Here is a 144,179-nt window from a genome sequence, read left to right as displayed (position 1 = left end):
TTTCCACCAGAAAGTGGCATGTGGATGTCTGCCTTTCCACTAGACCGTGAGCTCTGCCAGCCTGGGACTGTGTCTTCTTCGAGGATGCACGTATTCTTGGCATCTGGGTTCTCAGTAGGTGCTCAATCAATGTTTAGGAGTGTGTGACAGACAGACTGACTGAATGAATGAATGAATGCATGTGCTGTGTTTCCTGTCACCTGGCAGGGGGCTCTCGAGGCTTGGTCAAAGCAGTGTGTTTCTGCACTGTGTACTGTATTGTCTACCATGTTCTGCATTGTCAACTGCCACAAATGACAGTGTAGAGACCGAGACCTGGAAGGAGGGAGTGGGAAGGTGGATGGGTGTGTGCTTGTGTGAGAGTGTGTGAGCCTGAGGGTGTGGCTGTGTGAAGGGACATGGATGTGTATGTGTGTAAGTGCAGACATGTATGTGAGTGAGAGTTTGCATGAGCCTGTGTGAGCGTGTGTGTGTGTGCGGCAGCTCCAGGGTGGGTGACAGGACATATGTGTATGAGCGTGTGAGTGTGTGTGTACGTGAGGGCATCTGTGTGTGAGTGTGAGAAGGTCTGAGCATGGCTCTGGGAGGGCTGGTGCTGGCCATGAGTGGTGTGAGAGTGTCTGGGTGTGAGTGCGGGAAAGGAGAGAGGGAGGGAGGGAGGCGCCGGAGGTACGGAGCCCCCAGCCCCCAGCAGAGCGCCCCAGTCCCAGCAGGCCTGTGGGCTTTGGGCCCCGGGGTCTCGTGCCCCCTGGCCCCGGGCCCAGCAGTGCTGAGCAGGTCAGCACCAGAGCTGCCACCTCACCTTGGATTCCCGTAGCACCTGCCCTGGGCCTGTCACCAGGGGCAGCGGCGGAACCGTGGCTGGAATTGAAGGGATGTTAATTACCACCGGCTTCGGGGCAGGCGCCTTGAGCCAGTCTGGCTGCCTGCCCGGCCCTTCCCTGCTCCTCTCTCCAGGCCTGCGATCGCCCTGAGCTCCACGCCTGCCCATCAATGAATCGACCTCCCCAAGTCGCTAAGTGGGATATGACATGGCTTTGGAAGTCAGCAACAAATAATCACTGACTGCTGACAGTCTATAATGCACACGCTTGTGAGAAGCTGGACGCATCCAACACGGCCTAAGGCGGCCTGTGAGCTCTGTGGAGGTGGGTCCCTCGCTGCTGGCTGGGGGGGGGTGGCACCTGCTTGTGGCAGCAGGTGCCTGGTGCTCCTGGCAAGGACGGGGAGAAGCTCTGCGCACGCAGCAGCGGGAGAACCGGGCCCTGGGGGCCTCGCTCTCCACTCTGGCTCCAGCCCCTGCCGTCATGATCCCCTGGGAACGTGACCCCTTAGAGAGCTTTGGACCTTCCCAGGAGGATGGAGGCAGCAGAGGAGTTAGAGGTGGGCCGGTGGCTTTACACAGGACAAGGAGTGGATGAGAAGAGAAGTCTCGGTGTCACTTCCTGCTCAACAAAGGGACGGGAGATAGACGGAAAGCGAAGGCGCTGAAACTGAGACTGGATTTACACGTGACTCTTCAAGAACATCTGAGTCCTCAGAGCCTCCTGCACATCGTGGTCACCTGCACGGAGGAGAGGGCGCTCAAAGACTGCAGAATCCATGGGGTTGAATGGGGCCCATATGGATGATCTCCCGGGGGGAGGGGGGATTGGAATGTCCACTGGAGTGAAAGGACAAGGGCCACTCTAGACACCCAGGGTGGCTGAGACAGCCTCCTCTCTCGGGGATGGTGGGTCCGGGCTCCAAACGGGGATCTGGCTCAGCCTGGGCGAGTTGCTGTTCAGGGCGTGTCACACTCTCTCCTGTCCCCCTTCCTTCCCTCCCCGGGCTCTTCTTTGTCTGCCCCATGCTCCCACTGCCCCAAAGTGCAGGCCTTGACCTTGGGCCTCACACTATCTGGCCCTCAAAGAGTTCACCCCTTCCCATGGCCCTGATGAGCTGTCCCCGGTAGAGTGCCTCTTCTGCGCTCTGTATCCTCAACTGCCTGGTGCAGGGGCTTCACTTTGAAGTCCTGCTGTCGTCTCCAAATGAAAAGAGGCCTTCCTTTTCCCTCCCTCTGCCCTTCCCCTCCCCACAGCGCCCCCTCTCAGTCCCAGCCTCTGACTGAGGCCTCACCGTTCAGGTTGGCCTCTAAGTGCCACAGAAAGGAAAGGGTTTCCCTGAACTTGGCCATTCCTCTTGTTTGTTCCTCTTCTGCCATGGCCACTACCTTAGTTTCTACTTCCATTCCCTCTCCCTGGCCTCTTGCAGCAAACTTCTAACTGGTTTCTCTGCCTTCTGTCTTATCCCTCTCTCCCATCCACTTGCCCCTTCCCCTCACGCTTTCCCAGGACTGCCAGAGCCTCCAAAGACAATACACATTTGATCTCCTCCCTCCAGCTCACACTTTTCCTTACTCCTCCGGAGCTGTCCAGCCCTCCCTCGCAGTCAGCAGCCGCCCTGGGGACTCTGTGAAGCCCAGTCTGAGAAGCGCTAACTCACATCTCTCATGCCCCAGCCTTTCCCTAAGCTCTAGCCCCACACATTGTTTGGAAGAGGCACAGATTTCTACCTGCCACGCCTGTTGCCTGGGTGAGATGAAGGGAGCGAAGAGAGGGGGCCAAAGTTCCACAGCACATTGGGGTCCGGTCCAGTGGCGTTGGGCAGGGCCAGGGCAGGGCCAGGGCAGGTCCAGCTGGCAGGCCCAGTGGACCACAGCTGAGACGGCCTTTGTGACCAGGAGATTAGTGTCATATGGGGGAACTGAGTGAACAAGTTAATGTGTTGAGAATAATAAGGTCCAGGTTTTTCATTATTGGAAAAGGGAAATGCAAATATGGAAAAGTGGAGGGCAAGAATAAACCCTGGGTTGTTGGATTCGAAAGCTGGAATTGGTGTGTATTCCCAGTTTGAGATACAGAGATATGGGTGTAGATGTGTGTGTGTGCATGCACGTGTGCGATTATAGACACATATATTTCCTTGCTCTGTCCGTTGAGAGGGCCTAGACACCATGACATCCCAGTAACAACGAGCACACCTAGGCCCTAGATCTTGGCTTCTAAATAATCTTAAATGAACCAGAGTTAGAGAAATTGTTGACTCCCTGGTGGCAGGAAAGTTGCCAGATGAGCCTAGAACATCTTGTATTGCCAAGAGTGTAAGGATGGACTCAAAGAATGATGGGGACAGGTTAAAAGGATGCAGAAGCCAGTTTGAAGGGGCTCCCATGGACCAAGTGTGGGACAATATGAGTGTCAAAATGACAGTAATGAATGATATTTTATCTGTTGAATAAAATAGGATTTCCCGAGCCCATACTGATATAAAGAAACAAGCAAACAAGTGGGAGAGGAGGGAAAGCCTTTTCTATAGTAGAATGCCAATTAATAAATGTAGAAAGAATGATGGAACTGGGAAAACCTCACTTGACAACCATGATAATAATAATTGATTCTTCAGGCAAGAATTATGAATGGAGGTTAAAACCAGTGGGTGAAAGTTTAATGAGGAACAGATATCTAATAATCTCAAAGTATTTCCCCCAATACTTATTAATTACTTATAAATTAATAAATATAAAATCCTTGCTAATTCAGCTTACGGTGGAAAAACCTGGCAAACAACACGTTAATCAAGTGATCAAAGTTAATTTTTTCAGTAATGGGACAAACCAAGCTCCTATACCTCCTGATATGATGTCCTGAGGACGCATCACTCCTCAGATGTTCCTGAGGAGACATCAACCAAACCCAAACGGAGAGACAATCTACAAAATAACTGGCCTGTGCTCTCCAAAAGTGGTCAAGGTCATAAAAAACAAGGAAAGACTGAGAAAGTCTTCCAGATTGAAGGAGACTAAAGAGAATGTCAACTAAATACAGCATACGGTTGAGGACTGGATCTTAGACCAGAAAGGAAAGGGGAAAGGAAAGGGTTTTTTGTCGGGGGTTGTTATTGTTGGTGGCCAAGGTGGGTTATTTTTGTTGTTGTTGGAGACCCATTTAATGTGGACACTCAAGGCCTGGGCAGCGTGGGGAGTGTCCAGGAGTTGGGCGGGCAGGCAAGGTGGGTGGGTCGCTGGCCTACACCTGGTCCCAGGAGAGGATGCCCGGAGGAGGGGTGGGCCCAGGCATGCCAAGGGAAGTAGCAGAAGGGTGGCCTAGGCAGCAGAACCCCCCCCTCAGGAGATCTGTAGGCCAGCCCCTGAGAAGGTATCTAAGCCAGGTGGTGAGCACTCAGGCCAGAGCCTGGCCCAGTGAGGCAGGGTTGGGGCCTGGCTGGGGGCTCCCAGAGCCAAGGGGCTTGCATCGCGGGGGGCCTCCCCAAGCTCTTGCTGGAACTCAAGGTGCGTCTGCCGGTTGGATTCAAGCAGCTCCTGGAGGCGGGCGTGGAGGTGCTCGTCCTTCTCCTCTAGGTCATCCAGACAAGAGTTGACCTGGTCCAACATGGAGTTGATGGCAGTGTCGTCCTCGCCTTCTGTGCCCGCCTCGCCTCCACCGGCATGCCCAGGTCCCCGGTGGGGCCCGTACCGTCTCGGGCACCGCCGCAAGGGCCGTGCGACGATGGAAGGTGGCGACAGTCATGCTGACAACTGGCGCGGGGCAGAAGGTGGAGGCGGTGGATGGAACTCGGGGCTGGAAGGGCGGACCGCCGTGGCGGAACGCTCCCGGGAGGCCGGGACCCAAGTAGGTTTTTATTTGTTCGTTTGTTCTTTTGCTACAAAAAACATTGAGGACTGGACAATCAGAGAAATTTCAGTGGGGTCTATGGATCAGGTAGTAGTGTTAAATGTTAATTACCACTTCGGATGTGTATACTGTGATTATATAGGAGAGTGCCCTGGGTTTTAGAAAATACACATTGAAGTGTTTAGGGGTAATGGAGCATCACATCAGCGACTTAATTTCCAATGGTTTGGGAAAAAATGACAACGAGCGTGTGTGTGTGTGTGTGTGTGTGTGTGTGTGTGTGTGTGTGAACATGTGCTGTACGGCTGGGTCTCCCTGTCTGGAGTGTTCTCACCTGGGCTACTTGGGTGGCACCCAAAGGGGCTGCTCAATTGAAGCCTTGTTGGGTGGACAGAATAATGACTCTCAGAGATGTCTACACACTAATTCTGGGAACGCTTGGATATCATACCTTACCTGGCAAAAGAAACTTAGCAGAGGTGGTAAGGATCTTGCGATAGGGCAGCTCTCCTGAATTATTTGCGTGAGAGCCCAATGTCCTTATAAGAGGGAGGGTCAGAGTCAGAGAAGGAGACGTGACGACAGAAGCGGAGGCCGAGCAATGCGGTCCCAAGACAAAAAATGGGGGCAGCCTCTAGAAGCCAGGAAAGGCAAGGAATTTGACTCTCCCCTAGAGAGAAGGACTCTCTCTTCTGGAGAGAAGGAGCATAGCCCTGCCAACACCTTGCCTTTACTCCGGGGAGACCCATTTCGGATTCCTGCCCTCCAGAACTGTAAGGTTGTAAATATGTGTTTTCTTAAGCCACTAAATTGTGACAGTTGGTTACAGCAGCAATAGGAAACTTACATACCCCGCTTCTTTTGCTGTGCAGAACGTGGGGCTCTCCAAGGCCTGAAATGTCTTGCTCTAGTCCACATCCCTTGCGGGACCTCCCCACCTGAGCCCTGGCCCTTAGCAGACGTTCAGGAAACATTTATTTGAATTCACTCAGCCAGGGGAGGCAGTGAGGGCCACAGGGGCAGGGCAAATGTGTGAGGCCGCCCAGGGGCCCCTCTGAAGGAATCAGGGCTCCTAAAGATGCTTACATTCTGCTCTGCTTGCCCAAGATGGGCCACGCCTCCAGCTGCAGGGACGGTAAGTGTGCCTGCGGTTGGGGGGGATCATTTTACTGCCTGGGGAAGGAGTCCCACACCCAAGCACTGTGCCCAGGAAGCCTCTGGAGCCTTCCATGCCCCCGCTCTGACCTGTGCAGGTGCCAGCTAGGCCCAGGTGATAGGCTCTAGACCTGCGGCTCCCTCACGCCAGGGCAGAGAGCCTCACATGGTGCCGAGGAACGGCCACGCCCCCTCCCCAGTGCCATCTTCGCCACTTTCCAGGAGGGAAAACTGGCCGGAGAGGGGAACGGCTTCTCCATGGTCACACAACCACTCAGTAGCAGAGCTGTGGGGAGGACCCGGGGGGCTGGCCCCCAGGTCACTGAGCATTCACTTCCAAAAGCTGAGAAGGGGAAGAAAGGGGACATTTTGCACCTCTGGGTTTATCAGGATACGGGGGCAACGTGGACTTTAAAAGACATATTCAGTGATGGAAATGTTCTAAAAAGTGACATTATAACACCTTTTTGGAAAACTCATAAAGAAACCTATTATTTTCCCAGCACAGATGACTGGAAGTAAAGGCTTGCATTAGTACTTTTGTCTAGTGTGGGGTGGGCTTAAAAAAATGGGGCCCCTCGGCAGCCCTCCAGGAACTCTCTGGGGCAGACACAAGCGATCACCTGTCTGCAGCTGCCCCTCTCCGCCCTCCAGGAGCTCATGGTGGGCATAAGGTGCAAATAGCAGCATCGGGAATGCCAGGGAGAGCCGAGGCGACAGGGATCAGTGTGGCCTGGGGGAAGGGACCGGGTGCCAGGGCCTGCAGAGTGGGCGTGCGGGGAGCCAGAGGTCCAGGACTTAGGCCCCAGTCCCCAGTCCCCAGTCTAGCACGGAGCGTGCCAGTCACCATATCAGCGCCCCACTCCCCAGCCCCCAGCTAGCTGCCCTGGGGGCCGTGTGGCCGGGCCTCCCGCGATGCCTTCCCGCTAGCCCTCCTTCAACTCAATCCATTACCTTCTGTTTATAGCCTCTTCAGACAGTTTTTCTTGGCCCGATGCCAAGCCAATTTGAATTCATTTTCCAAGCATGACCCTGTGAGTAACTGTATTAAATGCCTTCCAGAGAGTTCTCACCGCTGCCTGCACGCAGTGCGCTTGGCCAGCCATCTGCAATCAGAGTGCAGCCCCCGGCCCCGTGGTGCAGCCCCTAGCGCCAGCGATAACAGGCCAGAGAATGACACCCATGCAGGCCAGGCACAGACAGACAGACCCACGGCATGCATTCCTCTGACAGTTCTTGGAAATTTCAAGAGAGGTAAGTCAGCTAACAAAGGACTGCCTTTAAAAAAGGCTTTCTTTTAAAAAAAAAACCCGGCTTTACTGACATATGCCACATACCATACAATTCACCCGTTCGAGGTGGACAGTTCAATGATTTTTAGTAAATTCCTCTCACCCCCTAAAGACACCTCATACTCTCTGCATCCTGCCAGCACCCCCAGCCACTCATCTACTCTCTGTCTCTATAGACTCCCCTAGTCTGGACTTTCATATGACTCTAATATGTGAACTTTATTTTTTTAAATATCTTTATTGGAGTAAAACTGCTTTACAGTGGTGTGTTAGTTGCTCCTGTATCACAAAGTGAATCAGCTATACGTATACATATACCCCTGTATCCCCTCCCTCTTGCGTCTCCCTCTCACCCTCCCTATCCCACCCCTCTAGGTGGTCACAAAGCACCGAGCTGATCTCCCTGTGCTATGCGGCTGCTTCCCACTAGCTATCTATGTTATGTTTGGTAGTGTATATATGTCCATGCCACTCTCTCACTTTGTCCCAGCTTACCCTTCCCCCTCCCCGTGTCCTCAAGTCTGTTCTGTACGTCTGCGTCTTTATTCCTGTCTTGCCCCTGTCTTGCCCCTAGGTTCATCAGGACCATTTTATTTCCTTTTAGATTCCATATATGTGTGTTAGCATACGGTATTTGTTTTTCTCTTTCTGACTTACTTCACTCTGTATGACAGACTCTAGGCCCATCCACATCTCTACAAATGACCCAATTTCGTTCCTTTTTATGGCTGAGTAATATTCCATTGTACATATGTGCCACATCTTCTTTATCCATTTGTCTGTCGTTGGACACTTAGGTTGCTTCCATGTCCTGGCTGTTGTAAAGAGAGCTGCAATGAACATTGTGGTACATGACTCTTTTTGAATTATGGTTTTCTCAGGGTATATGCTCAGTCGTGGGACTGCTGGGTCATATGGTAGTTCTATTCCTTAGTTTTGTAAGGAACCTCCATACTGTTCTCCATAGTGGCTGTATCAATTTACATTCCCACCAGCAGTGCAAGAGGGTTCCCTTTTCTCCACACCTTCTCCAGCATTTATTGTTTCTAGATTTTTTGATGATGGCCATTCTGACCACGTGAGCTGATACCTCATTGTAGGTTTGTTTTTTTTTTTTTGCGGTACGCGGGTCTCTCACTGTTGTGGCCTCTCCCGTTGCAGAGCGCACAGGCTCCGGACGCGCAGGCCCAGCAGCCATGGCTCACGGGCCCAGCCGCTCCGCGGCATGTGGGACCTTCCTGGACCGGGGCTCAAACCTGTGTCCCCTGCATCGGCAGGCGGACTCTCAGCCACTGCGCCATCGGGGAAGCCCTCACTGTAGTTTTGATTTGCATTTCTCTAATGATTAGTGATGTTGAGCATCCTTTCATGTGTTTGTTGGCAATCTGTATATCTTCTTTGGAGAAATGTCTATTTACGTCTTCTGCCCATTATTGGATTGGGTCATTGTTTTTGTTTTTCTGCATCTTGGTGGTCACATTTATTGAAAGGGTTGGAGAAAAATTGTTTTTTTGATATTGAGCTGCATTAGCTGCTTGTATAGGCAGAACACTCTATGACACAAATCACAGCAACATCTTTTTTGACCCACCTCCTAGAGTAATGGAAATAAAATAAAAAATAAACAAACGGGACCTAATGAAACTTCAAAGCTTTTGCACAGCAAAAGAAACCATAAACAAGACAAGAAGACAACCCTCAGAATGGGAGAAAATATTTGTTAATGAAGCAACTAATGTGTGAACTTTACTAGTCAACTTTTCAAAAGGAAAATTGCCCAAGGATTGAGGTGCAGGATTTGGGGAATGGGGCTGGGTTCCTTGGTACTGGCGTGGACCAGCCCCACTCCGCCCCAGCCTCTCCCCCGGGGAAGGGGCCTGTCCCCGCAGAGACCTACCATTCCCTGCGTCTTCACCCGGCACCACCAGACTGGCCTTCCCTGGAGCTGTGTCCCAAGAGTAGAGGAGAAGGAGGGCTACCTGTTTAATTCTCAGGAGGAGGCTGGAGCAAGCAGGGTTTTCTTTGTACCCCAGGAGGAGGGCCACACACGCACATGCATGCAGGTAGCCACCTCCTTACAGAGTCTGTTTCCTGATCGGGGTCTGTCACCGCGTTATTTACTGTCGTTCTCCTCCAGTTCACTAGAGAGCGCCGTCCCCTGACTCACTGTGGAATCCCTAACATTGAGCTGCCCAAGGTTGTCTGGCTCAGACCCGCCCAGGACCCGTCCAGGCTCTGCTTGCACACCTCCAGCGACCCGCTCCTCACTACCTCTCAAGGCAGCCCATTGCCTCCTGGGTAAAGCCCTGTAGAGAATTCTCCCCAACATCTTTCAATGAATAGTTCCTCGTTTTACTGGTCAGGTCTCAGGGAGCAGAGACTGAAAGCAGACCTTTCAGCAAGCAGCTCAAGGGCACTGGCTAGGAAGGGAGGGAGTTGAGATTTGAATCCGTGTCCCTCCGACTCTGAAGCCCATGCTCTTGACCCACGTATCCACCACACGCCCTCAGTGCGGCCCGTGTAGCTTACTTTTATTGAGCTAGAATTCACATACCATGACATTCACCCTTTTAAAGTGGTTTTTAGTGGATTTACAGGGTTGCACAACCTTTACTGCTGTGTAATTCCAGAACATTTTCATCACCCCCAAATGAGCCCTCATACCCGTTAAGCGGTCACTCCCCATTCTTCCCTCCCCCAGGTGCTGGCAACCACTAATCTATTGCTGTCTCATGGATTTGCCTAGTTTGGACATTGTGTATGCGTGGAATCATACAACCTGTGGCCTTTTGGGTCTGGCTTCTTTCACTTAGCTTGATGTTCTCAAGGTTCATTCATGGTGTAGCATGTATTATACTTCATTCCTTTTCATGGCCAAATAATATTCCACTGAATGGATATACCACAATTTGTTCATCCATTCATCTATAGGTGGATACTTATGTTGTTTCCACCTTTTGACTCTTGTGAATAGTGCTGTAATGAACATTTGTTTACAAAGTACTTGTCTGAGCACAGGTTTGCAACTCTCTTAGATATATACTTAGAAGTAGAATCGCTGGGTCATACGTTCTTTTTTTTTTGAGGAACTGCCAACCTGTTTTCCACCATGGCTGCACCATTTTACAGTTCCACCAGCAATAGAGGAGGGTTCCAATCTTTCAGTTTCTAGATAGTGTCCTTTGAAGCACAAAAGTTTTAAATTTTGATGAAGTCCAATTTAACTACTTTTTCTCTGGTCACTTGTGCTTTGGGTGTCATATCTAAGGAACCACTGCCCGCCTAATCCAAGGTCATACAGATTGGGACCTATGTTTTCTTCTAAGAGTTTTATTGTTTTAGCTCTTATATTTGGGTCTTTGATCCCTTTTGAGTTAATTTTCGTATATGGTGACAAGTAGGCGATCCAAATTCACTCTTTTGCATGTGAATATCCAGTTTTCCCTGCACCATTTGTTGAAAAGACTATTCCTTCCCCCCATTGAATTGTTGTGGCACAACTGTAGAAAATCAACTGGCCATAAATGTGAGAGTTTATTTTTGGACCCTCAATTCTATTCCATTGATCTCTATGTCCATTCTTATGCCAGTATCATACCTATGCAATTTTAAATTCAGGGCTATCGAAACAATATAATGGCAAAGAAGTACCCTCGCCAGGATATATCGTTGCCAGGATGTATCCTTGAAACAGAAAAGATTTTAATTTTCAAGAAGTCCAATCTATCTATTTTTTTTTTTTTTTTGGTAGCTTGTGCTTTTGGTGTTGTATCTAGGAAACCATTGCCAAGGTCGTGATGATTTGCCTCTGTGTTTTCTTTTAAGAATTTTATACTTTTATAGCTGTAGCTCTCATATTTAAGCCTCAATCCATTTTGAGTTGATGGCAAGGATGGCTGGCTTCATTTACATTCCGTCTGGCTCAAAGTTTTACTCGCTAAGGCTGTTGTTTCATTTTGAGTTTCTAAAGGTGATGTTCAACCAGTGCTAAGTTCTGCTAGAAGTTGATCAGGAGGCTTGGGGAACAAAGCAAGACTCGTCAGCAGGGCCGGAGGAGCCTCTCACCCCTTTGGAGGGAGGGGCTGAGCCCTACAATTTTCATCCACCTCCAACTCCCAGCCCCAGCCCCCTTTCAGATGAAGAGATAAAGGCTCTGGAGGAGAGGTGGCTGGCTGAAGGTCACAGCCAACACGTTCACAGCTGAACTCCAATTCACGTTTTCTGACTCCAAATCCCACTTCTGTTCTGCTGTGATGCCTGCCTTCAGTGAAACAAATAGGAACCAGCAGGGGACAGAAACCCAGTAAGGAAGAGATGGAAGGAAGGGGAGTTCACAGCAGACCACGCAGTGGGTATCTGTTAGCAGTGAGAGATTGGACATAGGAGAACTTCTGGGTCTTTTAGGAAAACTGGAGTAAAGTTTTTTGCAGTGTGAGTAATTCCTAAGAAAGAAGGTCCTGCACAGAAAGCAGAAAGGAGCTGAAATGATTTCACCTGCTCAAATGGCCTAAGTAAATTAGTGGTGCTTTGCCAGTCTGTGCATGCTCTGTTCGGAAGCGATCGTACACTTGCCCTAAGAACTACACAAGAGCAAAGTAAACCGGCTTCCATCGTGGTAGGAGAGATTTAAAATAGCTCCAGCGAAGAGCTTCCATGAGGGGAGTTGTTAGCTGAGAAGATTCCTTAGTGATGACCTTGAAACAGCCCATCAACCGAGACCCAGTCAGCCTTGAGCCAGTGGTTACCAAGCACCTAGTGTGTGCAAAGCGGTGTGGCCAGGACTGAAGGCAGCAATCCTTCAGTTGGTGGCGAGCCTGCACACAGGAAAGTAGATTTAGCTCATGGCATTTCCAAATGGGAGAGGCATCTACAGAAGACGCAGAAGGACTTCACTGTGGTCAGCTGAATAGTGGCCTCACAAGATGCCCGTTCCTAAGCCCCAGAATCTGTGACTATCTTATTATATGGCAAAAGGGACTTTGCAGACGTGATTAAGTCATGGATCTTGGGATGTGGAGATTGTTTTCAATTATTCAGATGGGCCCAATGTAATCACAAGAGTTCTTGTAAAAAGGAGGCAGGAGGGTCAGAGTTAGAGAGAGAGAGAGACAGATTGGAAGATGCTATGTTTCTAGCTTTGAAGGTAGAGGAAGGGGCCACGAGCTAAGGAATGCAGGTGGCCTCTAAATGCTGGAAAAGGCCAGGGAACGGATTCTCCCCGAGAGCTTTCAGAAGGAATGCAGCCTCGTTGGCACCTTGATTTTAAGACTTCTGATATCCGGAACTCCAAGATAATAAATTTGTGTCCTTTGAAGTCACTATGTTTGTGGGAATTTGCTACAGCAGCAATAAGAAACTAAACAGAACATAGGGCAGGTAAATACCAATTATCTTAAAGAACTAAGTGTAGGTGATTTAGTAAAATTAGATTTCTTTGTTGCGTGTCGACTGAATCCAAGTGATTGTTTTAAAATAAACCCAAATTAATTAAAGAAAACAACCATGTAATGACAAGAAAGTTGAGTCTGAGACCTTCATGTAAGCATAACTGAATGGGAACAATGTGATATATATATAGTACATACTCTGTACAGATAGCAAGACTTTGTAATGTATGTTTTTAAGCAGCTTTATTGAGATATAATTCACATATCATACAGTCCACCTACTTAAAGTGTTCAATTCAATGGTTTTTAGTATACTCACAGAGTTATGCAACAAACACCACAGTCGATTTTCGAGCTTTTTCTTTTTCTTTTTCTTTTTTTTGGCCACGCCCAGTGGCTTGCGGGATCTTAGCTCCCTGACCAGGGATTGAACCCGGGACCTCGGCAGTAAAAGTGCCCGAGTCCTAACGACTGGACAGCCAAGGAATTCCTTGATTTAACAGCATTTTCATCACCTTAAAAAAGAAACCCTGTACCCTTCAGCTATCACTGTCTTTTACCTCCAGCCCATCCCCCCACCCAACCCTAAGCACCTACTACTCTACTTTCTGTCCCTATAGATTTCCAGTTCTGGACTTTCCTATGAATGGAATCATACAATATGTATGTGGTCTTCTGTGTCTGGCTTCTTTCCCTTAGCATGAAATTTTCAACGTTCATTCATGTTGTAGCACGTATTAGTACTTCATTCCTTTTGATGGCTGAATAACATTCCATTGTATGGAGAGACCATAGTTTCTTTATCCAGTCATCTGTTCATGGGTATTTGGGTTGTTTCTACCCTTCGGCTATTATGAATTGTGCTGCTGTGAATATCAGTATACAGGTTTCACTTGATCTATATTTGGGGCAGGGGAATACGCACCATTGCTGACAGCCCCTCCTAGCTAGGCCTGCTTGATTGAAGCCGGCCAGGAGATTGATTATTCCATGGTGTCTGGAGCTGTACACATTTCTTCATGTGTTGTCAGTCAGTCTTGAAGGTCCATTGAGCCCACTGGCCAGTCTTGAATATCTAGGCCCTAGAGAGGGCTGCTTCCTATGCCAGTATTGTAGCTAGCAGGAAGAAGAGAAACACAGCAGATACTGAATGGGAGAAACAGTCAGCTCTGCCTCAAAGCAGCAAGACATTGCCAAGACTGTTTAGAAGGTATCGTGGGTTGAATCATATCCCCCCAAAAGATAGGTTGGTGTCCTAATCCCTGGTGCCTGTCAGTGTGACCTTATTTGGAAATAGGATCTTTGCAGAGGTAATCAAATTAAGATGAGTTCATACTGGATTAGGGTGGGCCCTAAAGCCAGTGACTTGTGTCCTTGTAAGAAGGGCATACGAAGGGACTTCCTTGATGGTCCAGTGGTTAAGACTCAGTCCTTCCAAGGCAGGGGGCCTGGGTTCGATCCCCGGTTGGGGAACTAAGATTGCACGTGTGGCGTAGTGTGGCATGGCCAAAAATTAAAAAATAAAGAAGGCCATATGAAGACAGAAACAGAGATTGGAGTGACGCAACTGTAAGCCAAGGAACACCGAGGATTGATGGCGGGCACCAGAACCTAAGAGAGAGGCCTGCAACAGACCCTTACCTAGAGCCTTTAGAGGGAGCGTGGCCCTTGGTGAGTGAATAAACGAAGTTCAGACTGTAACCCAAGCATAGCTGAGGGCACAGAGTAGAAACTCATAAAAGCCAGATGGCTCCTAGACAAGCCAAGAGATACTTAGGAAAAAGCCACTGGATCAGGAGTTCATTTCTCTACCCTGCAGAGTAGATTGTTAAGACAATGAAAGGATAATACTCTTTTTGACCATATTCTGCCCTGACAGGCAGGGCAGATGGCAGAGCTGGGCGGGACGGGCTCTACCCACAACCCCAGGCTAAGGGAGCGGGATTCTGGACACTAGGAAGCTGGTCTGCTAGGACTGAAGAGTATGGTCCTTTACTATGCCTCCCATTACTCCATGGAATATTCCAGCAAGTTCCAGAGCAGCCAGGCCATTGTACATAAAGGAACACAGGTAGGCCAGTGTAGGCTGTCTTTGGCAAGGGGCAAATGGACACTGAATGCCCTACTCTTGAGCCCAAATTTCTGTGACCACAGCACCTTCTGGAAGCACATCACATCACGGGAGTTGTATTCATTTCCTTCAGCTGCTGTAACAAATTACCACCACCTCAGTGGCTTCAGACAACATACGTTTATCCGCGTACATTTCCATAAGTCAGAAGTCCAGAATCAGTTTCACTGGGCCAAAACCAATGTGTCGGCTGGGCCACCCTCCCTCAGGAGGTTTTCGGGGAGAATCTGTTTGCTTGCCCCTCCCGGCATCTAGAGCTTGTGATTATGTTTAGAGCCCAGCTGGATAATCCAGGATAATCTCCCCATCCCAGGGCCCTTAGTTAAATCACAGTCTGCAAAGTTTCTTTTGCCATATAAGGTAATGTTCACAGGTTCTCAGAATTAGGATTCAGATATTTTTGTGGGCCATTATTCAGCCTCCCACAGAAATGGAGGTGAAAACGTCTGCCTGTGGGTTTAGAATCTACACTGACCAGCCCAAACCTTCTCCCCTAAGTAGCAACGATAGAGACTCCAGGATCCCTCAGAAGGCTCCCGTTCTGCTGGTCTGAGTTACAGTGACACGAGTTGTAACTCCCGTGTGGAGAGGGGGCAGCCACCTGGTGGGCCTCGAGTTGACTGTAGTTCTGTTCCACTCCCGGGGCCAACAGTGACCACCAGTCCCAGGCCCTGTGGGTCCCCGAACAGTGAGTCAGCCCCACCTCCCCTGATTATTGTTTGTAAGCTGGTGCTTTTCGTCAGAAGGCCACCTGCTTTTCTTGTCGATGTGTCATTGCGCTTTCCAGCCTTCATATATGTAACTGAGCCGTTACAGACACAGCAGAGCTGGACACATCTATTCCCCCGAGGAAAGTCCTACTCTCAACACCTAAACTTCTTGCAAGGGCATAATGGCATGCCAGCCTGCCAACCGGTCTCTCTGCTGAACATCCTGTCCCCTCACCGCCCCAGCGTGAACTTCCTCATGCCCATGTCTCCCCACATCACGCCTGATAAGTCCTTCAGCAGCTCCCTGAAGGTGAGACCAAAATCGACGTCCCCACTTGGCTTCAAGGCATTCCATGATCAAGCCCTGAAAATGGGCCAGTCCCGTGTCTACTAACACCTCCCTTTACTACCTGCAGCCTTTACACCTGCCTCCCTGGACTACTTTTGTCTCTCATCAGGACTGAATGTTTTTTTACTGAGATAAAACTCACATAAGATAAAATTTACCAGTTTAGAACTTTTGACACACGCTACAACATGGATGTACTCATCCACGACATAGATGAACCTTGAAAACATTATGCTCAGTGAAAGAAGCCAGACACAAAAGGAAGGATACCCTGTGATTTCATTTCTATGAGAGACCTAAAAGAGTGAAACCCATAGAGACAGAAAGTAGAATGGAGATGACCAAGGGCTGGAGGGAGGAGCTCATAGGGAGTTATTATTTGATGGGTATGGAGTTTCAATTTGGGATGACAAAGAAGTTCTGGAGGTGACTAGGGGTGAAGGTTGAATACCAGTGTAAATGTAATTAACACCATTGAATAGTACACTTAAAATGGCTACATTTTATGTTATGTGTATTTTGCCACAATAAAACAAAAGTTTAAAGACAAAATTACCACTTTAGCCATTTTAGAGTGTACTATATCATTGGTTTTCAGTACATTTGCAGAGTTGTGAAATCACCATCATAATCAATTTTAGAACATTTTCATCACTCCAAAAAGAAATCCCACCCTTATTATGCAGTCCTTGTTCATCCCTCCCCTTCCCTCTACTTTTTGTCTCTATGGGTTTGCCCATTTTGGACACTTCATAGAAACAGTTTCACGCAATATGTGACCCTCCGTGATTGGCTTATATCTCTTGGCATAATGTTTTCAAGGTTCATCCATGTTGCAGCGTGTATCAGTACTTCATTCTTTTTTATGGCTGAATAATATTCCATTCTCTGGAGAGACCACATTTTGTTTATCTATTCATCAATTGATAGACATCTGATTTGTTTCCACTTTGGCTATTATGAATAATGCTGCTGTGAACACCCGTGTACAAGTCTTTGTACGGACAGATGTTTTCATTCCTCTTGCGTAGATACCTAGGAATGGAATTTCTGGGTCAGACGGTAACTCTAGGTTTATCAGGATGCACCTTGCAGTAGAATCCAGTGCCTCAACTCTGGATCTCTAGGGTGATGGAGGATACAGACAGCCTAGAAAACAGAAAACAGAAAACAAAGGTAATTGCAAGGATTTCTTTTTTTAGCTCCTACTTCCTTTTCTCTCCCCTTGGCCACCGGCTACTGGGGCTGTTATTGTGTTACAAAATTGACTAGTTTGCATTTTAGCTCCCCTCCTGAGCCATGAAATGACCCCCAAATCAGATTTCAGGTGTGGGGGAGGACAGGGGAGGGGCATCAACTGGTAAATCTGGAGTTGACTTTGGCTATTATCTTTTTAAATCATTGCTTTAGGCTAGAAAACCTTTACCTGCAGACCTCCTAGACCATCATCTAAGATCAACCTGTGACAGGGCTGCCCCACAGACTCCCTATGTGGTAAGAATGTGTCCACATTGAATGCAGGAATAACTCTTTTGTTATTGACTGTTCCTCAACCTGAATCCATTCAAGTGAATCTCCTTGACAATTTCTTCGTGTTTACAAAATTTACCCTTTGAAACAGGCCTTGAGCTCGTGCCTTGAAAGCGGGGAGTAGGGTTTAACGATTGGCTAGCAAGCTATATGGCTTGGCTTGGTTCATTCTGTTCAGTGCCCATGGATAGCACTGGATTCATGGAGCGCAAGTAGAGCGCTGCACATGGGCTCATCGTGGGGCGTAGCAGAATTAGACTCCGCATACCCTCCACACTTCTCTCTCTCTCTCTGAGCAGATGGGCAAGCCAAACCCCAAATAGGCACAAATCCTCTGATAAAGGGTAGTATCGTTTGCACTTCCAGAGAGTCGAGTTGTTCCTCTGTCGGGTCAGTAGCTGGTCTCTTCTGTGGTTTATTTACAAGTGAAAACCCTGCTGCTGGTTAGAAACGATTCCGCTTGAGCTAAACTTGGCAGAAGAAGCTGGTACAAACGAAAGGCCTTAGAGCCGGGAGATCGGGGAGGCAGGTGTGGCCCCCAGGGAGCTGCTGAGCTGCCACAAGCCACAGCGCAGGAAGCCATGCCACCCACGACTCCACGTGAAGGCAGGAGGCCTGGTTTACATCGCCGATGCCTCACCGTGTGACCGCGGACAAGTCGCTTCCCCTCTCTAGGCCTCTGTCTCTTCATCTGTAAATGAGGAGCTGCTGAACTAGATGACACTGAAGGAAGTCACTTTCTGCACCATTGGGCTGCGTTTGGAAAGCATCGCATGTACCTTTCAACACCAATCTGAACGAAGAACTTTGTAAAAGACATGGATCACATTTAAACGCCAGGATTTCATTTTCAAGAGATGAAGGGGCACATTGAGAAATGCACTTTATAGAGTGGAGCTCTCTGGAAAGGATGAACTGGGCCAGCGGCTAGACACCGGCCTTGATCTAGATAGGATCCCAGGAATTATTTCCGTACATATGCTCTCCCCTTCACCCACTCATCCTGTATCTAAAGACGAGATGACAAGTAAAAGCTCCTGGCAGAAGCTCCCTCCCAGCCTCGCTCCCTCAGCTTGGGCTCACAGGGCAAGAGCAGAAAGGCGGCGGGGGGATGGGGGGACAGGAAAAGCAGCGTATGTCCAGCTTGGCCACAGGCGGCACGTGGCGGAGTCTCAAAGGTGTGTCTCAAATTCGGGCTTAGACTAAACAAAGGACCTAGCGGAAACCACCCCTTCACTTTTGTCCTGGCCCAGACCTGGTGGGGGAGGGGAGTGATTCACAGAGTCTCCAGGTTAGAAGAGGCGTCCAAGGGGGACCAGAGAGCCAGACCTAAGCATCCCCAAGAGGCCAGCCGGCTCTTCCATCTTGAGGTTGTTCTGCCTCTTAGAAGGTTCCAGAATCCATCGTCCCATAGCTTGTCCCCTTTATCCTTGTTTCCAAAAGTAGAGGCCACACAGAACAGATCAAAGCCCTCGTGACTACCCCCAGGATTCTCCCTCATCGCTCTTCTCCCTTTCATCCCTTAAAGTCATCTTTTTCTCTTGCTTAAACACCCCCCAAGATGATTCCTTGGAGGAGCACCCTGAGTTCCCTTTGACATCCTGATCACTGGTTCCTGAGGTAAATCCAGCTTGTTAACATCTCGCGGCGAGGTTACTGGGAGCCAGAGCAGGGCAGGCGGCCGGGCACTGTGAACTGACCCAGGAGACCATCAGACTGTCACCTGCCTCCCTCTAGACTAGGATGAGGCCCGTCAAGAGGATATATGGAAAAAAAGACATCAAACTATTTCTGTTGTGATTCAGGAAGCATCTATAACCCAGATGTTTCTCTTACTGTGTCTCCTTCCCTTCCCGTCTGATCAGCCAAAATAATAATAGTTAAAACAAGACGAAACAAAAAGCTGCTACTGTTGGGAGCACACGATGTACCAGGCACCGTTCTGTGCACTTTCCACGCGTGTGAACGTGTTTCCTCTCTATTTCATACATCCTGACACTGAGGTCTAAAAAGGCAAGGCGACTTGCCCCCAGGTCACACAGTAAGTGCCAGTAAGTGGCGGAACCACAGCTGGAAGCCAGAGTTGGCTGGCTGCAGAGTCCACGCTTTCTACCTTTACCTCTCCGGCTGAATGCCATCCTCTATACACTGAGTGACCCCGTGCTTTCATCTCCCACTAGGAACAATCTGTGCCGGGCCCCAGTATCGCCTTCAGGACTCCCTTTCCTTATGTCTCTGGTCCGTGATGCAAGGTCCAGCACATACAGAGGCCGAGGCCCAGCCCTTGACATCAGGAAAGCCGAAGGCCAGTGATGATCCCCCTGGCTCTCTCCTGGCCCTCCAGAACGTGTCCCCTGGGATGACAAGCACCCCTGCTGGCTTGGCTTGGTCTACTGGCTCAAATTTCAAGGCTGAGGATGGATGGACGGCAGCAGAAGCATATCTCCTTGTAAACAGGATCTGGGGGCTTATTCTGCCAGAACCCCCTGGGACAAGCAACTTTTAAGGGTTGGGAACCCCTTGAATCCCTCTTCTGGAGTGCAAAGGAGGAACCAATTCTTCCTTTTCTGACCATGAACCTCTGTAGCACGTATTTGTCTACCTGAGAGGCAGTCAAGTGCAGGAGTCTGAAAGCCAGGCTGCCTGGGTTCACATCCTGCTGCTGCCCCTCATGGGCTGAGTGACACTGGGCAAGCTACTTGAGCTGCTATAACAAAATACCATAGACTTTGTGGCTTAAACAACACATATTTACTTCTCACAGTTCTGGAGGCAGGAAAGTCCAAGATCAAGTTTCTGGCAATGTTCACTTTCTGGTGAGAGCTCTCTTCCTGGTTTGCAGATGGCTGGCTTATTGCTGTGCCCTCACATGGAAGAGAGAGGGCGAGCTGTGCTCGGCCCCGGGCGTCCCCGGGAGTCCCGACCAGCAGGACAAATCCTTGTGAGTCCGAGGAGGAACCTGTAGGGGTTGAAAAGAGAAGAAGGGGCAGGAGACGCGAAAGAATGGAGGCAAGACAAAATCCTGATCAAGCCTCAAACTTTTATTGCTGCAGTAGCTGTATTTATACAGTACAGAGAAAGGGGGGCGGGATCCAGAATAAGGGAAGTATTTGGCAAATTATCATTGGTGCTGCGTGCGCGGGCTTTCGTTTTAGGCGCGGGCTTTTGTTTTTAGGCGCGGGCTTTTATCTCATTAAGCAGGAAGAGAAGCAGGATGTCGGCCATCTTCTAATGGCGAAAACTTCTTGGCTCCCAACAGCGAGCTGCAGTGTCTCTTCTCCAAAGGGAACTAATCGCATCATGGGGCCCCATCCTCATACCTCCTTTAAATCTAATTACCCCAAAAAGGTCCCAAGTTCTAATACCATGACATTGGGGATTAGGGCTTCAACATATGAAGTTAGCAGTGATTCATTCACTCTATAACACTATCTCATAGGATTTTCTGTTTTTAAAGAATTTATTTATTTATTTATTTATTGGCTGCCTGGGGTCTTCATTGCGGTGCGCAGGCCTCTTATTGTGGTGGCTTCTCTTGTTGCAGAGCACGGGCTCTAGGCGTGTGGGCTTCAGTAGTTGTGGCACGCGGGCCTTAGAGCACAGGCTCAGTAGTTGTGGCGCACGGGCTTAGTTGCTCCGTGGCACGTGGGATCTTCCCGGACCGGGGCTCAAATCCCTGTCCCCTGCATTGGGAGGCGGATTCTTAACCACCGCACCACCAGCGAAGCCACTATCTCATAGGATTTTGATGATAATTAGGGACTTAATGCCTGGAAAATACTTGCTCAGTGTTGGGCATGGAGTAACTGTTCAATATACACTCGTCAAGTGGTTTCTTTATTTTTTTAACAGCTTTATTGAGATATAATGCACACACTGCATAATTCCCTCCTTTAAAGTGTACAACTCAGTGGTTTTTAGTATATGCACAAAGCTGTGCCACCGTCAGCACTATCTAATTCCACGACATTTTCATCACACCCGAAGGAAACCCTGCCCCTCGGTGCCGTCACCTCCCACCTCCGCCCCACCCCCAGCCTCTGACAACCGCTCACCTTTTTATCTCTATCGATTTGCCTATTCTGGATAGTTCATGTATATGGAATCATATAATATGTGGTCTTTTTGTCTGGCTTTTTTCACTTAGCCTAATACTTTGAAGGCTTAACGGTATTCTATTGTATGACTACACTACATTTTGTTTGTTTATTCATCAACTGATGGACATTTGAGCTGCTTCCACTATTTGGGAGATCCCCATCAACTTAAACGTAGACTTACTATATGACCCAGCAATTCTACTCCTAGGTATATACCAAATAGCTATCCATAGCGTCAGCAACATTTTACATATGTTGTAGACTGAATGTGTGCCCCACCAAATTCACATGTTGAAATCCTAACCCTCAATGGGACCGTATTTGGAGGTGGGGCCTTTAGAGGTGATTAAGTCATGAGGCCGGAACCCTCATGAATGGAATTAGGGTCCTTATAAAAGAGACCCCAGAGAGATCCCTTGTCCCTTCTGCCACGTGAAGGCACAGTGAGACGACAGGCCTTTACAAAACAGGCTCTCACCAGATATCAAATCTGCTGGTCCCTTGATCTTGGGCTTCCCAGCCTTCAGAACTGTGAGAAGTAAATGTCTGTTGTTATAAGCCACCCAGTCTATGACATTCTGTTATAGCAGCCTGAACTAAGACATGTTCCCGGCTGCAACGTAGGACGTTTCCAATTTCTTCATACCCTCAACGACACTTGTCACTGTCTGCCTTTTCATTATAGTCTCCCTAGTGGGTATGAAGTGGGATCTCATTGTGGCCTAATTGCTTTCTTCAGAGACTATCTATTGGCTTCGTACTGTAGCAAAGCCCCAAGGTGGGAGGAGAGCTGAGGAAATAGAGCTTAGAGAGGAGGTGAACCTTTCAGAGTTTGTCTCAGATGGTCAGACAGTCGAGGAGGGGAGACTGGAGGGGAGACTTGCCTGGACTGAGCACCAGAGGCGTTGATATGTCCATTTCATTTCAGAAATAAACAAATTGTGACATAAGTGAAGTATCAGAATCATAGGACTTATGACAGGGGCTGCATCTTGGGGGTCAGATGGTCAGAGTGCCTGGAACCCCAGTCTCAGGATCTTGGTTTTTTCTCGGAGACGAATTGCCATTTGTCAGCTGGGGAGTAAAAGGAAGAGATCTGTTTTAGGACAGCCGCCCTGACTGCCGTGTGCAGCATCGGTTCATGGGGGCCGCACTGGAGTCAGAGGGACCAGCGTGCAGCTGGTGCAACAATTCTGATGCAAGATGGTGACAGCTGGAACCATCGCAGAGACAGCAGTGGCAGTGAGGAGGAAGCAGTCCCAGAAAACACAGTAAGGCGTCTGAGTGGGGTACTTTCACTCAGTCCTTTCACTGTTTTTTGCCACAGAAAGATAGTCTTGGAAAAATTCAAAGGTCAGAATTTCTAAAGGAAAATTCCCACCGATGACAGAGGGAGGACTACTGACCTCCCTATGTTCAGAGCCCAGGTCCCAACCCCCTGCTGGAGTCTGATGGCAAGTGTGAAGCTGGCACAGGAAGGAGGGACCGAAGTGCCAGGAGCACCAAATATTTAGAGGTACCCTCCTCTTCACCAAGCCTGCATGGAAACAATGTTCATGTCAATGAAATGAAGGGCTCCCAGAGAGAAACACGAAATAAGATGTGTCCTTGGGGGCTTGCCTGGTGGCGCAGTGGTTGAGAGTCCACCTGCCGATGCAGGGGACACGGGTTTGTGCCCCGGTCCGGGAAGATCCCACATGCCGCGTAGCGGCTGGGCCCGTGATCCATGGCCGCTGAGCCTGCGCGTCCGGAACCTGTGCTCCGCGACGGGAGAGGCCACAACAGTGAGAGGCCCACGTACTGCAAAAAAAAAAAAAAAAAAAAAAAAAAAAAAAAAAATGTGTCCTTGGCTTCCATAAGCTTTCTCGATAGATAAAATCAACATCAGGGTATATTTGAAAATAACAAAAGATGGAAATGCCCACCCAAGGCAGTAACAAATGATTCCTTGTTAAATAGATAATATTTGACCTTCCAAGCCTTCGAGAAAGAGGTTTATGTTGACCTTGGGCTTAGGGGACATTAGCGTTTGGATATCAAGATAGAGGGGCTAAGGGAAGGCATGATGGGCAACAGAAACCTCATAAGAAAAGGCAGGGAGGCAGGGAGGCTTGAAGCCTGTTCAGGAGACGGTGAGGTCACCTGTTGAGCCAGATGCACTAAGGCGGGGCATTGAATGCCAGGTCAAGGCATGCAGCCTGATCACATAAGCAACGGGGAAGCAGGGGAACGTTACATCCCAAGGAGGGGATGACTGGGGTGGTGGACGCTCTCAAAGACAAGCCACCACTCACCAGCAGCCAGAGCGCGTGGAGCAGCAAGACAAACGTCACTCTCAGAGCTCTGTCAGACCTGGGCAGGGGCCAAGGAGAAGTGACAGGAAGTGGGGATCTGTGATCACAGGTGGGCGGGATGTAGAGGACGATAAAGAGTGATGAGAATAAAAGAAGGAGATACAGGTACACGAAAACCTCTTTCTCCTGGGACTCTGCCTAAACAGAAAAAAAAAGGGTGAAACCCCAGGGAAAGAACCAGCTTCGGGGAACATTCACGGGAGGCAAGGCGAGGCGGCAGGAACTGTGCCCAGCTGGCTGTCATGCATTCGGGGAGCCTTGTGTTTTCTCATCCAAAATGCTTTCCTTGAAGCTCATACGGTTTGTTTTCTTTTTAAACAGTCTTTTTTTGAAAAAAAAATTGTGGTAAAATATAGTACATAATATTTATCATTTTAACCATCTGTAAATGCACAATTCAATGACATTAATTACATTCACAATGTTGTGTAACCATCACCGCTATTTATACCCAAAACTTTTCATCATCTCCAACATAAACTCTACCCATTAAATAATAACTTCCCTTTCCCCCAACCCCCAACTCATGGTAACCTCTGTTCTATGTTCTGTCTCTATAAATTAGTCTATTCCAGCTAGATACTTCCCGTAAGTGGAACCATACAATATTTGTCCTTCCGTATCTGGTTTATTTCACTAAGCATAACTCTCCAAGGTCCATCCATGTTGTAGCATCTATCAACATTTTGTTCCTTTTTATTTTTATCGAAGTGTAATTGATTTACAATGTTGTGTTAGTTTCAGGTGTAGGAACTTTGTTGCTTTTTTGGCTGAATAGTATTCCATTGTGAGTATAGATCACATTTTGCTTATCCATTCATCAGTCAATGGACACTTGGGTTTTCTTCCACCTCTTGGCTATTGTGAATAATGCTGCTATAATCATGGGTACACAAGTAACTGAGTCTTTGCTTTCAATTCTTCAGGATATATCTATATCTATATCTATCTATCTATATCTATCTATATATGTATCTGTATGGAATTGCTGGATCATATGGTAATTCTATGTTTGATTTTTTGGAGGAGCTGCCAGACCGTTTTCCATAATGGCTACACCATTTTGCATTCCCACCAGCAATGTACTAGTGTTCCATACCTTTGTCTACATTTATTATTTTCAGTTTTTTAAAAAAATTATAGTCATCCTAGTAGGTGTTGAGCATCTTTTCATGTACTAATTGTCTTTGTATATCTTCTTTGGAGAACTGTCTTTTCAAGGCCTTTGCCCATTTTTTAATTGGGTTGCTTGTCTTTTTTGTTGTTGAGCTGCAGGAGTTCTTTATATTAATCATTTGTCAGATATACAATTTGTAAATATTTTCTCCATTCTGTAGGTCGTTGCCTTTTCACTCTGTTGATAGTGTCCTTCGATGCACAAAAGTTTTTAATTTTGATGAAGTCCAACTTATCTTTATTCTTTTGTTACCTGTGCTTTTGGTGTCAGAGTCATGAAGTCATTTCTAAATCCAACATCATGAAGAATTTGACCAATGTTTCCTTCTAAGAGTTTTATAGTTTTTAGTTCTCAAGTCTAGGTCTTTGACCTAATTTGAGGTATTATTTGTATACAATGTAAGGTAAAGGTGATTTGGGTTTTTTGTATATCTTTTTTTTTCTGTCTATGAGAACTGAGGCATTAAAATAAGACAGGACTGGGCATTGGTTCCTAAGTCACTAAGGAGCTAGCTAAGGGGGTATCTGCTCTCATGTCATGAGAGTGGGCTTCAACTTTCTCATCTGTAGACTGAGAATAATATTTCCCCCTGTAGTGAGTTGAATTGTGTCCCCCCAAATTCATATCCACCAGGAACCTCAGAATGCAATCTTTTTTTTTTTTTTGCGGTACGCGGGCCTCTCACTGTTGTGGCCTCTCCCGTTGCGGAGCGCAGGCTCCGGACGCGCAGGCTCAGCGGCCATGGCTCACGGGCCCAGCCGCTCCGCGGCACGTGGGATCTTCCCGGACCGGGGCACGAACCCGCGTCCCCTGCATCGGCAGGCGGACTCTCAACCGCTGTGCCACCAGGGAAGCCCAAGAATGCAATGTTATTTGGAAATATGGTCTTTGCAAATGTAATTTAGCTAAGGTTCTCCAGATGCACTCATACCGGATTTAGTGTGAGCCCTAAATGCAAGGACCGGTGTCTTTGTAAGAAGGCTGTGCAAAGACAGAGGCAGAGATTGGAGTGATGCACCTGCAAGCGAAGAAACAGCAAAGATTGCCTGACAGCACCCAGAAGCTGGAAGAGGCAAGGAAGGAGTCTTCCCCTTGACTTTGAACTTCTCACCACCAGGACTGGGAGAGAAGACATTTGTGTTGTTTTACCAAATTACCAGACTTTGTGGTAATTCATTACAGCAGCCACAGAAAAACTAATCCTCCCTCACAGAGTATTTAAATTAGTAAATACGATCTTAGTCAAGTACATATCACGGCGCGTTGGGCGCATTGCCCAAGGCATCTCAAGAATTTATTCTTCTCATCTTGGGTCCCACTCACAGCTGCCCACATCCACAACATAGAGCCGACCCAGCCACCACCTGCCAGTGTGCCCTCCCCAGAAACCCCAAGTTCTCTGAGATCTCATCAGCTTAAACAATAGGCACTTGGTACATCCATCCTGCTAGACAGGGTGAGGTGGGCTGGACTTGAGTTTGAAGGCCACAGACTTGCTGGGCAACCTGGCCAAAGTCACTTTTCCTTTCTGAAGATTTGTTGTGTCTTCTGTAAAATTGTGATAATGATAGAAATGGCGCCCTCCTCATTGGGTTGCTGGGAGAATTCGTGATGCAGGTGACGGTGCTTGGCACTATGACCACCAGAGAACTCAGAACTGCAAGGGACCTCAGAGACAGTCTTGTCCAACCCAGAAGGAGAGTGAGCTGCCCAAAGCCTCCGAGTGATCTCCTAACACCTTCCCCTCACACTCACACACACCCCCACCAGTGCCCATATGAGGGGTGGAAGTGGCCCAGCTCCCAAACAAACACTGGGCACCCGGATCCACCCCCATGGGGCTTCCCAAAGCTCCAGAGAGGCAGCTCCAGGAGAGAGCGGGTTTCTAGCTGTCAAGTGAAGAAAGTGTCTCAAGCAGTAGGGTGATCAACGGTGCCGACCGCTGCTGAAAGACCAAGCATGATAGGACTGTGAATGGATGAAACAAACTTTTTCTGTAAAAGACCAGATAGTAAATATTTTCAGCTTGGTGGGCCATATAGTCTCTGTCACAACTACTTAACTCTGCCCTTGTCTATAACAAAAGCAGTTATAGACAATAGGTAAATGAATGGGTGTGACTATGTGTGCCAATAAAACTTTACTTATAGACATGGAAAGTTGAATGTTGCATCATTGCACGTGTCACAAAATATTCTTCTTTTTTATTTTTCTCAAGTATTCTTAGCTGGCAGCCCATGTGAACACAGGCAGTAGGCAACCTTTGGCCCCGGGGCCCTAGTTTGGCCAGTCATGGTCTCAGTCAGTGATTCTCAGCCTTTGCTGTGTATTAGAATCACCAGGGGAGGTTTTAGAAAAACACTAGTGCCTTACCCCACCCTGGCCAAGCACATCAAAGTCTCAGAGTGGTGCCTGGCAGGGGATAATTTTAAAAGCTTCCCTGATACCTAGCAATTCAGTGGATTGGATAAGCAAAATATGGTACATCCCTTTTTCCGCCCTCTCCCCCCTCCCCCCGAGCACCGCTCCGGCTGCAGTGCGCTCGCTCTGAGCTCCGGGCTCCTACTAAGCTAGCACCGCCGTCGTCTCCATCTAGTCGCCGTTATGATCATCTACCGGGACCTCATCAGCCATGATGAGATGTTCTCCGACATCTACAAGATCCAGGAGGTCGAGGACGGCCTGTGTCTGGGGGTGGAGGGGAAGATGGTCCATAGGACAGAGGGTAACATTGATGACTCGCTCATTGGTGGAAACGCCTCCGCTGAAGGCCCCGAGGGAGAAGGTACCGAAAGCACAGTAATCACTGGTGTGGATATTGTCATGAACCATCACTTGCAGGAAACCAGCTTCACAAAAGAAGCCTACAAGAAGTACATCAAAGATTACATGAAGTCAATCAAAGGGAAGCTTGAAGAACAGAGACCAGAAAGAGGAAAACCTGTTATGACAGGGGCTGCAGAACAGATCAAGCACATCCTTGCTAATTTCAAAAACTATCAGTTCTTTATTGGTGAAAACAGGAATCTAGATGGCATGGCTGCTCTGCTGGACTGCAGTGAGGATGGTGTGACCCCACATATGATTTTCCTTAAGGACGGTTTAGAAATGGAAAAATGTTAACAAATTTGGCTGTTACTTTGGATCTATCACCTGCTCGTCATAACAGGCTGGCTGCTGCATTTCATCCACACAACACCAGGACTTAGACAAATGGGACTGATGTCATCTGGAGCTCTTCTTTTTTTTTTTTTTGCGGTACTTGGGCCTCCCACTGCCGTGGCCCCTCCCTCCGCGGAGCACAGGCTCCGGACGCGCAGGCCCAGCGGCCATGGCCCACGGGCCCAGCCGCTCCGCGGCATGCGGGATCCTCCCGGACCGGGCCACGAACCCGCGTCCCCTGCCTCGGCAGGCGGACTCCCAACCACTGCGCCACCAGGGAAGCCCTGGAGCTCTTCATTTTGATGTTGATTTGTTTGGAGCGGAGGCACTGTTTTTGAGAAAAAAAAAAAACATGTCATGTAGGTTGTCTAAAAATAAAATGCATTTAAACTCAAAAAAAATGTGGTGCATCCATACAATGGAATATTATTCATCCATAAAAAGGAACGAGATTCTAATACACGCTGCAGCATGGATAAGCCGAGAAAACACATTATGCTGAGTGAAGGGAGACAGACGCAAAATGTCGCATATTATGTGATTTATTTGTATGAATTGTCCAGAACAGGCAAATCCATAGAGACAGAAAGGAGATTCACAGTTGCCAGGGGCTGGGGGAGGGGAACAGGGAGTGAGTGCTAATGAGCTTGGGGTTTCCTTTGGGGATGATGGAAATATTCTGGAAGTATTGTAAATAGAGGTGATTGTCATGCAATACTGTGAATGTACTAAATGCCACTGAATTGTATACTCGAAAAGGGTGAAATTTACCTCAATTTAAAAATAAAGAAGGCTTCCCTGATGATCCTATCATGTCACTAGGGTTGAGAACCAGGGGACCAGTGGAAGGAGACAGCAAATTTCAAAGCAGTAAGCCGGAAGTGAGGTAGAGTCCAGCGCAGAGGCCTTGGGAGTAGAAAGAAAGGGCCCTTAACCCTTCCTGGGCTGCGAGCGGCACTACGTTCTACTAAGGCCTGAGGGGTAAAGTGGAGCCAGCCAGAACGGCAGGAAGGTCACTGCCGACAGTGGCAACAGGTAGGAAAATCTGGAGGCACGGAGCAGTACAGCAGGCTCAGGCCAGCTCATGTAGGGCTTTGTAGGCTCTGATTGAGATGGAGAGCCCTTAACATGAGACTGACGGATTTGAAGCAAAGGAAAAACATGATTAGATTTACCTTTTAAGAGGCTCCCTCTGGCTGCTGGGTGGAGAACGGGCTGCAGTTATTCCCGACAGATACGGGTGCGCACGTCCAAGGTTGGTTAGGGGACAGAGTTTGCAGGCCTTAGTCATGGAGTGGGTGAGACTAGGAGAGGGGTTGAAGCTGCTTCCTAGCTTTGGGGCCCCAGCAACTGGGAGATTGGTGGTGCCATTTCCTGAGATGGGGACCACTCGAGGGAGTGGCAGGATGATTTTGGGGACAAGGCTGAACAGGCCTGTTTTGGACATTGCAGTGCCCCCTGAAAAGCCATTAGACAGGAGGCGATGCCTATTGAAAACCGAAAAGAGGTATTTTTTAAATGTTTTTAACTTTTTATTTATTTACTTTAAAAATTCATTTTATTTATTTTTGGCTGTGTTGGGTCTTTGTTGCTGTGTGTGGGCTTTCTCTAATTGCAGCGAGCGGGGCCTACTCTTCGTTGTGGTGCGCGGGCTTCTCATTGCGGTGGCTTCTCTTGTTGCGGAGCACGGGCTCTAGGTGCGCGGGCTTCAGTAGTTGTGGCTCACGGGCTCAGTAGTTGTGGCGCACGGACCTAGTTGTTCTGCGGCATGTGGGATCTTCCCGGACCAGGGCTCGAACCCGTGTCCCCTGCATTGGCAGGCGGATTCTTAACCAATGTACCACCAGGGAAGTCTGACAAGAGGTATTTTTGAACACAATGTTATTACTATTAATTGGTTGCTGTTTCCACACTTGCATTCTGTAATTTTTTCCGGGAGGTTTCTTCAACTTCTTCGATGACATGCAAAGACATAAAGAGGCTAAACGCTGGTTTCTGTGGTTTGAGTCTCCCGAGCGTTTCAGGGAGACTTCACCGGATGCGTTAAATAAGGTCCATGTTTGGGAGGCAAACGTTAAGTCCTAGTCCTTCAGAGGTCAGGGTTCAGAGTGGGAAACGCTGTCTCACGAATATTACAGAGAGATAAGTTATTTTTTGCCAAATGCTTACGCAAATTCCATATTAACTCGACTGAGCACTAGAAAGAAATTTACAGAACAGTCTCTTGAATTAGGAAAATATGCAGGTATAAGGCTTTGCCCTGCTTGACTTGGCACGCAGGCTTCCAGAAGACGGGTTGGTGTTCTGCATTTAGATTTCCAGAGCAGAGGACTCCTTCTCATGGTAATGAGCCTTGAAACTAGGTGGTGACCCACTGGCATTTTGCACCTGTCTTCTTTTCCTCCTGGATTCTTGTCACCGTGACCACCATTGACAGGATCGTCACTGTAGTATGGTCCTTGATGTGTTAAGAAAACACTTCAAACACGCAATGGGAATTCTAACAGGGATCAAAAAGGATGAGATGATTTGTGTCTCCAGGGAAGTTGTTGTACTGGATTACAAAATGCTCCGGTCAAAGGGTCCCTTCCAGGGGTGAGCAACTGTCGCATGCGGTAGCCATAGGAATGAATGAGGGAGGGGGGTTCTGTGGAAACACGGGATGCAAATCTGCCCGCTGTCTGTGAAGCTGAAGCTCCTGACCGGCCACACTGTCTTGTCTCCAGGAGACAGAGCTGGAGAGCGGAATCCCAGCCTGCCCCGAGGCAGATGCTGGGCTCTGTACAGCAGAGTCCTGAGTCTCCTGAAAGAAGTGGAACCATGAAATACCAATCTGATCTCGTCACCCTGCAGCCTCACCCCAGCCCCACTTAAAACTCTTCGGGGTTCCCAGTTGCGTTTGCATACAGTCCAAACTTCAACTGCTCTAGGAACCCTGCATGACCTGGCTCCAGGCGGTTCAAATTCAAAGGCTCATTTCTCGGCTTTTGCTTCAGCGGTTCTCTTGGAACCCACACGCCCCGCCATCGGCACGGTGAACTACTCCTTTTCCTTTTAGTCAGCTCTTCGATGCTCCCACAGTGCCCTGTGCTCCCCTCTCTAACTGCCTCTATCACCTGACTGCTTGTTGTCTGTTTCCTCCCCACAGGGCACCCTGGACATCCTTTGTTCCCTGAGAACAGGGCCAGGTGGACACAGCCATCCTCTCCTTTCTATGGCCACTGTTGCCTCTGCCACATACATAGCCTGAATCCAGACACTTCTCTTCAGCCCCAGGCTCCCAGCTTCTCCGCCAAGACGATGCCAGTAACCACTCCTGTGGACCACTCTCCCTGCCCCTCACTTTCCCTGGCTTTCTGCTGCTTAATGCTTACAACCCTTCGGCGGCTTCGCTCTGTCCTCAGGATCAAAGCTCTGCTCATTAGCATGGCATTCAAGGCTCTGCCTGACCTTGCCTTACTAGAAGATCCAAGAGAGGAGAGAATAGGAACATTGTGGAGAGGAGGAGGCGACCGAGGGATAATTCGCTTACAACTCAAAAAATATGAGAGGGAACATTGTTTTCGAATCCATTTTCAGGGCTTCTGTTTACACATGGGGTGTGTTCCAAAAAATCCCCATGTATCAGGGCCCTGGATGGGCTAAATATTGCTGGCATAGCCAGGGCTTCGCAGACTTGTGAATATCACTGGTGAGTAGATTTCTTTATTTTAAATTTGGCGACGGGCAGGGTTGCCAACATTTTATTTTGCAAAGCAGGCACATTGAACAAAACACTGCCATCTTTTCGTGAAATAAAGGACTTCTGTGTACCCAGAAAAGTCCATGATTTCAGGATAAAGGTCAGCACTCTCGCTTTATGGGGGGGAATTACCGCAACAGTCTCACTTCCTTGTATCGCCCGAGACTGGTAAAGACTCGCCCCTGCTATCAGGCATTCGGGGAACTGTTGTAGCCCCTGGTGCACCGGCTCCCGCAGCTGGTTGTCTGCATTGCAGTGCTTCGCAGGGGGGCTATGTCTCTTTTTTTTTTTTTACAGCTTTATTGGAGTCTAATTGCTTTACAATGGTGTGTTAGTTTCTGCTTTATAACAAAGTGAATCAGTTATACATATACGTATGTTCCCATATCTCTTCCCTCTTGCATCTCCCTCCCTCCCACCCTCCCTATCCCACCCCTCTAGGTGGTCACAAAGCACCGAGCTGATCTCCCTGTGCTATGTGGCTGCTTCCCACTAGCTATGTACCTTACGTTTGGTAGTGTATATATGTCCATGCCAGTCTCTCACTTTGTCACAGCTCACCCTTCCCCCTCCCCATATCCTCAAGTCCATTCTCCAGTAGGTCTGTGTCTATTCATGCCTTACCCCTAGGTTCTTCATGACATTTTTTTTCCCTTAAATTCCATATATATGTGTTAGCGTACGGTATTTGCCTTTCTCTTTCTGACTTACTTCATTCTGTATGACAGAATCTAGGTCCATCCACCTCATTACACACAGCTCAAATTCGTTTCTTTTTATGGCTGAGTAATATTCCATTGTATATATGTGCCACATCTTCTTTGTCCATTCATCCGATGATGGACACTTAGGTTGTTTCCATCTCCGGGCTATTGTAAATAGAGCTGCAGTGAACATTTTGGTACATGACTCTTTTTGAATTATGGTTTTCTCAGGGTATTAGTGGGATTGCTGGGTCATATGGTAGTTCTATTTGTAGTTTTTAAAGGAACCTCCATACTGTTCTCCATAGTGGCTGTATCAATTTACATTCCCACCAACAGTGCAAGAGGGTCCCCTTTTCTCCACACCCTCTCCAGCATTCACTGTTTGTAGATTTTTTGATGATGGCCATTCTGACCGGTATGAGATGATATCTCACTGTAGTTTTGATTTGCATTTCTCTAATGATTCTGTCTCTTAATTGGCTCACATGGTGGGGGGCTGGGTGGGTGGGGGGAGTGCTGGTCCCTTTCCCACCTACTCTGGAGCCCATCCCGGCCCCTCAAACTACTTTGGTTAAAGGGATTAGGACCCAAGGCTGTGGGAGGAGAGGAAGCAGACAGAAGGACTGCTGAAGCCCTGAGCACAAGCTGAGCTGCCTTGGGTCCCGGGGCCAAAGGGTGACCCTGAGTCGGGGCAAGTCCTTTGTCCTCGCCCCTGCCCTCACGTGGACTCCGTCTCCACTCTGGTGCCCCAAGGATCAGGAATCGGCTGCTGACATGGACAGTGGTGCCCTCCAGATGGGCACCTTCAACAGTGATGGGGCTGATGGCAAGGCCATTCCAGAGGCCTGGTGGGCAGATGCTACCAGGTGGGTCTAATTTTGGCCACAGGAGAGGGTGGCCCCCTTGGGGGACTTTGCAAGGAGCGGTTTGTGGCACTTGGGAGCAATAACAGGAACTCTGTGCTAATAGTGAGAGAACAGCTGTTCTGTTCTGGAATTTAGAACACATCTTCCTAAGGACATGGCGGGGTGTGACGGAAGACCAGGCTTGCTCTCAGAAGCCTATGTAACTCAGATTAGTGTAAGCCCTCCCAGCTCCATCTGTGCCTCTCCTGAACTCCCAGACTAGCCTGGTGGCCATCTGTCCATGTCACACTTCTCTTCCTAGGTCAGTGCTGAGGAAAGGTGGGTGTTTTAGGAGAGGAGCTCGTCAGGCCAAATGGTTTTCCAAGTGGTGAACATCTGCAGGATATGAGAAGTTCAGGAAGGGGTGAGGAGTAGAAGGAGGGTGGCGTGGAGACAAGGCAGGCTTGGTGGGGGGGTCAGTCCCAGCGCCACATGCACTGGCAATGGGGAGTGTGTGTATTCAGGGGGCACAGAATCATGGCTTCTAAGTGTAGAATTTCCTGTATGCAAATCAGCTCCACGATCAATTGCAGTTCAGCAGGGTAGCAGCTACTTGAGAGGCTCACCAAGTTCCAGGGAGGTCCTTAGCCTGGTAGGCTCAGGGCCTGATGTCATCGGTTCCCTCAGACTCACACTAACCTAACTTATAAGAGACTGAGAGACAAACCAGGCCTCGGATGAATCATTTTACATAGGGAGAGTTATCTGGCAGGATAACTGACCTCGGACATTTGCAATATTTTGACTAAAGGCCTGTTTCTTTGTTCTTTGGGTTTTTTTGAGTGGGTGTCTTTTGGCCCATGATAAACACGATCCTTTTCTGTTGCTTCTTGTTCCCGTGCCAGCTCCTGTGCTCATCCCCTGTCCTACAGGAGCACGCTCTTTAGGCCCCGCACCATCGCCTGTTACTATTCATCCTTGCCATAGTTCAATTTGCTAGAATGGAGGCCAACACACTTTTCCTGTAAAGCGCTAGGTAGTAGCTATTTTAGGCTGTGTGGGCTCCATGGTCTCTGTTGCAACTATTCAGTTCTGCGGTGGTAGCAGAAAAACAGCCATAGACAATACAGAAACGAACGCGCGTGGCTGTGTTCCCGCCACTTCATGGATCCTGACACGTGAATTTCGTCTAAACGTCCCCTGTCACAAAATGACCTTCTTTTGATTTTTTCAACCGTTTAAAGGTACAAATACCATTCCTAGTTTGCAGGTCATACAAAAGGGCGGGTGGACTGTAGTTGACCTGCAGGCCAGTGTGCCAACGACGCCTGAGCTAGAAAAGTCTTCCTGCATGTTACACTGTGGCCAGTGTCTTGCTGCTGGCATTGAGGTATCTCTACTACACGTTGACCAGTTAGAGCCCCAGCTGCGAGTGACTGAGATGCCTCACTTAGAGGCTGCATTTTCCTCACTTCCTCAAGCCTCCTCAGTGTAGCTGAGTGTGTAGGTGCTGAGGTTCACCCATCAGAGCCTGAAGGGCTCTAAAAGAGCATGATGTCTAGTGCCCTCCTTACAGGTGGGACTCCTGAAGCCCGAAGGCAAGGGAATGGCACAGGGCACCCGGAGTTAGTGGGAAAACTGGGGGCATATTCGCATCCTGGAATACACAGCAACTGCCCAACCTCACAGTAGCCAGTATTTCTTTAGCCGTTACAAGAGTAACAAGTAATGCGTCTCCGCTCACTGTGTCCGAGGCCACTTGCTTTCCAGTATCTCATTTAATCCTTGGCACGACCTTATTGCGTCCAGCCAGGATCGCCACTCTGTCTGGCTCGGAAGCACATGTTCTTAGCCATTCACCTGCTGGGGTTCCTGGTGATCCCCCTGTCCCCCTTTGACAGTATGGGACTGGACCTGGTTAACTCCGCAATCTCAAGGAATCTCCATTTTGCTCCTTTTCCCTCATTAATTATTGAGGTGATACATGAAGTTGTTGTGGGAATAAAAAAGAAGAATAAAACGCCTGGAATATGCCATGTATATAATGTGTGTGTTCAGTAACCACTAGCTATTTCTGTTAATTCTCCTGCTAGTGTCATAGAATAAGCACTGCCCTGAAAATCAGAATATCCACTCACTCCTTGTATGTTTTGTTTTTGCAGCCCCAAGATTCAGAGCAATGGAAAGAAGTCACAGAGGGAAAGATTTTGGCTCCATCTCAGGGAGACCCCCGCCCCCTACTATGGCTCAGAAGGTGGGGGAAGCCTCTGGGGGAGTATGGAGGTGCGGCCCTGTGGGAGACACAGGAAGCCTTCCGAAGGGACACTGCGGGGAGATGGTAGGAGCCACCCTCAAGGAGGATGTGGCCCAGGGCAGCCTGTGTCGAATAATGGCAGGGACAGGCTCGACGACTCCGGGGAGCAGCGGCGCTTTCTCTTTGTCTTTGAAAGCCGGCTGCAGCCGGAGCCCTTCTTGAGAGCGTTCACGTCAAAGGCTGCAGCGGGCGTTTTGCTGTTACAGTCAGTGTTGGAATCTGATTTCACCCGGTCCTGAAGATGGACTCGGTTGGAGGGGTTCATGGGAAAGGGCTGCAGCGCGCGTGTCGATCACCGAGCACGTTTACAGATCGACTCTGCAGATGTGAACTCGCGCTTTCAGCGCATTCATCAAAGCCTCGGGGGAGCTGACCCTGTCCCTCCTCCTTCCTCCCCCGGGCCCGCGGCGCTCGGCTCCAGGTCAGCCCGCAACTTCCCTCTCGCCTGTCCCCCGCGCCCCCGGCCTCAGGCTCGTTTCCTCCAGACGTGCCGCTGTTTGCCAACCGCGGCCAGCCACGAAAATGGCCCTTTCCTTTCATCTCTGGGCAGGGCTCCGTCGCAGGATCAGCTAAGTGGGAGGGCAGACGGCGGTTCCGACAAACAAGTTCCGCCAAGGCGACGGGCGCCGGACCGCGGGTGCCGGGTCCTGGAGCCGCAGCTAGAGGGACCCCTTGGTGACCGGGGGGACACCAAGGCCAGAAGGGGAAGAGCCCTGTTCAAGGTCACCCGGCTGGCAGAACGCACCAGGCTTGTGCGCCGCCTCGGGTCCTGCGCCGGGCCCTAGAGGAGTCTGGCGCGCCGGGTGGAAATCACTGCATACCCTTGTTGCCAGCGCCTCCGTCTCCCCAGCCACTGTTGACTCACTGCTCCGGGCCCGCAGGGACCGCCTCTGAGGCTTCCCTTTCGAGGGAGTGGTGTGAAGGGGCCCGCGAGCCGCGGGCCAGCGCTGGCCGGGACCCAGACAGCCCAACCTGCTGGGTGCCCGCGGGCTCCGCCCCTCAAGCTCCAGCCCCGCCCGCAGGTTGCCGTCCCGCCCCTCGTGCATAGGCCCCGCCCCCGAGACTGCAGGCTCGCCCCGCCCCTCGCACCACAGTCGCAGTCCCACCCCACCTCACCTCGTCTGCGTCGGGCACGCCCCGACGCCGGAGCTCGCGCGCGCCCCTCCTCCTCCCTCCCGGGGCCGCGCCGCGCGCGCGCCGGTTCTGGGCGAGGCCCTGCAGTAGCGGCAGGGCTCCTCCCTCTTCTGCTCCTCCTCCTCCTTCCCGGCTCCTCCCCGATCACCCCCTCGGGCGCTCTCGCGCTAACTGTGCTCCTCTGGGCCCCGTCCGCCCGCTTCCAGCCATGGTGGCCTGGCACTCGGCGTTCCTCATCTGCCTCGCTTTCTCCTTGGCCACTCTGGTCCAGAGAGGTAAGGCGGGCGGGGGGGCACGCGGGGACCCCGCCCTCTGGGCCCGTGGGGCGGGGGCCCTGCGCCCCGCGGGCCCGGTGGTGCGCCTGAGCGGTTCGGCCCCCGCCCGAGGGCCTGCTGCGGAGGCTGCCGGCGGGCAGGCGGGGCAGTGCGGGAGGATGGGGCGGGGGGTGCTAGCCCCGAGCCCCGCGGGGGCTGACCCTGCCGCAGCCCATGTGGCCGGTGGGGAGGGACCTGGACCCCTCCTGGTGCTGGGCTAGAAACAGCGGGATACTCCCGCCTTAAAGTCCTGAACAAGGTGTCTCCGCCGGTGACAACACCTGTTCCCAGGAGATTGCCGTTGGAAAAACCTTGAAGAGAGCGCTCATTCCCTGAGCAGGGCTTCTCAAAATGTGTTTCTAGGCCACCTGCAGCAGAAGCACCTGGCGAGCTTCCTGTGCTCACTCCTGCTTTGTCAGGATCTCGGCGGGGATGGGGGGTGGACGGGGAACGGCGGTGTGTAAGTCTAACCAGTTCCCCAGGAGCTTCTGGTACCCGCCCCAGTTTTCGAGCCATTGGTGTTATTTTGCCAAGGAGGAGGAGAGAGAAATTCTACCAAATCAAGGACGCAAGTTTCTTAGACCCTCGCTACTCAAAGTGTGGTCCAAGGCCCGCAACGACATCTCTTGGGACTTGTTAGGAAAGCAGCATCTCAGGCCCCGCCCCTGACCTACTGAGTCAGATTCTGCATTAACTAGATCCCCCGGGTAATTCGCAGGCACATTTAAGTTTGAGAAGCATCTTCTTAGAATAAATGCAGTCTGTGGTTAAAAATAGGGTCGCCAAGGAGTCCCAGCAGAATCTTCTTACACTTAACTTACCTCATCGCCACATCAGAAAAAGAGGTTGAGGAAAACACTGCAGTTGAGCACAGAACTGTGCTCTGAGCTTCCTGACACAAAGGCAGATTCAGCTAGTTAAAAACATGAGCTCAGCAAAAACAAAACCGTGTCCTATAAGTGCGTTCTAGTGAGGGTTATGTTACTTATAAGGAACACTGGAAAACACTAGACAGTCCAAGGCAGTTTTGCAAAAGATGTAGAAATGTTTCTCATGCGGGCAGCCCTCCTGGAGTCTGTACAAGAAGAGCCATTCAGCATTCAACAAAGGTGCCAGGCTCTGTTGTAGACGCTGATGCTGCAGCCGTGAACAAAATTCAGGCTCTGTCCTCGTGGAGCTGACATCCTGATGTGGGAGGAAATAAGTGCAAACATCGCAATCTATATAAGTGCAGTGAAGAATAATAAAGCAAGTTACAGGGTTGTTGAATTTTGTTTCCTTTTTCCCTTTGGGGTTAAGATTTTTATTTTGTTTATGATGCATTTGTGGGGAAAAGTATGATCACTGGATTAACTTGCATCTAATGATATGGGACATTTGAAAGTGGAAGCGCAAAAAAAAGTTCGAAAAACGATGCTCCCTTCAAGGCTGTCTTCTGCAAGTCTTCAACATGGTAGGCACGTTGAGAAGGTGAGGAATTTAAATGATGAGGTGTCAGGTTTTCATCATCACGGGTTACACTAGGTGATTTACAAAGTGGTGGGGGAAACGGCAAATGGGTGCAGCCCTTTTACAGATGAGGAAACGGAGGCGCACAGAGGCGAAGTAACTTGCCTCAGGTGGCAAAGCTAAGATTTGATTCCAGGCTTGTCTGATTCCACTGTCCTTGCTTTTAAGTACTAGGCATAATGCCTTTACACCTGGAGGCTGCCCTCCTCCTACACCTTACTGGCCAAGTGGCCTTGGGAAAGTGCTCTGAACTTGGTTCGGTTTGCTCATCTGTATAAGGCCTAACAACTCATATAGGTATCTCGAGGGAACCAGGCGTGTGTCACCCTCAGATTTGCAGCCCTGCCACCAGCTACCGTCTCCTGAGTGCTTGCTGTGTACCACTTCACATATATATTTTTTAGTTGCCCCAGGAGTTTGGCTTGTTAGGTATAGTCCCCGCCTTCCAGATGAGGGGCCCCATGTCACATAACTCGGAAGGATAGAGCCAGGATCCCACCCATTTAAGATTGCTAGCCAGTGATCTTTTAAAGTTTTAATGAACGCTGAACCAGAAGAAGCTTTTGCTTCAAGGTAGGGCCCCAGTTTCCTGGATCTTTTGTGCAGAACAACCTGTCAAATACCGGTTTTGCATTGGTCCCCTCTGGGGATCCGGGCAGTTACAGTTTCAGAGCTACTGTGTGGAAACACAAAGCAGGTCTCAGTTAGGTACCCACTGGCTCTCTGGGAGCCCCCAGGTGGTGGATCAGGTGGGTCTGCCCAAGAGCCACTTTCTTCTTGGTCCTGGTCCTCGGTAATGAGGTGTGACCTAGAAAGCCTGGCAGGCCTCAGGAGACACTCAGAGCCTCGAAGCACGATTGTGAAATCCGCACAGACTCGGGCAAGCTGAGACAGATTTTAGGCTCCCAGGAGTTTAAAAGGTGGTTAACAAGTCATTCCTGTTCTAATTACAGATGGGCTTTTAGTTCACTGTGTATTTTACTAGTTCTGAAAAATCGTCTGAGGACAGGTATGTCACCTGTCTGCACCTACAGAAATGGGAAGCTGTGCTTTTGACTTCCGGGGAGAAGAATCTCAGTGGTACGGGTGGGTAACAGTCATACGAGGGCTCCACTTCCCCAGTGTCTTCCATGCGCCAGGCCCTCGGTGCCTCACACACGTTTACACCTCCTAACTACCCTGAAAGCTTGGCACTGTGACCCATCTTGTTTCCTGATGTTCATAATGGCTGTTTGCATACAGCCTTGAGAAGTAACTGAGTTGTAACCCATAACTCAGATGAAAAACGTGGTCCAGTGAGGTTTTGGCCTTGAACCCAGGTTTATCTGAGTAACCAAAGGAGGGGTCATAAATGCAGATATATCCAGGAATGGGGCAGGTGACAGAAACGTGAGCCGTGGCCAAGAATGTGTGATGAGCCTGTTGGCAGATCTCCAAGTGCCTGCTCCTTTAAAAGAGAGGTAGCCCGGCCAAGAGGGAGAGTGCCAGCTGCGGAGCAAGCCTGCCCAGCGCTACCACGGTGCAGGGCAAGTCACTAACTGCTTGGTGCCTCAGTTTCCTCATCTGGAAAATGGGGATGATACCACCATCCGCCACCTGGCTCCGAGGGAGCTCTGTGCTAGTGACTATTATTCCGAGCCACATTTAAAAAATACAGTGCAAACGTTGAAAGTATTATGCTAAGTGAAGGGAGCCAGACACAAAAGCCCACATATTGCATGATTCCGTTTATATGTAATGTCCAGAGTTGGCAAATCCATAGAGACAAAAAGTAGGTTAGTGGTTGCCAGGGTCTAAGGGGAATGAAGAGTGACTGCTTAATAGGTACCAGGTTTCCTTTTAGGGTGATGGAAATGTTCTGGAACTGGATAGAGGTGGCGATCGTACAACCTTGTGAATTGTACGCTTTGAAAGGGTGAGTTGTGTGGTATGTGGATTATATCTCCGTTTAAAATAAATTCACTGTGGGCTTCCCTGGTGGCGCAGTGGTTGAACGTCCGCCTGCCGATGCAGGGGACACGGGTTCGTGCCCCGGTCCAGGAAGACCCCTACATGCCGCGGAGCGGCTGGGCCCGTGAGCCATGGCCGCTGAGCCTGCGCGTCCGGAGCCTGTGCTCCGCACGGGAGAGGCCACAACAGTGAGAGGCCCGCGTAATGCAAAAAAATAAAAATAAAAAAATAAAATAAATTCACTGCAGTCCAAGCAGAACAAATGAGGGAGGTGGCAGCATGTGACCCCTGGGTTGGGGTTGGTCTTCAGGGCCCGAGTTTGGTCAGGCCAGGAAGAGCCAGAGCAGAGGGGGCCCCGAGTGCTGGTGGTGCTGGGATCCAGGCAGAAGCCCTGTGGGCTGACGTGTGCTATTGGGTTTGAGCCAGACAGACCCCTGGGGCACCTGCAGGATTGGCCCAGAGCTACTTAACCCTGCTTGCCTGAGTGCAGCAGTGGCCCCTGCAAAGGTGCATCCTGGGCAGGGGGGACCTTCCCTGTCCTGCATGGCTCAGGGTTGCCCCTATGCACCTGTCATTGCAGTGGACTGACAGGGTCTAGGGACTGTTTGCCTTTTAGTCTCACCTGTTTTGACTGGTTTGCAGCCCCTTCCTCACTGTCAAAGGTCACATCCCATCCCCTCCATCATTTTGGATACCAGGTAACAAAAATGTATGTGTTTTTTAAACACGTGCACACACACAGAAATCACCCAAGAGTCGGTGTCAGCAGGCACTGGGGAGGGACCTCCAGCAGAGGTGATGACGATGAGGGTGATGAGGCTGTTTGGCAGCTCGCAGGGGAGCAGCTGATTTTGGTTTGTGTGAGTTCAGGAAAGATCCTTTCCAGGCGCACTGACTTTCCCGTTCTGGGTTCTTCCCCCGCCTGGTGTTGGTGCTTTTCCTGCTGTGTGTCCACTCCTCCCCTTTGCACTCGCTATGTATTCCTCTGCTGCTCTTGGTGTGTGTGGGGGAGGCCCGGCTCTGGAGGTTCCTGTTCCCCGACCCAGGCTCGACCCTCCCTGAGGCTGGCTCACAGGTCCACTGACTGGCCAATCTTGGTTTGCATATAAAAGCCTAAAGTCATCCTAAACGCGTAATAGAAACAGGGGAGAAATCTTTCACGCCGGTCAGTGTTCCAAATGGCCCCCAAAGATGCCCATGCCCTAATCTCCGGAACCTGTGACTATGGGAGGTTACATAGTGATTTTGGCCGGCAAGAGGACCTCAGTCTTCGTCTTCTTTGAGGACAGAATTCAGCAAAGAGACTAAGACTGCAAAGCAGGTACAGACTTTATTAGAAGCACAGTACATGTGGGAGAGCACACAGGCAAACTCATGGAGTAGGGGTAGCAATGCCTTGCGCTCTGGGGTATCTTAGGTAGTTAATATGGGGTTAGTCTTCTGGGGTTTAGATGAGGGTGACCCTCCTTTTTTCTCCCCTATGATCATGTCATCTGCAGTTCCTTATTTAGGCTTCCACCAAGCACTATTTTTTTTCTTTAATCAATTTATGTATTTATTTTTTGCTGCGTTTGGGTCTTCGTTGCTGCGCACGGGCTTTCTCTAGTTGCGGCGAGCGGGGGCTACTCTTCATTGAGGTGTGAGGGCTTCTCATTACGGTGGCTTCTCTTGTTGCGGAGCACGGGCTCCAGGCATGTGGGCTTCAGTGGTTGTGTCACGTGGGCTCAGTAGTTGTGGCTCGTGGGCTCTAGAGCGCTGGGTCAGTAGCTGTGGCACACGGGCTTAGTTGCTCCGCAGCATGTGGGATCTTCCCGGACCAGGGCTCGAACCCGTGTCCCCTGCATTGGCAGGTGGATTCTCAACCACTGCACCACCAGGGAAGCCCCTCAAGCACTATTTTGAATCTTTCTCGTGAGCACCTAAGCAAAACCCAGGGGGAGAGGGCGAAGGGTCAAAACCGCAATGCTAATGATATTCCAGTGTGGCCAAGGTTACTAGAGGTTGACCTAGGACCCCTTCTGCACATGTGTCGGGCTGGGAAATCTTGACCACAAAAATGAGGAGGCTGTGGTGGGCTGCTTTGTCTTTCAGCCAGTCACCGTGCTTAATTCTTGTTGGTAGTTTATTTCAAAGGGTCAGCATGAAACCAGTTGAAACCAGTTGCAGTAGGTTAACCCAGGGCCTATCTGTCTCCTTCCTCAACAGTAGAGGGGAATTAAGGTAGCAGATGGAATTAGGTTGCCAATCAGCTGGCCTGAAAATGAGATTCTCCTGGATTAGGCCGGCTAATTAAAGGATGAGGTTCCTTTAAATATCGAAGAGGAAGGTAGGGGAGCGAGGATCAGAGTGATGCCACGGGAGAAAGGTTCCACTGCCTTTGCTGGCTCTCAACGTGGAAGGGGCCAGGAGCCAAGGAATACGCAGACTCTGCCCTAGAGCTTCCAGAAGTAACGCAGCCCTGGCGATACCTTGATTTCAGCCCAGTGAGACCGCGTTGGACTTCTGACCTCCCAAACTGTAAGGTTGAAGTGTGCGTTGTAGAGCAGTTCGTTGGCCATCATTTGTTACAGTAGCGAGAGGAAGCTAGGAGAAGCTAAGGGGTGGATATTAGCGTCCTCTTCATTCTTTGAAAAAACTAGCTTGTGGTGTTTCTTTACATTGTTTCAATTTTGCCATTTTAAATCAATCCCGAATCTGCTCTCAGTTCAGGATTTTAAAATAAATGTGCAGAAAATTGGATTATGGTGGTGGCCTTGGTGCGGCAATGAATGCTTTGAAACACCTCTGAGGGCCCTGGAAAGGCAGCTGGATTTCTTTGGCCTGCGTTTGATTTTAAATGACTCCTCAAGGAGATTGCAGAGTGCGCCCTGTGCAGTGGGCCACCTGTATCGGGGGCCCCCCGGCTGTGTCCGGAAAGGCCTTCCCTACGCCCCGCCCCCCAGTCCTGATGGCTGCGTTTGAAGCAGGGGCAGTCTGGGTACAGCAGACAGGCTTTCTTCTTTGGGCTGTGCCTGCCCCTTTGCTGATTGGAGGAGTGGGCTGCCGGCTAACCTTGTCCCCGGGCGGGTTGGGGGAAAGGACCAGAGCAGAACTGGGTGGGCCTGGACCGCCACTCCACCTTCAACTAGTGGTTTTTTTATGTATAAATTTATTTTATTTATTTTTGGCTGCGTTGGGTCTTTGTTGCTGCGCGCGGGCTTTCTCTAGTCGCGGCGAGCGGGGGCTACTCTTCGTTGCGGTGCGCGGGCTTCTCATTGCGGTGGCTTCTCTCGTTGCGGAGCACGGGCTCTAGGCGCGTGGGCTTCAGTAGTTGCGGCACACGGGCTCAGTAGTTGTGGCGCACGGGCTTTGTTTCTCCGCGGCACATGGGATCTTCCCAGATCAGGGCTCGAACCCGTGTCCCCTGCATCAGCAGGCGGATTCGTAACTGCTGTGTCACCAAGTAAGCCCTCAAGTAGTTCTGAGCTCTCCTTTTGTTTGTTTTCTACATGGGGCTGCTCGTCAGATGTCAGAGGGTTCTGCAACCTTAAAACAAAAACACTTTGAAAACTGTAGCGGAATCCCACAGAGAGGAGTGCTGCAGCTTGGTGAACATCTGTTTAAAGGAGCCGCCAGACAGCCTCTGGCTGGCATTCCAAGGTGGTTGTTTGGGACTGTTTTCCAACTTAGAGGCGGTACCCTCAGCAATAAACATCGTTGCGGTGCGGAATTCATTACCCCCAAAATAGTGCCAAGGCGCTCGGGGCCCATTTTGACCTTGTTCGTATTTTTGTTGCTGCTTCAGCTAGCCTGGGATGATGGAATTAACACGGGCCTGCATTCCAGCGTGGCCCCACCATTTGCCGGCCACAGTTGCCTTATCTGCACCAAGAGGCTGCTGACCTCTGCTTTGTCGGCCTCACAGAATTGTTGGAGTAGCCAATTAACTGCTAGCGCAAATAGGCTGTGTTGCCAAGATATTAGCCAAGTTAGGCTTCCCGGAGGGGAGGAGAATGGGAAAGAGGCCACCTGCCTAAGGGCTGCCTTGCTTGCATTGGTTCTAATGAGCATCCAGGGGCTTTCGTTTACAAAAGCCTTTATTGACCAGAACCAAAGTGCCCACGGAATTCCTGAGCTGGGCTCAGAGTCCCAATGAGCTCAGAGGAAGAACTGTCCCGGGAGCGATTCTAATTTAGTTGCTCTTCCTACCCCATTGGCCCTCTGTAGAGTTCTGGGCTATCTTTCGGGAGCAAAATCCCTTTTACTTTCTCGCCATTCATTCATTAGGCTCTGTCATCCAGCTTAAAAAAAAAAAAGCAAAACTCCAAAGTAGTGCCTAAAAAGAAACAAACAAGAACTATATTTTAATCTTTCGTTCATAAAATACAATATACCATGTGGACTTGTAGTCGTTTGGGGCTCCCATTAATTTCCTCCCAACACTTGGCTTCCCACCCCTCCCTCGCAGCTGCTCCTGGCCAAAGTTAGTGATGACTTCAGTGTGGCTAGGTCCAAGGGTCATCTGACACCCTCCCCTGGAAGCACTTTCTCCCCTTGGCTTCTGGGAAGCCACACTGGTCGTTCCTTGCCATTCTCCCTCACCTCTGACCTTAGGGCTTGTGGGGATGCCTTGGGCCTAGTCTACCTGCTTTACTTGCACTCGCTTCTCAGGTGCTTTCACCAGCCTCATGGCTTTAAATGAAATCCCATCTTCAAGCTTTTGACTCTTCAGTTTCTATCCCCAGCTCTGATCTCTCTTGACCTCCAGGCTCCTGCATTCAACATCCCCACGTGGTTGTCTGATGTCTTGCTGGTGTTAAGTTACTGAAATTCTTCGGGTTCATCTGTTCTCCCCTCCCACCAACTGAGTCCTCGCCCTTCCCTCAGGATTCCTGGACCTCCCCATAATCCAGCAACCAAAGGGTCCGTGCCCTGCGCAGCCATGTTAAGTTATTTTGACCATTACCCTTGCTCATACGTGTCACTGAAGACCCAGTGCAAACCTGCTCCTCCCACCCGAGTAACTGGCAATCCCATTCTGCTAGGGGCTCTGGCCACTCCTCCATGGCTTTCTTTCCTTCATGGCCCCCATCTGATCTGTCAGCAGACCACGCCTGTGCCCACCCTCGGAATCATCCAGCCTCCCACCTGTTTCACCTCCTCTCTGGCTACCTCCCTTGGCTGGGCCACTGTCCCCTCTCATTGGAGCCCTGGCAGTGACCTCCCAACAGGTGTCTCAGAGTTCACTTCTGCCCCCCTACTAGTCCAGACTCTACACAGCAGCCAGACCATCTTTAGAGACCTAAATCGCATTGCATCCCTCTGCCCAGAACCCTCCAGTGGCTTCCAGTTGTAATGAAAATGAAATCTAAAGCCCTCTGTGGCCTACAAGTTCCAACAGAATGGGGCCTACGCATGCTCTGACCTTGCCTCCCACAGTCCATCGCCTTGGCATCTTCTTGTTTGCCCTCTCCTCTGGCTAGAAGGAGTTGCATGGTGGGTCTCAAGGGCTTTGGAGTACCCCCATCAAGGTGGGACAGCTCGGGGATTTGACTGTTTCTACTTGGAGAAGGGTCACAAAAGGTGGAGCGGTTTTACCCCAGATAGAGGCCACTGAGCAGGGTTTCTCAACAATGGCACTGTTGTCACTTGGGGTGGGAGAATTCATCGGGAGGGCTGTCCTGTGCCTCATAAGGTATTTAGCAGCACTCTTGGCTTCTCCCCACTAGATGCCAGTAGTACCCCCTCCCAAGTCGGCCAACCCCAAATGAGTGCGGACATTGCTCAGTGGCCCCTGGGAGCGGAACCGCCCAGGTTGAGACCCGCTGCTGTACAGACAGACGTATTCTTTGTGATTCCACTCTCCATTTTCAGTTCCTCACGAGCCACTGGAGTTTTCTGTCATCGTCACACTGCCTCAGGATACACATGCGAGAGTATATCAGGTCACAGCCCACCAGGAAAACACCCTAATCCTAGTTAGATCAGACGCATCGCCAATCTCCTTAGGTAGTTATTTTCTGCGTAGATTCCCACAGATGGCTTGTCCCACCTAGTTTGTGTTGATCTTTATTAGCTTCAGTTTTAGCTGACGACCTTGTCTTTTTAAATATGTTTTACAGTTTTCTGAGAACCGGTGAAAAAGAATAAACGGAAAAATGAGCCAAAGGCTTGACCAGGCAATTCATAAAAGAAGAAATCAGATTGGACGACAAACATGAAAAGATGCTCAACCTTATTAGTAATAGGAGAGATGCAAATTAACCTGTAATAAGATAAAATGACATACCCTCCAGTAAGCTAGAATCCATAATGAAGTCTGATAATACCAGGTGTTTACATGGTTACGTGAGTAATATGTGCTCTTTGTAGTAAACTTTGAAGATGTAGAAAGGTGTCGAGAAAATGCAAACCCCCTAACCCAGGGTTAACCACTGTTAACATGTTGGAATAGAGTATTTATTTATTTTTTTTGCCCCACTGCATGGCTTGCGGGATCTTAGTTCCCCTACCAGGGATTGAACCTGGGTCCTGGCAGTGACAGCGCTGAGTCCTAACCACTGGACGGCCAGGGAATTCCCTGGAATACCATATTTCAGTAGTAGTTTTTTTCTCTGTAGACATAGATATTTCACATTATTAGTATTGACCTGTGTGTATAGCTTTTTCCCTTATTGTGAAATATGACAGATATAGAAAAGTGTGCAAGGCCTTTAACAAGTAAGTATAAAGTGAAGATCTGTGTCATCACCAATCAGGCCAAGAAATAGAATGTTGACAGCACCCACGTGGACCTCTGTGTGCCTCTCCTGATCACAGACGCACCCTCCCCCCAGAGGTGACACTAGCCTGCCTCTTGTGCAGTCATTTTTTCTGCTCAATACTTCTACCACCTATGCGTGTGGCCCTAAATAGTTTAGTCTGGCCTGTCCTGTAGCCTTGTAGAAATGGAATTACACTCTATGTAGGCTTTTGTGCTTCTCATTGCCGTGTCTTCTCTTGTTGTGGAGCGCAGGCTCTAGTGCGCAGGCTCCAGTAGTTGTGGCACGTAGGCTCAGTAGTTGTGGTGCACGGGCTTAGTTGCCCCGTGGCATGTGGGATCTTCCTGGACCAGGGCTCGAACCCGTGTCCCCTGCATTAGCAGGAGGATTATTAACCACCGTGCCACCAGGGAAGTCCCTTGTTCTCTTACTGATGGATGTTTGGGTTGTTTCCAGTTTTTGAATGTTTCAAGCAGTTCTGTCATAACCATTCTTATGTAGATATGTACAAGTTTCTCTAGGGTACTGGTTCTTTCTTGTTTTTAACTTATTGAAGTATACTTGGTTTAGAATGTTGTTAATTTCTGCTGTACAGCAAAGTGATTCAGTTATACATATATATACATTCTTTTTCATATTCTTTTCCATTATGGTTTATCACAGGATACTGAATGGAATTCCCTGTGCCCTACAGTAGGACCTTGTTGTTTATCCATTCTATATATAACAGTTTGCGTCTGTTAATCCCAAACTCCCAATCCAGCCCTCCCCCACCCCCTCCCCCTTGGCAATCACATGTCTGTTCTCTGTTTGTAAGTTTATTTGTGTCGTATTTTAAATTCCACATATAAGTGATATGATATTTGTCTTTCTCTGACTTACTTCACTTATGATAATCTCTAGGTTCATCCATGTTGCTGCAAGTAGCGTTTCATTCTTTTTTATGGCTGAGTAGAGTTCCATTGTATATATGTATCTAGGGTGCTGGTTCTTAAACTGTGGTCTGGGGACCCTTGGAGGGCCCCCAGAGTGTTTTCAGGAGTCCACAAGGTCAGGCTATTTTCGTAACAACACCAAGATACTCAATGCATTTTGCATTATTTTCTCATGAGTGTACGGTGTTTCCAGAGTCGATGTGACGTGTAACATCATTACTCTGATGGCTGACGGAATGTGGGCTTGCGTCTTCTTGTGTTTTACATTTTTCTCAGTTTTAATTTCTAATATGACAAATGTCAATGGATATAACCCACCTAAACAAAAGCTTTTTGGGATTCTCAAGTTTTGAGTGTGTAAGACCAAAAAGTTTGAACATTGCTGTCCTCGGATTCTACCTAGGAGTGGAGCTTCTGGGTTATGTAGTATTTGTAACTTCAGTCTTCGCAGGTGATGCCACGCTGTCTTCCAAAGTGGTTGTGCCAACACTTGGCACCGTCAGACTTCAGTATAATTTTAGCTACTAGTGGGTGTGTAATTTTATATTTTTATGGTTTTGTTTGCCTCTCTCTGGTTACTAATGAAGTTGGGCATCTTTCCATATGTTTATTGTCCAATTGGATTTCTTTATGAATTGCCTGGTCAAGTCTTGGCTCATTGATCTATTCTTTTTCTCTGCTTCTCACACACGATGCTCTGTTTCCTCATGTGCTTGGTTATTTTTGGCTGTGTACTACTCATTGCCCTTGAAATATATATGTGGGGTTGCTTTTGAAGTCTAGGATAAATGGACCTTCTTCCAGAGAAGATTTGTATTTGACTTTGTCAGGTGCTCTTAGGACATTATTAGCCTGGGACTACTTAAAACAAGTGCCTGATTTTTTCCCTTTGTTTCCACAGCACCAAGGAAGCCTTCCTTGCAGTCCTCTGGAGGCTGAATTGGGAAGGGGCAAGTTTGTTTCTGAGTCACCCTTACCCCAAGGGTATAGTCCTCTAGTGTCCCAGTTTAATGTGGGAAGAATTTTTCTATTCAATAGATTCCTCAATTTAGGTGGTCATGGTCCCAAACTACAGTCCCCTTTGCCTGTCTTGGAAGGTTGCCAAAATCTAAGGCAAAGTTGGTCCAGCTGGGTGTGCATGGGTTCCCGCGTCTCTGGATTTCCTGCTGTCTCTTAGGTTTTGCCATGTTTGTTGTTGTTGTTTTTTTACCATTTTGTCAGTTCTTCAGTGTTTTTAAGGGTATGTTTTTTAAAATCACCCATTTTAGTTGTTCTTAATTGGAAGGTTGCTCCAAATCTATCCTGCCATTACTAGAAACACAAATTGATATATCTTTATCCTGTTTATGTAACCTTACACTTTCTTGTGTAATTAAAATTGTTTTCAATACATGATTTCTGGTGGATATTAAGGTGGACTCCAGGTCTTTGCTATTATAAATTACATTTCAGTAAACGTTTGTACATAATATTTGGCTAAGGATAATGGTACCTAATGACAGGGTGGCTGGGAGAGGGCGGAGAGAGAGGCTGTGAACCTTAGTGCTCCATTCACGTCAACTGTTGTTCCTTTTCTTATCACATACACACATGAGGTGGCCAAGGGGGCCTGCGGACGAGGAGACAGTCTCGTGCCGAGCGTGTGGGGAGCCAGCTAGACAGTTAAGGGTTGGAGGAGTAATGTCAGGTGACAAAAGGAGCCGATTAAGGAACGTGGATTGCCAAGGTACCCTGAGGGCCTGGCTCGAGTCACAAACCCTGAACTGGCAGCTGTGCCAATGCCGGTCAGCACAGGGATGTGAGACCTGCTGTTGCAGGGAGGCACCGCCCCACAGCGTGGCCAGGCTGGTGGTTGCTGGGCATATGGTCGGTCCCGTCCAGGAGGTGTTGATTAAGTGCCTCCAGGCACCCTGCTCGGTGCTGGGCCAGCGGAGGTGACTTGGGCACTGACCTTGCTTCCAGAAGGTCCCAGTGTAGTGGGGCTAGAGACTGGGTCCTCCTCTCAAGGTTGGGGATTAATAGGGTGAGAGCAGAACGTTGTGACGGGGATCGCTGATGCTCGGGTCTCTGCCGTGACCACGCTGTGGCTATACCCCAAGGAGAGCAGGAGGGGCCGCCAAAGGGGGCTGCCTGGCAGGCTCTGCAGGTCAGCTGGGGCAGGAGGTTCGGCCGGGATTGGGAAGATGGGGCCAAGACCAGAGAGTGGGATTTCCAAGGTGGTGCGGTTTCTCGTGCAGAGTGGGGATGCAGTTGCCTTTAGCAGAGTGAGGTAGGTGAAGGGCTTTGGAGATGCGGAAGGTGGTGATGGGGCCGAGGGCAGGATCTGGAGGATACCCAGGCTGCAGTCAGCATACTAGGTTGACTTGGGCTAGAGAGAGAACCCAGCCACTGCCGGGCGGCTCCACTCGCTCCATGACTCGGAGGGAATATGCTGGAAGTCAGGAGAGGATGGCCTTAAGGAAAGGGGCAGCAGCTAGGTAGCTGCAGCCTCAAAAGAGGAGGGAGGGCTGACTGAGGGTGAGGGTGGGTCTCTTGGAGGATCTGATCTTCCCTAGAGAGGAGGAAACAGGCAAAATGTCCTAAAGGTACTTGCCCGTGGTCACAGATGGTAACCTTTATAACCACTGCCTCTGAAGTGCAGAAGCCTTTGTGTAACAGGTTGATTTCCCTTCTCCTCCCACAAGTTGAAATAGTTCCATTTTCACATACCATACAATTCACCGACTGAAAGTGTACAATTCGGTGGGTTTTAGTATATTCAGAGTGGGGCACCCATCACATTGCATTCTGCAACATTTCTGTCACCCCAAAAAGAAGCCCCATGCCCTTCAGCAGCCCTTCTCCCAATCCACCCCCCTTCCTCCCTGGCAGCCACTAGTCTGCTTTGTTTCTGTGTATTTGCCTATTTTAGAGACTTCACAGGAGTGGAATCATACAGTGTGTAGCCTTTTGTATCTGGTTTCTTTCAATCAGCATAATGTTGACAAGGTTCGTCCATATTGTAGCACGTGTCAGTACTTCATGCTCTTTTATGGCTCAGTAGTATCCCACTGTATGGGTACAACCAACACGTTTTATTTACCCACTCATCAGATGATGGACACTTGGGTTGTTTCTACTCTTCGCCTACTATGAATACTGCTGTAAACATTCATGTACAGACTTTCGTGTGGCTGTAAGTTTTCAATTATCTTGGGTAGAATTGCTAGGTCATATGGTAATGCTGGGTTTTACTTCTTAAGGAACTGTCAGGTGGGTTTACAAAGCTGCTGCATCATTTTACAATCCCACCAGCAGCGTGTGAGGGTTCTCGTTTCTCCACATTCTCACCAATGCTTATTTTCTGTTGTTGTAGTATCTCATTGTGGTTTTGCTTTGCGTTTCCCTAGTGACTAATGAAGCTGAACGTCCTTTCCTATGTTCGTGAGTGAAAGTCTCTCCAATGCAGAGGGCACTGAAGTGGGAACCAGGAGGCTTGGAGCTAACTCTAGATTGATTGATTCACAGATCCTTTATGATATATTGTTCCTGTTATAAATATCTCTTACCATCCCCATACCTTCTTGAGAGCAGGGACCCTGTTAATCAAATCCATCAGTTACTGTCTGTGTTTCAGTCAGCACCCTCTCCCTTTCCGTGGTTCTTTTCACTCACCTAAGAATATGCTTAAGTTTTCCTTCATCCTGCAAAATCTCTCCTTTCCTTGCCTCCCTTTTAAGCTAATACCCTATCCCCTCCTCCTCCAGATCTCCAGTCCCTGGCATCCCTCTTCATCTCCCTTTATTTTCTCAATCAAACTGGAGTGTGGCTTCTGTCATTTGCCCCACTGGTCTACTCAGAGGTTTCACAGAGGCCATCAGGGCAAATGAATTTTTTAAGTAGATACTGAAGTAGCAGGTTCCGGATCATTGATACTGGTGACCTCACTGCGGTGTGGAACTGGAAGGAACGGGGTGATTCTCCCTTGGTACTGTAGGGTTATTTGGGAATATGCATACAGGGAGCTTCTTGAATTAGTTTAGTAGAGAGCAGGCAGTAGGAGTAGGGATGCATAGAACTGGTGGCAGGAAATGTCTAGATGAGTGATATTCAAATAGTGGACCCCTGAGGCCTTTGAACTGACGTCCGGGTCCAGTGTTGTCTGTAAACACAATCAGTGATGCAGCTGGGTCATTCACGTACTGGAGTTAAAAATGTATTTAGATGTTACTCTGATGAAACAAAGAGCAGAAATTTTAGAATCTCATAGGACAGGGTTTTCTTTTTTTAACATCTTTATTGGAGTATAATTGCTTTACAATGGTGTGTTAGTTTCTGCTTTATAACTAAGTGAATCAGTTTTATATATATATATATATATATATATATATATATATATCCCCATATCTCCTCCCTCTTACGTCTCCCTCCTACCCTCCCTATCCCACCACTCTAGGTGGTCACAAAGCACGAAGCTGATCTCCCTGTGCTATGTGGCTGCTTCCCACTAGCTATCTATTTTACGTTTGGTAGTGTATATATGTCCATGCCACTCTCTCACTTTGTCCCAGCTTACCCTTCCCCCTCCCCATGTCCTCAAGTCCATTCTCTAGTAGGTCTGCGTCTTTATTCCTGTCTTGCCCCTAGGTTCTTCATGACATTTTTTTTCTTTCTTAGATTCCATATATATATGTGTTAGCATACGGTATTTGTTTTTCTCTTTCTGACTTACTTCACTCTGTATGACAGACTCTAGGTCCATCCACCTCACTACAGATAACTCAGATTCGTTTCCTTTTATGGCTGAGTAATATTCCATTGTATATATGTGCCACATTTTCTTTATCCATTCATCTGTCGATGGACACTTAGGTTGCTTCCATATCCTGGCTATTGTAAATAGAGCTGCAATGAACATTGTGGTACATGACTTGTTTTGAATTATGGTTTTCTCAGGGTATATCCCAGTTGTGGGATTGCTGGGTCGCATGGTAGTTCTATTTTTGTTTTGTAAGGAACCTCCATACTGTTCTCCATAGTGGCTGTATCAATTAACATTCCCACCAACAGTGCAAGAGTGTTCCCTTTTCTCCACACCCTCTCCAGCATTTATTGTTTCTAGATTTTTTTTTTGCGGTACGCAGGCCTCTCACTCTTGTGGCCTCTCCCGTTGCAGAGCACAGGCTCCGGACGCGCAGGCTCAGCGGCCATGGCTTACGGGCCCAGCTGCTCCGCTGCATGTGGGATCTTCCCAGACCGGGGCATGAACCTGTGTCCCCTGCATCGGCAGGCGGACTCTCAACCACTGCGCCACCAGGGAAGCCCTGTTTCTAGACTTTTTGATGATGGCCATTCTGACAGGTGTGAGGTGATACCTCATTGTAGTTTTGATTTGCATTTCTCTAATGATTAGTGATGTTGAGCATCTTTTCATGTGCTTGTTGGCAATCTATATCTTCTTTGGAGAAATGTCTATTTAGGTCTTCTGTCCATTTTTGGATTGGGTTGTTTGTTTATTTGTTATTGAGCTGCATGAGCTGCTTGTAAATTTTGGAGATTAATCCTTTGTCAGTTGCTTCATTTGCAAATATTTTCTCCTATTCTGAGGGTTGTCTTTTGCTCTTGTTTATGGTTTCCTTTGCTGTGCAAAAGCTTTTAAGTTTCATTAGGTCCCATTTGTTTATTTTTATTTCCATTTCTCTAGGAGGTGGGTGAAAAAGGATCTTGCTGTGATTTATGTCATAGAGTGTTCTGCCTGTGTTTTCCTCTAAGAGTTTGATATTCTTCTTTCTCTGATTGCTTTCAGTGCAAGGTTAGGTTGTTTATTCGAGATGTTTCCTGTTTCTTAAGGTAGGATCGTATTGCTATAAACTTCCCTCTTAGAACTGCTTTCGCTGCATCCCATAGGTTTTGGGTCGTCGTGTCTCCGTTGTCATTTGTTTCTAGGTATTTTTTGATTTCCTCTTTGATTTCTTCAGTGATCACTTCGTTGTTAAATAGTGTATTGTTTAGCCTCCATGTGTTTGTATTTTTTACAGATCTTTTCCTGTAATTGATATCTAGTCTCATAGCGTTGTGGTCGGAAAAGATACCTGATACAATTTCAGTTTTCTTAAATTTACCAAGGCTTGATTTGTGACCCAAGATATGATCTATCCTGGAGAATGTTCCATGAGCACTTGAGAAAAATGTGTATTGTGTTGTTTTTGGATGGAATGTCCTATAAATATCAATTAAGTCCATCTTGTTTAATGTATCATTTAAAGCTTGTGTTTCCTTATTTTCTTTTTGGATGATCTGTCCATGGGTGAAAGTGGGGTGTTAAAGTCCCCTACTATGATTGTGTTACTGTCGATGTCCCCTTTTATGGCTGTTAGTATTTGCCTTATGTATTGAGGTGCTCCTATGTTGGGTGCATAAATATTTACAATTGTTATATCTTCTTGGATCAATCCCTTGATCATTATGTAGTGTCCTTCTTTGTCTCTTGTAATAGATTTTATTTTAAAGTTTATTTTGTCTGATGTGAGAATTGCTACTCCAGCTTTCTTTTGATTTCCATTTGCATGGAATATCTTTTTCCATCCCCTTACTTTCAGTCTGTATGTGTCTCTAGGTCTGAAGTGGGTCTCTTGTAGACAGCATATATATGGGTCTTGTTTCTGTATCCATTCAGCCAGTCTGTGTCTTTTGGTGGGAGCATTTAATCCATTTACATTTAAGGTAATTATCGATATGTATGTTCATGTTACCATTTTCTTAATTGTTTTGGGTTTGTTATTGTAGGTGTTTTCCTTGTCTTGTGTTTCTTGCCTAAAGAAGTTCCTTTAGCATTTGTTGTAAAGCTGGTTTGGTGGTGCTGAACTCTCTCAGCTTTTGCTTGTCTGTAAAGGTTTTAATTTCTCCATCAAATCTGAATGAGATCCTTAGTGGGTAGAGTAATCTTGGTTGTAGGTTTTTCTCCTTCATCTCTTTAAATATGTCCTGTCAGTCCCTTCTGGCTTGCAGAGTTTCTGCTGAAGATCAGCTGTTAACCTTATGGGGATTCCCTTGTGTGTTATTTCTTGTTTTTCCCTTGCTGCTTTTAATATGTTTTCTTTGTATTTAAATTTTGACAGTTTGATTAGTATGTGTCTTGGCGTGTTTCTCCTTGGATTTATCCTGTATGGGACTCTCTGTGCTTCCTGGACTTGATTAACTATTTCCTTTCCCATATTAGGGAGTTTTGAACTATAATCTCTTCAAATATTTTCTCAGTCCCTTTTTTTTTCTCTTCTTCTGGGACAGCCTCTTCAATAAGTGGTGCTGGGAAAACTGGACAGGTACATGTAAAAGTATGAGATTAGAACACTCCCTAACACTATACACAAAAATAAGCTCAGAATGGATTAAAGACGTAAATATAAGGCCAGAAACTATCAAACTCTTAGAGGAAAACATAGGCAGAACACTCTATGACATAAATCACAGCAAGATCCTTTTTGACCCACCTCCTAGAGAAATGGAAATAAAAACAAAAATAAACAAATGGGACCTAATGAAACTTAAAAGACACAGACCTACTGGAGAATGGACTTGAGGATATGGGGAGGGGGAAGGGTAAGCTGTGACAAAGCGAGAGAGTGGCATGGACTATATACGCTACCAAACATAAGATAGATAGCTAGTGGGAAGCAGCCCCATAGCACAGGGAGATCAGCTCGGTGCTTTGTGACCACCTATAGGGGTGGGATAGGGAGGGTGGGAAGAAGGGAGACGCAAGAGGGAAGAGATATGGGAATTCACTTTGTTATAAAGCAGAACCTAACACACCATTGTAAAGCAATTATACTCCAATAAAGATGTAAAAAAAAAAATAAGAGTTTGATAGTGTCTGACCTTACATTTAGGTCTTTAATCCATTTGGAGTTTATTTTTGTGTATGGTGTTAGGGAGTGTTCTAATTTCATTCTTTTACATGTAGCTGTCCAGTTTTCCCAGCACCACTTATTGAAGAGGCTGTCTTTTCTCCACTGTATATTCCTGCCTCCTTTATCAAAGATAAGGTGACCGTATGTGTGTGGGTTTATCTCTGGGCTTTCTATCCTGTTCCATTGATCTACATTTCTGTTTTTGTGCCGGTACCATACTGTATTGATTACTGTAGCTTTGTAGTACAGTCTGAAGTCAGGGAGCCTGATTCCTCCAGCTCCATTTTTCGTTCTCAAGATTGCTTTGGCTATTCGGGGTCTTTTGTGTTTCCACGTAAACTGTGAAATTTTTTGTTCTAGTTCTGTGAAAAATGCCAGTGGTAGTTTGATAGGGATTGCATTGAATCTGTAGATTGCTTTGGATAGTAGAGTCATTTTCACAATGTTGATTCTTCCAATCCAAGAACATGGTATATCTCTCCATCTATTTGTATCATCTTTTAATTTCTTTCATCAGTGTCTTATAATTTTCTGCATACAGGTCTTTTGTCTCTTTAGGTAAGTTTATTCCTAGATATTTTATTCTTTTTGTTGCAGTGGTAAATGGGAGTGTTTTCTTGATTTCACTTTCAGATTTTTCATCATTAGTGAATAGGAATGCTAGAGATTTCTGTGCGTTAATTTTGTATCCTGTTACTTTACAAATTCATTGATTAGCTCTAGTCGTTTTCTGGTAGTATCTTTAGGATTCTCTGTGTAGAGTATCATGTCATCTGCAAGCAATGACAGCTTTACTTCTTTTCCGATTTGGATTCCTTTTATTTCTTTTTCTTCTCTGGTTGCTGTGGCTAAAACTTCCAAAACTATGTTGAATAATAGTGGTGAGAGTGGGCAACCTTGTCTTGTTCCTGATCTTAGTGGAGATGGTTTCAGTTTTTCACCATTGAGGACGATGTTGGCTGTGGGTTTGTCATATATGGCCTTTGTTATGTTGAGGAAAGTTCCCTCTCTGCCTACTTTCTGCAGGGTTTTTATCATAAGTGGGTGTTGAATTTTGTCGAAATCTTTCTTTGCATCTATTGAGATGGTCATTTGGTTTTTCTCCTTCAATTTGTTAATATGTTGTATCACATTGATTGATTTGCGTATATTGAAGAATCCTTGCGTTCCCGGAATAAACCCCACTTGATCATGGTGTATGATGCTTTTAATGGACTGTTGGATTCTGTTTGCTAGTATTTTGTTGAGGATTTTTGCATCTATGTTTATCAGTGATATTGGCGTGTAGTTTTCTTTCTTTGTGACATCTTTGTCTGGTTTTGGTATCAGGGTGATGGTGGCCTTGTAGAATGAATTTGGGGCTCTAGGCATGTGGGCTTCAGTAGTTTCAGCATGCGGGCTCAGTAGTTGTGGCTCACAGGCTCTAGAGTGCAGGCTCAGTAGTTGTGGCACACGGGCTTAGTTGCTTTGCGGCATGTGGAATCCTCCCGGACCAGGGCTCGAACCCGTGTTCCCTGCATTGGCAGGCAGATTCTTAACCACTCTGCCACCAGGGAAATCCCGGTGTACACTTTATTTTTATATCAATATTCAAAAGTGAGATTGGTCTATAGTGTCCTTTTTCTATGCTGTCTTTTCCAGGTGTCACTAAAAGATGGGAAGTTTTTCTCATTTCTCTGCTCTAGAAAATTGAACAGTAGAGAACTCATCTGTCTTTTGAGGATTGAAATCATTCTCATGTGGATTGAGCCTGGTTGATTCTTCTAGAGCAGTATTCATACACAGCTTTCACAGTTTTTTTCTCATGGTGCTCTCTTTAGGTTTTCTCTATTATATATATTTATTCTGTCTCTATGTTAGGCTTTCTTTCTTCTTGACTAATTTTTGAAATTTTATGTAGTTCTAGAATAATATCCATTTAATCTAGTTGCATATAAGCTCCATAAAAGCAGGATTTTTTGGTCTGTTCACTCGTGTATCCTTAGGACCTAGAACAAGGCAGGGCACATAGTAGGTATGTATAAATATTTGTATTATTATTTTGATTTCCTTTGTATTTTTTCTCCTAATTTGGGTATCAGTTCTTTTTTTTTCCATGGTTAGGTTGGTGAGTGATTTAGCACTTTTGGTGATGATTTTTTAAAGAAATCTAGGCAGAAGGAGCAAGTCGCCGATTAGAGGGGAAAAAAATAAGTCCGGTTCACTTCACTCTGCTTCATGACAGTATTTGATACTGGAAGACATTGGGTTGATACCTCTACACAGTTTTGAGGAGGTGGGATCTGGCTGGGAGACTGGGTGAACGTGAGCGGTAGCAATCTGGGGAGCCCCAGAATTGAAGAGGTGGACAGAGTAGGACCAGCGGAGGGGAATGGGCAGCAAGAGAGGACAAGAGCTGGAGGAGGAGTACGTCGTGCAGTTTCAGGACCCAGATTTCGAGGAAAGTCGCTCAGTGGTGTCAGAGCTGGTGGAGGGTCAGGACAAGCCCTGAAGTCCACCACATGTGAACCTGGCCATGGTGTTTCTCCCCCAGGCTGACCTCTCCGCCTGTGCTCCCCAGCTGGGTGGATGGTGTCGCCATTCTAGTCCATATGTCAAGGGATACATGTAGGTCATCCTTACACTCCTCTCACCCCCGAAACCCCTCCTTAAGTCTCCCCACTGCCCTTCCCCAACCTGGCCTTCGTCATCTGTTGCCGCCTTCTCTGACCACTCCCTGCCGCGTACTCGGTTCCAGCCCTCCTGACTTCCCCCTGCTCTCTGCGAATGGCTCCCGCACCCCCTGAGGCTTGACCCCAAGTCCCTCTCCCTCTGCTCCCCTCTCCGATCTGAGCTCAGCTGCCGCCCACTCCCTGAAGCCTGCCAGGCAGAGCTGGTGACAGCTGCTGTGATTGTAGGGCACCTGGCACACGCAGTTGTCATAACCCCGTTTGTTTAAATATCTCCACCTGTGGACTGAGGTCAAGAACTCTGCTTTTCTCATCTTTCTCTCTCTCCCAGTCCCTGGTGCCTGGTGTTTGGTGACTGAATAGTCCTGCGTTAACTTTTTGGTTTTATAACCCTATGAGAAGCATTCACCGAAGGATTGCCTTCAAACGAAAACTCCTTAGGTCATTGACAATATGATTTGGATTTGCAGAAATCTGCATCAGAGTTGTGTTATGTCTGAGCAAACCCTAGCAGCCCCTGGAAGTACGCCCTGTTTCGTGTTTGGGCAGTCAGGCTCCGAGCTTGGTTAGGGGCCAGGGGTATTTATAGAGGGCAAGATGTCTGCCCCCCCCTCACGCCCGTCTTCCCACGCCCCCTCCTGTGGGCTGGCTCCGCCCAGTTCCCTGTAGTCTCTGACTCAAGTCATCTTTCCAGTGGCTTCCCTGTGAATGTCATCCTGAAATGCAGGTTTCCTTTTTTTCTTTAATGGCTTAAGAAATTGATATCTAATTCACGTAACATAAAATTCACCCCTTTAAAGCGTACAACTCAGTGGCATGTAGGACATTCACAGAGTTGTACGACTGTCACCTCTGTCTAGCTCCAAGACATTTTCATCACCCAAAGAGGAAACCTCATACCCATTAAGCAGTCAGTCTACATTCTCCCCTCCCGCAGCCCCTGGCAACCACTCATCAGCTTTCTGTCTCTGTGGATTTACCCCCTCTGGATCTTTCATATAAATGGAGTCATGCATTATGTGGCCTTCTGTGTCTGGCTTCTTTCACTTCGTATGAGGTTTTCAAGGCTCATGCAGGTTATAGCCTGGCTCAGTCCTTCCTTTCCTTTTTATCACCAAATAATGTCATGGCACGGATAGACCACTCCCGGTAGAATTCTGTGCCGTGAGGCCACCGTTTGTAGCTGTCTTTTTCGTGGACGTTTCCCAGGGCCGAGATCAGAGCTGAGCACCCGTCCTGCCCATCAGGAACTATTTGTTGGATGAATGAATGGAGCTTCCCGTTTAGTGATTCTGGGGGTCTGCTTGTATTTGTCAGTGGAGACGCAGCCGGGATCGCCTCGCCCGGGGCTCGGAGGTGGGCTGCAGCCCGGTGGATGGGAGCGCACGGTGTGGAGAGGGGAAGGCTGTGGGTAGGGAAGGGACCAGTGAGCAGGCTGGGGCTAGCCTGAACAGGACCCTCTTCCAGGTCCCAGGCCCATTTGGGCCGCCGGCTCCTCCTCGCCAGCTTGCTCAGTTTCTTTGGAGGGAAGGCGTCCAGCTCTTGTCGTGAGAGGGCTGCACAAGAGGCCAAGGGGAGCAGCAGGTCTGCACACGGCTCCGTAGGCTCCTCCCCTCCCCTCTCCCGCTATCTTCCTCCCCGACACTGACTTGAGGAGGGGGAGAGGGAGGGGATCTTCGCCCCAGCTTCCACATCTCCTTCTGGACAGGGGATGTGCTCCTGAGCTTGGCTCCTTCCCACATTGTTGTCATTACCATTTTTATTGGAAACATGTCATAGTTAGAAATTTGGGAGAATCAGCACCTGTATGATATCGCATCTTCCTATCCACAACCTAGTCTTTTCACTTGTTCAAGTCTTCTTTTGTGTTTTTCAGTACGGTTGACCCTTGAACGATACGGGTTTGAACTGCACAGGTCCAGTTATACACGGATACTTTTCAACAGTAAATGCTACAGTACCACACAGTCTGTGGCTGGTTGAATCCGTGGATGCACAGGGCTGACCATTAATTGTATGCGGACTAACCCCTGCATTGTTTGAGGGTCAACTGTACTGGTTTCATTTTTTTTCCTTCACTTAGTTCTAGTATACTTCTTAAGTATCTTTTTAAATTGAGGTGTAATTTACATATCTCAGATGTTAAGATTTTCAGGAATGTTCTGCAGTAGCGTTTTGAAAATTTGTGTGCACTTGGTTCTAGTAAGGTTCTTAAGTATTTTTTATTGAGGTATGATTTACATATGGTTAAATGCTAAGGTATTAAGATCCTTAAGTTCAATCAGTTTTTTTTGTTTTTTTTTTTTGCGGTACGCGGGCCTCTCACTGTTGTGGCCTCTCCCGTTGCGGAGCCCAGGCTCCGGGCGCGCAGGCTCAGCGGCCACGGCTCACGGGCCCAGCCGCTCCACGGCATGTGGGATCCTCCCGGACCGGGGCACGAACCCGTGTCCCCTGCATCGACAGCCGGACTCTCGACCACTGCGCCACCGGGGAAGCCCTCAATCAGTTTTGATGAGTGCATGTCAAGACAGAACATTTTCATCATCCCAGAAAGTTCCTTCATATCACTTCCCAGCATCCCTCACCCAAGCAACCACTGAGCTGATTTTTACATTGTAGGTTAGTTTTGTCTCTTCTAGAATTTCATAGAAATAAACCATATCATATTTACCCTTTTGTGTCAGGCTTTTCTCACACAGTATAATATTTTCAAGGTTCATCCATGTTATAATACGCGTCAGCTGTTCCTTTTCCACGTCTTCTCCAGCATTAGGTGCCCTTCAGCTACTCTGACCTTGATTTATCTGCTGTTCTGATCTCATCCACCTTTGCTCTTCTAGAAGTTCGTCTTCGTCTTTGGATTGCGCCCTTTCTCCCCATCCCCTTGTTCTGCTGCTTGTCTGAATGTACTCACTTGTGTGCTCCTTTCCTGATATTCCCCAGTGGTTTTGAGAGACAGGGGTATAAATGTGCTTGGTGGCCACCATCCGGAACGGAAAATCTGGGCAGATTTTTCGTTATCCGAGCGGTCTCTAGTGTGGCATTATATCTTGAAGGTCTCTGTGAGAAAGGACCAACTGTTCTCCTGTTTTGTCTTCTTCCTCTTTTCCACATTTGTTTTCAAAGCAGCAAAGAACAAAAGTGATGATGTCTGTTTCCTCCAAGCCTTCTGATAAAGGAGTATTAACCTTTCAGCTTAAACTTTACTGCAGGTCCAAGAATAACTTATTTAAGAGGAAATGGGACTGTTGACATTTTACGTGATTTTAAATGTTAAAGATCTTTTCATGGGTAGGATTGAATGGAAAATCTCTGAATGAGACGGAGGTCGAAGGCAAGGGGTAGGAATTGTTTCGCTAGGTTCTGGGAATACTCAGCCCCCAGCCTGCTTGTCCCATGGGCGACTGGTACCACCTCCTGGCTTTTCTCCCCCTTCTTAGGAGTAGACGTGCACATGGTCCTGCTTGTAATGTCTTCAGAAAAGTAACTGATGCTTTTCCTTCCCTCCCAGGGTAATGCAAGCTCTCCCCAGAGGGTTAGGGACTCTAGAGCTGGTAGGGAGGGGATGCAGTGGAGTGAGGCAGTGGCTCTGGCTGTCACAGCCCCTGTAAGACAGTGGGAGGAGGTGGGGCCTTGTGGTAGCAATGCCCGGGCCTGGGCTGGCGGGAGCCTGTGACCAGACATTAAAACGTGTCATCAACAAAACTCTAAGTTTGGGGTTTGAGGTATTGCTGAGGTGGTTAATGGTTTCAAGGATAGAGTATGATGGACATATATCCACTACCAAACGTAAGGTAGATAGCTAGTGGGAAGCAGCCGCGTAGCACAGGGAGGTCAGCTCGGTGCTCTGTGACCACCTAGAGGGGTGGCATAGGGAGGGTGGGAGGGAGGGGGACGCAAGAGGGAAGAGATATGGGAGCATATGTATATGTATAACTGATTCACTTTGTTATAAAGCAGAAACTAACACACCACTGTAAAGCAATTGTACTCCAATAAAGATGTTAAAAAAAAAAAAAAAGAAGCAGAATAGAGTACGCTGCGTCTTCAGAGCAGGATGAACAAGTTTGCACGGCGCTAAACTGCCAGGAAGCAGTAGCTCCATAAGCTGGAGGTGTTGCTACTTTTTTTGCCTCCACCTCTGCAAGGGCGGCTCAAAATCTCTGCCCTCTGTCATTTGTCCGCCTGTCTTTGGCTGTCTATTAGTCCATCAGGGATGTGTTGGAGAAACATGAACATGCTCTTGGAAAGGAGTGTTCCAGCCCGGGACGGAAGCGCAGGGTGCCAGCCCAGGCTGTTGGCCTGCCGACTCCACGCACTTCCCTTCAGTAGAACCTCTCACAGCCCGAGAGGCTGTGGATGGGGGTGGAGAGCAGGGAAGAAACCTAATTATGCAAATTTTGATCTTAAAGCTTTATTCATATGTTTCCTGGCAGGCTGTTCTTTAATCTCAAGAGCAGGATTGCTCAGAATTACCATATATTCCAGTTAATTGCATTAAAATTATAGCAAAGGTTGTTTTTGCTATAATCAAGAGTGATTTTGATTAATACTCATGAAATCAAATGCCTCGCCAGCGGTGGGGAAGAGAACCCCCTTCTCAGTCCGCTGGGCCTTCTCTTCCTTTCCACCCGTTTTTCCAGAGGCCAGAGATGCAAACATATCTGAAAGGTTTTTCTCTTTTAAAACCAAGTTTCTCACACGGATAGTCATTTTTAAAGACAGTCTCTCAAAGAGGGGGTCTGATTATTTGCCTCTGTCCTTAGTGCAAAGGTTATAAAATAGCTTTTTATTGAGGGAGGCAAGGAGAGGGCCCGAGCAGAGGTCTCAGCTGGTGACAGTGACAAGAGCACATGCCATCTCATGGTGGGCTCTGTGTGACCTGGCAGAGATTCAGACCGTCTAAAGAGCGTCTTCTGTTGGGTCATTGAGCATCTCGGGAAGATGTGCAAGAAGCCTGACCCCACGTATGGACAAGGCATTAGACTCACAGATGAGACAGACACAAAATGCAAATTAACTCTAGAGCATGGTGGTGATGGTGGGCATGGAAGAAATGGCTAGATTCCAGAGAGATTTTTTTTCAGGTGAATTGACTGACCTCATTGATGGGTGGGAGGGGGCGGGGAGGGGTCAAGGGCAAAATAACGCCCACATTTCCGGCTTGGGCAGCGGTAACTGGCGGTTCCGGTTACTCAGTTGGTGGTCATTTGGGGAGCGTGGTCTGGGGAGGGAAAAGAGAATGTCTGCTTTTAGCCCCACACGGAGGCAGCTTGGAGAACCAGCGAGAGACTCTGGAGTCATGCCAGGCTGTGTGCTTTCATCCCAGGGCTATGACTGTGCCTCTCTTAGTCTCGTCACCCCCCAGTAAGGGCTGGGATGAGACCCACTTGGCAGGGGTAGTCACGAGAGCATTTTGGGACATGATGGATGATGTAGAGCACCTCGCCCGGTGCCTGATATGGAGGGGGCCCTCAAACACCAATGAGAAGCCTCTTCCAGAGCCTTCCGTCTGCAGTAACAACCCTCAGAGGGAAGACAGCCCGTCTTCCCCATCGGCAGAGAGGTTTAGAGTTGGAGTTGGCAAGGAGGCCCAGAAAGTGTTAGCCCAGTGGAACGACTTGCCAATACCGACAGACTGATAACCTCAAGATGCTTTGTGTTTCAGAGCCCTTTTACTTCCTGAGTATTTTAGCACAAGCTGTCTGATTTTTGCACCTAGGGCTACTGTCCTGAGTCCCATGTCTTTGAGACGTGGCGAACTCGAGGCAGAAAGAGGTTGAGGGCCTGCAGAGGGTCACATGGCACATTAGGTCAGAGCTTTGGAGTCAGCACCTGCTGTGTGCCAGGTGCAACAGCAGCTCCGGGATTACCGTTGCCAGGGTACTGAGGAGGAGACCAAGTCTCAGGAATGACTGCTTGTGGGAGAGGTGGAAACCAAGTCATGGGCCTGGACCACGTCACCCAGGGAGTGAGTGGAGAAAGAAGGAAGGGTGGGTGGAGAGGGGCACAGCACAGGTTAAAGCTGAGGAAGAGTTGCCAGTCAGGAGCCAGGGAAGGGATGGCCACAGAGGCAAAAAGAAAATCAGAAGAAAAAGAAGCCATGTCCGAGTTCCAGCTCACGTTCCTGAGAACGGTTTCCGGGAGCGGTGGGCAAAGCCAGCCTGCAGGGGGTGATGGAGTGAGGCCACCCTGGGGAAGGAGGCCCAGAGTCCCTACTCCTCCCGCCTGTGAGGGGCAGGATGGAGAGGGTAGCAGCCAAGGGGCAGGAGGGACTGCAGAGAAGGAGCTGGTGGAGCTGGAGGCAGGGGGGGAGGGTAACATCACCGGACGGGGTGCCCCTGCATGCCAGGCACGCTCACATCCCTGTCCACGGTCTCATTTTGTCTCTTCCCAGTAGCCTCAGGGAACTACAGTGATGAGCCTCAAAGGAGGCAACGGAGGTTCTGGGAGACGCATGAAACCCGCCCAAAGTCACGTAGCTAGTGAGTGACAGAGCTGGCTTTGGACGCACTTGGCCTAGCACTTTGGCCTTTGACCAGGCTGCCAGCAGGCCCTTGGACAGGGCCCCCAGTCTGTGTTTCCCGCACAGGGGAAGTGTGATATTTGGACACACTCCCCATCCCCTTGGTTGGGCTGCCTCCCCCTTCCCGATCGAGTGGGTGTGGCAGCTGTGGGATTAGTTATCCCTCTGTCGTTCGTTTGTTCGTTCGTTCGTTCGTGTTAGTTACAAAGATGAGGGAACCACAGGGCTGGGCTCTGGGACTGGGTGATCACTGTTGGGGGTGAGGACTGTGTGTCGAACACAGGTCAGCTCCAAAAATGGGTCCCGAGCCTAGCAGGTCCCTGTGCCTCTTCTGCTTGTCACCCCAACCAAAGCCCCTAAAGCTAGCTACTAGATTCACGTCAGGCCTACTGGTAATGACCTGATGTACACAGGGAAACCCAGATGCTGCTCAGAGCCCCAGAGGTCCAGTGAAATGTATTACAGGGCAGCTCTGTAAGTGATCTAGAAACTTCCACATCTTGTCATATCACGCTGCCCCTTCACTCTCTCATCCTTGTCCCCAAATAACCTTCCCAGTTTCAGTGCTCAAGTTCACCCATGCATCTGTTGTTTTTCTTTGAGTTATAATTCACATACCGTACAGTTGACCCTTTAAAGTATACAATTCCGTGGATTTTTTTTTTTTAGTACGTTCACAATTGTGTGATCATCGCCGCTAATTGCAGAACGTTTTCATCACCCCAACCTGAAACCTGTACCCATTAAGCAGTCACTCTGCATTTCTCCCCTCCTCCGGCCCCCGTTACCCACTGATCTGCCTTCTGTCTCTATGGACTTGCCCATTCTGGACATCTCACATCAATGGAAACATACAATATGTGGACTTTGGGGTTTGGCTTCTTTAATTTGGCTCATGTTTCCAAGGGCCATCCATGTTGTAGCATGAATCAGTACATCATCCCTTTGTATGGTGGAATAATATTCTGTTGTAGGGATGTACCACTTTTTTTTTTATCCATCGTCTGTTGATGGATGGGCTTTTAAAAATTTTTATTGATTTTATATTAATGCCATTATACTCTGTGCATCACTGCTCCACTCAGTTGTATGTCTTGCGGATCTTTCCATGTAGATCTCTGTCACTCATATAAACTGCTGGCTCATATCCACACTATTGCTGTACCTGATTAGAGGGAGGTACTTCTCCGTTGATACTCAGCTGGGCTGTTTCCAGCGCTTCTGTGTAGCGGTGCTGCAGCAGGCATCCCTGTAGAAACCTCCCTGTGCACTTTTGCAGAGTGGATGCTGAGAAGGATTTGGGTTTCAGATTTGCCAAGTACCGCAAAGACAGTGTCTCCCCTGGAGTTGATGTTTTCGGTAACTGCTCTTAGTTAGGATTTTTATTTTTTCCTGTATGTTTTTCCTGTTTTGACCTGACTTCTGAGGGCAGGGCAGCCCTCTCTGAGCAAAATCAGAGCCGCTGATCACCACAACTGAGGCTGGCGATGAGTCTGGGTGAATTGTCTGTGTACTGGAGGCAGGGTCTAAAATATCTGCAAGAGCTTAGACCCTGCCTGAGATAAACGAAAGAACATTTCAAGGAGGTTTCTTAGGCTGGACGCGGAACCCGATTCAAGGCCTCCAGGCATTCCTGCTTGTGACAGCCTCCTCGAGGACCCAAGGGGAAGCACAGGGGCCATCAGGACCCACATCAGGACAAGCTCATTCCCAGAACCTTTCAACTGATCATCCAGGAAAGTCCCATTCGTTTGCCTTGACCGTGAGAGAGCCTATAGAAGAACGGATAAGCCAGCAGACTACAAAAGAAATCCTAGAAGTCCAACCACTTACTGGTTCGGTTTTAAGTATCTTCTGTAATGAGACCTTTGCAAATATGCTTCCATGGGCTCTATTCAAAGGAATGAAGTCTCCATAGGAAGCCACCTATGTCCTTGAGCTTCTGTCCTCTTTTAAAGTTGGGGTGAGAAGTGGGATGAAGTAAGTCTAGGGCCCTGCCTGGACTTTTTTTTTTTTTTTTTTTTAATACTTTTTAGACCAGTTTTAGATTTACAGAAAAACTTCAAAGGTAGCGTGGAGAGTTCCCATGTGCCCCACACCCAGTTTCCCCTATTATTGACATCTTACATTAGTATGGTACATTGGTCACAATTAATGAGTCAGTATTGATACATTATTATTAAAGTCCAAGCTTTTATTCAGATTTCCTCAGTTTTTCCCTCATGTCTCTTTTTTGTTCCAGGATCTAATCCCCTACCTGGCATTTTACCTCTGAGAATTACTGGGCCAAATAGTCAAGAATTCCAAGATTGGAGTTCCCAATGTCTTTGGGTCCTCCACAGTCTGAATGGTTGAAGGTTTCCTAAATTGGGTTTTTAAAAACACTACTACCCAAACTTTAACGTAGGTTTCATCTTCTTTTTCTTGTTGCTGTTACAGTTGATGGAGCTCAAGGTTACTCAGTGATTCTGCTTCCAAGTATGCCTGTGGAAAAGTGCACTACTGCTGGGGAGAGGGGGAGAGTTGCCATTTCCGGAGACCTCCTGTGCACCAGTCATTGAGACGGGTCAAGGTCATCTTTGCCTCGCTAGTCTTTCTCTCTCGGCTCTCTAGTGAGGAGAATGGAGTTCATCTCGCTCCAGGGTCCTGGCCCACTGTCACCATGGGGGCCTTGCGAGGCCCCTCTTTCATTCCATAGTTTCTATGTAGAGAGAGTGTGGGATTTGCATAAATTGTACCGTGCCCTTCTGTTTCCTGTTTGCGTTCGGTATGGTGTTCTCAAGACCTCTTCATGTTGCTACGTTGGGTTTGTTGCTTCCAGCTGCCCTAGGATGTGGATTTTTTGGCAAGCATCACCATGTTGTACGTCCGTGCTCTGCCAGTCACGGACCCCCACCCAAGTTGTACCGTTTCCCACCTTGCCCTCAGCACTGCAGCGAGCATCGTCCTCTGTGTCTGTGGGCCCTGTGCACAAGACCCTCCCTGGGATTCGTGCCCAGGAGTAGGGCTGTAGGTCATGGGGTACACACATGTGGCTCCGCCCAAGTACTGCCCGCAGGACCCAGAGGTTCCCGTGTTCCCACATTCTTTCCAGATCTCAGCTTTATCCGTCTTTCTCGCTCTTGCCTTCACCATAGGTATAAAGTGGTATCTCGTTGTGCTGAGCAGCTCTGATAAAGATTTCACCTCTGTGGTGCTACCCATAGTGCTTCACGCACGCCTGTGCAGATGTCTTGTTATCTCCTGGCTGGGGAGGGATTCTGTATTCTGGTTGAAGGTCCTTTGTCCCCTGTCCTTCTCCTTCCCAAGCTATGTTCGTCCTACTGTTAGAAGCTTCTCTTAAGGTTACAGCTTCCGGGAAGTCTTAACCAGATTAACCCTACCTTTTCTACTCCTGACTCTGAATTATTCTAGAATGCTTAGGTAATGTGTGCTTATATTGCTTTCCTAAGGCTGCTCTAACAAAGTACCACAAATTGGATGACTTAAAACACCAACAGTGGGCTTCCCTGGTGGCGCAGCGGTTGAGAGTCCGCCTGCCGATGCAGGGGAAGCGGGCTCGTGCCCCGGTCAGGGAGGATCCCTCATGCCGCGGAGCGGCTGGGCCCGTGAGCCATGGCCGCTGGGCCTGCGCGTCCGGAGCCTGTGCTCCGCAACGGGAGAGGCCACAACAGTGAGAGGCCCGCATACCACAAAACAACAACAACAAAAAACACCAACAGTTTATTTTCTCAGAATTCTGGAGGTCTGAATCAAGGTGTTGGCAAGACCGTGCTCCTTTGCTCCATCTCAGACTCTGGGTAGAATCCTGTCTCTTCCTAGCTTCTCTTGGGGGCTGGCAATCCTTGGCATTCCTTGGCTTGCAGCTGCACCACTCCAGTCTCTCCCTCCATCTTCATACGGAGTTCTCCGTGTCTGTGTCCAAATTTCTCTCTTCTTATAAGAATACGAGTCATTGGATTAAGGGCCACTCGAATCTAGTATGACCTCATTTTAGCTTGATTACATCTGCAAAGACCCTGTTTCCAAACACGGTCACATTCACATGAATTTTGGAGGGACACTATTCAACCCAGTACAGTGTTATAGGTAGATTTCATTACAGCAAATAGAAGTACAGTTGACCCGTGAACAACACGGGGGTTAGGGACACCGACCTCCCTCGCAATTGAGCATCCAAGTATAACTTACAGTCAGCCCTCGGTATCCGTGGTTCCTCCACACCTGTGGATCATGTAGTCCTTTACTATTTACTGTTGGAAAATATTCATGTATAAGTGGACCCACACAGTTCAAACCAATGTTGTTCAAGGGTCAACTGTACACAAAAACCACCAAAAGAAGACTGTTCACGTCCTGATGGAAAGGAAGTCCATGTGGCTGCTCATCTTGAGCCCGTACTGCAAGATCTACATGGAAATGTGAGACAGGCACCCGTTGAATTCTCATTTCTCAACTTGCTGCCTTTGACTGGTTTGTTCCTTGTGGATAGCTGATCCCCACTGAAAGCCTGTGCGTTTTGGGTTAGAGTCACCAAAAGACGTTTTTCGCAGGTAAATGAAAGGCTCTGGTAGTTGGACCACTGTCCATTGTTTTTCACCTTGTATCGCACTAATGCCCTGCAAGTACAGTAATTGGAGAAGGCTGCACAAATGACAGAACAATGGTGTAATGCTCACAAATGCCAACTTGTAGCAAAGGTCTAATAATATACTAAGTGTGACTTACGGGCCATAATTAAGGCCTTTGTCAGTCATATTACCCAATTAGAATATACGTAATTGTAAGTAGGACTTTTTTTTTTTTTTAAAGAATAATTGCCTGTTGAAATAACGACATTACAGGGTTAGCAGAATAGGATCTGGAAAGATTTCCAAGTGAATACTGCATGATGGTTATGAACAAAGGTGGACACTTGGCTTCTTTTGAACAGATGCCGGCTGTGCTGGCGACTTCTCTGGGCAGGTAATGTACTGTTCTTGCTTCCCCAGGCCTAGGATGATATCTGACACCAAGTAGAAGCTCAGCAAAGTTGTGTTGGCAGAAGAGATAAACCTGTACATAGAAGAAAGGAAGGGACTGTTAGTCTCCTGTAGCTGCTGTAACAACTTAACCACCAACTGGGAGGCTTAAAGCAGCACAAATATATTCTCTTACATTCTGGTGGTTGGAAGGCTGACTTGGGTCTTGCTGGGCTGAAATGAATGTGTCGACAGGGCTGTCCCCTTTCTGGAAGCTCTAGGGGAGAATCTGTTTCCTTGGCTTTTCCAGCATCTGGAGGTCACTTGCATTCCTTCTCTCATGGCCTCCTTCCTCCCATCACATTGACTTTGACCCTCCCTCATCCCTCTTTTTACTTATAGGGGCCTGTGTGATTACCTTGGGCCAACCCAGATACTCCAGGATAATCTCCTCATCTCAGTATCCTTCATCCCTTTTGCCATATAAGGTGACATATACATGTTCCAGGGGTTAGGATGTGGACATCCTTGAGGGGTCCTGCCTGCCACAAAGGGTACTGGTTGTTATAACATTAACTTGGCATTATGTTACATTGCTTTTAAAAAAATAGTTTTGTTTTTGAACGTAGAATTAATAGATTCTCAGAAAATAGGCATCACCTGTGGATAACTACAGTTAACATTTTGGTATATCTTATTCCAGACTTTATGAAAACAAGAAATGAAAAAACCTAGAAGAAGAGGTTCATAAGAGAGGCTTATCGCGAGGACTTAGGCATATATATTTTTCCTCACAAGGGATGTATATCTCATTGTTTTTCACATTTAAAGCGTACAGTTTGATCAGTTCTGGCATATGTATACACCTGTGAAACCATCAGTACAATCGAGATCACGACTGTCTGCATCAGCTCCAGAAGTTTCCTGTACCCGTAGTAAGTCCTTCTCTGCCCTTATCCCCATCCCCAAGTATTGCTTGCTGTCACCACAGGTTTCCATTTCCTAGCATTTTATAGAAATGGGGTCATACAGCACTTACTCTTTCTTTTTGGTCTGGCTTCTGTCACTTAGCATAATTATCCTGAAATTTATCCATGTTGGTGTGTATATCATTCATTCCTTTTCCTCCTTCGAATGAGGCAAGTCTCCTCTTTGAAGGTTTGGTGTTACTAAATATATATATATATATATATATAATATTTATATATAGTATTTATATAAATATATAAATATATACATACACATACACACAGGCTAGGTGACCTCATGTGAAAAATGTGCTGAGTACCCAGGGGACCTGTGCCACGCCCAGCCTCGCCTCAGACCTTCCAGACCCCCTTTCTGTGGAGAACATGGCCGTGAACAAAGTTAGGATTCAACTTGCTGAATCTGTTCCTTTGTTTGACAAAGCTGCCAAGACAGTTCAACCAGTAGCACTGCGTTGCGACACTGGTTGCTACATAGATGTCTGATGTCTGATGTCTGATGTCTGCTGGTTGCTTGCCTGTACTGGTTGGAGATGGAAAGTACGTTTCTAACTGTGGACGATCCATGTCAGGTGCCGTTGGGGAGTAAACATAGTCTAAGTTGCTGAGGTTCTTAAAGGTGAGCATGCCTGCTGCTGAGCCTGGGTGGTTCATGTTTCCAGGGACGCACTTGGGCTGGAAAGAAGCTTAGAAAGTGGACAAGTTGGATTCTGCTCCGTGGTGCACGTCTCTATTCCTAGCACCCACCACCAGCTTGTGTGCCGAGGCACAAGCACAGAGTGGTAAAGACGGGAAAGGTCAGCTGAACAGCTGCGGTTTTATTTTGCGTGCTACTCATCCACTTATTTGATTTGTACTCCCCCGTAGAACTGGCCGATTTAGGGATTTGGTCGGCCAAATCAAGCAAACACAGGCTTGGATAAGTTCTTTGGAGTTGCTGCGTAACCCAGGACAGCAATCTCTCTTTTTCCACCCATGTGGACAATGGCAGCCGTGGGGGTGGGGACCCTCACTCCTTCTGAGGATTTGTGTTGAAGGGTGAGCCAGATTGATTGCCTGCTCCAGTGGTAAGCTCGCCCCACAGGAGGTTACGGGGCGGGATGTATTGATACCCACAGGCTGACTCGTTCTGTGTTTTGACACTGCTCCTCGGATTGCTGAGTCAGTTTTTACAGAGCGCCACACAGGTGCCAAGGGCTGTTGATAGAAGCGGCAATCTGCCGTTGGGTATATCAGGGAAAGAATTAGAGCAAGCCGTTTCCTGCAAATATGATGCACGTGGACAGGTTCACGGAGGAAAGTCGTACAAGTCAAAGTGGGAAGGTGTTGAGGAAGAAGTGAGGAGTATAGCAGGATTCAGATGTCTGAAGGACTGTCGTGGGCAACAGGGGATGGGCTTATTCTTTATAATGCCAGGGATCAGGGCCAGTTTTGGTGTGAACACAAAAAGAAGTTTCCGACAGCCTGACTCTTCCAACGAATGACCTTCAAAAGCACCTGCCTGGTCTCCCAACCCAGGTGATTCCGGGAGGGAAGAGCTTCCTAAACTCAGTCAGCCCGTCCCTCCTGGCTGACAACCTCCGAGTTACACAGGGAGACGAGTTTGCCGCATTTTAAGGGACGGTTGATTAGACGACATTACGGATTCTGCCCAAAGTTAATGTGCCCGAGGTGGTTGTCTTCGTCTTCGGTGTTAAGCGTGTTCACGGTGTTGTGCAACCAGTCTCCAGAACTTTTTCACCTGGTAAAACTAACAACCAATGTTGTTCCCATTAAACAACAACTCCCCCTCCCCACCCCAGCCCCTGGCAACCATCATTTTACTTTCTGTCTGTATGAATCTGACTAAAGTACCTCGTGTAAGTGGAATCATACAGTATCTGTCCTTTTGTGATTGGCTTCTTTCACTTAGCATGATGTCCTCAAGATTCATCTGTGTTATAATCACTTGCTTGTATTTTATTTCTTTTCTACATTTTCTAATGTTTGCACAGTGGACGTACCTTACTTGAAAACAACAAAAATTACATAACAGTGAGAGGCATAGTACAAGAGAGGCTTACAGAGAGAGTTAGGCAGGGGCCACATCGGGCTGGGCCTTGCAGGCTGTAATCAGTCACGTGGAGTGTATACTCCTTGTAGTGAGGAGGTCTTGGAGAGTTTTGATCAAGGAAGTGATGTGCTGTGATATTTGTTTAAAAAAAATAAAAAAGGTCTCCCTGGCTGCTGTGCGGGGAATGGGTTGGGATGGGGGAGCAGACCAGGGAGGACCAGGTAGGTGGCTCTTGTGGTTGTCTAGGTAAGAGATGATGGCTGCTGCGGAGATGTGGAGAAGTGGATGCAGGTGGCCGAGGGCATGCAGTAGAATTGACCGTGCTTCATGGTGTGGCATGAGAAGGAAGCTGTCCAGGATGATGTGCAGGTTTCTGGCATGGACGGTGGAGCGTGTAGCTGTACCATTCAGTGAAACAGGTGAACCCAGAAAGGGATCTAGGTCGGAGGGGCAAGGGCAGGCGTTTGGTTTTGCACCTGCTGAGTGTGAGGTGGCCGTGAGACATTGAGGAGTGATCGAAAGGGGAGGGGGTTGGAAGCATCGAGTATAAACAGCCATTTTATAAGTTTGGTTATAAACAGGAGGATAGAGAAGGCAGTATCGGGCTAGGGATGTACAGTCAAAAGAGAGATTTGAGCATGTTTAAAAATAGACGGGATAATACTTCCCAAGTTGATTTACAGATTCAAGGCAATCCCAGTCAAAATCCCAGCTGCCTCTTTGGCAGAAAATGACAAATAGATCGTAAAATTCCTATGGAAATTCAAGGGGCCCAGAATAGCTAAAGAGTCTTGAAAAGCAGGAATGAAGTTGGTGGATTCACACTTACTGATTTCGACACTTATTACAACACAGCAGAATTCAAGACTGGATGGTACTGGCACAAGAATAGCCATATAGATCAATGGAATAGAATTGAGAGTTGGAATATAAACCCTCAAATGTACGATCAGTAGAACTTTGACAAAAGTGCCAAAACAATTCAGTGGGAGAAAGAACCTTTTCAATAAATGGTTCAGGGGCAACTGGATTTCCATATGCCGAAAAAAAGAAAAAAAGTGAAGTTAGACCTCTGCCTCACACCATACACAAAATTAACTCAAAAAGGATCATAGGTCTAAATGTAACAACTAAAACTATAAAACTCTTAGAAGAAAATATAAGAGTAAATCTTCATTACCTTGGTTAGGCAAGGCCGTTGTAGATATGGCACAAAAGCACATGTGGTAAAAGAAAAAAGATTAATTGGACTTCAAAATAAAAAACGTTTGTGCTTCACCAGGAACCATCGAAAAAGTGAAAAGACAAACCACACCATGGGAGCTAACTTTTGCAAATCACGTATTTGGTAAGAGACTTGTATCCAGATTTATATAAAAGGACTCTTACAACTCAACAAGAAAATACAACGCGATTGAAAAATGAGCAAATAATCTACACATTTCTCTTCATGGACCTTTTTCTCTTTTCTTCTCACTAGCCCTATGGCATAGAGGACTCTTTGGTAAGAAAAGTTTTCACATCTTTTAGGCCACTAATCAGGGGAGTATTTTCCCTGAAAGTGACTTCTGTTTTCTGACTGATCCAAAAGGTTGCCGTTTGATTCAAAGACTTATTATCAGGAACAGATGGATTAGTAAGGAAGCATTTCAGAATTGAGGTTTGACAAAAGATAAGCCGAGCCTGAAGTTCAAAAGTGTTCCCAGGATCCTGTCAAATATTATCATTTAAAACAAGAAATCTGAATAAATGTCTTAAATTGTTGAACTTTAATAATAATGTTTTCAGCAACCAAGAAGGGGTAGATAATGTTTAAAGAAACACCCCCCCCAAAAAAAATGGAAGTTGCAGACACTAGCTTGTTATAAAGTTATTTATCAAACTTCAGTGCTTACAGGAGAAACTATGGATTTCCTTGGCAGAAGATCTGTCTGTTCACTAATTTAAAGAATAAGTTGTAAGTGTTGGTTCCCTGAAGATAGATGGTCTTGGGTTTCCAATCTAAGCACCTGCTAGGAGAGTAGGAGTTAATTTGGGGCAGTGTACTGAGTGATATTATAGGACAAGTCCTTGTGCTGTATCCTCCTGTCTTCAAAGAGTTTACGGTCAAACGTGAGGGTGACAGGCCCAGATGTATCTGATACAGTTAGAGTAAAAGATGGATGACCCGTGTGACAAGTTTTACTTGGTAAAGGGGGCGGGCATCAATGGGCTCCATGGAATGGGTACCTCTGAGGATGCTGACGGCATCTATAGGAAGAGAAGGGGGTTTGGGAAAAGAGAGCAGTGGGCGGGGAGGCAGAAAAGTACAGAGAATGGTCTCTTGTGATAATTGAGGTGAGAAGTTAAGGGAGTGACCACAAAAGCGGAGGTGACGGAATGGGTATGAGAAATATTTGGTGGTAAAATAGATAAAATTCGGTCTTGGGTGAATCATAAGTGAGGAGGGAAGAGCCGAGGATATATATACACTAATATGTATAAAATGGATAACTAATAACCTGCTGTATAAAAAAATAAATAAAATTCTAAAAAATAAAAAGAATAATGGCCATGCTTCTGACTTGGTGCCTAGGTAGGTGGTGATGCGTTCACTTGAGCTCTTCTGTGCAAAAGGGGGAAGCCAGGCTGGGAAGACAAGGGAAGACAGAGGCCAGTTTGGGCACGTTTCTTTGGAGCTGTGGAAATCTCCCCCGGGTGGCGTGACCTGCAGGATTGGATTTCGGGAGAAAGATCTGGGCCGTGGATGTACAGGAGCCGCCTTGGGCTAGCAGCGCCTCTCTCCCTTTGCGCTGGCCTGGCCAGGAGGTAAGGCTGAAATCTTGATGGGCCTCTTAAGCGTAGACTCAGATTCTACCGCCGATCCTACTCATGAACATGGACGGGGAAGCTCCTAGCTTAGTGCCGTACCTCATGACATGATTGCTTGGCTTTGCCCTTGAAGTTGACTTGGGTAGGTCAGGCTCTCGGTCCAGGCGGGCTCTTTGAGGGCCCATGATGCAAGCCGGGCTTCATCAGAACATATGTGTACTGCATGATGAGCTGTATTATAGTGAGATTCTCCTCTTTTTGTTTAACCAACTTGAAACAACCCACCTCCTCAACTCTATCAACCTTTTAATGGATTCTGTTTATCTCAGAAATGAGTGGGCTGGACTAGATGATCCCTGAGGTCTTGTTCAGCGCTGCCTGGCTCTGATTGGGAAATTTCCATCTATGCAACATCAACCAGAGACAGCTTCCTCACTTAAGGAATTACACAGGATTAAAAAAAAAATTTAATTACACCAATATCCGCTTGTGTTTATGTTGGCTAAAGGGGAAGGAAATGCCATGCACATTGATGATTATTGGTCAAGAGCCTGTGGCTCGGAAGCGTTTCGGGATGGCCTTGTGACGTTCTTGTGCCTCGATTTCCCAGGCTTACATCACATCGGTAGAATCTAGAGGTTCATCAGACACTGGGTAAGTTCGGATCAGAATGTGACTTTGTTCTGTCTGCATCTATTAAGCTTTTGAACATTTTAATACTCTCCTGTAAGCTATTTACTCATACATAGTTTTTGAAGGCCTTCTACTTGTAGATCTACCAGGCGATTCTACTTTACTTAGTACCAAATATGATAGTAGCTGATAATTGAGAGATTCCTATGTGTCAGATAGTGGGCTAATCACTTTATATATAATGACCAATTTATTCCTCGCCTCAACCCGCTGCAGTAGAATCTCTTATCTCCGTTTTACAGATGAGGAAACTGAGGCACAGAGCTGTCGAGGCTCTTGTGCAAGGTGTCTCTGCTGGTGAGTGGCAGAAAGGGACCTGACCCCAGGCTCTTTAACTCCAAAGCTGGTCATCAGCGCTGATATCCTCATGTGTTGTCTTGAAATGGCCCTGGACCAGAGTCGGGAAGGCTTAGGCTCCAGTTTTTGATGTGACACCAGCAGGGTTGCTTTCGGCAAGGCACTTAGTATCTCGCATTGCTTCTCAGAAACTGTGACCTCGAGAGCAGTGCGCTTCTTGCCGTACACAGGGCTATCCTGAGACCCCTAGCCTCCTGGTACATCATCTTGGCACTTTATTTATTTGTCCGTGGTGGCTTCGTTTCCATCATGCCATCCACCTTATTGCTTTGGGGGTTGAGCAACCAGATGTTGTAGCTTCAGTTTACGTACAGGAAGCAGGTCCCTTCTACGAGGTCAAGTGAACACTGCAGGACCCCAGTCAGTGAGTGGCAGACCTGTGACGAGACATCGTATCTGCTGGCTCCAGGACCATTTCTGTTTCTGCTGCCGAATGATTAACTGCTGTGGTCCTCAGCTCCCCACCCTGATCTCTAAGGTCCCAGGGTACCCCCCTTGCAGAGCTGAATGCTGGGGACGATACCTGGCGACAGCTACTGCATTTTTAAATTGAGATATAATTTGCATAACATAAAATTCACCAACTGAAAGTCTACAGTTCAGTGGTTTGTAGTATATTCACTAGGTTGCACAACCATCACTACTATCTACCTCTAGAATATTCCCATCACCCCAGAAGGAAACCCCATACTTATTAGCAATCGGTCCTCTTTCCCCCAGCCCCTGGTATCCAGTGCAGTTTCCTTCAGGTGGGGAGTCCCCTAGCTGTCAGCTCTGACTTCTGTGGAAAAGGTTATCCTTGCAGGCTTTCCAAGAACCTTTGGAATTTCCTCTGAGCAGCCATCATAGGCATGTACCTTTCTTTGTGGAAAGGAAGAAACTGTCCTTTCTTTTTTCTTAATTATTTTTTTTGAAACTGTCCTTTCAGTCAGCAAAGTGACTTACGCAATTTGTAAAACAAACAAACAAAAATCCTCCCCCGATATTGAAAATCAAGCTACCCGCCACGTATGTAGGACCCTTAGATGCTTCCTGGAAATATGTACAAAGACTTTTAGCCATGTCGCCGCATCTACGTCCTTCCCTGCATTACCAAGTTCCCTTTTACATAGCAGGTGCCTGGCGAGAGGTGTGCCCTGTGAATACGGGCAGCCAGCTGCCTGGGTTGGACACTGCAGATGTGTTGATGGTGGTGGCTGTTTGGGACTGAAACGCTGATCCCTGCCTTGTGGTGAACTGCTGCCTTTGCGTTGTTATTGTCCTCTCCGGGAGTGCTTTACATTTATTCATGAAACTGGTGGGAGCTCAGGTGGCAGTAGCTAAATCCGTTTAGTAATCGGAATCAGAGGAAAGCCATTTTCATGTTCCCTTGCAAGGCTGCAGCGTCTTGCTAACCCAGAGGATATTAATTACTCAGCATGCTTGGAGGTGTAAAAGCATACATTTATCAAGACACATGCGTTTGAATCTAGGTTGAGGCTACAAGAGTTAAAACGGTGCAGAAATTCGGGGAAATCAGGGACGAGCCTAACAGCGTTTTCAGTTTGCTCCCACCCTCTCTAGCACGAGGCGGGAGACAGAGAAAGTGTGTTCAAAGAGACGCTTGTAAAATTGACCGTGCGTGCCTATGACTTTGTTGTGGAGGTTCCCCACAGGCAGTTTTCAGGAGCATGTCCATGGTCGGCAGGGAGCCCCTGCAGCAGAGGGGTGGGAGGTTGTTTTTCTGACCTGTAGGCTTGCTTTTTATTACTCGCGGCCCAGTGGTCCCCGGCCAGAGGGCTGGGGAAATGCACGGCTTTACAAGCAGCCGTGTCAGCCGAGGTCTTTATCATATTAAAGTAGAACATCCTTATTCCATGGTTCATTTCAGGTTCAATCAAGCTGTCCCCCCACCCCTACGTCAGTAGGTTCAGTCAGTAGGTTCAGTCTTCCTGGGGCTGATTTTAGTCGTATTCCCCGAACTCAGATGATCAAGGGGCTTGTGCTGCGGTTCTATTTACTGGGTTATGATTTGACCCCTCCAGCGTGAATTTCATTTGGGCCCGTCTTCTGGCGTGGATCTTCTCTGTACTTGTTAACAGCCTCGCTGTTGACCGAGTCATTTTCCTCTTGGATAGATGACTCCATTCCTTTGCAGTTGTGGCATAGATGCAGGCATTCGCCCCGATGCCAGGCAGGTGGGTGTTGTCCTGGGTTTCTCGGACAAACTTAAATGTAGTTTCAGTATTTACGGAAGCGTCACTCGGACAGACAAATGGGAAATCCAAAGATGAGGCGCCTACAATTTACTAGTCTCAGACGTCCCTTGGGTTCTTTTTTTTTTTTTAACATCTTTATTGGAGTATAATTGCTTTACAATGGTGTGTTAGTTTCTGCTTTATAACAAAGTGAATCAGTTATACACATGTTCCCATATCTCTTCCCTCTTGCGTCTCCCTCCCTCCCACCCTCCCTATCCCACCCCTCTAGGTGATCACAAGGCACCGAGCTGATCTCCCTATGCTGTGCGGCTGCTTCCCACTTTGGTAGTGTCTATGTGTCCATGCCACTCTCTCCCTTGGCTTCTTATTCAGTCACAGAAAAGGGACAAGATTTGAAAATTTGAGAACCAAAGCAGTTTGGGTGAATATTTATTCATTTAGGATTTGTACCGGACCCATTCCCCCAAAATTGAAAACTGCTTATACGTACAAAAGAAAAACGTGGAAAAGAAACTATCCTTAGAGAGCAGGGTGATGGATGTGACTGGGCACTTGAGAGGCACATCTCCCTGGCTGGGTTGCGACTTTGCCTCTGAAATCTTCAGTAAGCAGAGATCCCGGCTGCCCCTGCAATTCTGAATCCAGCAGCAGGGAGCAGACTCTCCCTCTGCAGAGATGAGTTTGCTCTTGGCATGAAACCCAAATGGATCTCTTACAAAGTAATATCAGGTACGATCTACTAGTAGCACTCTCACAGCACGGGGACAGAGTTTGGATGATCACAGCAAACACACCTTGAGGGAGGGCCTTCTCGCTGCCAGGCCTCGTCCCTGCTTCCAGCAGCTCGCCGTCTAGAGCGGCGATGACGGGTGGTTGTTGAGCACCGGAAGGTGGCTAGTGTGACTAAGGAACTCAATTTTTTAAAGTTTTACTGAATTGTAATTAATTTAAATAGCAGCAGGTGGCTAGGAGCTACCATGTTGGGCAGGGCAGGTCTAGAGAGGATGAACATAACACCTGACGGGGGGTGGGTGTGCTTTCAGGATAAGCTCAGTAGAAGGGTGGGAGGACGACAGGGGAGAGAGGGAGGGAGGGAGTGATCAAATCCACATGAAAGGTACTTAAGGGGCACATCAGATGGGCTCTCTCGTGGATCAGATGTTTCAGTCAAGGCTTGGGCGGGTGCTGGATCTCAGCCACTCCATGGCAGAAACCTCTAACAAGGGCCTTAGCTTCAGACACCAGTCACCCAGGCACGGTGGGTCAGGTTGCAATATAAGGTCCAGTTTGCGTTCCCTCCCAAAGGGGCACAGTCCACTTCAGGACAGACTCAGGCTGTCGGGGCATCTGTGGATAGAACCGGCACTTTCCTTATTAGATGTATCTTCTCAAGGATGCACACAAGCCCATGGGTACGATTTCCAAAGTTCTGCCGTATGTTTTCAGATAGGTGTAACCAGCTCACTACATGCTTTTTCCGTTAAAAGAAATTTGTAGCCCTCTGCAGTGGAACGAGATAACTTCTGCTGGATGCCGGAACACTGGCCTCCCAGGTACAGTGATTGGGGCCTTGTAAATTGAGCCTACGTTGAGTCAGCTGCTTTCCAGGGTATGCCTCGTGCCAGAGGGTGAAGCAGTGTCCCTAACGCACAGGATTCCTGTCTGCCTATACCCAACCTGAGTCGTTGAGTTATAGGTTACATAGAAGAGCTGTGGGATACAGCCCTTTTTTATTTCTTCTTTTCTGATATGGAGCTATCTCCCTGGTACAGTTTTATTTTTTTATTGAAGTAGAACTGACCTACAACTCTGTTCGTTCCAGGTGCACAACACAGCAATTTGATATTTCTGTACTTTACAAAATGATCACCATAATACAACCCTATTTTAGACCATTTGAGGCGTGGAATCTCTCATGAGAATGTTTGTTTACATCTTGATTTTAGCAGCTGTGCTTGGTTACAGACTCTGAAGTCTTAACAGCTCAGGATGTAGATTGAGATTTTGAATGGTTTTGTCCACAGACGGTTTGGGTCCATTGAATCCCAGGTCAACGAGGGATTAATAAATATTTCAAAATTGTGTTATTGCTCTTTTTTTAAAATTGAGGTATAGTTGATGTACAACATTATAAGTTTCAGGTGTGCAACACAGTAATTCACAATTTTTAAATGTTATATTCTTTTTATAGGTACTACGAAATATTGGCTATATTCTTGGTGTTGTACAATATATCCTTGTAGCTTATTTATTTTATGCGTACTAGTTCGTACCTCTTAATCCCCTACCCCTATCCGGCCCCTCCCGTTTCCTTTTTTCCCACACTGGTAACCAGGATTTTGTTCTCTATATCTATGAGTCTGTTTCTTTTTTGTTATATTCACTAGTTTGTTGTATTTTTTAGATTCTACATATAAGTGGTATCATACGGTGTTTGTCTTTCTCTGTCTGACTTATTTCAGTTAGCATAATACCCTCCAAGTTCTCCCATGTTGTTGCAAATGGCAAAATGTCGTTCTTTTTTATAGCTGAGTAGTATTCCATTGTGTGTGTGTGCGTGTGTGTGTGTATACCACATCTTCTATCTTCTTTATCCACTCATCTGTTGATGGACACTTAGGTTGCTTCCATATCTTGGCAACTGTAAATAATGCTGCTCTGAACATTGGGGGGTGCCTGTATCTTTTTGAATTAGTGTTTTCATTTTTGGGGGATATGTACCCAGGAGTGGAATTGCTGGGTCATATGGTAGCTCTATTTTTAGTTTTTTAAGACACCTCCATTCTGTTTTCCACAGTGGCTGCATCAATTTACATTCCCACCAACAGTGTAGGAGGGTTCCCTTTTCTCCACACCCTCTCCAGCATTTATTGTTTCTAGATTTTTTTTTGTTTTTTTGCGGTGCGCGGGCCTCTCACTGTTGTGGCCTCTCCCGTTGCGGAGCACAGGCTCCGGATGCGCAGGCTCAGCGGCCATGGCTCACGGGCCCAGCCGCTCCATGGCATGTGGGATCCTCCCGAACCGGGGCACGAACCCGCGTCCCCTGCATCGGCAGGCGGACTCTCAACCACTGCACCACCAGGGAAGCCCTGTTTCTAGATTTTTTTGATGATGGCCATTCTGACCGGTGTGAGGTGATCTCATCGTGGATTTCATTTGCATTTTCCTGTGATTAACGATGTTGAGTGTCTTTTTATGTGCCCACTGGCTATCTGCATGTCTTCTTTGGAAAAATGTGTGTTGTATTGCTCTTAACTCTTAATGATATATAGCAGGATATATCAGCAAACAGTAGGGGAATGGCTGAGGCTAAAAACATTATTACTTGTACAAGGTGTTATTTGGAAGAACCTACTCTCTCACTTCTTGGGTGAAAAAGTAGGGATAGAGTTTTTAGGATGATTGGCTTATGATTTTGGAGGGGTTGATACAGAACTTTAAAAATTATTTATAATAATAATATAAATACTTATACATGATTAAAAACAAAAAGAAGGGTTTTAATTAATAGTGCAGTGCTCCTCCCTGACCACTTTTCTCATTCCCTAAGCATAATCATTGTTACCAATTACTGTGTGTAAGCTCCCTTCCAGAAGATCTTTACAGCTATAAATGTAGATACACACTCATGGAAAAATACTTCTCTGCACTTTGCTTTCTTTATTTAATACTGTATCTTGGAGCTTTCTCCCATGTCAGTATATAGGCTTATGCCATTTTTTTGTTCAAAATAGACTTAATTTTTTAATATCAGTTTTAGGTTCACAGCAATGTTGAGCAGAAGGTATAGAGTTTTCTCATATACCTCCTGCCCCCGCACATGCACAGCCTCCCTCATTACCGACACCCACCCCCGCACAAGAATGCTACCTTCGTTACAATTGATTAACCTATATTGACAATATTATTATCACCCAAAGTCCATAGTTTACATTATGCTTCACTTTTGGTGGTGTACGTTCTGTGGGTTTAGACAAAGGTTTAATGACATGCATCCACCATCAGAGTATCATACAGAGTATTTTCACTGCCCTAAAAATCCTCTGTGCTCCACCTAGTCATTCCACCCCGTACAGCCCGTGGCAACCACTGATCCTTTTACTGTCTTAATGTTTTTCTAGAATGTCAGATAGTTGGAATCATACACTGTGTTACTTTTACAATTGGCTTCTTTCACTGAGTATGGGCATTGAAGGTTCCTCTGTGTCTTTTCATGGCTTGATTGCTTATTTACTTTTAGCACTGAATAATATTCCATTGTCTTGGATGTAACACAGTTTATTTATCCACTCACTTACTGAAGGACATCTTGGTTGCTTCCAAGCTTTGGCAATTATGAATGAAGAAATTATAAACATCCTTGTGTAAGTTTTTGTTTGGACATAAGTTTTTAACTCCTTTGGGTAAACACGAAGGAGCAGAATTGCTGGATCATATGGTATGTATGTTTTGTTAGAAACCACCAAACTGTCTTCCAAAGTGACTGTACCATTTTGCATTCCTAGCAGTAATGTGATTTCCTCTTGCTCCACATCCTTATCAGTGCTTGCTGTTGTCTGCGTTCTGGACTTTTGGCCATTTGGATGTTTTAATTCGATTTTCCCTAATGATATGATGTGTAACATGTTTTCATATGCTTATTTGCCATCTGTCTATCTTCTTTGGTGATGTGTATGTTAAGGTCTTTGGCCCGTTGTTTTTTTCTTGGTCAGCTTTTCTTTATGTGTATAGTTTTAGAGAAACGTTCCAACAAGACATACACCAACTCTGACTCACATGGTTCATATCTTTATTTTTTCTTTATCTCTTTTTTCCCCAGCATTTTGACATATAATTGACAATGTGATGATTTGGTACATGCATATATTGTGAAATGATTACCATGATAACATTAGTTAACAGCTCCTCACCTAATTACCATTTTGTGTGTGTGTCCGGTGAGAACATTTAAGATCTACCCTCTTAGCAATAGTGTATTATATACCTGAAAATTGCTAACTATTGTCACCTATATTATTGTCTAATAATACTATATTAGATCCCTAGAACTGATTCATCCTTTAACTGGAAGTTTATACCCTATGACCAACATCTCCCCATTTCCCCCACCCCTGCAGCCCCTGGCAACCACCATTCTACTCTGTTTCTATGAGTTTGGCTGTTTTAGACTCCACATGCAGGTGAGATCATACAGTATTTGTCTTTCTCTGTCTGACATATTTCACTTAGCGTAATACCCTCTTAGATATATCCATGTTGTTGAAAAGGCAGAATCTCCTTCTTTTCAATGGCAAATAAGATTCTATGGTTTGTATACACCACATTTTCTTTATCCATTCATCTGTCAATGGTAGTTTCCATGTCTTGGCTGTTGCGAATAATGCTGCAATGAGCGTGGTGTGGGGGGTGCAGATATCTCTTTGAGATAGTGATTTCATTTCCTTTGGCTATATACCCAGAAGTGGGATTTGCTGGATCATAATTCTCTTTTTCATTTTTTGAAGACCCACTGTTTTCCATAGCGGCCGAACCAATTTACCTCCCACCAGTGGTGCATAAGGATTCCTTTTCTCCACATCCTCACCAACACTTAGCTCTTGTTTTGTTCACTCTAGCCATTCTGACAGGTGTGAGGTGATAACTCATCGTGGTTTCAATATGCATTTCCCTGATGATTAGTGTTGTTGAGCATCTTTTCATATACCTGTTGGCCATTTGTATATCTTCTTTGGAAAACATCTTTTCATATGGCTGGGCCTGGATCCCAGGTCTGCAGGAGAAGACTAGTCACCAGGGACCCTTGGGATGTGGCCCATTTTTAATGGGGTTCTTTGTTTTCTTACTGTTAAGTTTTAAATGTTCTTTGTATATTTTGGATAACGGTCCTTTATTAGATGTGCCTTTGGTAAATATTTTCTCCCAGTCTGTGGCTTGTCTTTTCATTTTTTGGCAGTGTCTTTTGCAGAGCAGAATTTTTTGATTTAAATGAAATCCACTTATCAATTTTTCCTTTCATGGTTGTATCTAACAAGTCATCACCAAACCCAAGTCATCTATATTTTCTGCTGTGTTAATCTTCTAGGAGTTTTATCACTTTGTGTTTTATATTTAGGTCTGTGATCCATTTTGACACTGATGCAAGAAATTGAAGACTACACAAAGAGATGGAAAGATACACCATGTTCTGGGTATCAGTATTCTGTTTAACAGTATTATTAAAATGATGATACTACCCAAGGCAGTCTACCAGTTCAGTGCAATCCCTATCAAAATACCAATGGCATTTTTCACAGAACTAGAACAAATAATTTTAAAATTTGTATGGAAACACAGAAGACCCCAAGTAGCCAAAACAATCTTGAGAAAGAAGAACAGAGCTGGAGGAATCATGCTTCCTGACCTCAGACTATACTACAAAGCTACAGTAATCAAAACAGTATGATGCTGGCAGAAAAGCAGACACATAGATCAATGGAAGAGAATAGAGAATCCAGAAATAAACTCATACACTTATGGTCAATTAATCTATGGCAAAGGAAACATGAATATATGATGAAGAAAAGACAGTCTCTTCAATAAGTGGTGCTGGGAAAACTGGACATCTGCATATAAAAGAATAAAATTAGAACATTCTCTAATGCTATATGCAAAAATAAACTCAAAATGGATTTAAGACCTAAATGGAAGACCATATACTGTAAAACTCCTAGAGGAAAACATAGGCAGAACACTCCTTCTCGTAAATCGCAGGAATATTTTTTTGGATCTGTCTACTAAAGTAAAGGAAATAAAAGCAAAAATAAATGGAACCTAATTCAACTTAGTTCCCTTTGCTGTGCAAAAGCTTTTATCAACAAAACAAAAAGACAATGTACTATGATCCATTTTGAGTTAATGTTTGTGAAGGGTGTAAGGTCTGTGTCTAGATTTTTTCCCCATGCGGTTGTCCAGTTGTTCTAGCACCATTTGTTGAAAAGACTATCTTTTCTCCATTGTATTGCCTTTGCTCCTTTGTCAAAGATCAGTTGACTGTATTTATGTTGGTCTATTTCTGGGCTCTGTATTCTGTTCCATTGATCTGTCTGTTGCTAATGCCACACTATCTTGATTACTATAACTTTATAGTAAGTCTTGAGGTTGTGTAGTTGTCAGTCCTCCAACTTTGTTCTTTTCATTCAGTATTGTATTGGCTATTCTGCCTTTTTTTCCTCTCCATATAAACTTGATCAGTTTGTCAATCACAAGATCATTTGCTGACATTTTGATTGTGATTGCACTGAGTCTATAAATCAAATTAGGAAGAACTGAAATCTTGACAGTATTGAGTCTTCCTATCCATGGAATATCTCTCCATTTATTTAGTTCTCTTCTGATTTCTTTCATCAGAGTTCTGCAGTTTTCTTTATATAGATCTTGTGCAAATTTTGTTAGATTTATATCAGGTGTTTATTGGGGGGGCGCTAATGTAAATGGTGTTGTGTTTTTATTTCAAATTCTATTTGTTCATTGCTGGTACATAGGAAATTGATTGACTTTTGTATTAACCTTATACCCTTGCTGTAGTTACTTATTAGTTCCAGGAGTTTTTTGTTTTGGGTTGTTTTTTGGGGGGTTGGATTATTTTGTATGATCATGTCCTCTGCAAACAAAGACAGTTTTATTTCTTCCTTCCCAATCTTTATACCTTTTTTTCCCTTTTCTTACTGAAGTAGCTGGGACTGCCAGTATGATGTTGAAAAGCAGTGGTGAGAAGGGACATCATTGCCTTGATCCCGATCTTTTAAAGCTTTGGTTTCTCACCCTTAAATATCATGTTAGCTGTAGGTTTTTTGTAGATACTCATTGTCAAGTTGAGGAAATTGCCTTCTAGTCCTAGTTTACTGAGAGTATCCCATTCTTTTAAACAGCTACAGGACATTTTATTGTATTGAAGAACCATATTTACCATATTTAATTCAACTATTCTTCTTTGAACACTTGGTCTGTTTCCATTTCTTTTTGCTGTTGTAAGCAGTACTGCTATGAACATCCTGTACATAACTCTTTGGGCACATGTATAAGTATTTTTCTGTAACACGTACCTGGAAGTACAATTGTTGGAATAAGAAATATGCGTATTTAAATTATTTTAATTCTTTAAATGTTTAAACAGTTACAGACCTGCAGGAAACTTGCAAGTACAGTACACGGAACTCTTTTCCCCCCAATAATTTAAGAATATGTTACCATGCCCTATCATCCCTTCTCCCACAGCATACTTCAGAGTCCATTTCCTACAGACATCCTTTTGTATATCATCAATGTAACCATCTGAATCAGAAAATTAATATTGATCCGTTAATACTACCTAATCCTAAGACTTCATTCAAGTTTCACCAGTTGTTCCAGTTATATCTAATACAAGGAATTCCCATTTACTATTCACCTAGATTTCCCAGTTTTACCACATTTGCTCTGGTGTGTATATGTATCTCCAAATACCTTTCTTCTGAATAATTTCAGAATCAGTCCCAAACACGATGCCCATTACCTCTTGATACTTCAGTGTGCGTTTCTTAAAAACAAGGACACCCTCCTCCACAACCAGAGTATGTCCATCAAGATCAGGAAATTGACAGTGATCCAGTATTACCATCTAGTCCACAGACCTCATTCAGATTTCACAGATTGTCCCAATGATGATCTTTATAGGTTCAGGATCCAATCCAGGAACACCTGTTGGATTTAGCTGTCATGATTTCCCTGATCTCAGGGACTGCGGTCTCTCAGTGCTTATTCAATGCTGAAAGCTGTTGCTTTGTGTTTTGTCTATTTTATGGTTGTTTACGATGGGAAAGCTAATCTAATACCAATTATTTCATCATAGCAAGAAGCAAAAGTCTACTTTAGAAGCTGGATTATTAAGTGTAAGACTTTTATTTTATTGGTGGATTATATGCTTTATTCCCATAAAATATTGCTCTTTTCCTGTTTAGAGGTTTGGGTCTTAAATTTTATCTTTGTCTTATATTAATATTGTTTCCTTCCTGTTAGCATTTGCCTGATATATTTCTCTATTTTATATACACATATATATGTTTATATATATGTTTATATATATGTTTGTTTATGTATATATGTTTTGTTTTCGGTGTATATTTTGTCAACAGCATATAGTAATTTTTTATCCCATTTATCTTTTTAAAAAAAATTTATTTGGCCACGTTGGGTCTTCTTTGCCCTGCGGAGGCTTTCTCTAGTTGTGGCAAGCAGGGGCTACTCGTCATTTTGGTGTGCAGGCTACTCTTCATTGCGGTGCACGGGCTTCTCATTGCGGGGTTTCTCTTGTTGCAGAACATGGGCTCTAGGTGCGTGGGCTTCAGTAGTTGTGATGCACGGGCTCAGTAGTTGTGGCTCGTGGGCTCTAGAGCGCAGGCTCAGTAGTTGTGGCGCATGGGCTTAGTTGCTCCGCGGCATGTGGGATCTTCCTGGACCAGGGCTTGAACCGTGTCCCCTGCATTGGCAGGCAGATTCTTAACTGCTGCGCCACCAGGGAAGTCCCCATTTATCTTTTGATAGGAGATTTATTCTATTTACACTCACTTTTTACTGATATGATTGTACATATTCTTATGTTAAAGTCCATGTTTTCTATTTAACATGTTTTTGTTTCTTTTTTCCGTTTGGTGACTTTTGTTGGATTGAATTTTAGTTGTTGGTGTTGACCTTTCTCTTTTTTTCTTGAATAAGTTAGAGGTTATATATCCTATAACTCTTCTTTTAGTGATTACCTATTTTTTTTGCTATATAAAATGTATTTTTAAAAATAAACTTTTTAAGAACAGTTTTAGATTTACAATGCAAAGCTAGTGCAAAGAGTTCTAATGTGCTCTACACCCAGTTTCCCTCATTATTAACATTTTATATTAGCATGGTACGTTTGTCACAATTAATGAACCAACATTGATACACTATTATTAACTAAAGTCCATACTCTATTCATACTTCCTTAGTTTTTACTTAAAGTCGTTTTTTTTGTTCCAGGATCCAGTCAAGGGTACCACATGTCTTTCCATCATTACATCTCCTTAGGCTCTTCAGGCTATGCCAGTTTCTCAAACTTTGTTTTTGACAGCCTTGACAGTTTTGAGGAGTATTAGTCAGGTATTTTGTCGGATGCCCCTCAACTGGAATTTCTCTGATGTTTTCCTTATGATTATACTGGGGTTATAGAGTTACACTTCCTTGAGAGGAAGACCACACAGGTATAGTGCCCTTCTCATCCCATCATATCAAGGGAATATAGTATCAATATGACTCATCACTGTTAAAGTTAACCTTGATCGCCTGGCTGATGTAGTGTTTGTCAGGTTTCTCCACTGGTTTCTCCCCACCTTCTCATACTGTAATCTTGGAAGGAAGTCAACATTTATGGAGAGGAGAGATAGCTACATAAATTAATTTGAATTCTTCTCTCTGCTTTTTATGTTTTTGTTCAATTATTTATATCAGCCTGGACTCATGGAAATTTATACTTAGGGTCATAATCCAATACCACTTTATTTTGCTGCTTAAAATTGTTCCACCTTTAGCCATTGAGAACTCTTTCAGTCAGTCCTGTGGTCCTTTGACATATACCAACCAATATCAATATATTTTAAAGTACTTCCTTGCACTGTAAGATGCTTCAAACTCATCTAGATATTTCCTGCCCCAATTCTAGAATCAGCCATTTCTCCAAGGAGCTCTGGTTCCATTTATTGGAGAATGGTATTTAGAAACCAAGATCTGGGTGCTCGGTGTGTTCATTGCTACTGGGGTGCTGTTGCTTCTAGGTCTGACAGAGCAAGGGAATATATATCTGCATACTAACCCATGTATATACACGTTTATGAATATTTCTATATGTAACCATCTGTATATATATTAAGCTAAATGTGGTTCATACTGAGGTCTCCAACTCTGATCCACTATCACATGGGTCATTCTAGCCTTCTCTTCTTATCTGTAACCTCCCTCTCCAACAGTGAGAAACCTGGCTTCTATAATCCACTGTCCACTTACTTATTTGTTCAACTTCGGTATACACGCATAGTGGTTTGCTTGAGAGTTAATGTATATATCCCGGTGGGAAACTACATGCCCATCTAGAGGGAATGAAAGCTGTCAAGTTCAATAGCAGTCAGGGTTGGGCAGATGGGTCCACTTCTGAGGACAAATTCTCTTGTGAAAAACTCTTCCCCAGTGCCTTTTTAGTTATGTGTAATTAGTCAGAGATACTAGTCTAGGTGTAGTTGCTGGGATTGGGGGGAAGGTGCCCTGGGTTGCCAAAATGCAGAGCAGCCTTTATGTGAGAGCCGGGATGGGGTGAAAGAACTTGCCCATTATCAATGGAGTTTTGGGGCTCTGATACTCCCTGTTGCAAAAGTCATACTATAAAGTTTTTTTAAATAAGATTGTACTTCATGTTTCATACAGTTGAGCCTTCAGCCTTCAAGTAGACTGAAGACTGTTTGTTTTGTTGTTGTTGTTTTGGTAGCAATAGGTTGCTTGTCGAAGGATAACAATTCAGTATATCTTTGGGTGGTTTCAACTGATTTCCTTTTGTGGCAGTATCTTCAGGACACTGTCTAAAGGGAAGTGACCGTTACGAGAGTATTTCAGTATTATTTTGTGTTTTGCAAAGATAGTTACATTCAAAAATCTTTTTTTTTTTTTAATTTTTAGGATCTGGGGACGTTGGTTTCAGTCTGGAGGATGCATTGGAAGAAACTTCCTCAGTGAAGCGTGAGTAGTAAATCAAACTATTAAAAGCAAATAATAATAATGCTTAATATGCACTACCCATTCAGAATACACATTCAGGGAAAACAATAGATGGCCTGTATTTCACCTGATCCGATGTAACATGTTTATCATAAATTGCATTATTTAAAGAAAATCTGAATATTTAAAATCCTTTGTTTCCTTTGTGGAGAATACCAAAAATGTGCAATAACTGATACAGGATTTTCTCTGGCTCAAGTCATAGCCTTTACTGGTGTGACACCTCAGCAGTGGCCTCCAAGGACTATCTTTTTCTAGCTCAGAAAAAGATACTTGGAAATGAATAAAGGATTTGTTTCTCCTTTTAGACCTTTTTATAACAGGTATTCTTAGAACCGTATCTACAGGTAACCTCTCAAATGCTAAGCTTTGTCATCAGTTTCTCTTTACATCTTTTTGAGAAAACAATTTAAACCATTCTTTTAAAAAAAAATGCATGAATGCTTAGAAAGTAAAGTTGATATTTCCATTGATCCCTCCCCATCCTACAACACCCACGCCCATCCCAAGAGGGAGCTGCCTAAGTCAGTTTAAGATATGCTGGTCTCAACTAGTTTTCTCTGCTGTTGTGAACATCTGCACTCATAGATTATTCGGTGATTTTGTTTTACATAACGTGTAGGGCTTTTTTTTCATTTCAGTTATATGTATTTAACAACTTTTTAAAAAAACGGAATATGTATTGAAGACCTGAGTGACTATAGCTATCTATGTTAGTTTCCTTTCTTACAGGCAGCTGTAACAAAGTACCACAGACTGGGTGGCCTAAAACCACAGAAATTTATTCACTCACAGTTCTTGAGGCCAGAAGTCCAAAATCAAGGTGTCGGTAGGACCATACGCCTGCTTGAAGGCTCTAGGGGAAGAATGCTTCCTTGCCTAGCCTAGCTTCTGGCGGCTCCAGGTGGTCCTCGGCTTGCAGCTGCATGGCTTCAGTCTCTGCCTCCGTCTTCACTTGGCCTTCTCCTTGTGTGTGTGACTTCTCCTCTTCAGTCTCTTATAAGGACACTTTTTGTTGGTTTTAGAGCCCATCTGGATAATCTTGAATGACCTCATCTCAAGATCTTAATTACATCTGCAAAGACCCTTTTTCCAAATAAGGTCACATTCATAAGTTCTGGAGCTTAGGACTTGGCTATATATTTTGGGGGCCACTATTCAACACACTATATTATCTATATATCTATATTTTTATACCTATATCTCATTCACAAACGTATGCTTCATGGAGCTGGCATTCCAGTGGTGTGGCTTTGGCCATGGCCAGTGATGCCACTTCTTACTGGCAGGCACGTGGTTTGTTTCTGTTTTGCACAATTACAAATGGGACTTCAGTGAACATGCTTGTCTATTTCCTTCGTGTCCAAGTATAATGAAACTATCAGGCCAAAGGGTATATGTATTTTATATTTTAATAGATTTTGACAAATTGTTTCGAAAATGCATGTGCCATTGTGTACTCCCACTGATGCTGTTACAAGAGTATGTTTTCCCCCCAGACCCGTACCATCGCCAGATTTTACCAATCAAAAACATTTTGCCAGTATGATGGATAAAAAAATCATATATTTTTTTGCCATTTGCATTTTCCTCTTGGTGGATTGTCTGTTCATATCCTTTCCCCATTTTCTGCCAGGTTGCTTGTCTTTTTTTTTTTTTTTAATGAGTTTGAGAGGTCTCTTTGTATATTCAGGACTGACAAAGGCAGGGGCTCTGGAGTTAGACTGCCTGTGTCTGAACCCTGCCTCTGCCACTTATTAACTGTTACCTTGGGTGAGTTATCTGACTTCTTTGCACCTCAGTTTCCTCATCTGTTGCATGAGGTTAATAATAATAAATTAATAATAATTGTAAGGGTTAGATAAGATGGCCCCAATGAAGTGTTCAGGAGAGGACTCAGTACAAGGTGAGCGCGCAGTGTCAGCCATTATTATTGTTCTTTGACTGATTTCATTGGACTGACTTACTGCAGCTGGGTCTGTGGTGTAAGAGTCAGGCATACGTGAGGAATGCTCACCTGCTTAAATTGATCAACAAATTCAACATAATTCCCGTCAAACTTCCAGATAGAATTTTTGCAGACAAGCAGATCCTAAAATACATATGGAAATTCATGGAGCCCGGAATAGTCAAAACAATCTTGAAAGAGAAGAAAAAGTTGGAGGACTCACACTTCTAAATTTCAGAACTTAACTACAAACGTGCAGTAATCAAGATAGTGTGGTACTTATCATAAAGATAGACATGGAGCTCAATGGAATAAAATTGAGAGTCTAGAAATGAACCATTACATCTATGGCCAGTTGACTTTTGACCAAGATGCCAAGACTATTCAATGGGGGAAGAATGGCGTCTTCAATAAATGGTGCTGGGACAATTGGATATCCACACGCAAAAAATGAATTTGGATCCCTGCCTTATACATTACACAAAAATTAACTCAAAATGGATCACATACCTAAAAATGAACTTCTAAGAGCTTTATAGTTTTGTGTGTGGTGTGAGGTGAGAGCCTTGAGCATTTTCAGGTCTTTCCTGAACATGTCCACAGTCCTATACATGCAGGTGGCCTTTTAGACTCCCAGGAAAATAAATATACTTAATTTATTAGCAGTGATGGTTTTAATGAAATTGTTTAACATTTCCAAAATCAAACGTGACCAAACAAACACAGTAAGTATAAACAGACCCCTAACTAGTAAATTTGTTAATTTCCTGATGGAGGACTTTTTAATATTTATATCCCTTTGTCAACTGTGCACTGGCTCTTCTGATCTTCATCAGCACGCATGAGCCAGTGTGTCTGGGACCTGTAGGACCACCAGCACGTGGTGTCTTCGGTTGAATGACATCCTTCAAGACCACATCGCTCTGCCATCCTTTTTTTTCTATCTTGGCTGCTTTCACTTAGCGTAACACTTTCAAGGTTCACCATGTTGCTTTCAGAATTTGCCCCTCCCTCTCACCTGCCTTCACTCCCCACTTCCCTCCATCTCTCCCCTCATCTCTCCCTTTTTCTCTCTGTGTGCAATCATCTCACAGGGGGAACCCACTTCTGCCTTTGCCGAATCAAGCTTCTTATGAGTGCCCTGATTTTCTCCAAATGCCACGGCACTGTCGTTAAGCCACACGCAGGGGTGCGGCACACCTTACAAAGAGGTGCTCCGGGCAGGAGTGCAGTGTTGCAGGCAGCGTTTGCTGAGCATCAGAGAAGCCTTTCTAAGTTTTGTCATTTTGAGCAAGGCTTCACAGGAACAGATGTCTTTATTTTAGGAGCTCTTTGCTTTGATGACGGTGACCTACTATTCTAATTCCTTGATAAGTAGCTAGACTTTGCTCATCTCAATTATGGATGATAATAAATCCCATTTAAAGGCTCACAACAAGAAAATCTGTAGTTAATGGTATCTTAAAAGTACACAAATCCAAGGTCATGCTCTGTGTCACTGCAGGCTCAGGCTCTGGCAGAGCATCGGGTTCCCTAGACATGTAAGGAGCGCATTCTCTTGAACCGGCACCTGCAGATCTTCCGAGAAACCAGGCTCCTCAGAAACTGTGAGTAGTAGGGCAGAGGTCCACAAAGCTATCGTGATCAAGACAGTGTGGCACAGCATAAGGATAGAACAGAAATCAGAGTCCCCCAAGTAAACCCTTCACATCTACGTTCAGTTGATTTTTTTTTTAAAGCTGGAAAAAGAAATATTTTTACACAAGCACTGCATGAAGCATACGGATTTTAAGCTAATATTATATAAGTGGCAATTGCTTTTCTGAAAGTTGCACAAATAATGGTTTCAGTAATGTCATTTCCCTTTCCTAACTATACATATCACCATAATATAAGGTATACATAAGGAGCCCCATTTAGACAGGTAAGCTGTACTTCTTCGTATTATAGGTGCAAAGTCAAATGGAAATTACAGATATAAAACCATCTCTAAACTGATGATCTAGATTTAAAAACTACATAATGACAACAGATTATCACTTGTGGTTCCCTTACCGTAAAAATCCATCCACTGGTGTGGCCTCCACATTGAAGTATGCATTCGTGTACCCAAAGCCTTCACAAAGAGTGAAGGAAGTATGATCATTTTAAGAGAAAGACTTTCCGTATTCTCAACTTTTACTAAAACTGAATTGTGGTAGAATGCACGTGCAGTTGTGATGATACCCCCCTTTCCCACCCTCCCCTCTTTGTAAGTATTCTATTGAAGTAAAATTCACGTAACATAAAATTAGCCATTTTAGAGCGAACAATTCAGTAGCATTTTAAGACGTTCACCGTGGTGCAACCACCACCTCTATCCAGTCCTAAAACATTTCCATTACTCCAGAGTAAGAACCCTTACCCATTAAGCAGTTTCTTCTCATTTCTCCCTCCCCCTAGCCCCAGACAATCATCAGTCTACTTTCTGTATCAGTTGACTGATCTCTCCAAGATATTTCGTATAAATAGTATCATATAATGCGGAACCTTTTGTCTTTGGCTTCTCTCACATAGCATAATGTTTTGGAGGTTCATCCACCTTATAGCGTGTATCAGTGTTTCATTCCTTTTTATGTCTGAGTAATATTCCATTGTATGGATAGACCACAGTTTTATCTATTCATCAGTTGATGGACGTTTGACTGTTTCCATCTTTTGGCTATTATGAAGAATGCTGCTACGAACATGCACGTACACGTTCTCGTTTGCATGTACATGTTCTTGTTTGAATACCTGCTTTTAATTCTTTAGGGTGTATACCCTGGGAGTGGAATCACAAGGCCATATGGTCATTCTGTGTTTAACTTTTGGACGAACTGCCAAACTTTTTTCCATAGTCGCTGTACCATTTTACACTCCTACCAGCAGTGTATGAGGATTCCAATTTTTCCACATCCTCACCAGCTTATTTTCCTTTTTTCCCCCAGACTTTTGTACCCTTTGACTGACACCTCCTCCATTTCCCTCTCCCCCAAGCCCCTGGTGACCACCATTCTACTCTCTGTGAATTTGACTATTTTAGATTCCTCATAAAAGTAGAGTCACGTAGTATTCTTTTGTGTCTGGCTTCATTTAGCATGATGTCCTCCAAGTCCATCCATGTTGTCCCAAAGGGCAGGATTTTCTTATTTTTTAAGGATGAATAATATTCCATTGCATGTATGTTCCACGTTTTCATTATCCAGTCATCCATCAATGGACACTTGAGTTGTTTCCATATTGTGGCTATTGAGATTAATGCTACAGTGAACTTGGACATGTTGTTACCTCTTTGAGATCCTTATTTCATTTCCTTTGGATATATACCCAAAAGTAGGATTGCTGGATCAAATGATAGTTTTTTTTTTAAATGTTTACTTATTTTTTATTTATTTATTTTTGGCTGCATTGGGTCTTCATTGCTGCGTGGGCTTTCTCTAGTTGCAGAGAGCAGGGGCTACTCTTCGTTGTGGTGCACAGGCTTCTCATTGCTGTGGCTTCTCTTGCAGAGCACGGGCTCTAGGCACGTGTGCTTCAGTAGTTGTGGCTCACGGGCTCCAGTAGTTGTGGCTCGTGGGCTCCAGTAGTTGTGGCTCACGGACTCTAGAGCGTAGGCTCAGTAGTTGTGGCGCACGGGCCTAGTTGCTCCGCAGCATGTGGGATCTTCCCGGACTAGGGCTCGAACCCATGTCCCCTGCGTTGGCAGGCGGATTCTTAACCACTGCACCACCAGGGAAGTCCCCAAATGATAGTTCTGTTTTTCATTTTTTTGAGGAACCTCCATACTGTTTTCCATCGTGGGTGTACCATTTTACATTCCCACCGACAGTGTAGGAGGGGCTCCTTTTTCTCCACAACCTCATCAACACATTATCTTTTGTTTCTTTGATAGTAGTAATCCCAACAGGTATGAGATGATGTCTCATTGTGGTTTTGATTTGCATATCCCTGATGATTAGTGATGTTGAGCATCTTTTCATGTACCTGATGGCCATTTGTATGTTTTCTTTGGAGACATGTCTAAGTCCTTTGCCCATTTTTTAAAATTGAAGTATAGTAGTTGATGTACAATATTATGTAAGTTACAGGTGTACAGTTTAGTGCTTCACAGTTTTTAAAGGTTATACTCCATTTATAGTTATTATAGAATATTGGCTGTACTCCTTGTGTTGTACAGTATATCCTTGTAGCACATTTTATATATAATAATTTGCACCTCTTAGTCCCCTACCCCTATCTTGCCCCTCCCCCCTTCCTTCTCCCCACTGGTAACTACTAGTTCATTTTCTATATCTGTGAGTCTGTTTCTTTTTTAAGTGTTCACTAGTTTGTCGTATTTTTTAGATTCCACATATAAGTGCTATGATACAGTATTTGTCATTCAGTTATCATAAAACCCTCCAAGTCTTTCCATGTTGTTGCAGAGGGCAAAACTTCATTCTTTTTTATGGCTGAGTAGTATTCCATTGTGTGTGTGTGTGTGTGTGTGTGTGTGTGTGTGTGTGTGTGTGTATACACATCACTTCTTTTTCCATTCATCTGTTGATGGACACTTACATTGCTTCCATATTTTGACAATTGTAAATAGTGCTGCTGTGAACGTTGTGGTGCATGTATCTTTTTGAATTAGTGTTTTGGGGTTTTTTTTGGATATATACCCAGGAGTGCAATTGTTGGGCCATATGGAAGTTCTATTTTTAGTTTTTTAAGAAACCTCCATACTGTTTTCCACAGTGGCTGGACCAATTTACATCCCTACCAACAGTGTAGGAGGGTTCCCTTTTCTCCACATTGTTGCCAACATTTTTTGTGTGTGGTCTTTTTGATGATGGCCATTCTGACAGGTGTGAGGTAATATCTCATTGTGGTTTTGATTGGCATTTCCCTGATGATAAGTGTTGTTGAGCCTCTTTTCATGTGTCTGTTGGCCATCTGCATTTCCTCTTTGGAAAAATGTTCACTTCTTCCCATTTTGTAATCGGGTTGTTTGGGTTTTTTTGATGTTGAGTTGTATGAGCTGTTTGTATGTGTTGGCTGTTAATGCCTTATCGATCAATCATTTGCAAATATTTTCTCCCATTCAGTAGGTTGTCTTTTTGTTTTGTCAATGGTTTCCTTTGCTGTGACAGAAATTTTAATATGTTGTGTTCTTATTTTCATTCATCTCAAGTGTATTTTATGATTTCCCTGGTGATTTCTTCCCTGAACCATTGGTTATTAGGAGTGTGCTGTGTAATTGCCATATAGCTCTAATTGTAGGAACAGTTACAGCATAGTCTTTTTTGGGAGGCTTCATTATTTCTTATTTTTTTAGCAACATAGTCTTGAAGTTCAAGAAAAACTACTGGAAAACTCCTGTGTGGCATGCTACGTAATTGATGTGCAAGAAGTCCACAATTTTAAAGGAATATGGTTGAGCTGAAAGACCTAGTATTGACAGCAGTAACCACACTTATGTACAATATTTTGTTGGTGTTGTAACCACTTTCAGCTGATGAGACACTCCCATACTCTACTGGGAACATAACGTCACTTCATCCCTGGGCAGTATTACCTGTGATTACGGTGCCGGGTTGAGAGTGGTGACAGCCAAGGCTTGGAGCTCTCAGGGGTTGTGCTCAAGCTCTGGGACCCCCTGAAGCATGTGGTCATCTCCTGTAGATCTGGGCTCAAGTCCCAGCTCCACTAATCACCAGATCAAATGTGGGATCATGTCCACCTCACCACCCATCCTGTGAAGAAAAGCAAGCAGCACTCGTCTCATGTAAACCCTCTTACATCTCTTTGTCATCCTCAAGGTGGTTCTTCAGAGGCATTAGAGGGACCTCAGGACCAGGACAGGAGTGCTGTGCTCATGCTGTGACTTCCCTGAGCCGTGCGGGGGCTGCGGTGTGTGTTACTAATTGTGCTCCCCTTGCTGTCCCCCTTCCCCCTTTAGAGAGATGGGACCGTGTCACCACCACAACCAGGAGACCGGGAGCGACCAGAGCTCCAGCAAAGCCTGCAGGTAACACGGCTGTTCTGAGGAGGGCACTAAAGAGGGACCCCGTGGAGCTCCTTCTGGGATAGTATCCAGTTGAACTACCCATAGTTTTAAGTCCTGTGTGTGTAATGCCAACCAAGACCTTCATCTGAACGCTGGGTTTAACTTAATAGAGTATGACCAGTCACTATGACTTCTGTGTGTTTTATGAAAAGCCCTGCTTGGGAGAATTTCAAGAGAAAAATGCATTTGGACTTCCTCCCCTTTTCAACCATTTTACACTCTAAAATCAGGGAAGATATAATTGTTTAGGTTTTATGAAGCCCATCAAACATTTTCTTTAGGCAGATGGAGCATTTTGAAATGGCATTTGCTTTACAGTGTCATCTTTCACTGAAGGATTTTGGAACTTGTTGCTTCTTTGTGACTCTTTCCTGGAGCTGTTTTAACTTTTCTCCAGATGGGCCATTTTACTATTCAGATATCTTCACTGATATAAAGAGAAACGTAGCCTTGGGGTGGGGAGCGCAGTCGTTGCTCCCATCTGGCAACTTGTTACTAGTACTTAAGGAGCATGCTACCGCGTTCCTTGAAGTGGATAGCTACCTTTCTTCTGAAGAGACAGTCATGACCCAGAAGAGTGAGTGCTGCTTTACAGTTTGCCCTCACGTCTTCACATCTGCAGCCTCAAAGAGGCGCACTGTGACCACGTAGCCTCCCTCTTGAGTGTCCAGTTTCTGACTCTATGCAGCTGGTTTTGAATCTTGGGTTAATACCTATAATCAGTGAGTTTACTGTTAAAATGGTCTGACTGCTGGCCTAAGCAAAGCATGTGTGGGAATACAAAGTAGTGGAAAATTGGTAAATATATTGCAAAGGCAGAAAGCAGTAACTTGCTCCATCCTGTTGGTATTTCCATTATCGGTGTCTGTAGGAGTCAGACCCCAATTTAAGTTTCTTTGTCTTAACTCATTGATTGCGCTGGTCAGCAGAGCCCACGAAGCTTGACTTGTTTTTCTGGAATCTTGTACCCAGTTGCTAATCAGTTGGCTGTTTTTTTTTTATGTTTTGGGGCTTCACTGAAGGTAGTAAATTTGACTTGGCCGATGCCTTGGATGATCAAGATCATGGCCACAGGAAGCCGAGTGCAGGAGGAGGAGGTAAGTCACAGCTGGTTGAAGGCACAGGCCAGCGCTGTAGCTCCCCGGTCAGGGTGTAGCTCATTAACTACAACAGCCCACAGAGCCACTCCTGGCCTGGCAGAACTGGGGGCACTTCAAAGCCCGGGAGAACCCTACAACAGTGGTTCTCAAGCGTTTTGGTCTCGGGACTCCTCAAATTGTGGAGGATCTCTGTTGAGGTGTGGGTCACGTCTATCAATATTTATCATCTTTGAACTTAAAACTGAAAAAAATTTTTAATATGTTTATTAATTTTAAATGAACAATAATACGGCCATAACTGTTAAGATAAATAGCATATTTTTATGGTAAATGACCATGCTTTTCCTAGTGGAAGAGCTGGGCTCTCACATCTGCTTCTAGATTCAATTGTTGTGTTGAAGTATATGAAGGAAATCTGGCTTCCTATAAATATACAGCTGGAAAATGGAGGAATATTTCACTTGACTATTCATGTAATTATGGACATTCTTCTTTGATACGACACAAAAATTCAGCCATTGGTTGTTTCTTACAGGTTAAGTGCAGTGTGGAGTATGAAACCGCATGAGTGAATCTTCCGTCCTTGACCCCAGTGAACCCCCTCTCTTATCCTTTGAATGGATCTTTTACTGGTCGTGGTTTGGGAGCATCGTGCACTGGTCCCTGGGAAAATGTCGGTGCCCTGCCTTATGCAGACCTTCCCGGTGCTGACGCATTCCATTCTACATCAGAACATCACATGTGTTACTACCACCATCCATCCCACTGGGCAAAGTCTTTAAGTATCGGGAAGCTGTCAAGCTCACAGTAGTAGTTTTTCAAAATTCTTAGCGTTGCTTGAAATCTTAAATTTTACCATTGGCAAAAAATACTGTTAGTTGTTTTCCTTGAAGTGAAGGGCTCACTTCATTCATTTGCAAGAAAATGTCTGTCAGATATTCAAGTCAGTATAACCGTAGTCGTACTACTGAATCCTTCAAGGAAGAATCTTGTATGAGAGAAGTGGCTAGCACTGCTTAGAACTGATACAGTCGCGCAAATGCTTTTCCTGTGTCAACCTCTGTATTTTGAGGTGCCACCGAAAAGCTTTAAGCATACTTGCTGTTTTATCAGAATATTAAAAGGGCACATTTTCATGAAAGTAATAATCTTTCTGCTCATATTCGTTTTCCAGTGCTGCCTAACGTATTACCACAAACTTCCTGGTTTAAAACAATTTTCAATTATTGGATTGGCCAAAAAGTTCATTCGGGGTTTTTGGGTTTTTTTTTTTTTTTTTTGGGGGGTGCCAATCCTATATTTTCTTTCTTTTTTTTTTTTAGCATCTTTACTGGAGTATAATTGCTTTACAATGATGTGTTAGTTTCTGCTGTATAACAAAGTGAATCAGCTATATGTATACATATATCCCCACATCCCCTCCCTCTTGCGTCTCCCTCCCACCCTCCCTATCCCACCCCTCTAGGTGGTCACAAAGCACCGAGCTGATCTCCCTGTGCTATGTGGCTGCTTCCCACTAGCTAGCTATTTTACATTTGGTAGTATTTATAAGTCCATGCCACTCTCTCACTTCGTCCCAGCCTACCCTTCCCCTTCCCCGTGTCCTCAAGTCCATTCTCTGAGTCTTAAATAAAGTCTGTGTCTTTATTCCTGTCCTGCCCCTAGGCTCTTCAGAACCTTTTTTTTTTTTTTTTTTAGATTCTATATATATGTGTTAGCATACTGTATTTGTTTTTCCCTTTCTGACTTGCACTCTGTATGACAGACTCTAGGTCCATCCACCTCACTACAAATAACTCAATTTCGTTTCTTTTTATGGCTCAGTAATATTCCATTGCATATATGTGCCACATCTTCTTTATCCATTCATTGTCGATGGACACTTAGGTTAGTTCCGTGTCCTGGCCATTGTAAATAATGCTGCAGTGAACACTGGGGTGCATGTGTCTTTTTGAATTATGGTTTTCTCAGGGTATATGCCCAGTAGTGGGATTGCTGGGTCATATGGTAGTTCTATTTTCTGTTTTTTAAGGAACCTCCATACTGTTCTCCATAGTGGCTGTATCAGTTTACATTCCCACCAACAGTGGAAGAGTCCAACCCTATATTTTCTAAGTTTCTCTGTGCTGCTGAAGTCCAGATGTTTAACTGTCAAACCTTTTTTGACAAAATAACCTTGATTCTCAACTTTCCCTTTGCCTACTTTTATTTTTTGTACTTCATTTGTTTTTATTTATTTATTTTTGGCTGTGTTGGGTCTTCGTTGCTGCACGTGGGCTTTCTCTAGTTGTGGTGAGCGGGGGCTACTCTTCATGGTGGTGCATGGGCTTCTCACTGCAGTGGCTTCTCTTGTTGCGGAGCATGGGCTCTAGGCACACGGGCTTCAGTAGTTGTGGCTTGCGGGCTCTAGAGTGCAGGCTCAGTAGTTGTGGCACACGGGCTTAGTTGCTCCGCGGCATGTGGGATCTTCCTAGACCAGGGCTCAAACCCGTGTCCCCTGCATTGGCAGGCGGATTCTTAACCACTGTGCCACCAGGGATGTCCCCTTTGCCTACTTTTAACAAATTTGTTTTTAGATAATTACAGATTTACATGTAGTTGTAGGAAATACTACAGAAAGAGCCGTTATTCCCTTCACCTAGTTTTCCCCAGTGGTAACATGTTGCAAATTGTACTATAATATCACAAACATTTTGTTTGTTTGTTTTTTAAAAAAACTCATGTATTTCTTAAAATTTGGTTTTTATTGAGGCAACATTGGCTTATAACATTATGTGAGTTTCATGTGTACAACCTTATATTTCTACTTCTGTATACACTACAGGGTGCTCACCACCAAGAATTTAGTTTCCTCCATGACCATAGAGTTGATCCCCTTTACCCATTTCACACCCCGCGCCCACTCTGGTAATGACTATTCTGTTCTCTGTATCTGTGTGTTTGTCACAACCATTTTATTCAGGTTTCCCAGTTTTTACTTGTACTCACTTCTGTGTGCGTGTGTGCTTAGTTTTTTGCAGTTTTATCACATGTGCAGGTTTGTGTATTTGCCATGATAGGCAGGCACAGAACAGTTCCATCATTATAACTATTGTTGTTGGGTGAACTGTTCTCTATATGTCACTTAGATCTTGATGGTTGGTTGTGTTTACTGGTTCTTCTACATCCTTGATGATTTTTTGTCGAATAGTTCTGTCAATTGCTGTGAGTAGGGTGTTGAATTCCCCAACTGTAGTTGTGGATTTGTACCTCCTCTTAGCTCTCTGTTTCCGCCTCATGTATTTTAAGTCTGCTTTTTTGGTGCATCCAAATTTAGGATCATGATGTCTTCCTGATAGGCTTATCCTCTTATCATTATGTCCCTTTTTTCTTCTCTAGCACTTTCCTTGCTCTGAAGTTTCCCTTATCCACTATTAATATAGCCACTTCTGCTTATTCTTTTTTTTTTTTAGTATTTATCAGCTCTACTTTATTTTATTTTTTTAACATCTTTATTGGAGTACCATTGCTTTACAATGGTGTGTTAGTTTCTGCTTTATAACAAAGTGAATCAGTTATACATATACACATGTTCCCATATCTCTTCCCTCTTGCATCTCCCTCCCTCCCACCCTCCCTATCCCACCCCTCTAGGTGGTCCCAAAGCACCGAGCTGATCTCCCTGTGCTATGTGGCTGCTTCCCACTAGCTATATATTCTACATTTGGTAGTGTATATATGTCCATGCCACTCTCTCACTTTGTCATAGCCTACCCTTCCCCCTCTCCACATCCTCAAGTCCATTCTCTAGTAGGTCTGTGTCTCCATTCCCGTCTTACCCCTAGGTTCTTCATGACCTTTTTTTCCCCTTAGATTCCATATATATGTGTTAGCATATGGTATTTGTTTTTCTCTTTCTGACTTACTTCACTCTGTATGACAGACTCTAGGTCCATCCACCTCACTACAAATAACTCAATTTCATTTCTTTTTATGGCTGAGTAATATTCCAGTGTATCTATGTGCCACATCTTCTTTATCCATTCATCTGTCGACAGACACTTAGGTTGCTTCCATGTCCTGGCTATTGTAAATAGAGCTGCAATGAACATTGTGGTACATGACTCTTTTCGAATTATGGTTTTCTCAGGGTATATGCCCAGTAGTGGGATTGCCGGGTCGTATGGTAGTTCTATTTGTAGTTTTTTAAGGAACCTCCATACTGTTCTCCATAGTGGCTGTATCAATTTACATTCCCACCAGCAGTGCAAGAGTGTTCCCTTTTCTCCACACCCTCTCCAGCATTTATTGTTTCTAGATTTTTTGATGATGGCCATTCTGACCGGTGTGAGATGATATCTCATTGTAGTTTTGATTTGCATTTCTCTAATGATTAATGATGTTGAGCATTCTTTCATGTGTTTGTTGGCAATCTGTATATCTTCTTTGGAGAAATATCTATTTAGGTCTTCTACCCGTTTTTGGATTGGGCTGTTTGTTTTTTTTGTTATTGAGCTGCATGAGCTGCTTGTAAATTTTGGGGATTAATCCTTTGTCAGTTGCTTCATTTGCAAATATTTTCTCCCATTCTGAGGGTTGTCTTTTGGTCTTATTTATGGTTTCCTTTGCTGTGCAAAAGCTTTTAAGTTTCATTAGGTCCCATTTGTTTATTTTTGTTTTTACTTCCAATTCTCTAAGAGGTGGGTCAAAAAAGGGTCTTGCTGTGATTTATGTCGTAGAGTGTTCTGCCTATGTTTTCCTCTAAGAGTTTGATGGTTTCTGGACTTACATATAGGTCTTTAATCCATTTTGAGCTTATTTTTGTGTATAGTGTTAGGGAGTGTTCTAATCTCATTCTTTTACATGTACCTGTCCAGTTTTCCCAGCACCACTTATTGAAGAGGCTGTCTTTTCTCCACTGTATATTCTTGCCTCCTTTATCAAAGACAAGGTGACCATATGTGCGTGGGTTTATCTCTGGGCTTTCTATCCTGTTCCATTGATCTACATTTCTGTTTTTGTGCCAGTACCATACTGTCTTGATTACTGTAGCTTTGTAGTATAGTCTGAAGTCAGGGAGCCTGATTCCTCCAGCTCCATTTTTCGTTCTCAAGATTGCTTTGGCTATTCGGGGTCTTTTGTGTTTCCATACAAATTGTGACATTTTTTGTTCTAGTTCTGTGGAAAATGCCAGTGGTAGTTTGATAGGAATTGCATTGAATCTGTAGATTGCTTTGGATAGTAGAGTCATTTTCACAATGTTGATTCTTCCATCCAAGAACATGGTATATCTCTCCATCTATTTGTATCATCTTTAATTTCTTTCATCAGCGTCTTATAATTTTCTGCATACAGGTCTTTTGTCTCCTTAGGTAGGTTTATTCCTAGATATTTTATTTTATTTTTTTGCAATGGTAAATGGGAGTGTTTTCTAATTTCGCTTTCAGATTTTTCATCATTAGTGTATAGGAATGCAGGAGATTTCTGTGCATTAATTTTGTATCCTGCTACTTTACCAGATTCATTGATTAGCTCTAGTAGTTTTCTGGTAGCATCTTTAGGATTCTCTGTGTATAGTATCATGTCATCTGCAAACAGTGACAGCTTTACTTCTTCTTTTCCAATTTGGATTCCTTTTATTTCCTTTTCTTCTCTGATTGCTGTGGCTAAAACTTCCATAACTATGTTGAATAAGAGTGGTGAGAGTGGGCAGCCTTGTCTTGTTCCTGATCTTAGTGGAAGTGCTCTCAGTTTGTCACCATTGAGGACGATGTTGGCTGTGGGCTTGTCATATATGGCCTTTATTATGTGGAGGAAAGTTCCCTCTATGCCCACTTTCTGCAGGTTTTCATCCTAAATGGGTGTTGTTGTTGTTTTTTATTACTGTTCACATGCACATTTAGACACCAGGACTGGAGAAGCTGTGGTTTCTTAAGGCTAAGTGGCATATCAGTAAACTTTCCTTATTTGTTTTCGTTGAACCTTATTGGACTTTCTTACCCTTTGAATGAATCTTTTGCCCATTCATGATTTTGTAACGTCCTACATACATTTTCTGGAAAACACTAGTGTCCTGAGTTGTGTTGAGCTTTTAAATGATGACACCTTTCCTTATGCAATATTCAAATGTCATATTTGTTAATATCACCAGTGATCTGATAGGAAGAGTCTTTATTGGGAAGCTGACAGGCTCGTGGTGCCAGTTACACATTTTCCAAAGTTGTGTATATTTTTTTGAAAGCTAAATTTTCTTATTGTCAGCTGATACTGTCGGTTGATTTCCTTGAATTGACAGGCTCATTTAATTCATTTTCAAAAAAATTTTTGGCAAATATTCAAATATGAATAGACACAGTTTGCTGTAATTTACTCTTTGAAATAAATTTGTTCTTCCATGAGAAAAGCAGCTAATTCAGCTGAAAACTGAAACAGTCACACAAGTGACCTTCCTCAAGTCACCTGTGATGCTTTGGTGTGCAACAAAAATGCTTTAATAAAAAAAAAAATGCTTTAATAATCCTTCCCATTTCATAACACAGAATGTTAAAATGTTGATATACTCGAGGTTGAGCGCTAATGAAATATTTTTGCTATTCCCTCCTATTAATTTTATATTGCCTCATAATCAGGTAGCATAAATTATTGAGTTAAAACAATTTCCATTCATTCTCTTATTTTCCTGGGTCAGGAGTTTGGGTTCTGTTTAGCTGGTTCCTCTGCTCTATAAGTCCTACGAGGCTGCCATGCAGGTGTCAGCTGGGGCTAGAGTCTCATCTGAGGTTTGAGGTTGTGTTAGTTTCCTGTTGCTGCTCTAATGAATTACCGGCAACTTGGTGGCTTACAAAACACACATTTATTATCTTATAATTATTGAGGTCAGAAATCCAAAATGGATCACAGTGAGCTAAAATGCATGTGTCAGCAGGGCTGTTTCTTTTTCTGGAGGCTCTACAGAATTAGCAGAGAGTCTGTAGAGTCTGTTGTCTCCTTGTCTTTTCCAGCTTCTTCAGGATGCCTGTATTCTTTGGCTCATGGCCCTCTCTCTCCATCTTCAGAGCCAGCAGTGTAGGGTAGCATCTTCAGATCTTTCTCTCTCTCACCCCTACTTTTGTCATCACATCTCTACTTGGACTGTGACCCTCCTGCTTCTCTATTTCTCTTTTAAGGACTGTTGTGATTACACCAGACCCACCCAGATAATCCAGGATAGTCTCCCCATCTCAGTGTCCTTGATTTAGAAACATCTGCAAGACCTTTTGCCATATAAGGTAACATATTCACAGGTTCTGGGAATTAGGACATTGACATCTTGGGGGCGACATTTTAATGCTAACACATCTGTCGTCTGGCTCACAAACCTTCATGTCCCTTCCACCTGCAAAATACATTGTCCATTCCAACTTCTTTAAAAGTTTCATCCTGGGCTTCCCTGGTGGCGCAGTGGTTGAGAGTCTGCCTGCCGATGCAGGGGACACGGGTTCGTGCCCCGGTCTGGGAGGATCCCACGTGCCGCGGAGCGGCTGGGCCCGTGAGCCATGGCCGCTGAGCCTGTGCGTCCGGAGTCTGTGCTCCGCAACGGGAGAGGCCACAACAGTGAGAGTCCCGCGTACCGCAAAAAAAAAAAAAAAAAAAAAAAAAAAAAAAAAAAAAAAATTCATCCCATTACATCATCAACTCAAATTGCAAAATCTCATCATAGTTTCATAAGCAGAAACGTCCCAAATCTCATCATCTAAATTATATAAGTCAGGCATGGGTGAAGCTTTGGCTATAACACTATAACACTTCTTTCATACAAACCTATGAAAGTCAAGAAACAAGTTATCTGCTCCCCAAAATACAACGGACAGGCATAAAATAATGGTTATAGGCATTCCATTTACAAAAGTGAGAAAACATCAGGCAAAAAGATTTCAAGCTTTAAGTGGAAAAAAAAAAAAAAAAAAGACTTCACCAGTCTCAAGAAATTCCCAAATCCGAGTCCTTTAGGTTCCAGGCCTAGGGATGATGCCCTGTGTTTCACAGCTGTACGTTCTGAGTTTGCAGCTCTGCCCTCAGAATCAGCCTCCCTTGTTCAGGAAGAATAGCACATGTTTGCAACTGAGTAGTTATATCAGCGTATTTTCTGCCTGTAGAATTTGGGGAGTCTAACAGCCTTCTTACATTTTTTTCTCTTTCTGTCCCTTTTAATTGCAGGCTGGCAGCATTCCTGCTGTTCTAAAATTCTCAAGAACTCTATGGGTTTTCCACGTATATACTGGTGATCGCCCCACTGGGAAAGAGGCTCTTCCACAGATCTTTCTTGAATGATGCCGTCTATACTTCTGGCTTCTGCTGAGATGGCAAAGGGAATCCATGAATAATCTTATGTTTAATCTGACCTTTTGACCCTTCCAAGGTACTCATATAATGTTTTCCCGCCACACCATTGACTTTCTCCCCAGAGCATGCTTTCTTGACAGCGAGTCCCCTAATTTTAGCATTTTTTGGCAGTTAGGATAGGTTGAAATTTTTCCAAATCATCAAGTCCTGGTTCCTTTTTGCTCAAGAGTTCTTCCTTCAATCTCTTCCTTTCCTCTTGCATTTTACTATGAGCAGCAAGAAGAAAATAGGCCATACCCCTAACACTTTACTTGGAAATCTCCTCAGCTCAAATATCCAAGTTCATTGTTTAGAAGTCCTGCTTTCCACGTAACTACAGGATGCACAATTCAGCCGAGTGTTCTGCCACTACCTGGTAAGGATCTGCTTTCCTCTAGCGTCCAATAACGTTTTCCTTGGTTCCATCTGAGACCTCACTGGCAAAGCCTTTAACATCCACGTTTCTGTCAACAGTCTGTTGATGATGATTTAGGCGTCCCCTAGTATAATATAGGTTTCCTCTACCGTGTTCCTGACCTCCTTCTGAATCCTCACTAGCTGTTACTAGTTGTTCACATCCACTAAGTCGGCTCAAGGTAGTCAGGCTTTTTCTATCATGCTTCTCAAAATTCTTCCAGCTTTTGTCTGTCACTGGATTCCAAAGTTGCTTCCACAGTTTTAGGTATTTATTTAGGGATTTCCTATTGCTGTTGTAATAAATTACAAGAATGTGCTGGCTTAAAACAGCACAAATTGATTATCTTATAGTTCTAGAGGTGAGAAATATGATTTGGCTTCCACTGGGCTACAGTGAAGGAACGGGCAGGGCTGTCTTCCTTTGGGAAGCCCTAGCCTGTTTCCTCGCCTTTGCCTGCAGTTTTGCCTTGTTGGATACCTCCTCCATCTGCGAAGCCAACAGAATGGCAACCTCAGATCTCTCTCTCACTCTCACCCCTGCTTCCATCATCACGTCTCCTTCCTTGACTCTCCTGCTGGTCTCGTTCTCTTACTAGTATTCCTGTGATCACATTGGGCCTGCCTAGATGATCCAGAACAGTCTCCCCATCTCAAGGTGTTTAGCTCACTCACATCTGCCAAGTCTCTTTTCCCACATAAGGTGACGTATCCACAGGTCGGGATTGTTGGCAGAATTCCATTCTGTGCAGCTATAGAACTCATGGCCACTTGCTTCTTCAAGGTCAGCAAAAGAATGAGAGTCTGCTACCTCTAATGTTAGCTCAGGGAAGGCCTACCGCCCTCTTTTCAAGGACTCACTTGATTATGTCCAAATCACCCAGAATATTCTGCCTTATGAGTAATTCAGTCACACGGATTGGGCATCTTAATTGTATCTGCAAAATCCCTTCACCTCTGCCATGTCATAACCTGGTCATGGAAGTAGCTCAGTCCCTCCCACTCAGCAGGCTGGGATTATACGTGGTGTGTACACCAGGGGGCGGGAGTCTCGACAGCTATCTTCGAGTAGCGAAGGATCTAATGACTTCTCGTAGCGTTTAGTGCTCCTTACTTCCTTGGTTCAGGCGAAGGGCCTGGAGGTTTATTCACCATTGCATTTGTATCACAGTGCAAATGTCAACCCTGTAAAAAGGGCAGAGGACACTTGAGGATGATTATGAAAATAGTTATGACCTGACAGACCCCTGGGGTCCATGGAACACTCTTTGTGAACTACTGACTGAGAAGATGACCTCACATATTTATGTGGCATCAGGAAGATGGTTTTATATGTCTTCTGTTGTATCGAGCCATACCTTTACAGTTTCGCTTCTCTAGACAGTTGTATAAATTAGTTCAACCTTTTCAGAGGGCAATTTGATAAAATCTTTGAGCAGTTCTGCTTCAAAGCATTTTGCGTCTGGGTGCAGAGTTATGCACACGTGCAGAGGTACATTTGAGGTGGTGTTTGCAGCTTTCTTGCGTTTCGTATCAGCCAAAAATTAAAACACTCTTAAATAACACAGTTGAATACATAAATTCTAAACCATTCATGGTCTGCAGCCATTTCAAAGAATAAGGTAGATCTCTGGAACTGGCATAAGAAAAGCAACTTACAGAACAGGATATATATAGTACGAATTAATTTCTATCAAATTTAAGTGTATGTGAACACAGACACGCACGCAGAAAGACACGGACATGCAGAGAGACATATGGGCAGAGAGAGAGACAGAAAGAGAGACATGCACAGAGAGACACACAGAGAGAGATGCGAACAGAGACACGGACGCACACACACACAGACGGGGAGAGAGACACAGGGAAAGAAAGACAGGGAGACACAGACACGGAGAGAGACATGAAAGAGAGAGACACAGAGAGGGGCACACACACACAGAGACATGGAGAGAGAGCGAGACAGACACATGCAGACCTGAAAAGATTGAGAGTAGCTACCTGTGGGGATAGATTTGGCTGCCTTTTATATTTTCTTTCTTAGGATTCTACACCATCGGATTCGTTTTTCTACTGAGCATGTATTAACGTTTATAATAAGCCAGCAGTGTAGCTGGCCTGGGCCCAGACATTCTGGCTTCACCCCAAGGGCCTCTTCCTCTGTGTGTGTGGCTCTTAGAAGTGTTTGCCCAGGAAGATGATGACCTGAAGGTGAGCGTAGGGTCAGCTCGTCACCTGGCCGTAGAGGTGCCAGCACAGGCCTCCTCATCCGCAGGTCGGCCTGTCCCTGAGGCCTGTCACGGTCCCTCAGAGCCCGAAGTCCGAGCTTCAGCTTGCTGTGCGCGCTGGTCTGCTGGGCAGTTTCCTAGTCCATGGAAGATTCGCTCCAGTGATCTAGAAAGCTGAAAAGGGGACTGGTCTCTAAGAGGTAGGCACGGTGTGATAACAGAAAAATAGTGACCTGGGCCCTCTAGGAAGCGTGTACGTTGTATCTTCATTTCAAAGAGGAAAAGAGCTGTGCTGTTTGCTCTGTAAAGATATTCTCTCTGGAAGATTTTCAGTGTTGCATGAACCATTGGGATCAGGAAGGAATCGGCTTCATTTGTCTGGAGAACGTCCTTGTACGTACCGCCTCCCTTCTCGATGTTCTTCCTGCTGCTCTTTTCCCCTAAGGTGAGGTCTACACGATTCGCTCCTTAGTTTTTAAGGTCGATAATAGACATTTGTGCACCCCTGAAGACCAGCTATTTACGTGTCAGACCTTTTTTTTCCCCTATCAGAAATGACTACGACGCTCAAATCAATCTTTAACTGTTTTCGGATTGACATTTTCTTCAGAGCTAACTGTAAAATTCACATCAAGGTGTAAGAAATACTCCAGAGAGATCCCATCGCACTATACCAGTTCCCCAGTGGTAACACCTGAAAAATCATAGTACAGTGTCACAACCAGGATCTTGACACTGATATAATCTAGTGATCTTATTCAGATGTTCCGTTTTACTTGTACTCATGTCTGTGTGTGTGTCTTCACGTCTGTGCAGATTTATCACCTTGTAGGTTCGTATATCCACCACGGTAGTCCAGACAGAGAACAGTTCCATGATCACAAAGACCCTCGTGCTGTGCTTTATAAAAACAACTGTCTCCCTTCTGCTGTGCCCACCCCCATTTCCTGTCCCTAAGCGCTAATCTTTTCTCCATCTATAGGATTTGGCAATTTAGAAAATGTTATGTAAATGGAATCACGTAGTATGTAATGTTTGGGGATTGGCTCTTTTTCACTCAGCATAATTCCCTTGAGGTCCATCCAAGGCATTGCATGTATCAATAGTTGGTTGCTTTTCCTTGCTGAATAGTATTCCATGATGTAGATGTACTATAGTTTATTTATGAAGATCATCTGGGTTGTTTCCAGTTTTGGGCTCTAGGTTTTTGTATGAACATGAGTTTTCATTTCTCTGGGATAAATGCCCAGGTGGGTAATTGCTGGGTTCTATGGTAGTCATAGGGTTCGTTTTTTAAGAATATTGCCAACCTGTGTCCCAGACTAGCTGTACCATTTTATATTCCCACCAGCAATAAATGAGTGATCCACTTTCTCTGCATCCTTGTCAGCACTTAGTGTTATCACTATTTTTTTTAGTCATTCTGATTGGTGTGTAGTGATACCTCATTGTGGTTTTAGTTTGCATTTCTCTGATTGCATGTGCTTATTGGCCATTCATGTAAACCCTTCAGTGAAATGCCTCTTCATGTCCTTTGCCCATTTTAATCGGATTGTTTGATTTTACTGTTCAATTTTGAGAGCTCTTCATATATTCTAGACACTAGTCCTTAGATGGGTATGTGTTTTGCAAATATTTTCTTTTACTCTATAGCTTGTCTTTTCATCTTCTTAATAGAGTCTTTCACAAAAGGAAACTTTTAATTTTGATGACATCTGATTTATCCATTTTTTTCTTTTGTGGATCATGGTTTTATGGTCAAGTCTATGAACTCTTCCCAAGCCCTTAGTCCTGAAGATTTTTCTCATATCATTCCTTCTGAAAGTTCTATAGATTTACATTTAAGACCCAAAAAAGTCATCAATTTTGAGTTAGGGTTTGTATGAGGTGTGTGAGGATTAGATCAAGGTTCATTATTTTTGCCTATAGATGCCTAGTTGCTCCAGCACCTTTTGTTGGAAAGGCTGTCCTTCCTCCACTGAGTGGCTTTTGCACCTTTAACAGAAATCTCTTGAGCATATTTGGGCAGGTCTTTCTAGGTAGTTCATTCTGTTGTACTGTTCTATGTGTCTACCCTTCTGCCACTGTCTTGATTACTGTAACCATAAAGTAAGCCTTAATACTGGGTAGGCTGATTTCCCCCCACTTTATTCTTCTTTCTCAAGGTTGTTTTAGCTATTCTAGGGCCTGTGCTTTTCTATACAAGTTTTAGAATAAGTTTATTTATGTCTAGAGAAAGCTGGCTGGGATTTTGATAGGACTTGTGTTAAATATGTAGATGAATTTGGGGAGAGTTGATGTCTTTAAGGGAGTCTTCAAATCCATGAACACAGTATGTCTCTCCATTTATTTATGTCTTCTTTGATTTCGCTCATAAGCATATTGTAATTTTCAGCCTGCAGGTCCTGTACATGTTTTTCAAGTGTACAGCTAAGTATTTCATTTTCTCTGGAACAATTTTAAATGGTTATGTGTTTTAATTTTAGATTCCGTATGTTCATTGCTATCATATGATTGATTTTGATATTTATTGCTCCTGTATCGTTAGACCTTGCTGAAGTCACTTACTGATTCTAGGAAGCGTTTTTTGTAGGTTCCTTGGAATTTTCTACATAGATGATCATGTCATCGGCAAATGGGGATAGGTTTATTTCTTCCTTCCCAATCTGTATGTCTTTTATTTCTCATTGCAATGTTGAACCTCCCATGCTATGTTAAATAAGAGTGGTGAGAACAGTGTCCTTGGCCTGCTCCTGATCTTCAGGAGAGAGTGTTCAGTCTTTCACCATTAAGTCTGACAAGAGCTATGGGTGTTTTCTAGATGTGCTCTATGAAGTTGAGGTACTTCCCTCTATTCCTAATTTGCTGAAGTTTTTTCATAAATGGGTATTGGATTTTCCATGTTGATAAGATTACAGGCAGACCTCGTTTTATTGCGCTTCACTTTTTTGCACTTTGCAGATATTGCGTTTTTACAAATTGAAGTTTTGTGGTGACCCTGCGTTGAGCCAGTCTATCGGTGCCATTTCTCCAACCGCATTTGCTTACTTCGTGTCTCTGTGTCACATGTTGGTAATTCAAAACTATTTGAAACTTTTTCATTATTATTATATTTGCTGCGGTCTGTGATAAGTGATCTTTGATGTTCCTGTTGCAAAGAGATTACTACTCCCTGAAGGCTCAGATTATGGATAGCATTTTTTAGTAATAAAATATTTTTAAATTAAGGTACATACATTTTTTGGGGGGCATAATGCTGTTGCACTTTAATAGACTACAGTATAGTGTAAACATAATTTTTTTTTTTTTTTTTTTTTGCGGTACGCGGGCCTCTCACTGCTGTGGCCTCTCCCGTTGCGGAGCACAGGCTCCGGACGCGCAGCCTCAGCGGCCATGGCTCACGGGCCCAGCCGCTCCGCAGCATGTGGGATCTTCCCGGACCAGGGCACGAACCCGCGTTCCCTGCACCAGCAGGCGGACTCTCAACCACTGCGCCACCAGGGAAGCCCGTAAACATAATTTTATGTGCGTTGGGAAACCAAAAAAAAAAAAATCATGTGACTTGCTTTATTAATATTCACTTTATTGCAGTGGTCTGGAACCATCCCCACAGTATCTCTGAGGTATGCCTGTATATGATTTTTTTCTCCTTTAGGCCACTGATATTGTAGGGCACATTGTTTTTCAAATGTTGATCCAGGCTTGCATAACCAGAACAAGTCCCATTTGTTCATGATGTATAATTCTTTCTATACATTCTGTTTAGTTTGCTAATATTTTGTTGAGGATTTTATATATTGGTTCATGAGAGAGATTGGGCTGTAGTTTTTTTCTTAATACAGTCTTTTTCTGTGTTTATTATCAGGTTAATGCTGGCCTCATAAAATAAGTTGGGAAATATCCCTCCTCTTTATTTTCTGGAAGAGGTTTTATAAAATTGGTGTTAATTCCTCTTTAAATGCTTGGTAAAATTTACCAGTGAAACCATCAAAAAGCCTGGAAATTTCTTTTTTTAGGAGCTTTTAAATTAAAAATTTTGTTTCGTTAATGGTTATAGAAATATTCAGATTGTGTTTTCATCTAGGTTGAATTATTTTTTTATTGTGGTAAACATACTAACATAGAATTTACCATTTTAACCATTTTTTTTTTTTTTTTTTTTTTTTTTTTGCGGTACACGGGCCTCTCACTGTTATGGCCTCTCCTGTTGCGGAGCACAGGCTCTGGAGGCGCAGGCTCAGCGGCCATGGCTCACGGGCCCAGCCGCTCCGCGGCATGTGGGATCTTCCCGGACCGGGGCACGAACCCGTGTCCCCTGCATCGGCAGGCGGACTCTCAACCACTGCGCCACCAGGGAAGCCCCATTTTAACCATTTTAAATGTACAATTCATTGGCATTAAGTACATTCCCAGTGTTGTACAACCATCACCACTATCCATTTCCAGAACTTTCTCCTCATCCCAAACAGGAACTCTGTACCCAGTAAACAGTAACTCGTCATTTTCCTCTACCCTGAACCCCTGCTAACCTCTGTTCTACTTTCTGTCTCTAAGAATTTTCCCGTTCTAGGTACCTGAAATAAGTGGAATCATACAAGATATGTCCTTTTATGTCTGGCTTATTTCACTTAGCATAATGTTTTCAAAGTTTGTCCATGTTGTTGCATGTATCAGAATTTCATTCCTTTATAAGGCTGAGTAATATTCCATTGTGTGTATGTACCATATTTTATCTGTTTATAAATTGGCAGACGTTTGAGTTGTTTTTAGCCTTTGTCTGTTGTGGATAGTGCTGTATTGAACATTGTGCAGGTATCCGTTTGAGTCCCTGCCTTCAGTCCTTTTGGGCTTATACCTAGAGGTGGAATCGAAGGTTCAGGTAGTAATTCTACGTTTAAATTTTTGAGTAATCACCAAAGTGTTCTCCACAGCAGCTGCACCATTTTATACATTCCCAACAGCAACATACCAGGGTTGCAATTTCTCCACATCCTCACCAACATTTGTTATTTTTCATTTTTCTTTTGATAATAGCCATCCTAGTGAGTGTGAAGTGGTATCTCCTTGTGGATTTGATTTATATTTCCCTAATGACCAATACTTTGAGCATTTTTCATGTGCTTATTGACCATTTATATATCTTCTTTGACGATATGTCTATTCAAGTTCTTTGCCCATCTTTAGATCTCATTTTTTTAATTGTTATAGGAGTCCTTTATATAGTCTGGATTTTAATCTCTTACTGGATATATGATTTATGAATATATTCTCTCATTCTGGGATTGTTTTTTGATTCTCTTGATAGTGTCCTTCGCACAAAGGCTTTACTTTTGATGAGGGCCAATTTATCTATTATTCCTTTTGTTGCCTATGCTTTTGGTGTCATATCCAAGAAGTCATTACCAAATCCAATATCATGAAGATTTTCCCCTATGTTTTTTCCTAAGAGTTTTATAGTTTTAGCTCTTATGTTTAGGACTTTGATCCATTTTGAATTAATTTTTATATATGGTGTAAGGTAAGGGTCCAACTTCATTCTTTGGCATGTGGATATTCAGTTTCTTGGTACCCTTGTCAAGAACATATTGACCATAGTGTTATGTCTGGGCTTTCTGTTCTGTTCCGTTAGTCTCTATGTCTGTTCTTATGCCAGTACCACACTGTTTTGATTGCTGTAGCTTTGTAGTAAGTTTTGAAATCAGGAAAGTGAGTTCTTCTTTTTCAAGATTCTTTTGTCTATTTGGGTTCTCTTGAGACTCCATATGAATTTTAGGACGGGGTTTTCTAAGTTTGCCCAAAAAACTGTTTTGGATTTTGGTAGAGATTGCACTGAATCTGTAGATTACTTTGGGTAGTATTGTCATCTTAACAATATTAGTCTTATGTTACGTGAACATGGGATTGAGTTGAGTTGTGATAGTTTGTGGATTTCAAGGAATTGGTCCATTTCTTCTAAGTTGTCAAATACATAAAGTTGTTCATAGCGTTTTCTTATTATCCTTTTAATAGTGCAGAATCTATAATGATATCTGCTGTTTCATTCCTTATATTAGTATTTTGGGGTTTTTTTCTTCAATTATATTTGTTAGTAAGGCTAGAGGTGTATCAATTTTACTGACTTTTTCAAAGAACAAGCCGTTTGGTTGATCTATTTTACTTTCCTATTTTCAATTTCATTGATTTCTGCTCTTACATTATTTCCTTCTGCCTGCTTGCTTTGGGTTTGTTTTTCTAGTATCTAGCTCGTCATTTTCTAGTATCTTGGGTTAGGAACTTGGATTATTGATTTGAGACCTTTCTTTGTTTCTAATTTAAGCATTTAGTGCTATAAACTTCCCTCTCAGCATTACTTTAGTTACATCTCCCATATTTTGATACGCTGTATTTTCATTTTCATTAGGGCTATTTATTCTTAACATTTCATTTTGAGACTTTCTCATTGACCGTTGTTTTATTTAGAAGTGTGTTGTTTATTTCCAAGTGTTGAGAGATTTTCTTGTTTTCTCTTATTTGTTTTTGGTTTGGTTGTTTCTAGTTTGATTCCATTATAGTCAGAGATACCACTCTCTATCACTTTAATACTTTTAAATTTGTTGAGGTTTGCTTTCTGGTTCAGGGTGTGATCTGTTGGTGAATATTCCATGGGTGCTTAAACAGTTACTTACTCTGCTGCGATTGGGTAGTGTCCATTATGCCAGTTACATCCTGTTAGTTGATTGTGTTGTTTAGTTCTTCTATATCCTTGCTGGTTTTCATTCTAGTAGTTCTGTCAGTTGCTGAGAGTAGAGTATTGATGTCCCCAACTATACTTGTGGATTTGTTTATTTCTTTTCTCAGCTCTGTGAATTTTAGCTTCATGTGTTTTGAGACTCCTGTTTGGTGCATACACATTTACGATTGTTATGTGTTCTTGGTGGATTGATCCTTTATCATTATGTGACATCCCCCTTTATTGCTAGTGAGAACTGGCAGGTCATGTCTTACTGTGTTTTTAACACTCTTTCCAGAAGATTCAGACTTATAATTCTTTGATCCATAGACAACCCCAAGGCTCTCTCCAAAAAAGATAGGTAATGCATTGTAAATTACCTGGGCAGTTTGAGGATTACGTTATTGATCTGTAAAAGTCATTGAGGTTTTTGTCCCCACAAACATTGCTGCTTCTATTCTAAGTGCTTACTGTATACAGCACTGTCTATGCCTTTCCCTTCCCTTAAGTTTCCTGTCCCTCTGCTACCTCCAATTATAGGAACAGTTATGGGAGTCTTGAAGTTCAAGAAAAACTACTGGAAAACTCCTGTGTGGCATGCTACGTAATTGATGTGCAAGAAGTCCACAATTTTAAAGGAATATGGTTGAGCTGAAAGACCTAGTATTGACAGCAGTAACCACACTTATGTACAATATTTTGTTGGTGTTGTAACCACTTTCAGCTGATGAGACACTCCCATACTCTACTGGGAACATAACGTCACTTCATCCCTGGGCAGTATTACCTGTGATTACGGTGCCGGGTTGAGAGTGGTGACAGCCAAGGCTTGGAGCTCTCAGGGGTTGTGCTCAAGCTCTGGGACCCCCTGAAGCATGTGGTCATCTCCTGTAGATCTGGGCTCAAGTCCCAGCTCCACTAATCACCAGATCAAATGTGGGATCATGTCCACCTCACCACCCATCCTGTGAAGAAAAGCAAGCAGCACTCGTCTCATGTAAACCCTCTTACATCTCTTTGTCATCCTCAAGGTGGTTCTTCAGAGGCATTAGAGGGACCTCAGGACCAGGACAGGAGTGCTGTGCTCATGCTGTGACTTCCCTGAGCCGTGCGGGGGCTGCGGTGTGTGTTACTAATTGTGCTCCCCTTGCTGTCCCCCTTCCCCCTTTAGAGAGATGGGACCGTGTCACCACCACAACCAGGAGACCGGGAGCGACCAGAGCTCCAGCAAAGCCTGCAGGTAACACGGCTGTTCTGAGGAGGGCACTAAGGAGGGACCCCGTGGAGCTCTCTGGGGCCATGTCCAAATGAGCTACCTGTAATTTAACCAACTGACTTTGTCTTTTATGTTTTAGGGCCCCCTGACGAAAAAGAATTTGACTTGGCCGATGCCTTGGATGATCGAAATGATCAAGATCATGGCCACAGGAAGCCGAGTGCAGGAGGAGGAGGTAAGTCACAGCTGGTTGAAGGCACAGGCAAGTGCTGTAGCTCCCCGGTCAGGGTGTAGCTCATTAACTACAACAGCCCACAGAGCCTCTCCTGGCCTGGCAGAGCTGGGGGCACTTCAAAGCCCAGGAGAACCCTACAACAGTGGTTCTCAAGCGTTTTGGTCTCAGGACTCCCCAAATTATTGAGAATCTCTGTTGAGATGTGGTTCACATCTATTGATATTTTATCATCTTTGAATCTAAAACTGGAAAAAAATTAAAATGAACAACAGCAAACACACACATGTTAATAACATAAATAGCAGAGTTTATGAGAAATAACTATGGCAAGATAAAGACGATTTAGTGAGAAAAATGGTGTCATTGTACGTTTTTGCAAATTTCTATAATGTCTATCTTAGTAGGAAAGCTAGGGGACTTCCCTGGCGGTCCAGTGGTTAAGACTCCGCACTTCCTGGTTGGGGAACTAAGATCCCGCATGCTGTGGTGCGGCCAAAAAAAGAAGAGCTAGACTCTCACATCTCCATCTCCTTCTGGGCTCAAGTTGTGATACGTTGTTACAGTTGATGTATATGAAGGAGATCTGGCCTTATGAGAGATACGCCATTGAAAAGGGGAAGAATATTTTAATAGACTTTTCAGATCATTGATTCACATCATTTTTCTTTGGTAAGACACCCAAACTCGACCACTGGTTGTTTCTTATAGGTTAAGTGCAGTGTAGAATGTGAAACCATATCAATGAATTTTCCATCGTTGAGTTCATTAAACTCCCCAGGGATCCTCATGTACTTTTTAGTGGAACTTTTACCCATTCATGGTTTTGTGCATTACGCATTGGTCATTTGGAAAATATTGATGTTCTTAAGTCTTTTGACCTTCCAAATAATGCCATATTTCATTATGCAGTGCCCCAAATTCACATCTGTTAATATCACCACCATCTCATTAGAAAAAGTCTTTAAGTGTTGGAAAGTTGTTAAGCTCGCAGTGGTAGATACAGATTTTTCAAAATTCTCTTTTTTGTTTGAAATATTATCACCGGCAACAAGTACTGCCAGTGGTTTTCTTTAAAGTGACAGCCCCGTTTTATTCATTTTCAAGAAAACACCTTCCAAATACTCAAGCTGCCATAACCATAGTTAGCCCATCATTCTTTCTTTCTAGTAAAAGTAGTCCTTCATGACGGAAAGCAGCTGATACAAAGCAGAATTGAAACAGTCGTACATGTGCTTTTTTGAGTCAACTATAGGACTTTGGAGTGGAACAGAAATGCTGTAAGCGTGCTTCCCACTTCATCACAGAATATTAAAAGATGTGTACTCAATGGTTGAGCTATAATAAAATTAATTTTTTGGTTTCCTTGTATTAGTTTTCTGTTACCACCATAACAAATGATCACAAGCTGTTTCTTTTGGTGAGGAGTTCAGGAACAGCTCAACTGAGTTTTTCTCTTCAGAACCTCATACACCTTCAGTCACAGTGTCATCCAGGTCTGCAGTCTCAGCTGAGGTTGGGTTGTCTTCCAAGCTCCTTGGCAGAGAACCGTTTCCTTGCAGTTCTAGAACAAGTGGCTGCTTGCTTCTTTAAGACCACCAGGAGAAAAAACAGAGACTAGACGGAAGGGGAGAGAAGGGGGGAGGGGGAGGGGGGAGTAGAGAAGAGCAGAGAGGGGGAGAGGAAGGCTAAGTCTATTGCTTCTAGGGTTTGAGCTCAGGAGGGCCTCAACCCTGTTTTAAAGGGCTCACTTGATTAATTTCAGGCTCACCCAGGAAAATCTGCCTTTTGATTCATACCAAGTCAAACTGATGTGGTAACTTAATTACATCTGCAAAGTCCGTTCACCTCGGCATGTAATATAACCTAATCACGGGTTGATAGCCATCCTATGCATGGTTCCACTCGCACCCAGTCATGGCATACTGGGGTGTGTACACTGATGGGAGGGAATCTTGGGGGCCCCTTTAGAGTTTTGCCTACACATTCATCAAGGATCCTCTTAAGTGGCAATCACTTTCTGGGGATGTTGGACAACATTAAGTAACAAATTTCTTGTCTCTGAGAAATGTTTTTGGCATTGAGATGTGTGTCTTGTTTTCTCCAGGTTTTTCAGACAAGGATCTTGAAGACATAGTAGGGGGTGGTGAATACAAACCTGACAAGGGTAAAGGTAGGAACACTGATTTGTCCAAATGCCTTATTCTTGTTAAAGACGGGATTATACAGCAACCAGGTTGATTGGAGGTGTTCTTACTCAGACTCTGGGAAATCAAAGGTAGTTAGTTCCTAGACATCCCTGCTTGCCGTTTGGGGTTGACTTGGAATGAGACAGAGACTGTGCAACTCAAGGGGGGTTTATGAGCCAGTTTGGAAAAGCCACACATTTTCCCTGATGTTCCTTAAGCCAAGTTGCTGCATGTGTTAATGTGTCCATGCTAGCAGAAGCTGTTTGCCAAGGCAGCACCAGTTACAGTAACTGAAGGTCAGAGGACTCATTGGGAACAGCCTTCGCAACCTGGGGAGCCTGTCACTCTTGGGATGGGGGGAGCAAAACTCATCATGACAAGAGCTTTTTTAAGACACCCGTAGCAAGTCAGATATCCTTTAAAATCTTTTTATTTTGCAGTAGTTTGAGTCACAAGAAGTTGTAAAACTAAACAAATTGTTTAGGAAAATTCCTGTGTACCATTCACCCAGCTTCCCCTGATATCCTGACAAAACTATAGTTACATTGTCAAGACCAGGAAGCTGACAGTGGTTCAATATTGTTATTAAGTCACATACAGACCTTATTCAGATTTCATCAGATTTTGCATGCACTTGTGTGTGTGTGTGTGTGTGTGTGTGTCTGTACACATGGACACATACACTCATGGGTCTGGGTCGATGAAATTGTATCAGATGTGTCAGCCCTTCATAGTCACACCCTCCCCCAAGGCAGGTAGTTTTAGTTCCCCCGCAAATCACCCAAAGATTTAAACCTTTTATCTTAATATGTTGGCAAGATCTGATCCTACTATGGAGACAATGTTAGCCAGACTTGATGTGGCAAAATAAGTTAGGGTTGTAATTTGTGGTTGGTACTTGTGGTTGCAACCTGTTTTGATGGTATGTTGTGATTATAACTTGTAGTTCTGGTGGTAAGTTTTTATGATTGTAACTATTGTGATGGTAACCTGTTGTGATGCTAAGTTGTGGGTATAGCATTTTTTGGTGATTCCCTGTTGTGGTTGTGATTTGTGGTTGTGAGTGTAACAGCAAGTTCCGAGTGTAACATGTCGCGATTGTTTCCAGTGTCAGCCTGCTGTACTCCCCACAGTCTAGGCTTCTTTCTTGTAGGAATTGTGCGCCTTTCGTATGGGAACAGTGTTGTTCTGATTAAAGGATACTGTAGTCAAATCTGTCCTTCAAACCACCTTTCCAAACAGTGTCATTTTGAGTAAAAAGCTCCAAAAACCTCTAAATGAAACTCACAGTTGTCAGGAGAACGTGGAACATTTAAAGGGCAAACCCAGCAAATTAGCCAATTACTCCCGGGTGACAAATGGTATTTCCAGACGGTGAGAAGAGAGGGGTTTCCTTATTAAAAGTACATGTTTTAACAAGGAAGAAGTGTTAGGAAATTCATTAATTAGGCTCATATTTGAATTTCTCTTGTAAAGAATAATCAATTGTTAGCATAAGATATACTCTCTGTCATTATAGGTGTCAGTAAAAGAAAGTAGAGGGTCCCGGCGAAAAGTACGAGTGTGAAACTGAACCTTAGGTTATGATAAGCACACGATGAAGTTCTCAGACAGTCTTCTCTATGCAAACGTGCTAATGCCATGTATGAAGATAAAACACCACATTTAAATAAATGACGATCTTCAGCATAAAAACAGTCCTAATTAATGCATTTTCTAACTGTGGATTTTAGGCACACAGACTCAACTATAGTTTTGGAGTGTATTTCTGAGATAGTATGTTATCTGTTGTATATTTTTTCTCAAGAAAACATTTCTAATGGCCCTGTAGGTGCCCCGTATTTTGTCTGTAGGTAGTAGCGCCTGTCTCTCATCAACAGGTCCCGTCAGCCTCCTCCATTCCCTAGCATTTTCACTGACTGAGAAGCTTGAGCCAGTCAGTTTCACCTCGTCATTGTCCCCTCTGTGGTCTACACCTTAGTGTATGCAAGCCTCTCCTCCCATTCCCCCGGAGTTGCTATTTGGTCCCCAGTCATCTCTTGGTGGTCACGGCCCTCTGTCCCGTGTGACCTCTGCAGCATTTCACTTTGATGACCACCTCCTCGTTCACATTCTTTCCTCCTGGGCCCTACCTGGCACTCTCCCACTTTCTTGTTCTCATTCACTTCTTCTTCCTGAACACTGTTGCCTGGTGGGTCTCTTTCCTTGAGCATCCAGTGGTATGTCATTCTCTTCCCCACTGAAAGGGAAGAGGGTATTAGAAACCAAGATCTGGGTGCTGAGTGTATTCGTTAGTGGGATGTTGCTACTTCTAAACCCTTTAAGCGGGCACAACTAGGAAACAGGAAGTACATGGATGTATTTTATTAATAAACCGTGTGTATATATGTATCTATAATTATTTCTGTATCTATTCATCAGCATCTGTATTAACCTAACTTCTCTCTCTGAGAGTGAGAAACCTACCATCCATGAACTGTTTGCTTACTTGCTCAATTCTGGCATTATACGTGTATAGCGCAATCGTAATTGTTAACCCATACCCCTGTGAGACGCAGCTTTACCAACTACAGTCCAGTGTTTGTTTTTCTTCTTTTGTCTTTACCTTTATGACCCCTCCATTCAGTGCAGTTCTGACATACATTTATAACGCAGATACGTTCATTTGTCACAGTCTACATTCCGTCCTGGGATCCCCCACCAATCTGGTTGATGTTTCGCTTGCATACATTAAAGGTCACTCCTTGTGATATACATTTGTATGGGTTTTTACCAATGCGTATAGTCGTGTGTCCACCACCCAAGTCCCATACAGAACAGTCTGTCACCATAAGAGTTCTTCTGTATATACCCCTTTGGTACTCAGCCACTCTCTGTTTCCTCAACCCTAATCCATTTTCTCTTCGTGCAACCACTAATCTGTTTATCACCTCCATAGCTTTTGCCTTTTGCAGAATGTCACATGGTTAGAATCATACAGTATGTAGCCTTTCCAGACTGGCTTCTTTCACTTAGCGATGTGCATTAAAGGTTCCTCTATGTTTATTCATGGCTTGGTAAGTCATTTCTTTATAATATTTCATTGTCTAGATGTACCACAGTTTGTCCATTCACCTATTGAAGGACATCTTGGTTGCATTTAGCTTTTGGTGATTATAAATAAAGCTGCTCTAAATATTTACATACAGGTTTTTGTACAGGCATAAGTTTTCAATCCACATGGGTAAATACCTAGGTATATAATTTCTGGGTCATATGGTAAATCTATGTTTAGCTTTACAGTAAACTTCCCAGCTGTCTTCTGAAGTGGCTGTACCATTATATTGGGTTGGCCAAAAAGTTCGTTTGGGAAACCCGACCTCTTACATCTTATGGGAATGGCCGAACGAACTTTTTGGCCAACCCAGTACTTTTCCATGAGCCATGAATGAGAGTTCCAGTTGCTCTACATCCTCATCAGCAATTGATATTGTCAGGGTTTAAAAAAATATTTTTTGAAGTATATTTGATTTACAATGTTGTATTAATTTCTGCTGTATAGCAAAGTAACTCAGTTATACATACATACATATATATATATATATATATATATATATATATATATATATGTACTTTTCCATTATGGTTTATCTCAGGATATTGAATATAGTTCCCCATGCTACAACAGTAAGACCTTGTTGTTTATCCATCCTATATATACTAGTTTGCATCTGCTAATCTCCAACTCCCAATCCTTCCTTCCCTCCCTCCCCGCTTGGCAACCACAAGTCTATTCTCTGTGTCTGTGAGTCTGTTTCATGGATATGTTCATTTGTGTCATCTTTTAAATTCCACATGTAAGTGTTATCATATGGTATTTGTCTTTCTCTGTCTGACTTACTTTGCTTAGTATGATAATCTCTAGATCCATCCATGTAGCTGCAGATGGCATTATTTCATTCCTTTCTTCATGGCTGAGTAATACTCCATTGTATATATGTACCACAACTTCTTTATCCATTCATCTTTCAGTGAACACTTAGGTTGCTTCCAAATCTTGGCTTTTGTAAATAGTGCTGCAGTGAACATTGGGGTGCATGTATCTTTTTGAATTGTAGTTTTGTCTGTATATACGCCCAAGAGTGGGATTACTGGATCATATAGTTCTATTTTTAGTTTTCTGAGGAACCTCCATACTGTTTTCCATAATGGCTGCACCACTTTACATTCCCACCAGCAGTGTAAGAGGGTTCTGTCAGGGTATGTTTTTTGTTTTCTTTTTCATTTTAGGCATTATAATACTTGTGTAGGGGTATCTAATTGTTTTTTCATTGTATTTTCCTAATGGGAAGTGATGTTGAGCATCTTTTTATATTCTTATTTTATACTGTTCTTTGAAGTCTGTTCAGATTTTTTGCCCATGTGAAAAATTCAGTTTGCTTTTATTCTATTTTTAACCTGGATACAAATCCTTTTTCAGGTATATGATTTTAAAAATATTTTTTCCCAGTCTGTGGCTTGTCTCTTCCTTTTCTTCATAGTGTTGTTTATCAAATAATAAAATTTATTTTTTTATAAAGTTCGATTTGTCAATCATTTTTCTTTTACGGATCATGCTTTGGTGTTTTAAGAACTAAGTTCATGAAGATGTTTTCTTATGTCCTCTTCTAAGAGTTTTATTGTTTTCGCTTTTACATTTATGCCTTTGTTCCATCTTTTAGTTCATCTGTATATGGTGTGAAATAGGAGTCCAACTTTATTCTTTTGCACCACTTGTTGACAAGATTTTCCTTTCCCTACTAAACTGTCTGGGCTCCTATGGAAAATCAATTGACCATAGATGTAAGAGTTTGTTTCTGGACTCTCAATTCTGCTCCATTGTTGTCCGTAGCTGGCCTTCAGCCAATACCAGTACTGTCTCTGCTGGGCACGTCCTCAGCTTCGGGGCAACCAAGGCTGCGTGGAGAGTGTATCAAGCCCCCTATGGTTGTCTCACGTCTCTGTTCAATCCCTGGCTAGTTGACCGGTTAGCTTGCTCAGGCTAAAGGAGCTGCTGGCTCTCCAAGTCATGTGGGTCCCATTTGGCAGCTGTAGGGCAGTTGCTGATTTCCATGGCCTATCCACCTCTCCCCAGTTAAACTAGCTGCTGAAAGACCTGGGAGAAAGGGAAATGAGAGCAACCCTGGGGGAAAAGGCCTCAGATTCCAGGTGTTCTCACAGGAACTAAATCTGTTTCCTGAAATGGCTGTCTTTGATTGTCCAGGGTTATAGTTGCTTTTTGAGAAGAGGATTTGTTGACCTCCTCAACCCCTCATGCCAGACATCCTCTCTGCTAGTATCTTTGGAATTTGGAATATTCTTTCTCATTGCCTCCCCTCAAGCCCAGGCCCATATCACCTACCCTTGGGTCATTACCTTAATCTCTTAACTGGTCTCCTGGTTCCAGCCTGTCCTCCATGCAGCTGCCAGAGAGAATCACCAGGAACATGATCTTGTCAGTCCTCTGTTTAAAACTATTGTGTAATAATGAAAAGACAAACAGCCCAATTAAAAAACGAGCCTAGGGCTTCCCTGGTGGTGCAGTGGTTGAGAGTCCGCCTGCCAATGCAGGGGACACGGGTTCGTGCCCCGGTCCGGGAAGATCCCACATGCCGCGGAGCGGCTGGGCCCGTGAGCCATGGCCGCTGAGCCTGCGCGTCCGGAGCCTGTGCTCCGCAACGGGAGAGGCCACAACAGTGAGAGGCCCGCGTACCTCAGAAAAACAAAAACGAAAACAAACAAAAAAAAAAAACGAGCCTAAGAGACACTTCAGAAAAGAAGTTATATGAAGATGCTCAAAATCTTTATTGGGGAAATGCGAATGAAAACCATGATGAGTTATCCCAACACAGCCACCAGAATGGCTAAAATCGGAAAGACTGACAGATACCGAATGTTAGTGCATAAGTGGAGCAACTGGAATGCTCGTAGGTTGTTGGTGTGAATGTAAAGTTTCTTATAAAACTGAACATAGACCTCCCCAGTAACCCAGCAATTTCACTTATTTTTAAGAAAAATGAGAGCTTATGTCCAAAAAAGACTTATAACAGAATTCTAAAACGACTTTATTTATAATAGCAAAACAACAACAAAAGAAACTGTAAACAGCCTAATTATCAATAGGAGAATTGATAGACAAATTGTGATATATATTCATACAGTGGAATGACTTACTGATATACAGAATAACATGAATAAATGTCAAAAATATTATGCTGAGTGAAAGAAGCCAGTGAAAAAAACAGTACATACTATATGAGCCCAGTCATGTGAAGTTCTAATATTTGTAAAACTAATTTCTAATGTTACAAATGAGATCCACGGCTGCTGTGGATTGGGGTGAGAATGGAGATTAGTTGGACGGGGACATGAGAGAACTTTCTGGACTGATGTTAATTCTGTATCTCAGTGGGGGTATGGGTTTCACAGGTGTATTTTATTATATGTAAATTTTACCTTAAAAAAGGAATCACAAGCAAACATGGAATTCTAGGTTATAATATGTGTATGGGTGAAGCATACAGATGTCTGAGACTTACTTTGAAATGCATCACAGAAATAAGATCGGATGGATAGAGGGATGGATGGACATATGATAAAGTGAATAATGTAAACTGTTAATTATAGAATCCAGATGGTGAGTATATGAGTGTTCGCTGTACAGTGTTTTCAACTTTTTTGAATGTTTGAACTTTTTCTTAATTGTTGGGAAACATTTTTTAAGCCACAACAACAAGTCTCTTGAGTGGCTCCCTAATGCCTATAGGATAAGTTCAAGCCCCTTATCCTGCTGACATATCTTTCTGCCCTAGATCGTCAACTTCATTTCGCCTCCAAACATGTGAACGAGCTGGTCCATGCCTTCACATGCTGTTCCTCTGTTTAAATGCCTTTCTTCCACCAGATGAATTCCCACTCATGTCCAGCAAATGCTCAGTCACTGATCCCTTAAGGGACACCTCAAAGATCCCCTCCTCTCTGGAGGCCCCTCCCCTCTGTGGCCCTGTGGCACAGCGCCCATCTCGTGCCTTTGGTTCTCGTAGAACTTCCGTCATCCTGCTGGTACAGCATAGCCCCTGTCATTACTGAGTCACACTGAGTCACGTGTAGCTTTTTCACTCCTGCTATATTGGGCTTCTGAAGGCAGGCGCCTTTTCCCTTGTGTATCCCTGACACCCCCGATAAAAGTTTCCTGAAATGAAGGGGACCAGGATGGACCAAACACCTGGCTTTGCTCTCTACCCTCCCGCCCACGCTTTCCCATGAAGAGTGACACATTTGATTGGCTAGGCTGACGACCCCCTAGGCCACATGAGTGATGGCATCGTGGCATGAAATGCTTTCTTTTGGACCCCAAAGGGAGCGATGAGGGAGGCTGTGCCCCTCATGTAACTGGCGGGTAAGTGTGCACTCTTACGGGAGGTGAACTCTATAAATCTGATCTGTGAACCCAGCTCTCCCCCAGGTGGTTTTGTGAGGGGCGGGGGGGGGGGGGTGGTGGCGGACCGGAGAAGTACCTGGAAGCCCTGTTCATGAAGCGAACGCCTTACCTGATCTTCCTCTGGCTCCTGGTGTCTGTCCTCAGTTGGGAAAGAGTGTGGAGGGGAGCAGGGATGGCATTAGCAGAAAATACTGCATCATTGTTTTTAGTCAAAAAAGAAAATTTCATATTAGAACCAGATTGAGCACTCTTTTCACTCCCAGATGGTAGTTTTTAAGGCCAAAGCATGTAGTTCTTAAAACCAGAGGCAAGAGTCAAAACCCATACCTCTAAAGAGATGTAGACGTTCCCCTCCAGGTGTGCGAAGGTGTCCCCATGTGTGAAGTGGGAGCCCATCACCTTTACTTCCCAGGGTTAAATGAGAAGCTGTTTTTGGCTGTAGCTTCCAGTGTTCTTTCCCTCCAGCTGCAGCCTTCTGGTGCCCAGGAGCCTCCGTCCTGGATTGCCTTCCAGGGCTTTGCACGGACAGCTTCCTCTGCTTCCCCTCTTGTCTCGCAGGTGCCTGGACAGACCCAGCAGACTGATTCCTGCCTTTGAATTTTCATTCCATTTGTTCCTCTTCTAATACCACGCATGGGAAGCCTTGCTGAGGCCTCTGCTTGCTCCCCACCTGGAACCTCCAGTCTTCTAGAGTCTTCCAGGCCCCCAGGGTTCCTTACTGAGTTTAATTTTTTTTTTATTGTAGTAAGATATACATAACATTTACCATTTTAATCATTGAAAGTGTACAACCATCACCATCATCCATCTCCAGAACCTTCCCAAAGGGAAGAGATCACTGAAGAAATCAAAGAGGAAATCAAAAAATACCTAGAAACAAATGACAAAGAAAACAAGACGACCGAAAACCTATGGGACGCAGCAAAAGCAGTTCTAAGAGGGAGGTTTATAGCTATACAATCCTACCTCAAGACACAAGAAACATCTCCCCTAAAGGAGATGTAGCCACTAGTCTACCTTCTGCCTCTGTGAATTTCACTACTCTAGGTACCTCATTTAAGTGGAATCGTATAGCGTTGCTTCTTTTACTTGGCATGTATTCAAGGTTCATCCCCGTTATAGCATGGCTCAGTACTTCATTTCCTCTTACGGCTGAATAATATTCCCTTGTGTAGATATACCACGTTGTGTTTATCTACTTTCCCTCCCGAGTCTAAAGAAATCGTTCCTCTTCCATTTTGACTGTATTTACAGTCACTATCTCAAAATATCTGGGTGCTGTCATGGTCCCTTCCAAGCCATTAAGTTGATCTCATGCAACAGGGAATTGGGTCTCGATGGGAACATAATCATGGCAAAAGAGCTTAAGTGGAAGGGCTTACCCCAGAAACATTGCCTTCTATTGGGAGCTGAAAAAAGTTAGGGACTTGCCGCCGGACAGCCCTTTCCGTGTCTCTCTATGGACCCATTTCTGGTTTTTTTTCAGCTTTCGTAACACGAAGAAATAGGATGTTTCAGATGTGAAGAACAGCTCTCTGGTTCTAGTGTTCTAGAATGTGAAAAAAAACCCACATGCTCCCTCAGAGCCCCTGCCCCCAACACACGTGCACGTACACACACACGCACGCACGCACGAGGGCAGCGTGAACACAGGGCTTTTCTCTGAGATAACTTCTGGTGTCTTGGGAGCTTGCCATAGGTAGGTGGGGTGTACAGCTCAGTGTTGGGTTGGGGCACCTGTCACGTTATCTAGAGGGTAGGGTGACCGTTCTCTTCCCTGAGGTGGGGTATGGAGGAGATCTGGGCTTTGGAGACTTTCGGCGAGCCACGTTCTGGCTGACTCTTTTCAGTTCGATTTGACTTTGTAACCATGGGTCATTTGAAGCAAGTGTTTGTCCCTCTTTGTTTATTCAATTTTCAGTTTTTTTTAAATTTTACTTTGCATTTCTGCTGCCACTTTTTTAATAATGAAGATAATTTTTAAAAATATCTCAAACTCCTAGCTGTGGCTGCTGGAAGTCTAGCATACTTACAAAGGTCCTGAAGCACTTGAACGTCCCCCCTCGGCCGTTCTAGCTGTTATCTACCACTGTCACGTGGCTCTCCATGCCCATGGCAAATCAGACGTGTCAGGCACTGGCTGTGAGCCTGGAATTGCACTGTTGTCAGTGAGGGACACGTCAGTGCGTTGCATCCCTGTCTGACAGGCATGCAGCTGTTGTGACTCAAGATTGATATGTCTGTACGTATCAGTGTGTGTGCATTGCTGTCTTTCATGTTGGAAGATGCTGAGGTAACATTTCTGTTGACAACAGGGTAATGCCTCCTGTTCTACAGTGTTCTCTGTAGCTACGGTGGTCACTATAGCTATAGGAGCCCTTATAGTTATGGTGGGCACTATAGCTATGGGGTCCCTTGAGCTATGGTGGCAGTCCCTACAGCTATGGCAGTCACTATTGCTATGACAGTGGTCCCTAGAGCTCTGGCATTCCATAACTATCTACACGTATAGGTGTCTATACTCAAAGCAAATTGTAATCTGAGATATGCTGCACTAGGGAATTTCTAGTACAATAGAAGGCGACTCTAGACTCTTTGGTATGTAGTTGTGATGTATAATTGTGAACTCAGAAGGCTACAAAACATATTGTCCATGAAAATGAAGGTCCTGCCAGTGACCTGTGAAATAACCTCTTTGAATTATTTCTCCAGTTGTGGGAAAGTAGATGTGGATAGATTTGCGTGAGGCTTGCATATTTTAAACATTCTTTGAAAAATTCTATGAAAAATAGTTGTTTATTGTTTTACCATCTAGGGAGTACTCTTTCTATGCATAAGGTATATATTCGTAAATATTTTTACAAAAATGGGATCGTGTCACCTTTTTAAAACCAGGTTTCTAAATTCGATAATACCCTGAATATCTTTTTCTGTATTAGGGAATCCTTTAAAAAATCATGTCAACCACTGCGTAATATTATGTTTCACTGTGACTTCCTTAACCAGGGCCTGTATTTGTACAGAGAGGGTTTCTCCTCCAGCTTTTTACTACTGTACACAGCGCTGGGATGAACTTCCTCATCGCCAAATGTATAAAACCTTAATTGTCTGTCAGACAAATTCCTAGAACTTGAACTGCAGTCACAGGAGGTGTAAGTTTTTAAAGATGCCGCTCTCCGAGTGTACTGCCCGTTTGCTCATACACTCACCTTCGCTGGGTATTTTAGTTTTGTAATCTTCGCAGATTTGATTAGTACAAAACGCTATCCTGTTTAAATTTTCCATGTCTTTGCATCCAAGAAGTGAAACACTTTTCACCTCTGTCTCATTAGACACTCTTAATATATTGTGTGAATTGACTACTCAGGCCCATTGTCCCGTTTTCTACTCATTTATGTGTAAGGGCTCCTTTTACGTTAGGGATTATTAATCTCTTTTCATACCTTCCAAAGACATTTTAGTTACCCATTCATCAGTTGATGAACCTTTCGGTGGTTTCCACTTTTTGGCTTTTACGACCAGTGTGGTCAGGTGTTTTCAGTTCTCTTGGGTATATATACCTAGAAGTGGAACTGTTCAGTCTTGCGGTAACTCTGTGTTTACCTTTGGGAGTAACCAACCTGTTTTCCATAGCAGCTGTAGCATTTTACATTCTCATCAGCATTGTCTGAAAGATCCAATTTCTTCACATCCTCACTAACACCTATTTACCTTTTTTGGACTGTAGCCATCCTAATGCGAGCGAAGTGGTATCTCATTGTGGGTTTGATTTGCATTTCCCTGGTGACTAAGGATGCTGAGCTCTTTTCGTGTGCTTATTGTCCATTTGTATATCTCTCTGGAGAAGTGTCTTCCTATCCTGTGTCCATTTTAAAATTGAATCGTTTGCCTTTTTATTGAGTAGTAGAAGTTCTTTATTCTCAATACTCATCCCTTGTCAGATGCCCCTGGAGATCAGGGGGCCTTCCTGTTTACTTTTCATGTAACACCCTCATAGCTCCTGGCCATACAGATTGTGAGGTTCAAGAATTAATCAGGAAAGGGAGACTTGGGGACACTCAGCTTCGTTCCAGCTCAAGGTGAACCAAGGAGTGGGTTGAATTGCTCATTTCTATCTGGAAATCTAGTGACATGAACGCGTCAGCAGAGGACGCCTGTGAGGAGCAGCCGCTACCCTTGACGACAGCCGCGTCTGGCGCAGCAGAAGGGACCAGTGATGGGCCAGTCCTCACAAGTGACCTTGCTGTGCACACGTTAATGCACAGGGTGACTCACGTCCTCCTCTCTGCTCCGCTTCCTCCGACAGCAGTGATTGTGTTTTTGAAAATGCCACTGCTCCTTGTTTTGTAAATAACCATTCATTTCCAATCATGGATGTCTGTAAAATGCATTTAACTCAAGGATTCAGTCCCAGGTGGGAACATAGCAGACCTCATTTTCTCCCCCAAGACTCTTATTTTTAAAAAAAGACTTTATTTTTTAGAGCAATTTTAGGTTCACAGCAAAATTGAGCACATTGTACAGAGTTCCCCATGCCCCCAGCCTACCCATTAACAGCATGCCCCACCAGAGGGGGTACATTTGTTACAATTCATGCCCCTACATCCCCCCAGCATACTAGCGCAGTTTCCCCCAAGAACCCTGGGCTCTGGGAACACGGGCTCCCTCCATTAACGAGCATTATGTCCTGAGAAGAAGAGGGTGCTTGTTAATGTTAATGTCCTAAATGGCACCGGTGGCTTGTTAGGGAGCTGCTCTCTGGGCAGGGTGTGTGTGTGTGTGTGAGAGAGAGAGAGAGTGTCTGTTTCGTTCTATGAAATTTTATCACACGTAGGTTTGTGTGACCACCGCTGCAGTTAAGAAAAGAACACTTCTGACACCGCAAGGATCCTTCCGCTTTCCCTCTTTTCATCACAGCCAACTCCCTCCGTCTTCACCCTCACTAACCCCTGTCAACCACTAATCTGTTCTCCATCTCTGTGGTATTTCAGAGCCTTTTGCATTTCAAAATCCTAGATAGGCGATTGTCAGCCCGCATCGGTTTATGTTCCAAGAACAACTCAAAGTCTAGGCCAAGCCAGAAGTGGAGGGCCCTTAAAAAACTCCCGATTACCACTGAATTCTGTAGCATGTCGTAAGGGCACCGTATGTGCACCTGCGTTACATGAGCAGAAGCATCTGGATTTGAAGAAAACCAGGTAAAGGGCGAAGGACAGGAGGAAAAGAAATTGAAATATTAACTGTAAATCTCTTTGGGTAGTAGAATGATGAAATATTTCTATGCTGGTCTTTCGTCCTTTTTTAAAACAAAGTTTTACATCACCGTGTTTCTATAATTAGGTAAACGATAAATATACTTTACAGGGGACACTAGATGCGTGGGACCCACGCGGTGTCATCCTTCAGAGGCAGGCTCGCCTGGCGTGGGCTCAGCTCCGCCACCTGCCGGCAAGTCCCGCCCCCCACCTGCGCACCTCTGCTCCCTGCGCTATCGCTGGGGATGGATGCTGGGCAGGCGTGTGAAGAGCCAGGATGTAACACGTTCTCAGTGCACAGTCGCTGTCACTTCAGAAGTGAAACGTCCCACCTGGGCTTTGGCAGGTGACAGGCATTAAGGAAGCAGGTCCTGCTACAGTCAGGGCAGAGCCCACAGGGGCTGTGCTGGCAGGGCCTGGGGCAGAGGTGGACCCGGAAGGCTCAGCCAGTCGGGAAGGACTGTCCCTTCCCTGTCCCTCCCGACGCCGAGCTGGTGGTCACGGAGGACACTGACGGCTTTTGTCCTTTCTGCAGGTGATGGCCAGTATGGCAGCGGGGACGACTCAGGATCCGGTGAGTTTGAGTCCCGAGGTTTCCGCTGGAAACCACAAACTGGCCCGCTTTCGTCTCAGAGCTGGTCTTCCCGACCCTCCCGTGACGGTTCCTGGTAGAGACCCGTCAGTGAGGCCACCGGCAGAGGGATGCAGCCATTTAAAGGGATTAAAGCGTGAAGCTCTGGATCCCGGGGAAGTGGCCCCAGGGGCAGCCCGCTGGCCCATCTGAGCCTCAGCTGGCGGGGCGGAGGCTGCAGCGCCTCCACGGCCACCTTTCAAGCCACTCAAAATGGAAATCCTTACGGAAAACGGGAAGCACTTGGTAGACCCGTGGGCACACTGTGTCATTTTCCGCCCTTCGGTATAAGTGGCACAGCCCCGCACACTGGCTTGGGGGTCACGGGCCCTAGAACAAGCTTAGCTCGCCGGGTAGAAGGAGAGCCAGGTGCCTGAGCCAATCCCTGTGGCGTCGTGGGCTTGACCCCGCCTCTCTGCATTCCCCAGGCATGTCAGCAGAGACCGGCACCATTGCCGGCGTGGCCAGCGCTCTGGCCATGGCCCTGATCGGCGCTGTCTCCAGCTACATCTCCTACCAGCAGAAGAAGTTCTGCTTCAGCATTCAGCGTAAGTGGACCTGCCCTGCGGCCGCACCCTCCCGCTGCTCGACGTGAACAGAGGGGCCAGGGCTTTGGAGGGGAAGGGGCAGAACCCTGAGCAAGTTAAGATTCAGGAACCTTCCACAGCCTGCCCAAGACACCTCCTCAGCAGATCTCCCCGGGCCGAGGTGGAGGTGGTGCTGCACTTTTAAAAACCCTTGGGGACAGACCTCGGCCAAACTGAAGTGTAAAGCGGCCTGGAAGAGAGGACTGGGCTGGGCCCAATGACCTCGATCTTCCAAGGGTGAGCCCTGGGTTTCTCGTAGGACAGGAGAGCCCCTGGATATCCACGTGGCTTCAGACCTCACCCAAGGGGACGTGGGCCCTTCGGAGGCAGAAGGCAGGCATCCCCGGGACCTCGGAGGTCCTGACAGCCCTCCCCTCCCTCTCAGATCCCGAAGAGCCGCTGCCCGCTGCCTGGGCGCCCCCGCTTCTCCCCGTGAGCCAGAGAATCATGAATTGTTTTAAAGGAAGAGGAGAGTGTGGTCCCCCCCCCACCACGTTACACACCAGCTTCGTAACATAGGCGGCTTTCATTTTAGGCCTGTAGCTGTGACTCTATCCGAGGTGTGGGAACTGAATAGTTACAGAAGGAATGTGTCTGAGACGCCCACCCACGGGAGCCCCGTGTCGGGGGGAGCCCGTGTCGGGGGGAGCCCCGTGGGGACGCCATTATCGATGGTTTCATAAGCACAGTGTCGATGTGTCGCTGTTTGCCAAGAGTGTCTCTGGTTGAAGACAGGCGATTTTTAGTTCAAGTGAGAGACCCTGACTCAGCCATAGTTTTCCTCTTTCCTGCAGCTCAGGACCATCCCCTGTGAGGCTTCCCCTTCCCTTGCTCTGGGCCTCCGCACTTAATTCTAGCCTGGACCTGAGCTTCCCGGGAAACGACTTGGGTCCCAGAATGCTTGGTGTGTGATATTGCTGCCGTCTCCATTGTGTTTGGTGCGCCACAGGCTGTGCATAGCAGTGCTCCAGGGACAGCGTTCACACCTCAGCGCACGACGTGCACAGCTGTTCATGGCTGCCCTGCTTGAGTTCCCACCCACTTACTATTGTGCCAAGAGCTTGGCTGTAGAGTGGTGTGAACAGGAAGAGTGAGAGGCAGTGCAGAGCTGGAGGCTGGGTTGGCCTTAGAGCTATCACTTGTCCCAGCTCAAAAGACTTAAAACAACAGATCTATCCTCTCATGGTTCTGGAGGCCAGAAATCCAAGATCAAGGTGGCAGCAGTGCTGGTTCCTTCTGGAGGCTCTAGGGGAGGATCCTTCCTTCCTCTTCTGGCTTTTGTGGCCCCGAGCATCCCTTGGCTTATGGCTGCATCACTCCAATCTCTGCGTCTGTCTTCAAGTGGCCTTTTCCTCTGTGTCTGTGTCATCTTCTGTCTCTTAAAGGGCACTTGTCATTTAGGTGTGGGCCCCACCCTAAATCCAGGATGATCCCATCTTGAGATCCTTGACTCCGTCACATCTCCAAAGACCCTTTTTCCAAAGAAGGTCACATCCACAGGTTCCAGGGGTGAGGACATGAACATAGTCTTTAGGGGCCACCATTCACCCCAGTTCAGCATTGTAACCCTAACAGTGACATGAGTGCAATCCACGGTTGTCAAATACATGCCCACTGCAGAGCTGGGCCAGTGGCTTGTGTGCCACGGGATGGCTTTTGAGACTTTAAAATGCATGTTGGGTAAACGAGAAACTAAAAGCCGGGCCTAAACTTCTAGTAAGCATGGCTTCCCAGGCGCTCCACGCTTGCCAGCGCCCGACACTGAGTGTGGGTCACCACCCTGAGCACTCCCACAGCCCGATGGGGCAGCCGTGCCGGGCACCCTCATTTTATAGCTGAGGAGACAGAGGCTGAGGGGATTGTTGAAGGAACTCACTCAAGATGGGAAGCGGTGAGTCTAGAAGGGAAGGGGTGCCAGTAGATGGGAACAAGGAGGGAGAAAGAGGTTGATGTCCAAAGCCAAGAATAGATGGATTCTGGACTGTGTGTCTGTCCTGGTGGGGGCACTCAGGTGAAAGTACATTATTTTCACACTTGCTTCCTGAAACAAACAGATGTGAGGTTTTGCAAACTGGATTAGCGGGCAAAACCCGATAAAATGTGAGAACATGAAGTCCTTGGTACGTAGAGTTGAGCGATTGGTGTGGTGTTTGGGAGAGAACAAACGAAAAAGAAGGGGCGTAGCTGACAGTGAAAAGCCCTGTGGCAGCAAGGCTAGAGGACGTGCATGTGACCTCTCTCTCTGGGGGCTGGCCTGGAGGTGAGGGTGTTATGTTGCTGGGCTGGGTGCCGGGGGCCCAGGCCAGGGGGCCCGGCGTGCTTGCAGGGTTGATGGGGGCTCCCGGGAAGCTCATGGAACCTGAGGGCCTCTCCCAGCCGCCTGTTCCGTCTGAGGGTGGGTGACCCTCCCCCCGGTCCTTTCCCCTTAGTCTGTCGGTGATGTCCTTGTCATTGCTAAACCCACACTGTCCTGAGCCCCTCAGCTGGACACTCGTGCGAGTACCACCATCACCCCCAGTTTCCTTAGAAGGGAACTGAGTGCGGCGCATCCCCGCATTTGAAAAAGCCCCCCGTTGCTTCTGTGTCCGCCCGCTGTGCCACCAACATTTTCTTTCAAGCGTGTAAGTTGTATCCGCTCCCGCCTCCCCTTATGAATCCCACCAGCCCTCCTGGGTCCGACGTCCCCTGATGTGACATCAGCGGGGTCCCTGTTCCTGGGGCTCGTGCAGCTCTGCTCTTGGGCCGCACCTCTCCACCGCCACGGCCCTGGTCCTCCATCTGGATGTTTCCATCAGCCCCCTGCCTGCCCCGGTCTCCCCCACCATTCTCCCTGCTCTGAGCAGCCGGCGGGATCCATTTCAAATGCACACTTCCTCCCGGCCCAGCCCCTGGGCTTCACATTCACAGCCCTTCATGGTTTGGCTCCAACCGCATCCCTTCTCTTCCCTGCCCATGGACGCGTCCCCAGAAGCCTCTCCACAGCCGCACTGGCTTCCCCGAGTGGGCAGCGCTTGCTCCAGCATCCCGCCCGGCATCCCGCTAGCAGCCCTCTTCCTTCAGGCCTGGGACACCCTCCCAGGCAGCCTTCCCGCCCTCCCAGCCTGTGGGCCAGAGGAGATGTCTGCCTTGCACGCTGCCACAGCGCCCCCTGCTGCCCCGCCGTGCCGCCGCTGGGGCGGGACGGGGCTTGTGGGCTTGCGTCCGCGGCTGCTGCCCCACCCCCCAGCCCACCGCTCTCCGTGGGGGGCTGTGTGTGTTTCAGCCACTGATGTGTCCCTGGCACCAGGAGGAGCCCCATGGATGTCCGTTGGGTGGTTAATCCCCTGAGAAGCTGGGGGCCAGGACCTCCCATGCCCACGCTTTCTGTTAAGCGTCTGCCCAGAGTGGCCTCAGCCATCTCCTCGGGGAAGTAAGTCAGGGAAGGTGGAGCAGAAGCTGCCCTGCACCCGGTACACGGGGACGCCCTGGGGGAGGGCACGTGACTGCTAGGAGGGCCTGACCCCGCAGTGGTGCTCAGGGGCTTGCGGTATTGACTGCCACCAAAGGGGTGCCGGCCTTGGGGACCCTCTGCTCCCCATGTCTCTGCCCTCAGCGCCAAGGGTCGGCGTGTCGCGTGGAAAGCCCACGTGGCTTGTTGCCGGGGACTGAGTTCTTGCTCCAGGGTCCTAAGCTTTGTGTCTTGCCTTCAGATGCAGCAGAAGGTCAAGGTAACGACGACGTGCTTTGACTTACTCATCTTCCTCTCCTGCTTTGGCCTCTACACTTCATGTCCACCCCTCCCCTCCCCTCCCCTCTCCTCCCCATTTCTCTCATTCCTTGTCGCCACTCTCCACCCCGCGCCCCCGTCCCCTTCCCTGGTGCTCACCGACTTGGCTGAAACCACGACCATCTTTAGTTTTCCACGTGCGTTTCGGGGTGCTGGGGCGGGCGTGGAGGTCCTGTTCAGGACTCATACCCACTGGCGGTCATCCCTGCGAAGCAACCAGAGGCCTGCCCGCAGGCAGAAGACAGTCTGGCGCATGCCAGCTCGGCAGCTGCGCAGAGATCAGGAGGCTCAGGGCGCACCTCCTGGCCCTGGCCCATCCGCTGGGAACAGCTTCCACTGGCTCTGTCACCCATCCCACCCCACACCTGCCGCCAAGCGACACCCGCATTTTCCCTGGGCCCATCTGGTGCCCGCCTTGAGCCCAGCGAGCACCAGGGCGGGCAGGCATCCCTTCTCCGTGAGGAGCCTGAATGCGGCCCGGGACGGCGGAGTGACTTACGCTGGCGCCTGCTCAGTCGGTTGGTTAGAGCCGTGCGTGGCCCGAGTTTCCCACAGGCCCAGGGCTCTGATGAGGCTCCCAGTCCCCGGCTTATCCTCTTGAGTCTCCCCACGCAGCGGCAGGGGTGGGGTCCACTCAGTGGCCTGAGTGCTGGCCTGCAGAGGACGCCTTGTAGAGTCCCCAGGTCCCTCTTGGACGCAGGTGGGGAGGAAGCCCAAATAACTCACTGGACCAGAGCAGCCGTCCGTGGATCCTGGGCCCTCCACTCTGGGGCTGGGACAAACTTCCTGCTGCCCAGCGGAGCCCATCCAGCCATCTGCCCCGCCCCCTCTCCATCAGTCACTCACGCAGTGCCGGGCTCCCTCTTTGCCTCCCTGGCTCCTGGGCCAGCACATGGACCCAGGGGTGGCGCTGAGTCCTGCCATCCGGTGCCCCTCTGCTGGGCGGAGCTGCCGTGTGGCCCACAGTCTCACAACGTGGTGGCACCTGCCAATGGGGATGGGTGTCGGGGCCTTTGCCGCATGTCACATCAGGGGGGAGGACGAGAGGTCCGGGGCAGGGCAACACGTTCCCGGCCGCTCTGCGCCCAGATGCGGGGACAGAGATGTTTGGGTGGCCCGGGCTGCAGGGGTCTGAGTTCGTCAAGGGGGGTGGGCTTTCTCACCATAACGGAGGGCCTGGTCAGGCGTTCTGCCTCGTGGCCGGGGACCCTTTGCTTCCGCGTCAGTCACCAACTCCGCCCTTTGCCTTTTGCAGAGGGTCTCAGTGCGGACTACGTGAAGGGGGAGAACCCGGAGGCCGTTGTGTGTGAGGAGCCCCAAGGTGAGGACCTCCAGGTCACTGTCTTGCTGAAGGCCTCCTAGCCGCTGGGCCCGGCACCAAGCAGACCTGGGCTAGGAAAGCAGGGACGCTCAGAGGTGGCCACTTCTAGAACTTCCAGCCAGAACGATGGGCTGATGCCAGGGACACGGGGAGCACGGCCAGGGCCGTCTGCTCACGGTGCGGGCTCAGCCTCTGCTCCCCACCCGCGGAGACAGACTGGCGCCAGCCAGATGCCGGCGGAAGCTGTGGGGATCCTTTAGACCTCGGGGCCCTTTCCATCTGAAAACTGCCACAGGCAAGAGGGAGGCCCACCCCCGCCGTCCTGTGATCGGCAGGCACTTGCCGGCCGCGGTGAGCCGCCAGCGGGTACAGGCTGCGTGACGTCAGGCTGCCGGCCTGGAGTGGCCAACCTCTCAAGGCCGATGCAGCCTGTGGCCCCAGAATGCCAACGAGGCGACCAGGAAAGGCTTCACGGAGAAGGGGAGCAGGCCGCTTGTCGTCAGCCGAGGCCGGGGAAGGGCTTCCAGGCCGGGGTGGGCGGGAGAGACAGGAGCCCAGGCGTGCCTTTGCTGGGCTGGGCGCTGAGGCTACGCCCGGGGCTGCCGTGGGCGCCGTGGTGGTGGGGGGGGCATCCGGTCGCTTAGGATAGGATGCTGGATGGATTCGCTAGCCCTGGGTTTCAAACGTGGGAAAAGGGACTCTACAGCTGCAGTCAGTGTACTCATGTTTTCAAGTCTTGGCCACCACGGTGTTGGTACCTACCATGGGCCAGGTGCTGTGTTACGTGCTTTATTTAAAGTACTCCTCCCTTGGGAATTCCCTGGTGGTCCAGTGGTTAGGATTCGGTGCTTTCACTGCCGGGTCCCGGGTTCAATCCCTGGTCAGGAAACGGAGATCCCACAAGCCACGCGGCGTGGCCAAAAAATAGAAAAAAATCGAAAAAAACTCCTCCCAGCCACTGTGCCGGGACCATTCCCACTTTACAGATGAGGAAGTAGAGGCCGAGCTCGTCTCCAGGGCCACAGCGGGCGCCAGGGGCCAGTTGTCTGGGACAGACACACAGGGAACTGGATTTCTGGGCCCAGCAAAGGACATGATCGTGTCTCTGTGTCTTCGTGTGGGGTGGACATGACTCCTTCCTGACGGGTTTCTCCTGTCCCTAGTGAAATACTCAGCACTGCAGACGCAGTCCGCGGAGCCGCCGCCAACGGAGCCGCCCCGGATCTAAGGGGCTGAGGATGCGAGGCCCTGCCCCGCCAGGCAGGCTGTGGGCACACAGGGCCGCTGCTTGGGACCCAGCTCCTTGTTTCGTTTGGACCCACGGCTGCCACGCTGCTCCTTCGATGTCATTGGCTTCTTGTCGTTCTCAGTTTTCCGGACGAGCTCTGGGTGTTCGTGAGTTTGGCTCCTGCGCCCGCCCTGCCGCAGGGCCTCCGGAGAGCCTTGCTGCGGAAATCCTTGGCGAGCTGGGGAGGGGGAGACCGAGCGGAGGGCGGCCAGAGGACACGCATGCTGCAGGGCAAGAGTCTGAACCCGGGGCCCTGCCATCCCCTGCACGCTGCGCTGCCTCGCTGGGCGGCTTTCAGCTGCAGGAGCACACCGGTGAGCGCCGGGTGACACCGCTCACGTGCCACACCCAGGGGTGTTTTTATTTCTGTCCTTCTTTCCAGCTCCAGCCCTTATGCCGCTGGGCTTCCTAAGCGCTGGTGCGAGTGGTGGCTTTTCATTTAAGTGCAAACGTGCATGTCACAGTATCCCTGCCTTGAGAGTTCAGGAATCTTCTGGATGTGTAGGAGGCTGTGGCTCTCAGGCCTAATTCCCGTATGATGCCGTGGGACCGGACGTGGTCTCCAGGCTGACACGATTAGTTCAGTGAGTTTCCTACTGGGGCTGGGGGCGCGTGTGCTTATTTTGGTAGCAAAAGCTACAGACGTCAAGAAATGAGCATCAGAGCCTGAAGCATGCCCGTTGGCTGCCTAAAGATGTACGTAGTGCGGAGGGGAGGGGAAAGGGACCTTGGCTTGGTGTGGGAGCTCACCTGACTCGGTGAGTCTCTAGTCACCCTGCCTGTCCTCTGACGGACAGCGCGTGGGGGCCCGCGGGCACCCACACCGGCGGCCGCCGTCGTGTTTGGCTGGAGCAGAGCTGCCTTCCTGGAACATTTGTCAGGCCCGCGTGTGGTCCTGATCCTGGGAGCGCTGCTGTCGGGCCGAGCTAGAGTCTAGAGCCACGTCTACGGATAACGAGTTTGCGGTGTCAGAGAGCACTTCTGGGAGCGTCGTGTGAGCCAGCAGGAAGGCGGGGTCCTGTTAATCCGGCTTCTCGCGCTGCAGGACTGCTGTGTCAGCCCCCCCACGTCCGCTAGGTTGGGATGAGGCGACTCCGACTTCTTAGGGAGACAGTTGACGTCTGAACAGACCCCGCAGCTTAGGTGGCCTCGTGTGTTCGTGTTATACGGGGCATGCCGTGGGGCCCCCGACACCCCCGCCTGCAGGCTCACGCCGGGCAGGCTGGATCGTGTGCGGCTCCCGGAAGTGAGCAGCAGAGGGGTCGCTGGTGAGGTCAGCCTGTCCCCAGGACCTCCCCGCCCTGCCCTCGTGGGACGGGCTGTTGTCAGCTTTGCCAGGCTCGTCCCTTCCAGCCTGGCCAGGGCTGATGTCCCCACCCCTCTGCTGCTGGGCTGGAGGCGGCCCTGAGGGACTTTAGGTGACAGCAAGCTATGAATGCAAAACAGGGTGACCTCAGGGCCCAGGGAGGGCCCGTGTCCTGAGTAACAGGAGTTGGGGAGGGATCAGGGCGGCCCTCGGAAGCTCATTGCGTTAGGAGGGCTGCTCACCAACGTTCCCAGGCATTTTAAAGAAGGGGACGAGGCAGCACTTGTGTGTGGTAAGATGCTTCTCTCCCAGCCACTGGGAAGTTTGGACATTTATAGAGAAGTCACAGTCACGGCAGTGACTAGGAAGTGACGTGGCCCGTGTGATTCTGGGCATGGCCAGGCACGGCACCCCTGGCGGGCCACCTCAGCTCTGCGGCGAGGCTCATCTGAGGTGAAGACCCTGAAATCCTATCTGTGATGTGAAGTCAGCGCCCTCTGCAAATCCATTTTCTCGGTAGCACTGACTTCGGTTAAGAGAGACCCATCACGCTCTTGTCTGTCTCGGTGCCCTCTGCGGCAAGCCCAGAGCCCAGCACCCAGCCCTGTGCCAGTGACCGGAGAGGCCTTGAAAGTCACTCACCCACCCACCCGTTTGCAGGGCTCACATCCTGGGGACGGGGTGTGGGGGGCCGACACTGGCTGATACCCGGGGGCTCTTGTAGCTGTGTCCACCTGGAGGCTGCATCGACCAGCTTGGGCCCGTCCCAGGTGGTAGTGGAGACAGTGAGTGAGCTAGAAAGGCCAGCTGACAGTATCTGATCACTGTCAGCTTAACTGGGGGCGGGGAGAGGGGGCTCAGTGTTTACAATAGCAACTCCGAGCCCCTGGGGGAAGGAGGCAGGGCAGCCTAGCCTGCTCGGGCACCCTCCCCCCGTGGCACCCAGAGAGCAGCGCCAGGCC

At 46.1% G+C, this 144,179-nt stretch overlaps 1 protein-coding gene and 1 pseudogene across 5 annotated transcripts; both read left to right on the top strand.

The window, feature by feature from the left end:
- Window positions 1–27,462: 27,462 nt before the first annotated feature.
- LOC136142686 (translationally-controlled tumor protein pseudogene) lies at window positions 27,463–27,981 on the top strand (annotated as a pseudogene).
- An 8,989-nt stretch (window positions 27,982–36,970) lies between these two features.
- Window positions 36,971–141,851, top strand: CD99L2 (CD99 molecule like 2). Of its 5 annotated transcripts, XM_065900790.1 has the most exons (12): window positions 36,971–37,037; window positions 91,063–91,122; window positions 99,069–99,141; window positions 100,191–100,273; window positions 119,139–119,212; window positions 119,340–119,418; window positions 121,523–121,588; window positions 134,854–134,892; window positions 135,378–135,497; window positions 139,226–139,243; window positions 140,558–140,623; window positions 141,787–141,851. In XM_065900790.1, exons 1-12 carry the CDS (start codon window positions 36,971–36,973, stop codon window positions 141,849–141,851), a joined length of 810 nt encoding a protein of 269 aa, XP_065756862.1. The 5 variants fall into 5 exon arrangements, with proteins under 5 accessions (XP_065756862.1, XP_065756863.1, XP_065756864.1 ...); XM_065900791.1 differs by lacking the exon at window positions 139,226–139,243 and having other exon boundaries at window positions 99,069–99,137; window positions 100,199–100,273; XM_065900792.1 differs by lacking the exons at window positions 100,191–100,273; window positions 119,139–119,212; window positions 139,226–139,243 and having other exon boundaries at window positions 99,069–99,142.
- The last annotated feature ends 2,328 nt before the right edge of the window (window positions 141,852–144,179 follow it).

This window comes from Phocoena phocoena, chromosome X (assembly GCF_963924675.1).
Source record: "Phocoena phocoena chromosome X, mPhoPho1.1, whole genome shotgun sequence".
Lineage (NCBI taxonomy): Eukaryota > Metazoa > Chordata > Mammalia > Artiodactyla > Phocoenidae > Phocoena > Phocoena phocoena.
Note: the sequence above shows the minus strand (reverse complement) of the source record. Positions and strands in the feature narration are given on the sequence as shown.

Bases quoted from the DNA above. Each gene is read 5' to 3' on its own strand.
- CD99L2 (XM_065900790.1), top strand. From the start codon at position 36,971: ATGGTGGCCTGGCACTCGGCGTTCCTCATCTGCCTCGCTTTCTCCTTG. The intron at 91,123-99,068 runs GTGAGTAGTAAA...TTCCCCCTTTAG, and splicing joins AGAAACTTCCTCAGTGAAGC to AGAGATGGGACCGTGTCACC. The intron at 134,893-135,377 runs GTGAGTTTGAGT...TGCATTCCCCAG, and splicing joins CGGGGACGACTCAGGATCCG to GCATGTCAGCAGAGACCGGC.